The 144,179-nt window shown below is 39.7% G+C and overlaps 1 protein-coding gene across 4 annotated transcripts; it reads right to left on the bottom strand.

The window, feature by feature from the left end:
* Nucleotides 1–23,297: 23,297 nt before the first annotated feature.
* Nucleotides 23,298–123,840, bottom strand: TOX3 (TOX high mobility group box family member 3). 4 transcript variants are annotated; one of them, XM_048816810.2, is made up of 7 exons: nt 123,581–123,840; nt 49,710–49,775; nt 45,497–45,748; nt 30,176–30,445; nt 28,551–28,778; nt 27,432–27,512; nt 23,298–25,158 (listed from the first exon to the last, which is right to left on the bottom strand). In XM_048816810.2, exons 1-7 carry the CDS (start codon nt 123,581–123,583, stop codon nt 24,421–24,423), a joined length of 1,638 nt encoding a protein of 545 aa, XP_048672767.1. In that variant the 5' UTR covers nt 123,584–123,840; the 3' UTR covers nt 23,298–24,420. The 4 variants fall into 4 exon arrangements, with proteins under 4 accessions (XP_048672767.1, XP_048672766.1, XP_048672763.1 ...); XM_048816809.2 differs by having other exon boundaries at nt 45,497–45,751; nt 123,581–123,839; XM_048816806.2 differs by lacking the exon at nt 123,581–123,840 and adding an exon at nt 107,681–108,663 and having other exon boundaries at nt 45,497–45,751.
* Nucleotides 123,841–144,179: the final 20,339 nt, after the last annotated feature.

The following is a 144,179-nucleotide window of genomic DNA, read 5'->3' as shown; positions in this document are numbered from 1 at the left end:
CTCCTTCCCCCTGACTGCCTGAAGCAGGGAGTTTTATTAGGTTCCTGACAGGGCCTTAATTGACTGCAGGTGCTCCAATTAACCTGTAGCCACCCTCCCTAGCCTACAAGGAACAACACCTTAATTAGCCTTGGGTTTATATATTTCCCCTCTAGCACTCTACTACTGCTCCCTGGCCCTCCTGTATCACAATATTTTTAAACAAATCTAGTAACAATTTTAAAAATAATGGCATGATTGCTATTCAGTATACAATATAATAATATGATTCAGGACAAACTCATTTGGTATTCATGTAGCTGCCTTAAGTACTTCTGTAGGTTTTCTTAGTGTAATTGAGCATTAATTAACATTATTTTAAATGTGCTACTAGAAAGCCACTTAAACAGCAAAAAAGATAAGCCTAGAATTCTGCTTTTCTTTTTAATGGCTATGAATCCCTTCTGTGCGTGCCAGGGGCCAGACTCTGGGACATTAAAACTGGGGTGATTATTTTCAACTCCAGTGAAAGATGCATGATATAAAGGCTAACAAATAAGCCCAACCACATTCCTCATCCCTCTACAAGGAAGTGTCCCTTGCATAAGCAAATGTTGGGCATTCAAAGATGCAAATGAAGTTAAGTATAAGGAAAGGGTCTCTAGAACGTAGAAAAAAGTTCATTCTCTTTAGATTTTCTCCTCAAATCTTTCCATGTTATGGCTGTTCAATCTTGAACAGTAAAGATGGTCACTATTACACACTAGCAAGGAGAAGATGACTTGGGGAACCCTTATGTGAGCACATAAGCCGTGGCATTATCTGCACTGAGAGGTCCACCACTGCTGTAAGCTTCATCACAGTGTAGCAGGTTTTACACCAATGCAGTACGTTTAAACCAGTGTGGCTGACTGGCAAATCAAGTCGCACTGGTGTAAATTAGATCTGTGTTAGGGCTTTGCAGGAGTGCAGCTACACCAGCAGTTGAAATCCCATTATAGGTAGATTTATTTTGAACCACACCACAATTATTCTGTGGCTATGAAAGCTTACTGTGGGTGCAACTAAAAAGTTTTTTATCTTTTTACCAGTAAGCAAAATATCCCGTTTTGAGCAGGGAATCCCTTAGTCTGATACAGGTAGAGAAACCTTTTTGGATTGTGCCCATTGGTCTTAATTCACCCCACTCCAAAGATTAATGTGTGTTGAAACACCCTAGAACATGAGAAGGCTTCTGTAGTGAAACTCCATATAGATACCATCATTATAAAGTGCTACCACCCCATATGAAATATTGGCTTGCTGCTGACATTTTTCACTATTTTGCTGTTGACTTTCATATTGGATTAACATGGCTAATGCTACAACACTGATATCAGATGAAAATTTGCTAATGAGATTTGAAACTGCTTAATGAAAGTTACCCAGTTCTCACAGATATCCAAACCACTAATTACCTGCCAAAAATCCAGATTGTATAGTCACTACTGGTATTGATAGTGAATAGTTGATGCGGGGTGGGGGTTGAATTTCTGACACACTGCATCATGTAATGTCATTCCACATCAAGTTACCTTGAGTTACACTGTGTCAGGTCAGCTTAGGACCTAATGCAGTGTAACACAAAGTGACATGTTGTAATCCAAAGCAGTGAGTTCTAAGGTCCTTATTTTCTCTTTAAAGTGCTTGCATTATCAGAGGTGAATAGTACTATGATGAAGATACCCGTGCTCTCTGCTGCAAACCAAACCTAAATCCTGCAGCAAGGTCTCTACATTTTGCTGGACTCTGATGGGGCAGGCTGGACTTTGAGATATTTTACCTTAAATGAAAAAAAAATAAATGAATTTAATATAAAGTAAAACAGTTACAGCTGTCCTATGATTTTTGGGGGGGCGGGGGGGAGGGGGCAGGGGAGGACAGCTTCTGCCACACTTATTTATGCTGTCTAGCCTTGTACTCTGCAAATAGTTTTAGGTTTTGCTATCCCCACATATTCATTATTTGCATTGGTAAGACTTAACTGTATTGAAGACATAACTATGTTGCTAGAAGGAGAACGAAGCTTTTGGTTGCTGAGTAGTGGACAGTTGAGGCTTTTGCCACTTGGACAGATTTAACTCGTTGAGAGTATTGCAGGGAATTTATACCTGAGAATGATCGTTCCAGTCTGTCTGTATACAGAGGAAGACAGCACATCACTTTCCACTCACTTCTAGTTGTCACAGTTTTCTTCACAACCATGAGGACAAGGGGTTGGGGTCTCATTCTGTAAGAAGGGTTGGATTCTCCAACAAATTCTGCGGCTGTGGAATTACAGTATGGAATAAGTGGAGCTCTACCTATAATGCCCTCTTTTCTCATGCCAGAAGCAAAGGTTTGCTATATTGCATAAAAGAGCAGTGAAGCAGGAGACAGTCCCTGAAGGGGATATTTGGGCAGAGTTTAACTGAGTGAAGGAGTCTGTGCAGGATGCAGTTTTATAGGGCACAGTAAATGACAGACTTATCCAGTAATTAACCATAGCCTCTGAATTTCTCTTTACTGTCTCTATCACAAAGAAGGGCACACAGGAAAGCATTATTGTATAATTTATAGACATTTAGGAGAGCAGCTGTGAACAAATCCAAATATCCACTATTGCCTTCAACCTCCAAGGGACTGAAAAACCCAGAAACTCATTGGGAGCATTCCAACCCATTTGTTAGGCAAAAACTTTGATTAGCGAAGGAATAGCTAACTCGGCTTTTGCTATAAGGATTTTTTTTAATAGTTGGAACCCTGTTTTTTTGTTTTTTTTTTAAAGTGAAACTTCAAATAAAAATTGCTCAAAGATCACATTGTGTTTCTCCAACACATCTTCTAGCGTGGTGGCAATGTGAGGAAGCCTGCTTTCCAAGGATACCACCATTTTATTTGTTTACTATAAGATCAATTTTAATGCACAGGAAGAATAAGGCAATTAATTGTGTGTGTAGATTGCTCTTTGGGACAGGGTCCATCTTGTAATAATTTGAAACACAATGAGGCTAGGATCTCAAAAAAAAAAAGTCAGCACAACTAGGGCCAAATCCTCAGCTGATCTTAGTGGGCATAGCTCCGTTGAAGTCACTGATCTACACCAGCCAAGAATCTGGCCCCTAACTTCCATCGCAATGCCTGCACCGTGGTGCTAACAATACAATTTGAAAGTGAAGCCCATAAAGTTGAGGCTAGCATTATTTGGGCTCTACTAATTACAGTAGCCCTGGTCTGGCAGACAAGGCTTTGCAAGACAGGAAACCATAGAAGATCTAAACAACATCTTTCCAAAGTGTAACCCATTGACCACCAGTGAAGTACAGGCCATCTGTGTGACATTATCACCTAGAAGTTGTCCTAATCGTTTTAAAAGATTTACTTTTTTGCTTCTTCCTTTTACTCTGCGCCTATAAAGGCTCCCATGGATCAGAAATTTTCAGCGTAACATTTCATATCTTGAAAGTATGTGCACATTGCTTAGTGTGCTAGACCAAATGCAAGTGGGTGTATTCATTGTGAATAACTAATTAACTATTCACATTTGTCCACTACAACTGTCCCAGGCTCTAAGGACATTTGCAAAGCCATAAATCAATTGTAATAAAGCCACACTTTCAATATGGTAATACATGACTTCAAAGCACCTAATTCTCATTTACATGAAGACTACTTTGCCCTACTCTAGTAGAGTAAATAACTTACTCCAATCTTACAGTCCCTTTATGTTGTTAGAAGGATGGCCTTACAATATGAGAATTAAGCCTATAGCCTTTAAGGCTAGAAGGGACCATTGTGATCATCTGGTCGGATCATAAAATTTTACTTAGTAATTCTTTCCATCAAGGCCACAACGACACACTGAATTAGAGTATTTAAATACACCACGTATGCAGGTCTTTCCTAGTATACAAAGCTATGAGAGTAATCAGAAAGCAATGTGTCAATAGCTGTTTTATTGCACTGAAGTGTCCATGTGGAATTTGGACATCCTGTTAAGGTGCCCTATTGGTAGAAACTGGGTCCCTAATATTTAAAACCAATTTTAGTCCACAGATGTAAGTCTATAGCACCACTTTAAAATTTGATCCAATGTCCAAATTGACTGCATACTGTAGCAACAGATGTGGCAGTGAATTAAGTCATTGAGGAAAACTTACTGTTAAGAATTCTTTCACTGTTTCTGGCAATTGACTTTACATGCTACGGGGCTATGGGTTGAAATAGGAGAGCATGCTTATATTAATCAGATTGTTTAGCTGATGACAGTCAGATTTTGTGGTGGGAAAAAAACCTGAAGCACTGTGCTCAACTGGTTATTAAACAGCTGGGAGACAGGAAAGGTTCAGATTCAAATGAGATCTTAACAGCTCAATTCATTTTGGGACACTAGGCAAATCAGTTCTCTTTGGGCCTGATCTCACATCCTTAAAGTTATACACGTCTTTAAGTGCTGGGCTGGATCAAGGCTCTTGTGCCTTAGATGACCCAGTTGTAAAACTGGGTTCAAAAGTAGGCCCTCACTGAAACCCAGCTGCTGCATGTGAGCTGAGCAATCTTGAGTAATTAAATTACAATAAAAAATTGCTTAATTCATTAACTAGGGTAATTGACCAAAAAGTGATAGGACACTGGGTATTCTCAGTATAATTGGAACTGTGCAGTCTCTGTGCATAACAGGTCACTTAGGTCTAGTGTGGTTTCAGACTGTTGTATTAAATAGATCATAAAATTCCAATCATCACTGCTTTCAGTGGAGTTAGACCAGAGATGAATTTAGCCCAAGGTTTTTAGCAACTGATATTCCATCAAATTTCAAAGATTCTCTTTTAGTGTTTATCTAGTTTGCTGCACAAACCCCTTGGTCCTTTTCTTTCACTTTCTAGCATCAGATATGTAGATTCCTCAAAGTACAGAAGATGTTTCCCTACTATTGTTTTTATGTATGATTATGGGATACATTAATTTTATTTAGTAAGTACCAAGACACAGAAGCCCCTGTACTGCTCAGTCTGAAGGACGTAAGCACCAGAAAACTCAGGGAATGGATTAACTTGCAATAAACAGGTTTTTTCTATATCTCAGGATTCTATATTGGGCCAACTCCTGAAGTCCTAGTTCAGTCCTTACTCAGACAATTGGAGTAAACTGGAGTTTTGTTCAAGTAAAAACTAGTACGGGGAAATCTATGGCACAGGACTCAATAGGACACATTTCTCATACTTAATTGCTTAATTAAGGGGCTTCTGTTAAGTAACAAGCAAACTTCATAAGGAGCCTGCAATGGTACAAAATAGCAATTTTTGCTTTAATTGTGTCAGTTCCACACTGTAGTTAAAATTCTCGGAACATGTGTCTGAAACGAAGATCCTGCTCCAGATTAAGCATAGAGAAATTGTATTTTGTAAGGACTGTATTTTCAGTTTCAGCTGAACAATAACTTGTACAGCACACTGAATGATTTAACTGAGCAGATCTGAAAGACTAGAGTTCAGTAGACAGAGTTCTTTGTTAGATCTTAGTCACAGTCCAAATTCAATAGCCTCTGTGCTGCAGGCATATGCTGAAATGCCAGAAAGGCACATGACATGGTTGAATATGTTGGGATTTATTGTTTAGAAAAATTAAGCTAGTTCCCATATTTAATCGTTAATGAAATGACCACACTCGAACTGAAGGGATGAGGGGGAGCGAACACTGTTGTTTTGTACATTGCAACAGATATTCAGTTCTGCATGTATTGAACCAATCAGTATATGACCTGTTTCCTGAAAACAGGAAATTTGCTCCCAAAAGCAAGCTGGATAAATTTATTACAAGCAATGCATTGCCAGCCCTATCACTGCTATACATTAACTATACATGACCATTTATAAACAGGTACACTATGTGCATAAATATAGATATGTTTATTTCCTTATGGAATAATGTTTGAGAAGTGCCAAAATAGAATATAAAAATGGAAATAGACATTACAAATGTGTAAAGTATCTATATAGATGTATCTGTTTAATATTCAGTTGAGTTAATAAATTGGGTCAGCCATGGATTTATAACTCAAGCTGACCACTTTTTTTTTAGTGGCTAATACACGTAATAAGGAGTCATATTTTGTGTTTCTATAGCACCACATCCATCCACCAGATCTCATAGTGCAGGGGTGGGAGACAGTTGGGATAGAGAGAAATAGCTGCTTAACCATGCAGAAATGCTGGCCATTTACACCAAAACACATTCCTACTCTCCTGTCATGGATCTTTAGGGACACAATTTCAAGGGAACAGGTCGTGTGCATGCGCATGGATTGTACACACAAATTGGACAAACTGTATGAGCTAACTAGCCATTTGTATGCAGAATTGTTGCAAATTTGAGATACTATCTGCTCTGCCAGTAAAGGACATTTCCCACTTGGCAAACTATAAGGATCTTATAAGAAAGAAGGGCTGAGCTGAGTCTACCAGGATTTGTGCCCGTGGCTCCAGGCTCTATTCAACACCAAGGTTTGACCACTAATCCTCCCACCAGAATTTAGACTGGAGACCTGCGAGACATGTCCTCAATCTGGGGAGCCAGAAGATGGCGTTTGACTTTCCTGTTAGGGTAGTTAGCATTTGCAGCCAATGGACATACAAGTGTATGGGTATGTCAGGGGGTGCTCCACTCATCCCTTGTCTGGCACCTCCTCCTGATCATTTTGGGAATTAGCTTAAAGTCAACACCCTTTTCCTGGTGTCACAGTCTCTCTCACAGGTCAGCAGCTTCTCTCTCCTCCCAGGAACCACAGTGTCCTCCTCATGACTCAGACCTCTGGCTAGGTCACTCAGTGTTTTCCCCCCTTCCGGGATAAAGTTCTTCAAATTCCCTGTCACTCCCACAGTGACTCAGAGTCTTCCAGTTCACTGTCCCACATCTGGTCTATGCTATGCCTTCACTCACTGGCAGGGGATCCCAGGCCAACCCATTACTCTAGGTTCCAGTCCAGCAGACCCTCAAGCCAGCCAGCAGCTTTTACTCACCCAGCCCTCACTGCTCCTTCCCTGGGCTTCTCCCTACAACTCCCGGTTTCCCCACCTGCCCCCACCACCACTTTCTCTGGGAGTACAGCTCCAAACCCTCCTCCCTCTTCCAAAGGAGAGGCTGCTACCTACGCTTCCCTACAGCCTCCAAACACTCCCTCCCTCTTCCCAAGGAATGACTGTCCTTTCTCTGCAGCAGCCCTGGCTAGGGCCAGCTTCCTGGCTTTATAGGCCCCACCTATTCCTGCACAGCTGAACCTGCTTGCAGTCAATTCCCTGCTCCCTGGCTCTCCCTACAGGTGCAGTCTGTGGAGTTAATAGGTGAACTTAACCCCTTCCAGTCCTGCGTGGGTGGCTACCCCATCACAGGGCAATACTCATGTTTCTGTGAGGAAAAAAAGCACATATGAGCTGCATTAAGCAGGTTGGCACTTCCTGCTAAATAGTTTCCTGTGGAGGAAGTAATGGCTTGCCACTTAGTGTCAGCTAATGGGATATGACACGTAGACCTATATGGCCTGTTTACCGAGACAGTAGACTATGTCACCTGTCTATATTAAAAGACAATGCTTTGGGCTGCTCTCAGGCATAGTTTCTGCTGATTACTAAAATAGGGTTGCCAACTGTCTAGTTGCACAAACCTGAACACCCTTGCCCCACCCCCTTCCCCGAGGCCACATCCCTGCCCTGAGGCCCTTACCCCACTCACTCCATCTCTCCTTTCTCCATCGCTCACTCTCCCCCACCCTCACTCACTTTCACCAGGCTGGGGCACAGGGTTGGGATGTGGGAGGGGGTGCAAGCTTTCGGCTGGGGCCGTTCGGAGTGTATGGGGAGGCTCTGGGCTCAGCCTGGGGTGCAGGCAGGGGTGCAGGAGGGGGCTCAAGGCTGGGGTGTGGGCTCTGGGAGGGGGCTCAGGGCTAGGCCAGGGAGTTGGTGTCCAGGCTCTGGGCTGGAGTTGGGGTGCAGGAAGGGACTCAGGGCTGGGGTGAGGGAATGCGGGTGGGCTTTGGGCAGAGCTGACCTCAGGCAGCTCCCAGAAGCAGCAGCATGTCCCTGCGACTCCTAGGCTCAGGGGCGGCCAGACAGTTCTGCACACTGCCCTGCCTGCAGGCACTGCACCTGAAGCTCCCATTGGCTGTGGTTCCCAGCCAATAGGAGCTATGGAGTGGTGCTCAAGTGGGGGCAGCACCCAGAGACGCCCTGGCTGCTCTGCGCCTAGGAGCCAGACATGCTGGCCACTTCCAGGAGCCACACGGAGCAAGGGCAAGTAGGGATCCTGCCTTAGCCCCACTACACTGCCGACCAGACTTTTGGCCTATTAAAATCTCTTGGATTGCTTTCAATAGCTACCAGGAGATGGAAGCCGATTCCGGGAGACTCCCAGCCAGTCCGGGACGGTTGGCAACCCTACATTAAAATAACTAACAACAAAAGATAAATCTCAATTACTCTGGTAATTGTTTACAAAAAATGGGACAAATCAACATTCTCTCTTTCAATTAATGTAATACGAATGGGAAGTAGTACAATTGTAAGCCATTCTCATTTCCATCATTAAATTATCATCTTGTTTTCCTCCTTGCAGGCCTTATTCACAGTAACTTGCAGCAAAATCAATCAGTAACACTTCAAATTAAGCTTCTTAAATATTTTTAACTATGCATTTAACATGGATGTTGAAAGTCAGTTATTGTATATTATACCATTTCATCATTCCAAACTTTTTGTTTAAGTAAATGTGAAGTTTTAGAGTATATCCATGATCCAATATACAGTGAAGTTCAACAGAATTACTGCTTATAAGCTTAGCGCCAAAGCTTAAGGTATGCAATGCTGGTCTATTCATGATTACACAGTAAAGGTGGGATTTTCAAAAACACTTAGCATTTGCCTAACTGTTCCCACTGAAATTATCTGGTGGTTTACCCTTGAAATTCAATTGGAGCAGATTTAAGTGCTAAGTGTTTTTGAAAAATGCAACCCTGGTCATGATATTATATATTATATTTTTAAAAAAGAGCTGAACATTAGGCTGCTAAATAAGTGGCTTGATTTTCAAGGGAGCCCCATGGGAACTGCTGGGTGCTCAATACGGGGGCGAGGGGAGAGAAATCAGGCCACATATTTAGGAGTCTACCAACAGACTCAGGATCCTAACTATAAGCCTCCTACTTCTGCAAATCTTGATCATGGGAGTCAGCCACCAAGTTCAGATCTTGAACCAGTTTTGAAGTTCCCCAAAGGTAGAGTGGACTTTTCAATGGGCTTTGGTTTGGATCCTTAATATCATTCCTATTTCTATAATACAATAGTGGATACGGTGCTTTATAGATAACTGCGTTGTCAGCACAGAGATTTAACCATTCTTAAACCCGTGTCTAAGTGGGTCTTTACCTGAAATTGCAATAGCTATTTAGCCCCTTTAAGATTTTAAGTTTTGCCTCAACAACTAATTTTTGACCCAGTTGAATGGGCCTGAAGAATGCCTTTCTTGCTGTAGCTTGCAGATTATTACAGCAAATAATCATTAACAACCCTGCTGCTGTGCAGAGATACTAACCACCTTTGTTAAACAGCTGGATATAAAAAGATGCCGTGATTCCATGCAAATAGCTAGGAAGCCCTCTCCAAACTAAAAGAGGTTTAAAAATGCACAGTGTGTAATCGTTAGGAGTACCTTGCAGATACTGAGGCAGGCTCTCTCTATAATTGCAAGATGCATAAAAATTATAAGTAGAAGTTATGCTGTTCAAAATATTTACATCAAACCCTTATCTTATCATTGCGTAAAACAAACTCTATATGGACCAAAAGTGAGAAACCCTATTCTAATCTATATCTCAGTGTGGGCGTCATGTGAACAAGTGTCAGTAACTTGCAGTTACTTGCCCTTCCAAAGATGGTTGGGGATCCCAGCTAGATTTCAGGTCTACGTGAGGACAGTTTCTGAGGTGGGTGTGGGGTGGAAAAGATTGAGATTTCCTGGCCTTGAATATTTTCTGTGGTAAAACCAATTCAGCTTTGTGAGCAGATAGTATCATTTTTATAACTAATACCACCTTATCTTGCAGATGTCCAGATACTGCCCTGGCAAGTGTCTCAATCAAAGCCTGCTTCACAATGAAACAATATGAGCACAGGATTAATTCTTTCATACCAGCTGTATCCCAAAATGCTTCAGAGGTCAGTTAATCATTTATACAGTGCCATAAAATTACGTGGCATTTTGCCAGCGTAGAGCTGGAGTTTTTAGTCCTGAGCTGCAGCTAGTGCAAGTGAGAGACAGGGTCAAAGGTGGTTCTAAGCCTAGCCTGGCTAGGGACCAACATGGCCCTCACAGTGTAAGCACTGCTCCGAGTTGTGCCGGTTCTTTTATTTCATAAAATGTTGAGAGCAGAACCGTTTTGCTTCACCGCTCTCTCAGGGTCAGACTGAGCTCCAGTGAAGTCAATGAGAGTCTTTCCACTGACTTCGGTAAGTCATGGATCAGATCCCCATAAGCAAGTAAAATCACAAAGTAAATCACAGGAGGAAAATATGACATGACACACTCTAGTAGGTTAATGAATTTTTTTTTTAATCAACTATTTGCTAGTTCACACAGGAATCACCAACCCTTCTGTTACCAGCTGGCTGAACAACTGTGTCTCAAGGCCTAAGTTTCTTTCAGTGACCAACAAATGTTCGTCACAACAATACTTTACTCCTGAGCTGCATACGATTAGTAACTCATCCTTTGATTTTCCACATCTGCGACCCAGGAGAATGTTGCAAGGGGAAACACACAGTTACCAGCACTTTAACATTCCAGACTTTAATTAATCAGCAGTACTAATAACCCCTCAGTTCAGCTTTTCAAGAAATCACATATTTAATCTGCCTTTCACTTTAACAAAAACCCATCTTAATAAACTTATTTTCATTTCAGTTTCAGATAGAACAATCTTCAACAGTTACAAAAAGAGGCATAACATGAGATTTGCCACATGGTCTATTATCCCTATTTTTGGCTTTTGAAGAAAGACAACAGTTGCGGTCCTCCTCAACCCCTCCTGTTAAATCTTAAATATCATCCATACTCAGGGACCCACTTCAGCCTGGACTTAATTTTAAGCATGTGCTTAAGTTTCATTGAAGCCAGAAGGAAGAGGATGGGATTGTGACTCTAGCACCCAGAGATGGGGCCTGAAGGTGTAGCAAATGCATGACCTTCGCACTCGTCCTTGGGTTCATTACACATTATAGGCCATTGGTGTGTGTTTTAGATCTAAGCGGACCGGGCTGGGGTAGGGGGTATTTATTTATCACTGTTAAAGTTTTTTTTTTTTAAATAAGAAAATGAGAATGTACTTAAGCTAAGCACATGATAAATTACTGTCCTGAATAGGGATGGACTCCAACACATAGTTTAGTGCTCTCCTGAATCAGGTCCCCTATATAAGGCATGCCACCATATATGCTTCAGTGTCACTATCATCCATCACAAAACTACCAAGCTGAATATTTACCAGAATGTGTCACTTTTTGGATACTATCCAAAACATATCTGCAGTGAGAATTATCACTTGGAATGGTTTTGTTTTTCTAGGTGTTCTCAACCAAACATGTCAGAGCAGCCCCATTTTTCCTTCATCGTAGTAATTCCTACTTTAATTATCTATTATCACTATTTAGTAGCACCTAGGGTCCAGTCATGATCAGAGTCCCATTGTCCAAAGAACAGAAGATAATCCCTGCCCCAAGGAGTTTATAATCAATAGTCAGGGAAAAGATATACACCAACACCGAATAAACCAACTGTTCAGAAGTACAGAACTTGTCAGGCCACAATTCCCTCCCCTCCACCCACCCGCACCCCTCCTGGGTGGTTGCCTGCCATAGCAGGGAACCGGACTCCATTACCCACTAGGCTCCTTCCAAGCCCACGTCCTATTACTATGTTCTAACCTTAATCTTACAGGTGCCCCATTACATTTTGTATGCTCTGCAATAAGTTGGTCCTTCATCAATTCTTCATTGTAGACCTATGACCTTTGGGGTCAATTTTCAAAGGCACTGGTATAAGTTAGGTGCTCAAGTACCAGTTACTTGCAGATCTTGCCCTTCAGCTTTTATAGCCACTACATAGTTCTTATGAAACCCTTTCTGGGTTTGTTAATTGCAAAAAGATTTTCAGTCTGGGATACTCAGTAGAGTGAAAAGCATAGCAGCACCCACAAGGCAGCAAAAGCCCATGTACAGCGCCATGGCAACAAATGTGTCCTTTCAATTTGTGCTCTTTTCTCTCTCAATTAAAGCTCTTCACAGGTACCTCCTATAGCAATGCCTTATTCTGCAACTAGTGCAAAAGAAATCAGTGGGACTAAGAAACTGTTTACATGCTTACCAGTGAGGAACTGCCCAAGCAAGGGAAGGTCACAGCCCCCTTTCCAATTCTAGCATAATTTAGAGCCAGCCAAGGATCCACTATGTAGACCAAGCCTCAGGCAAAGGGTCACAGATCGCATGCCGCTCCTTGTCCTCAATATGACCCCTATGTGCGGGGGCCTAGGGTGGCGAGAACTAATCAAGTTCTACACCACCCCAGGAGTCGCTGTCAGGAGGACTGCTCAGCTATTTTGCTCTGTGAAAGCAAGGAAGAGCAAACACACCTGGGCCCAAGGTGTCTCAGGAACATTGAGTCTGCCATGTCCCCCCCCCCCCCAGTTGATTGTTGTAAGTTTTACAAGGAACAACAAATTTTTGGAAGAAAAAAGTTTATGTTCTGCAGCAAGCAGAAGAACGTGTCAGCCCTTTCATTTCTCTGCTTCAGGGCTTGACAAAGCCCTAGCTGGGATGATTTAGTTGGGGATTGGTCCTGCTTTGAGCCGGGGGTTGGACTAGATGACCTCCTGAGGTCCCTTCCAACCCTGATATTCTATGATTCATCAATGCAATTACAAAAAACTGAAAGCAATTTGTAGAATGAGGCTCTCTCCAGCCATATCTGATCTGGACAGTTTTTTACTTAAACACCTACTCAAATAAAAGTTAATTCAAACAGTAGGAGAAGGAATGTTTGGGGTTTGTCAGACTGAAGATGGAGGGCGGGCAGGAGATAGGCAGAGTTCACGTATCTTTGCACCTCCTTGGGATCACACCCCTTTGGTTACAGAGCACATGGAGGGCTGTACAACTAAAACTGGGCTTCCCTGTACAAAGGCTGCGCACATTTGCGGCCACTATGCTCAGAGGACCGCAGTGACCGCTCCCTCCTAGTGCACTTGGGAGTGCAAACTGCCCCCAAGGGACTAGAGATAAGGATGGGACCTAGACCCATTTCTTCTCTTCCCACTGTCACAGGGTTCACTCACTGTTAGTGGCACCACCTCCTGGATATCCTGGGGACTAGTTCTGGCCAGGCCTTGCACCCTCCCCCAGCGGTGTCTCTCTAGTCATCCTCTAGCCTTGCAGAGGCTTCTCACCCCAGGAACTACAGCCTCCTCTTCACAACTTAGCGCCCGCCTGCCCCTTGCAGAATACTAAAGTCCCACAACAAATGGGCTCAAGCAGTCTGACTGGTCACTGCCCTGATGGTGCCACTTCATCAGGAGCCAGTAGGGGAGTCTAGACCTGCCCTCAAGTCCAGCTCCTAGCACAGGAGCTCCCTGGTCAGCAGCCATGGTCCACACTACCTATGGCTTACTGCTTTTTCCCTGAGCCTTCTCCTGCTATCTGGCTCTCCCCATTCCTCTGGGCTTGTCAGTCCTAAATTCCTTCCTCTTAGGAAAGAGCTATAGGCTAACTACTGACCTATAGCACCAAAAACACCACCCTTCTCCCAGAAAGTATCTACAGACTAGCTCCTCTTTCCTCCCTGCTCCTGGGCTTTATACAGACCACTCCCGTTCCTGCCCAGCTGAGCCTCATTTAATCAACCCCTGTGCCCTGGCTCCTCCTCCAGGTGCAGCCTGGGAAGCTAATTGAGCCTAATTTACCCTCTCAGGGCCTGTGTCGAGAGTACACCCTGTCATACCCACTGTATAATAGGTACTCACTTCCATAACAAATGCATATACACTGGCCATGAACAGATTCAGGCTGGAAATTAGGTTTCTAGCCAGCCAATGGAGGTGTGTGCTCCAGAATAGTCTCCCACTAGGAGTTGTGGGGCCAAACAACTTAGAGAGATTTAAGAGCAAGCTGGACAAATGTATGAGTGCATTTGTATGAGGGGGTTGCTTGTGATGGTGGGGAGTAGAGCTCAGCAGCCCTGGGGCTCACTTCTGGTTTATGTCTCTCAGGTGCCTGGCTGGCGGATTTTCCCCAGGTCAGATTGGCAGGGACAGGATGTGGGTATTGGTCACCTGACAAGATTATCTGGGTACATCTCACAATCTTTTCCCTGCCCTTGTTGGAGCTTCAGGCGCTGGCGTGCCTTGGTCTCTCCTATTCAATCCTGTAGCACATAACAGTCTAGTCTCCTGTGGGCTATAATTCTTTGGTCTAATCTCAATTGTTGGGTTTAACATGCAGGTGCTTGGTGGCCTGTGATATACAGGTCAGACTAGATGAGCTGTTGGTCCCTCTGGCCTTAAACTCCATGAGGATATTCACCTGAGAGCTGCACAGGGGATGTGGTTGGCACCAGCCCTTTCTCTCCCACGCCAACCCTGGGAGAACTTCAAGTTATTGTCTGAGTTGAGAAAGCTTAGGCCAGCACTTTTGTCTATTGGCATATAAAGGATTGAGTATTCCACGTTCCCAGGTTAGCCAAATCCCTTGTTCAATTAGTAAACATCATAAACCACGCTGTGTATTTTAAGCAGGCACCTCTTATTGTTAATAACTATTGTTGAAGTATAATTGCAGTGTAGTCCCATAAAAATGTAATATAACAGTAGCATAATCCAATTAAACAATAGTAATGGCGAATGATTATACAAAATCTCAGTCTTTTTTATGTGTATTTCTAACAGTGAGCTTGTGTACACTATATAAACACCATCTGTAGATAACATAAGACATTCAACTACTATCTGAATACAGATATATAAAAATGTACCTTTTTTTTAGCGAGCATCAAGTTAAACAGTTATTTTCTGTAACTTCCTGTAATCTACATTAAATCAACAATTTACTCCTTTAGATTCACTTTCCTACTTCATTGAATCCAGGCTTAGTTACTTGCACCATTTTCTGTTTACTGCAAAAATCTATATGCACAAGCCCTGAATCTCTAACTCCACCTCCGCCAAGCCTTTCCCCAGTATTAAACATTCTTAATTTGCACTTCTGCATTCTGGCCCACGCCCTCTCTGTGTGCAATTATGATTAAGCACTAGAGGTTGACACAGAGCAGTGGTTCCCAAATTTCTTGCAGTGAATAGCTTTTGAGGTGTTTTAGTAGCAGGCTGCTAGTTGTGAATACCAAAGCAGGGTCTTTTCCCTCTGCAGAGGCCCCTTCCTAAGTATAAAGTACAAACAATGAAAATGAAAAGCAATAAAAAAAAAAGACTCTGGTCTCTGAATGCTTTTTAGGGTCAAGCACTAAAACCTCCTTTGACAGCTACACAACCCACACTTGTTCTCCTCAAGAGAATTTGACCTCAAGTGAGGAATTGAACAAAGAGCTTGTTTTGTCTAGAGTAGACAAATACGTTGTTCTAACGCAACAAACAAACTTCAGATAAAACACACAGATAAATGACAGGAGGGGGAAAAAACTCCCAGAGATGAAGCCTCAGTCTGAGCAACCCAATTTGTGCAAATTTAAAAAGAGAAAGTATTTCTGATTTCATTTGACTTTGCAGTGCACAGCAGAAGGTTAATCAAACTAAAGTATGACATTTCTCCTTTGTTATTGATTAACCAAAGCCAAGTAACATTATCATTTTACTTAATGTACTTAAATCATGAATATTTTCCCAGATGCTCTGCACAGTCACTCTATAGATTTCACTTGAAAGTTGTTTATATGTGAAAGCATAGAGGGTTGATACAAACACTTTGCTGTGATAACAACACAGGCTCATTTCATTTTCTCAGTTCAGCAGGAAATTACTTTTTTCCCCTTGGAATTCTCTCTCTCTTTATAAAAGAATTATTCCTGCATAATTTGAAATTTAAGTGTACTTAAAATGCTGCACTTTTGTACCAGCTTTCACAACAGGCCTGATCCAAAGTTCACTGGAATCAATGGGAGTCTTTCACTGAGTTCTCTGAGCTTTGAAACAGGCCCCAAGTACATTAGAAAACTTTTTTTGATGAGCCAGATTCTCTGCTATCATAAACCCATGGATTTCAGTGTTTCAATGGCATTACATCAGCAGAAAATTTGGCCCAGTGAGTTGTTGAGTGAAATCTTGGCTCCACAGAAACAATGGGAGTTTTGCCATTGATTTCAGTAGTGACCCTTGATTTCACCCACTGACTAATGAAGTTAAAACTGATTATAGCATGGGCTGATCCAGCATCCATTGAAGTTAATGGCTAAATCTTCCACTGATTTTAGTGGGAACATGATCAGGCCTGAGGTCAAAGTACCCCATCTAGGCAGCCAGTGTCACTAGTGTCTTCTGATGCGTTCCTTAACTGTGCTATGGATTCTAGTTCTGAAGTGGATTCCCCCATGACTATCTTGCAAGGAACACAGATGGAGCAGCAGAGCTACACATACATTTATTAATTAATTCACATTGGTCAACTGCTTTGAAAATGAAAAGAACTAACTGGGACAAATTCAGCCTTGGTACCACCCCTCTGATTTGCTCACAACTGATTGTAAGTATTATTGATTTTGTATTGCTATTCTTGTTCAAAGCTGTTTAATTTTTACATGCCAGCTAGTAATCTCTGGCCAGATTTTCCTAGGTGAGGGGAAATTATTTCATGTATTATGAGAGAGAGAGAACAAACCTATCTGTTACAATAAGATATAGGGAGAAAGTCCGTACATCATCATCACCACCATTATTATCTGTATTCTGGTTGTGTCCATAATGGGCTAAATACTGCCCACACACTAAAGAGACAGTCCCTGCCCTGAAGAGGCTATAATCTAAAATGACAACATATAAAAGGTCAGGAGGGACACAATGAAATATATGCACATTTTTTATATATGTTATATACATTATTCTCTTAAATAAATACACATCAGCTATAGCTAGCTGCCTCTCCATTTTTGCCCATTTTCTTGCAGGCATCAAGACAGAAATGGGTCTTGCAGAGGGATTTGGAGGGGGAGAAGCTTCATGGATCTGTTTCAGGTGGGCCTTCCAGATAGTTTGGAAACAGGTGCCAGGACAGTTGTGGGAAAAGCGGGTGGAGAAGGTTGTCATCACTGGCAAAACAGAGAGGATGGTGGGGAGAGCTGGGATAAGAAACAGAACAAAAGTAGGGAGCAGCAGCACTGGAGGGGACCTTGAAGGTTAACATGTAAAGCTTAAACTTGCTGTAGTTTGTAGCACCACTACTAGGCTCGGTAGTATGGTATGACTTTTTTTTCACTCTGCCACTTGGATGTGTCACAATGCTGCTCTTTATAGAACTCTAATCCCGCATCCACTGAAGTCAATGGCAAAACTCTCATTAACCGCGGTGATGCAGGTTTGAACCCTATGGAGGTTCTTTTCCATGACAGTATCTCAGTACCAGCCAGCAGCAACAGCTGCAGAGGCACTGCTGTGCCATGCACCTCTGAACCAGGCTACTTAACTAAAATGAAACACACTGCAAGTTTACAAGGGTGGGGCCCAGACAGTAACTTTTATATATTTACTTTGGCACTTCTGAGCCCCACTCTACACTGGGGGGGGGGGGTCGATCTAAGTTATGCAACGTCAGCTACTTGATAACGTAGCTGAAGTCGACGTGCTTAGATCGACTTACTGTGGTGTCTCGACCGCAGTGAGTCGACTGCTGTCACTCCCCTGACAACTCTGGCTGCACCTCTCGCAGCGCTGGAGTACAGGAGTTGATGGGAGAGCGCTCAGGGGTTGATTTATCGCGTCTAGACTAGACGCGATAAATCGATCCCCGCCCGCCGATCTGGCAGGTAGTGAAGACATACCCTGAGAGTGATACGGAGAGCACATACCCACATAAACATAGGTGACAGTGGTGATACCTGATTGTAAATTAATTTTGGATGTGTCAAGCAGCTTGCTGTTTTTAATAAAATGATATCAGTGTTCAAATGGCCTAGATATCACAGATATAATTTATTGATGTAAGCCAAAATTTTCAAAAGTTGCCAAATTTTCAGATTTGCTGGACACCCACAGCTCCAATTCAACTGGAGTTAGCAGGTGCAAGGTGCCTTAAGTTGAGTAACCAAAATCACAGGCTATTTTTTAAAAACTGGCTGTATCATACCAAGAAAGTACATTTTGGGAGGTTCACTGAAAGCCAGAAGAAACTTCAAACTGAGACACTTCAAATAGGCAATTATGAAAGGTAGCTACACTTCAGTATACAGAATTTATTTTTTCACTGCTTTATGTTAATGGAAAGTACTTGTTTGAGCTCTGTGCACCTGGGGATGTGTTATTAAAAAGAGAGCTCGGACTTTGAAGCAACAGTACACTTTGAACTTTTCAAATATCACCAGAGACTATAATGCTGCCGTGTTTGGAATATATATTCTCCTCATCTTCATTTTTGTAAAGTCTCTTTATACAGAATTTAAATATTTAGTCAAGACAAGGTCTCTGAGAACTGCGACTAATACCAGTACAAGGACAGACTTTTCAGACCCTTGCAGACAGAAATGCAAAACGAACATTGAGTATGACTAAGCATGCAAATAACAAGTTAGATGGTTATTTTACTGCATGGTTATGATGCGTAGTCACTGTCTGAGCATAAAACGGAGGTGTGTATATTTGCCTGCGCATTTGCAAATGAGGCCCTGGAGTGGTTTGGAATAGAAACTAATAAAAGGAAAAAACATCAGCATGGAAAAGTCTTGTTCTTTCTTTCCTTGCTCTATGTTATCTTCAGGATGTTATTATTATTGAAGACTATTTCTGTAAAAAGATACATTTTTCAATTAGGTTTTAATTCAGCAAAGCATTTATGCAAATGTGTAACTAAGTATATGAGCAGTCACTTCAATGAAATTACTACTCACATGCTTAAAGTTACACATGTGCTTTACTGGATCAGGGCCTTGGGCTTGTCAACACAAAAAAGTTGCACAACTTTATCTATACCAGTATAGTAATAGAAGTCCAACTACACTAGTGTGGATACAGTTATACTGATAAAAGGTGTTTTTATGAGTATGGCTTATTCCTAGGCCTTCTACCAATGTAATTTTTTCTGTTAAAAAAAATCACATCTCTGGTCTATGCAGTTAAATCAGTACAAAAACTGTGTGTAGACCGAGCTGGTGGTATAGAAGTTGGAAAAGTTAATGCCCTGTGTGCTTGGACGGAAAACATTATTGAAAATATTCCCTCTCTACTTTGCAGTAGAGATAAATAGAGTGTATATCACAGGTGTATAGTAATTAAATGTCAGAAAAGCTCATCCAAAGCAGTACATCCTTGTTAGATTTCAGTATTTAAAGAAAAAAGAAAAAAAAAAAACACCTGTCCCTTTTTTCCGTTCCTCAGATGCACCTCGGTATCATGAAACCCAGCCCTCCTCCACCTTCAAAAACAAAAATTCATTTGGCAGCTGAAAATACTTAAGCATTTTTCAGTTGAAGGGATTTTCATTTTTCAAGCTTTTTCATAAGCAAGCAGCTGACTTTTATGAAGTGTTTGTTTTTCTATCCAGTGGCACAGACAAAGCCAAAGATTGATTTTCAAGGGTTTCAACTGCATCGCTAACTTGTGCCCTGCACATCAAATGGCCAGTAACACATCGAACTGGGGCTTTGAAAGTGCAAGCACAGTAATAGAATAGGCAATTTAGGCATGCAGTTGCATATACATTTTGTTCACCTAGGGCCAGATCCAGCCTTAGTGTGGCTGCTATGAGTTTTCCCATTTTTTTTTCTATTTATTAAAAGCTGCATCAAGTCGTTAATTTCTTTGAAAATCCGACCCCATCACTGCTGCCAGCACTGATTGAATCCAGGAGTCCTTTGCTCAAGCTATGCTCCTCCAAAACCAGTTTGCGTGGCTAATTTGAATTACCATGTGTTAATGGCTGGTAAGTGATGTACAGTTAGTAAAATATCCTCCCTGTAACTAGACAGGAAGACACCTGTGCATATACATGTACCAAAAGATTTTCTGAACTGTTCTGGCTCTGCTCTAGTGATCCGATTACCAGGTAGAACAAATTCTTTATTTAAATTTCACAGGCAAACCAAAACCCAAACAAAAAATAAAAAAACAGGGCATTTTATTTGTGCCAAAATGCTGGATGTGTTCTTTACCAATTAGCTTTGTGAATTTAATGTATTCCTCTGATGGTTTAAATTGTGTATTTTGAGAACTACAGAATATTTTGTTAAACAAACAGTACAATTATCCTATTTTACTTTCATCTACTTGGTCTATTAATGCAGGTGACTACTGAGTGTGCATGTTCCTCTAGCAGCAAAACTTAATGTGTACCAAGAGACTACAGTGATAAATTACATGTACATACTGTGTCATATCCAACTAACTCAAATTGACTGTGCTCTGCATTATGCTGTTAGTGCATGGAAGATCAATAAATATGGAGACAATCCAACAAGGCTTGCTCCATTCCCATCCAATTCTAGTAGGTCTGAGACAGATCATGCTACTATGATGTGTGTGCTGCTGCTGAAGGGGGCAGGTGTTGCATAGACACCATTCAAACTTGGCCTATTCAATCCAAACTCCTCTAACTCTCCATTCATGCATAGCAAAACACCATCTGGTCCTATTTTGCCTCCAGCAATCACAGCTGACCAAAAACGATAATAACAGCTGTTACAAAACAAAAGCCAAACAAAGAGGAGAGGGAAAGGTTAGAATGAAGTCCAGTGCTGAAAAATACTCCATGAAGTGAGAAATGGAAAAGGAGCCATTCAAATATCCAAACCCCATTGAAAAGAGTCAGCACCAGACTGCTGGTTAAACTTGAGATATTTAATCCATCTGTCTAGAAAAATCTTCAAACCACAATGGTCAGGTGATAATATATAGTTGAAATTATGCAGCATAAAGGTATTTAAAGCCTTTGTTCTCCGAGCTGGAAACTAATGACCCCATGTCAGCTAAAAATTAAACCTCCTTATGTTCTTTCATCATATGGCAGCCTAGGTTAATGTGAAAGTAGAATGTAGTTAACTGGGGTGATAAAGTATCTAAAACCTTGGGAAATGAAGGGGGTAGTTAAGTACTTGTTAATGATAGGAGTAAAAACTTTATTTAATAGGTGTATGACACCAAAATCATTAGGCATATTTCCTGTATGAATTGTATATTAACAGTTGTATTTCTGACCTGTAACAGCAAAATTATGTACTCAAACCTGGAGCATATGAATGCTAACTTGTACAATTTGAAACACAAGATGTTCTGCAATATGCTGTTGTGGATCATGTGAAATATAATTTTGTAACAAGCAGGGGGAAAGTAGTTTTCCATGATTCAAATCTTGACATTTAATATATACAGTTCTGCTTAATGATTAATGTTTTTAACTGCAGTAATTAAAACTATTTTTCCTGGAACTGACTATCAATAGTTCAGCAGCACTGAAACAAATGGGATACCACCCAGGATTTATGAAATCATTTAATGAGCGTAATAACACCTGAGTCTAACTGCAAATAGTTGAAAACAGACTTCAGTTGTAATTAACTCTTATTACTAGTGACATTTTCTCAACAGTACTCCATAGGTCTTCAAAATGACAATTATAAAACTAATACACAATTACTGTCACATGCAGTTTAGCAATTATTTTTGAAGGCGTTTGTCTAAAGGTTTTAAAATAGACTATAAAATGGTTCCCATTGTTATGTAACGTTGGTTAAAAGTGACACAGAAAAATCTCTCACTGCCAACCTCTGCTGTGACATTTCTAACGCATGCAGACTTCCTCATGTGTGGAATAAACAGTCTTCCTCAGAGATGTAATTAGACATCATAGTAAGACTATTTCGAACAGTGGTACCGGTCAACTAACACCTATTACGAAATACTTCAATTTATACACAAATTTTTCTGCTCCAAGAAATCTATAAATTTATAATTAGAATCTCTTGCTGTTCAGTAGTTGTACATAATAAACAAAGTACCAGATTATGAAATATTGAAAGCTGAATTCATTATTAATAACTCACAACATATAGTAAATCTTCTCACAACTATAACTGCAACTTTTTAGGAATCTATATTCCATTTTGTTGGGTTCTGTCCTGAGCTCAGTAGCCATGGACACCACCTCTAACATGCTCATTCTTTTCAGATGAGGATTCTGCTCAGGCTTGACACTTGCGGTTTTTAATTTTCATTTTATCATAAGCAGTTCTAAATTGTTGCCAGTGGTAATTTGCAATTTTTATCAAGACCTCTTCATTATAGTTTCTGACAGAACAGATGCTGTAATTAATCACGCAAAACAACTGGGGAGTGTGGTCACAGTGCACTCATAGGGCAGCTATTATGGGGAAAGAAATCAGAGAAAGAAAAAGAGTTCTCTTCCTTCTCAAGAGTAAGAATGTATACAAAGCACCAGCATCTTGACACTATAGCAGAGGAAGATTCCAAACCTGCCACATGACATGCTTATGTTCTTTACCCCTAGGTATCACTCAGTGCTCATATGCTAAAATATGCAAATAAGACAAATTGAGATGAGCCTGAATCACAAAGTTCAGGGCTTTTATATCCAGGGTTTTGAATCAGCCTGTTACAGAACTATGGGTCTGTGGCAACAAAATTCTGGGTTTTTTTAAATCCAGAATTTTGACTGAGGACCATTTTGAAATACTACTAGTCTGCCCGATTCTGCTACCTCGTCTCCTCAAGTAGTGCCTTTGATCTTATGTAATATCTGTGTATTGTGACTGTTTTGTAATCCCACCCTCTATACCCTGCCTGTGCAGTTAGTCACAGAGACTCGAAACAAGTCATACGCTGTTCTTCACATGTTTTAACGAGGGCACTTGTACATACACCAGAACTGATCATATGCAGCACCAGCAAACTTTGCACAGTACCTAGTTACACAGTGTGCTTGAGAAAATAAAAATCTGAAGGGAGAAGTAAGTTAGTTTTTAAAGACAGTAGTATTAAAAGTGAACACTTTTTTCTGGTTGTCGCATCAAACACTTCCAGTCCACTGGTTTTACGGAAATGTGTTTATTCTATAGCAAGATAAAAGCATTTATTTTAGATAAGCAAAATACAAACAACTTAATTGCTGCTATCATAACTCATAAAAAAGTATAAAACAGCTTAAAAACACAATAAGCAATGTAGCAATTAATAGTTCATGTTACCAGTGTTTACATTAAAGCCTCATTTATGAAAACTTTACAACACATGATATGAAAAACTTACAACTTTTAAAGAAAATATTTACATTGATTATTCAGATGTGGAGCTTTTTAAATATTCTACTGGTATTACAGCATATTAAAACATCTTGCATTTTTAATCTCAGTTTTTGTAATAACAGTTTTATTTAAGTGCATTTCCCTTTTAAAAATACAGTGTATTAAATCTGAAACTCGTCACTTAAACACAGAATATAATATTCACATTTGTTTTGCAACTGGAATTAACATAATAGGGTAACAGTGTCGATATATATTTTGTTACAAAGTATGGTAGGTTTATTTGGAGAAATCAAAGTGAAAGGATGGGTCAACCATTAAAGTTTAGTCGCTTGCATTTGTTTTTCTGAAGACGTGTAGGAAAGAAAAAATTAAGAGCTTTGGCAAAAATCTGTGATTTACATTATTTTCATGACAAAAAATGCCATCAACTACTCACGTCATACAAGTATGATTGTATGAAATCCAATCATCATTTTACAGGTAGTTACAACTGTGCTTTTAAGGGTTTCATGAGTTTAAACTGCCTCGAAGTGCATTACTCACTTTTAGAGAAAGAAAGGTTACCTTATATAACTCTGAAAGGCCATTTTGCAGTCATAACATCCACGTATTTATCAGGCCATTTTATTCACATATTGTAGGTAAAGCTAAAATAAATTAAAAAGGCCATCACATGAAAAGGAGCACAGCTTATTTTTTATTATTTTTTTTTTAACAAAATGATGTATAGTCAGCTAAAAGATGATACACAGCTACATTGTAGTTCTTTATTGCCTATCTAATAGACACTTTAGAGGATCGTTTGATCTGTTATGCATCTCTGCATAACTACCATCAACAATTTACAGTTTTCAGCCAAATATGGTTTACCCCTACCCCCTAGATAAATGCAAAACAAGGTTGCAAGAACATTTATCTTCAGAAAATACTAACCTGTGACAGTACTTGAGTCTGTGTTTGGGACGGTATTTGTGACTGGTGCTGCTGAGATGCTGGCTGAGGGCTCCCAATGGCAGGGATGGGGGAGGTCATCTGGGAGGTCACAGGGGAATGCTGCTGAGGAGAAGGCTGGGACTGGTGTTGCATGTGTTGCATTTGCTGCTGCTGCATTTGCTGGAGCTGGAGCTGTTGCAGCTGCTGTTGCATTTGCTGCTGATTAATTTGCTGGTGAAGATGCTGCTGCTGCTGCAAATGTTGCTGCATGTGGTGCTGAAAATGCTGCTGTTGCATTTGTTGCTGGATCTGCTGATGCATTTGATGCTGATGGAGTTGCTGCTGCTGCATTTGCTGCAGCTGCTGCTGCTGCAGTTGTTGCAGCTGGTGCTGCTGGGTTTGCATGGAAGGGCTTACTTGCGATGAAGATGGTGTTGCAACGATATTTGTTCCCATGGAGCTTATCAATGGGGCTGCAATGTTTGCTGGCATGTTTGGTGCAATGGTAACAGAAGCTACAATCTGATTCATTGGCAGTCTCATGGTTAAAGGTTTTGGAGCGATTGCCCTGGGAAGGGATTGTTGGAGAGTCTGAGGAGATGCAGACACCGCTGCATGTTGAGAAAGAGGAGTATTCAGCAGAAGGGAGGATGACAAATTAGTGGACGCCAACGTTTGCTGAACAGACCGTATTGTCTGGGCTTCAGCGGATTCTGCAGCCGCCTGTGTTTAAAAGAGAAATTCAAGAGCTGATATTGGTACAGAGAAGGGCATTATTATCAGGCTCACAAATTATTTGACGTCCCTTTCTGCCCTCATCTACTGTTAACATAAACAGCTTAACATGAAGTAGGAAAGATAATTCATCCTAAGCAGTCTTACAGTTGGGACAGTGGTTCATGTAGCAGATATGAGTCACACCACTTCTTAGAGTTTGCTCAATACAACTGATTTCCTTTATTGGACAGCAGCTTCAATAGATTTATTCTCTCATTTCTTATTTCTTCCTTTTTACATTAAATCTGTACAAGATAGAGAGGCCGGCAGGGATCCTGGCTCAGAGTTACCCAGGTCAATTTAAGGGACCACACATTTTTACAGGGACAAAAAGGGGTGCTGTTGATGAGGAGAGAAAATCCAGAAGCTGCCAAGGAGAGTGGGGTTTTTTTCTGGAAAATATCAATTAGCAGGGAGAAGAGACCATTAGGGCTCATATTCATTCCATCATGCATTAATACACCGCTCTAGCTGGTACCACAAGCAACTAAAGTTCTGGTTCTGACAGGAAGCTAAATTCTGCTCTCCCTGAACCCTTGCAATCCCGCTCAAGTCAAAGGGATTGCATGGTGGAAGACCTGAATTTGGCCCAGCAGTTTTAAGATAAATACCCACAGGGACATCATGGCAAAATACATTGCATACTTGCATGTTTGTTTTCCACAAAACTTTCCTGGGACAGATCTGAATGGAATTACATGATGAGACAGCACTGAAGGGCAAAACCTCTTTAACTGACTTGTAGAATATGGATCTCAACTATTTATTGTCATTAGTGTACCAAGTCTGAGTTCTTTACAGATGATTAAAGTCTAAAGGGATTTCAATGGGAGTTTGGTTCCGAAGCATTTTTGAAAATCCCAGTAAGTACCTACCTGCATCTTTAGGCACCTAAATATATTTAACAATCTGGGCCTGTTATGCTGACCAATATTGTCTCATTGTTTCTATGTAGTCCCCTGTCTGTCTATATCCATCTGTTCTCTTGTCTTATACGTCGATTATAAGCCCCTTAGGATAGGGACCATCTTTTTGTTCTGTATTTGTAAAGCACCTAGTACAATGGGATTCTGGTCCATGACTCGGGCTCCTGGCCACTACAGTAATACAAATAAATAAAAATAAGCAGCCCCACTGTCTTTGAAAGACAATGATACTTTGGCTCCTAAGCAACTTTGGTGCTTTTGAAAAGAGGATTAGGGTAAAATTTTCAAAAGCGTCCAAGTGACTTAGTAGCCTCATATTACAAACCCTTGAGATAATAACGAGCCATATCCTGTGGACAATATAACTTCAGATATAGCGCAAAGTTTTCAACTACTGGTGTTGTTTTTATATCTGTAATCTGAATTATTTGAAATGCTTAACACTTTCTCTTGTGCTATTCATATAAGTGATCCTGAAAGCTGGTTTTCATCATTTTCTTGTACTGTTTCCTTATGTTTTATTGTTGGAGTTAGGGATTCTTTTGTAATTAATCCATGAAACATGTAATTATGTCTAGTAATTCTTCCATAGATATTTTAGTTGGACGCATGGATATATCTCTTGCTTATGTTCAAATGTGAAAGAAGTAGAACCAATCTAAGAATGCCAATTAAAAGGTTACTTCTTACATAACAACGCTATAGGCTGACTTTCCTCATATTGCAAGTTGGGTTTTATAATTGTATTTCTTCTGAAATACTCAGTGTGGATCCCTGACAGGTTGTCCATTTGCAGGTACTTTCTAACTTCAAAGCCACAATGTATATCTGTCCTTCAACAGCAAGAAATACACAGGATTCATCACATCTCATCTTCCACCTTGCCCCATATCCAGTATATTCTGTGTCTTCTTAAAAAGTGGGTACTTGGGAAATTCTGCAAATAGCTTTTAAATCTGAGTATTTAAAAGTCAATACATTTCTAATAACCAGATTCTACTTTTACAAACTGTCACTCACCGTAGCACGTATTACTTTACTTGTAAAAATAACCCAGAGACAAGGTGTGTTTGTATAGTTGTTGTCCGATATTTATTACTGTGATTTTAGGACTATGAAAAATTTTTGTGCAAAAACTAAGCACAGAATGTTGTTTGAGCTGTTATGTTTCAGGGCTACATTAAAGGAACTCTGGGATTCTAGATTTATTTTTAATCACATGACAAAATTCACATTTAAATAACCATTGCCAAACTCTACCTTATGTTTGATTGAAGTTACCATCAGGCTTACCTTGGAAACAAGACTAGCTCTATAGGCAGCAAGTGCCTTTAGGTATTCTTTTTTGGCAGCTTCTGTTTTCCTTTTATATATCTGTTAAAGAGACCACAATTAACACCAACTTCAGCTTACACATTTTTCACCATAAAACAGCACTTGCCAGAATAGGGTCATACTTGTATACATGCAAGGAATTAAAGATATGGTCCTGCTTTTCAGTCTATAACCCCCCGCCCCCAACAGACACACGTGATTTTTCTTCTCTTAAAATGTTGACAACTAGCCTTACACTGAAAATCATATTACCTTTCACTGTACACTATCTACTCCTGTAGATGAACTTCAGTTTTCACCTTACTACCTTCCTGTTTGGATTTTAACCGCAGTATCCTAATGTTTTCCTTATCACTAATCATATTATTGTTCTATGGCTGCTACAAATTGCTATAGTGAATGATCTTAGCTGGTGGTCAGTAAGTATGACATTTTTTTCGGCAAGATGTTGCCTATTATTTTCTCAATTCATGCATAGGAGTTATGTGGCTATGAAGAGGAACACAACCCCTAAGGAAGAACAGCTAATCTCTGAAAACTCATTCTACTGTACTAAGTTTTAAAATGAGCTATGAATAAAATTTCAAACACTAGGCTGATATAGTGAGGCACACAGGGTTGGCTTCAAAGGTTTGAAACCAACAATCTTTGTAACAAAGGTTCATAAAGAAGATCAAAGGAAATGGAAAATGTGTTGCACCTTCCCTTCTTCTAGTCTAACTTTTGAGTATAGTAAAAAAGAAAAAAGCTTGACAATATATTATTTAATTATATATAACGGTGCACTGGGATGCCTCACCCAAGCTTTCTCCAAACTGACCTGTAAAGACTGGACTTGATGGCAACAGAGTTATCTAAATGAATTGATAGGCCACCAAAGTTCGATACCACCATAAGACTCCTATAACGACACGCTGTTCTGCGGTCAGCTCCTCAGCAAGTGTAAATCAGCATAGTTCAGTAGAGCAACATTGATACACACTCGCTGACAATCTAGCTCCTGTTATTTACTTAACAGGATTGTCATTTTACTTCTTGTAATATACTATTGCATAACTGCAGTCTGTTCTTTATTACCTGTTTTTGTTCTTCTCCTAAACTGTCCCACATAGATGCTACTATTTTTGAAACCTCTCCAAATGTAGCATTAGGATTCTGCCCTTTAATTGCAGCCTGTGTGTCCCTGAAGAATAGAGCATATGCTGACACTGGCTTTTGTGGTTCATTGGGATCTTTCTTTTTCTTCTTCTTTGGAGTCTTGGGCTTCTTGCCAGAATCTGGAGCAGCTCTTTTTTCTCCAGTAGCCTAAGAAACAGCAACAAAAATCATTGCCTACACAGTATATTCAGATATATGTGTGTATGAAAAATCCTCAGTAGTTCTATTAAACAGCAAATGAATAAGATTAATGGACAGGTAACGTTTTAGAATCCTGTTGTGCAACCGTTACTCCTAAGTAGAATTAACTCGGGCATTTAATCCCATTGGCCTTAATGGAACTAAATGGGTATGTAATAACTATTCAACATGACTAAGGGTTGCAGACTCAGCCCCTTAAGTTTTAGATGGGAAGAGCATGTCCTGGATATAATTTCTATAAAAATTAATACAGGATACATTACATATTTTGTGCATTCTCTATGAAAGAATAGATTTCAGCAACAGAAACTCAAAAATAAGAAGCTTAGGGGCACCTCCTGGTCCCTTGGCTAAGCCTGTTAACCCCTTGAGCCAGGGGTTACAAATACTTTCCTCTGGCTACAGAGCTAGAGTGAACACACACTGCTATACCTCTCTAACTCCACCACTTCCTGTGGGTTGATGGGTGGAGAAGCAGTGAACAGATGGATCCATGTAGTCATCAGTTCCCTGCCAGGGATCCTCCCCAAACCTCACTGAGGCTGGTACACACGAGACTCTCCTGAGGACCCCTCCAAGAGTCACAGAGGGGGCTTCTTACAACATGTCTATGCTCCTTGCATTCTACCCTATTCTGCTGTTCTAGGATACTCTGTGGCAGCAGAGGGATATGGTGAAGAAAGGACTTTCTCCATAATATTACTTTGGTATATGATGACCCTATCCTGCAGGGCTTTCACATGCACAGTTCCCATTGGTTTCATCAGGAGATCTGCATGGGTAATACATGCAACCCTAACCCTAAAATAAATTTTAATTGCTAAAATATTTGTATTAATTTCAGTTGATCCAGCCAGAATAATTCCTTTGCTAACAGGTCTATTTAAATCTCAATGGAAATGAACTACAGGCATACTAAAACTTTCATAAAAAGGGAAAGGTCAACCTTTATTTCTAGAAAAAAGCATGTATAGTTAAATATAAGATATTAAAGAATGTTAAAATGTCAAAACAGTTATAAGGTAGCGCAAACTGACTGATCATATCTATAAAATCTGAAATTTGCCACAGAAATAGGCCTATACATACATACGTGCCTAAGATATCCTCCTAAAATCACTAAAAAGCTATATTATGTACACTTCATAAGCAAATATAGTTTTACTAAGTAAAGAGGTCACCCAGAGCATATGAATATTGCCACAATCCTATACTCCACTACTGAAATACTTGTATATTTTACCTGGCCGGCCACACTGCAGTGAAGTCAGCAGTTCTATTGCTACGTATTCAAAACTATATTATATATGGTCATATATATTATAACACATACTATAACTTACTCTGTTTGATTCATCTGCATCCTCTTCATTTATAGAGCTGGATGGGGAAGGAGTTGCTGATTTACTTGCAGGAGGTGAAGGAGAAGTATGTGGCAAGCTAGTGCCTCCTAAATTTAGTCCCAACTGTGCACTTAGCTGAGACTGGTTAATGGTGGTTAACTGACTAGGAGGCATAATTCCTGAACGAGCAGCATCAGTCATATGAACAATCGATCTCATAATCAAAGAATGATCCTGGCGATACTGTGAAATTTGTGAGTGGCTATGATCCTAAAAAGCATGGAAAGAGCAAATATTTAGCAGCGACCATAAAATAATGTTATGGATAGTTTTAACAGTCTTATTTAGTTGACACTGTCAACTTGAAATCTAGTCAGTTTAAAAAATGAGTTAAAAGCAGCTTCAGGTATAACACCTTCCCCAGTGTCCCCCTGCCCATTTTTGTGGCATTACAATCACATTTCCCTATTCTTTAAAATGTTTTCCACCTGTCATTGCTGTGCAGTATACCGACCGGAACAACAAGGGGAAAAGACTGACTGACTGTGCAGGGGAAACTTTGAAACTGACTAGACACAAATTGCTGTCTACGCACCAAGTAAACAAAATGAAAAAAACAAACAAATGTACGTTTTCCTCTACTGAATAGCAACTCAGTTATTACATAGCTCTTATCTGTAACCAAAATAGGTTAAAAAATAATTCATACTGAAGTGGAATCTTTAAGTTCTTTTAAGCAAAGAACCTGTCGTGTCTGGAACTTAGACATTGCAGCATGCTAGTGCACAGTTCAAATAATTCAAATCACTGCTAAAAAACCCATTCTGCAGGTAGCCTACAAAAAAGTAAATATACAAAGATAAAAATAAAAACCAAATAACTAAGTACACATGGAATTAACAAGCTACATCCTAATCATCAGCCTTATTTTTCTTGCATATTGTGTCTCTGACACCCACCGTTTGTGGGGTTTTTGTCTTTACAGATCATAAACTCTTGAGGGCCAGGACTGCTTTCTTATAAATCTGTACAGTACCTAGCCTGTTTATAAATAACAACAGAGACCCTTAATGTAAAACAGACTGGAATCGGTCTATGCATAAATAGGTTTTATTATTTGTAAGTATATAAAGAAGATCAATATTCCATAAAAGAACATTTAAAATTGAAAGAAAAAATGGTAATTTACAGACCACACTTAGTAAATGGAGAGAATAAAAATCTCACAAATTGATTTAAAAATCTGCCTAATCTATATTGTCCAAACAGAGGGAAATGCAAGAAGTAAATTAGATTCTGAAAATTATTTCAGTGGTAATGATCTACAGCATAATTATTTGCTTATAAAGGAATACTTAAAGAAATACTGTAGAACCTCAGCAAACTGCAGATTTGTGAAGTGCTCAATTTACAGTCCATCCCCAACTTCCCTGCTGGTTGCTGAGCTTACTTAAAACACTGGCCAGAAGCATCTCAGTAGGACCTGATAAGTGCTGAACTTATCTGACAATCTGGAGCTTATTTAAGTGCCTCAATAAGGCTCAACTCTTTCAGAATTGCCCCCAAAGAATCTGACTAGAGCTGGTCAGGAATTTTCAACAAAGCATTTTTTAAAAAAATTTTTAGAAGTCAATTCACCAAAACCAGAAGTGTTTATGAAACAGGTTCACATTCAACAAACCTCCTGACTCCAAAAAACGTGTAAAAAAGTTTCAGAAATGGTCAAAACATTTCATGTCAGTTTTTTTTTTTTTTTTTTTTTTTTTTTTTTAAGATTTTGATATTTTGTTCCATTTCACATCAGGAAAAAATTTCAATATCTCAAAAATATACACATTATGGGAAAACCATTTCCTGAAAGCTCCAAGGTATGAAAATCTGGCCCTAAGTGCTGCAGGGGTTGGTAGTGGACGGTGATGTTCATTCAACGTTCTATCCTCCTCATCTGTTGGAAACAAGATTGCCCAGCTCCTCTCACTTCCCCAGAGCACCCAGTCAGTGCCCCTTCTACATTAACACTGAATCTAGGGTTCTCTTGTTTTTGTGCTGATACCCACTGAGGAAGCCTCCTTCAATTTGCAGAGTGGTCTAGCACACAGCTATGGGATCATGGATGTTTCCAGTGCCAGAACGCACCAGGCTGTGGGACAGCCAGGCTATCTGTCACACAAAACACCCAACCATACCAAGAAGTAGTACTTCACTGGGGTCCAACACAGATGCACTAACCCTACAAATTCAAGGTACAGATCTCTACATGCTGGGATCTCAGAACCTGCCAACAGCTTCCCCAAATTTCCCATGGTCTACGAGCTGCTGCCAGCTGGGCTGCTCACCCCTGCTGGACTTCGTTTTTCTTCTTATTTCTCAAATGCTTTTATTATCTCCCACCTCCAAGAAAAGGAACCTAGTTCCTTAGAGATGAATGTGTGTGCCAAAAATGAAGCACTTGATATAGAAATGTTTAAACCATCAGACTGATTAACTGAAATGCCTATTTGCTTCAGGGCACCTTTCTGGGAAATTTACTACCGCTAACTATAGGGTCACTCTGATTTAGAATTATATTGACAGTGGCATCTGGAAGTCGTTCCAAGGTTGTTTTTTTTTTTAAGGGATATCACTTTCTGTACATTAATTAAGTCCTTTTGCTTTACAGACACTCTTTTACTGCATAAAGAAAAAAAACTGCTGTTAAAACAAAGGTGGAGATAATCAGAATTCGCTTTCTTTGTGGGTCATGCACAAAGCGGTTTCTAGGAAGTATTCTACCTCTAAAAGACTAGTTTTCCTTCGCTTCCTTGCTGTTACACAAAACCATCTTTCACAGTCTTTATACCAAAGCAGCAGAATACGAAGCCATGGGTTACAAATAATTGACTAAGTCTTGACATTTTGGTTGAGTCTATGACTTTATTGAAACTAAATGCTCTTGACTTTGCACCGACTCAGAATTTAATTTTATACACAAGCCCATGAATTGTTAACTGTTCCTTCTTTTGACATGTTTGTGTGGGAAAGGGGGAGTTCTCTTTTTTTTTCACCTCTTTGTATTTCTTTATTATTCCCTTCCGTTTTGCCTCAAAAAAATTTAAGTAAAAACACAAATTGGAAAGTTAGTAACATTTCATCACTGAAAATGGCTAACTGGCATCAAATAGAAAGTCTGATATGAAAAAAAATATTTTAAAGGTTAATTTCTGGTTCTTATATTTTGATTTGGTAAAAAAATAGTTTCTATTGTCATGTGACAACCACCAGCAATACATTTGCTGCATTTATACTCAGTTATATTCCTAATATATGTATTTCAATAACATGATGAATGGAGCGTGAATACAATTATTATTTTGTGGAGAGACATTGTGAATTTCAGTAGAATACTGTACGTAACTGTGCATGCAGAGGAGATTTCAGAAAAAGAAGTGGAAGACCTGTTTATATTTTTATAATGGTCTGGTGTGATAGTATGAAGGAATGGTATATACACAGTCCTAACTTTTTTGGTTCACAGCCTTGGTGAATCCCTTCTGAGCTTGTAAATCAACTTGAGGGCACTATTATCATGTAAAAGTCCACCAAGATACCTTAACTGTTTATTTTTTTCCTCAAACATTTTAAGCATGGTGGATTCCTTATCAGTAACACTTCCTATAGAGTCAACAGGATCAGTAACATTTCCTTCATTATCTAGAGAATTATGAGGAACTTTCACATATCAGAAGTATTCAGGGAAAGAATATAATCAGTGTTTGGATCACAGTGTCTATGTGATATTTTAATTCCATTAGTACTTGAAACACTGACAAGTGAAACAGTAACGCTCACATATTCAGAATACATCTTTTTGGAATAGTCAAAACAACAGATAATACTATGTACCCATTTCTAGAGCCTTGCACAGATACAAAATTTGCATCTGCATCCTAACGGCAATCTGCAAAAATGATCCGCGGATGAGGATATCCGCAGATTTGCAGGGCTCTACCAATTCGTATTATGAATTTACATGGGATTCGGTGTGGTTTTTTATTTGAAATGTGCACAACTTTCACAATATAACTCAAAACTTAGATCAGGTTTGCCAAAATATTCATCCATCTTTTAAGATGAACTGAATCAAGTTTTGAGTGAACCTTGTCTGATTTATGGTTTTGGGTTGAAATTGGACAATACTCCATGGTTCTGACCTGAAATGAGACAAAATGCAAGAGTCCAGTAGCACCAGGGCTAAATCAGGTTTGAATATCATAAGAATTAGGGGGTGCAAACTTATATGAATTTGAAATCAAAATGGGAAAGGATTTGTATGAACTCGGTGCTGACTGAAAACCCCAGGAGCCCAAGTCAGCAGACATGGGCCAGCTGCGTGTGTTTTATTGTAGTGTAGACACACCCGAAGTTTCACATAGCTCTGCTTAATATCCCTCAAGAGCACTAAAGATAAAGTTATGGTGGAGTCCTGTGCAAAAGCACTGTTGTGAGGGAGTCAGCAAACCCTGCCCCTTCCAGAACACCCATGCTCGGGGCAAGTCAATATTTAGCCTAAAATGTTTTACCACCAAAACTCTCCCCTCTCAAATTGTCCGCAAGCAAATGTTAGTGTCCATTATATATGTGTGCATAATTTAACTGTTCGTAGTCCTAGAGTTCTGCACTATTATCTCAGTGTAATGTGATACACAGAAGGCAAAATCAAAGGAACCAAGAGGATCTCCAGACATCAGACTGCTCACTGCTTTGCCAACCTAGTCTAACACTCTTTTCTGTAAGCATCCCTGTTTTTTTTTTAAAAAGGATTGTCCTTTTGAACTGTCCATCTCCCTCTTCCCTCCCCAAGTAATGGAGGCAATTACTGCAGTGCACCAGCACAATGTTGCAGACTTCACTATATGATATGCAATGCAGATACAACTGGAACTATATAGCCTTTCCTTCCAACCAAGGACAGTGCTAGATATTGCTCTTGTAACATCAAACTCACAAAACATCCAGCAGAAATCAAAGCGAACTATTTAGTATTCCTCTTGATAGAGCAGAGTGAAATTCACCTGGAGCAAGGGGCTAGCATGAACCTGTACACTGCTTACATCCCATTTAAACCCTATTTTGATGGTAACTTCGGTGTAATGGCATTGCACTAGTCTTCTGCAGACAGGAGAATTTCACCCTACATGAACATTTAATATGATATTTTAAAAATACAATCTGAATTTTAGGCTCAAATCACTAGAAAAATCACTCTTAAATATCATGGAGCAATCCTGAAGTCTTGATAACTTCAAAAATACTGTTAAAATCAAGGGGGCCAATCCAGAATAATTTATTTAGGCAACACTTCCACTTAAATTTCAGTGGGAGTCTTGCAGAAAAACAATGTCAGGACAGTCCAATAAACGTTTTGCCTGTATAAAGATACAGGACCAGGATCAAACTCTGAACTTTGTGGGTCAGTTTTTTACAGAAGGATATGGTAAATGTCCCCACAAAAGTATGTATTACAAATCCTACACTTACGTGTGCAAATTACTCTGCGGGTATACCAACTACCCCCTGGAAAGTTGACTTAAAACATTACACATTCTATTATCCTTCAGATTTGTCACTGTCAAGATAACATAAGCCAATGTGATATACCAACTGATAAATTTACTTCAATATAAAAAGCAAAACCATCGCTTGTTCCTATCTGTAAATTACTCAGATTTTGTAAGTCAGCATCTCTCTGAAGGAAATCATCAATGTTCTCTCTCCACAACTGCAGTATAGATAAAAGAATCCATTAATCAAATTTGTAGAAGATTTGAATTTGTCCGTCCATCAAAAAAACATACTAACAGGATGCTTTTATCTGTCATAGATTAAATCCTTGTTTTATGAAATACAACACAAAGCTTTGCTCAGTATTGCCACCATTCAAGAAGTATTCATGTTTTCAAATATACAGATTAAATACCAGCCCAACTGTGGTTGCCAGCATCTCCTGTTCCACAGCCATGACCCTGTCTCACGTCTCTGGAGAGAGGAAAGTTTGCCTAGCCTTGTCCCACAACAACAGGAAAGGATAAATGACCATCTCCATTCACAGGGAATTAAGGCTGCAAGATACATCTAGAAGTTCCTCTGGATAGAGGAGACATGCACAGGTTCTGCTACCTGAAAACACTTAGGCTGTTTTAAATCTTCTGGTCTAAGTGTACTACAAGTCTCTCAGGTCAAAAAGCCATTCTCCCTTCCACTCATACAGGCACAGTTCATCCCTTGGAGACCCCAGAGATCTCAGCAAGACCACATATCTCCTCATTATTACACGCCTGAAAGGGAGAAAGTTTTGGATATATCTCAGTTCCTTTCTCACACAAAGAGCAAACAAAGGAGCAACTAGTGAATCACCCCTAGATCTAGGTGAGTGTCCTTTTCTGCTGGCTTGATCTCACATATCTCCATGTCACATCTCATTAAGGCACAGAATTTTCTTATATGCCTCCCTTCACAAACAAAACATGGGTTAGGAGGTGTGGCCAGCTCTCCCTACAGTCTGGGAGAGAATGTGTTTTAACTCCCTACTTCTAATCCTACGGTCCGTTCAGTTTTCTCTGATGTTTTTTCAGTCTGGCTTATGAACGGTCTTTCAGGCTCGGGCTGCCCATGGCTGTGGTGGTCCCTCTGGTAGCTCAGCTTCTCCATGTAGTCTTCTGGGTGCTGCACAACGTCTGCCAGCATAGACAGTTGATGTGGGTCCACCCAAGTCCGCAACTCTTGAGCAGACAGCCTAAAACCAATCCATAATTTCTTCCACTGACTAATACTCAGGCTTGAGACACCAAGTCACCTCATAGGTTAGTTGCTAGGTGAAGGAGTGCAGCCACAACCCTGAGGAAAAGACCTTCCCCCCAGAAATGCTGCTGGTACTTCTCCTCAAAGATCCTAACCCAGTCTAGGATGGCAGCCAGGGACAATGAAGGTAGTCAGTGGCAACGTTCTTACCAAAGGCCAGAAAAGAACTTGGAAAGGAGCAAAATGGACAGCCCAAGACTACTCCCAGGCAACAGCAGTGTCCATCTGCTCAAAGGTGACCAGGCACTGTCATCATTCAGTCCCATCTTGAACAGAGAAAGGATGATGGGTATTAGAACATAAGAAGGGCCATACTTGGTCAGACCAAAGGTCCATCCAGCCCAGTATCCTGTCTGCCGACAGTGGCCAATGCCAGGTGCCCCAGAGGGAGTGAACCTAACAGGTAATGATCAAGTGATCTCTCTCCTGTCATCCATCTCCACCCTCTGACAAACAGAGGCTAGGGACACCATTCCTTACCCATCCTGGCTAACTGCCATGAATATCGATAGCCTAAATGGTGTCTTCTGGAACATTTGCTCCTGGAATTGCTGCTGTTGGAGTTGGACTGCAGACTGGGCTTGCTACTACTATTCTTAGAACTATCTTGGTTGTTCTTGTCAGTCTGCAGCCTGGGTCTGCTGTGGCATATCATCTAAGTCAGGACTTCCTCCAGGTTTCTTCTTTTATACCACTTTTGCAAAGAGATTAAAAAAAAAACAACAACCGTAAACCATGTGTGATAGTTGCCTTTTCCAACTACATTTCAAAAGCAATCCATACATGGTGTGGATCTCACTTCTGTCTTGGAGCTTGGTTCTGTTAACACAGAAATTAACAAGATAACAAATTCCGCTCACTCCTTCACTCCACAGAACTCATCCGACACTTGGCTGCTCCTAGACTGAAAACTCTTCTATATATTCCTGTAGTGCCTATCACAATACTGTCTCAGCCTGGTTGGCTGAAAGACAGTCCTGCTATATTAATTAATTTTTCTTCCTCAGTGCTCAACCACAGCCTAGATCCTTCCTCTCTCTTTCTAGAAAGCCCCTCACATATCTGGAAGGGGTAATACGTCGTCACCTGCACCAGTGACTTAGCAAAACCCCTTCATATTTACTAGAAGCAACATCACCAGCTCACTGGATGGGTGTCTCAGGCAAATGCTGCCAATCTGTATCATATTGCTGCTACTGAACTTAATCTACGGTTTCTATGATATGGTACGAGTCCATTTTGACTAATGGACCAATAATGGGGATTCTCATTTCAGTATACTCAGTTTCCATTTTGCTCTGAGTTACATCATTTTTTGAAAGAGCATTTGGGGTTTTTGTTTGTTTGTACTGTAACAAGTTCACTAGCACCTGGATTTGTTAAATTTGTATCAAGAAGAGAGAAGGAGGAAACACGTCTTATAGCAAAGTGACTTTTGTCTGCACTGAAACATACAAAATTAAAATGGCATTGAGGGCATAATAAACTAGAGTCTGCAAAAACCAGTTAGATGTTTTAGTCCATCATCAAGATAGGGAAGGACTGTATTTGCTTTAGTGTTGTGTCAAACTGCAGTGGCTGTAGCCGGGATTGTTACTGTAAATTGAGTGGGCTATATATACTGTTTATTTCCACCTCTAGAAATCCCAAAAGTTGTTCAACTAAGCATTGAACTCAAATTTGCAGGTATAAAACCAACTGTCACGATTCCAATGCACACTGGTATTGCAAAGCCTTAACTGAGAATTAAGGGACTACTCCTCCAAGGTGCTAAGCATCTTTTGAAGGGCGCTAAATACACACAACTCTCTCTGACTTCAATGAAAGCCAAATGCATGCAGCTTCTTGCAGGATTGGTCCCTAAGAGTACCCTTTCGTTTTAGTTACACTTAGTCAACAGCAATTATTTATTTTGAGATCATGTCTGTGGGTATCTTATTTCTTGAAAGGGGTGACTATAAAAACTACTATTCCTAAAGTACAACTCAAATATAAAACAGACTAATACTTCTGATCTTAATCTGAACTTTAGTGGCCCATAGTTTCTTGAGAAAAAAATCAAATCATGGAAAGTAAAAGATCTCTTCTGGTGAGAATGGCCACTGTTCTTATAAATGAATAATTATCACCTTCCAGAATTAGTTGTATTTTTTCCTATTAAGGATGGCAATAAACATGTTCATAACAATAACAAGGGCTTGTTTTAATAGAACGTTCCAGGCATTAAACACATTAATGACCCATGAAATAACTGTTTTATCTGTAACACATTAAACATAGCTATAACTCTGTATTAATTGAAAACCTACTCCTTTCTCTCAAAATTTAAAATTATAAACCAAATATTTTAAAAAAGATTACATGGAAGTTTCTTTGTAAATGAAAATTAAAGATATAAATTAGAGGTATGCAGTCATGTGTGATGAAGTAATTGCCTGAAATGAAGACTTTTTTACCATTTAAACTAGTTTTTTTTTAGCTTTAATTTTTGCCATTTTGAGTTAATCTAGTCACTGAAAAGTTAAATTAGCAATTTGGGATTGAATACAGTAAGATTCAGATCTTTAAGTAAAAAGCACCACTATTTTGAGATGTTTATAACATTTCCTTCTTTGGTTTGCGTATTTACTACCCTCTAACAGGATAAAAATTGCAACTAAATTCTTTAAGGCCATGACATCGGTTCACTGTTTATTTAAAAGTCTCTTCTTATTATCTCAGTTATACCCACCATCATTTTTTGATTTTTGACCTCAAGCTGACATTTAAATGGTAACATAATTAAAGATGAGTTTATTCCAAAATGAATTAAGTGTATCTGGGCAGGATCCTAAATGTAATCAGGGTATTGTCACAATCATAAAACTCAAATAGGATCAAATCCTCACCAAACAGAAAACACAATTTCTCCAACAGTCAGTAAAATATATGGAGCAATATATGTAAAATTATCAGTTTGTTTTTGTAAAATCTATACTTTTTTGGATAAAAGGGAAAAAAAACAACTGAAAAGAGAAAATTACTTTACTGTCTGTTTCTTAGATATCAGAAAGAGAATTTCAAAATTCATCAAAGCTAACCTTCTGTTATGTACAACAGGCTAAGCTGAAAAGAATGTTAACAAGTTCAATTTTCATTCAATCAGCACTACTGCTCTCTGAAATGTTTCAATGCAGGAAAGAAATAAAAATAATCTATATGGTAATTATGAGGATGAATCCCCAGTAACTTTCAGCTACATGAAAGGTCAGTTCTATTCAAGATATTTTATCAGTCCCCTGCACATACTCCTGTCCTGTCATTTTAAATCTGAACAGCATTTTATTTTCCCATTTACAGCTACCTGCAGAATTAAGTACTTAAGCCAAATAAGAAAAAAAAAGAAAGAAAGAGAAAGAAAGAAAGAAAGAAATGTTGAACGCTGGCAAAGGCTATAATAGCATGGAGATAAATCGTTCAGCTGCTCTCTCTCAAGCCTCTGGGGCTGCAGATTTTTCTTCTCCTGGTGCACTGTGGGTATTCAAAACTTGTTCAACATGATTTCATTTCATTTCAGGCACTGCCTGAGAAAACTAAATTACAGAATCAATCATACAGAAGGTCAGAGTGAGACTTCATTACAAGTATTGCATGCTTGCATGAATATCTTTCATTTATGACTGACCCAATATGTCACAATAGCTGTCTAGTAAAAATAATCCACTTTCTGAAATTGATGTACTACTGATGTCAATGCTACTCAGCAGGCTGGGCAGATTATAGAGAGGTGTTAAAAAAAGGGAACCCTCAGGAGCACAAGTTGTAGTTTTATAGAATTGCCATCTTTTGTAGATTAAAATAATTTTTCAGAAGATCATCTAAACAGACAACAGAGCCTCAGTGTAAAATGTTTTTGCCAGAATATTGCTACTGATTTCTACTTATTTTGAGTTAGATATTTATAAGTATAGTATCTGCATCATGTAAATCAAGGGTTTCTTTGAAGTCAAAAAAGCATCAACATTCCATTTTTCATTAATACATTTTTGAATACTAGGATTTTATTTGCATATTATTAAAATGTAAATGTTAATCATACTGCACTCCTTTTATCTCCCCTTTTTCGTTGCTGTTGCCTGTTTTTAAATGTAATAGCATGCATTTAAGTAAGATAAATGTATTGTGCTTGTTGCCAATAATAATGAAGCTAATCAGCAGTGTGACAAATTGTCACTCTTTTCTAAAGCAAAACCAATGTGGCAGGGTAGGAAATCAGTCCCAATACATCATAAACTATCTTCTTCTTAATAGCATGACCAATTGTTAATCCATCAATACAATCTTTTAATAACTATTCTGGTAATAAACATCTTGCTTGCACTTTGCATGAACTGAAGAATATAAGTCATAATAAATCAAGAATATAATGTAAAGTATTATTTATTATTTTTCTGGTCCTCCTATGGGGAGTATCTGAGGAGCTTGAAGAAGTATTATGATGTAGCTAGCCAACTCTGTACCCTCAGGGAGACATAGGAGAACCTTGACATAACCTATTTTTAACTATGCCTCCAGCGATTCTGCATTCAAGTTTATAGGTGAACATGTCAGGTAGTACATAGAACAAAGCCAAAGACTCACTGTATTAATCATAATTCTGTCCAAACATTTTATTTTTTTCAAAATTTCTGATTTAAAATCTCATGACATTTCTTCAAGGTGAAATTCTACTGTACTTTGCAACAAGGTAAGGCTATATCAAGCTAAAATAACTATCACTTACAGTAAGCTCATTAATAATTCAGAAAATGACCAATGAACTTGATGTGGTTTATCTCAAATTATTTTAACCGTTCATATTCAGCAAAGGAAACTACTGCTTGTTTTTCAGTATCTATAAACTATCTCCTTTTGTAATTAGCCATAAACAATTAAGCATTAAAATAAGACTACCCAAAATCACTGCATAAGAGCATTGTTCTGTAAGTGTATATGAATATCATAATTATTTTATGGCCCCATCTTTAGTTCTTTCAGATATAGTAAATTCAATTGACCACGAAATGAAATTTCATAGTCAAAATGCCTCCTTTACATTTTTTTATTGCTGTAATAAAGTTTTTATAGCTCCCAGGCAAGGTAATTCATGAAATGTCTAATTTAAAGATGAATTCTAATATTATTAATAAATATTTACCAGTTGAATAAAGTGCCCATTTTCAATATAAAATATGATATACTGTTTTCATTATCTATTTTCAGAATGAAGATGATCCACTGGGAATGTATCTGAATAGTAGATAGAGATAAAGGAGTTTTGGGAAACCTGCACGATGACCCTTTTTTATTTTTTAAAGACCCTTAAGCTATCCAGTGTTTGTGGGCAGGGGAAGAGTTTGATTTAAGAAGAAAGGGGAGGAAAAAATGTCATCACTTAAAAACGTAGGCTGCCTCTCCCACAGTAAAACCCAGAGGGAACAGTCCTGGGGAGGAAATCAAGACACGAATCCCCCTGCAAAGTTCCTCCCTGGTCTTGGGCCACGGGACCTACCCGCACCGCTTCATCAGCTACCTAGTAAGGCAGCTCCATTAGAGCTGTGCTAACAGGGATTCCCACAGCTACAGCTTCCCCAGCACCACCTGAATTGCGGGGGGTGGGGTTTGGGTTAACGGTCTCCTCAGAAAATCTCAGAGGGGCTGGTGGGAGGATGAGGTGTGTGCTTGCCGAGGCCGCCTCCTGGCCCACCAGGAACTAGTCCTGCACCAATGAATCAATGGGAGCTATGGTGTCAAATTCAATGGGCACACAATCTAGCCCCCAGTGTCTACTCCTTCCCCCAGAGTGGGCCCTGGAAAAGGAAGGACGTGATTCTGCAGAAGCGTAGCTAACCTAGTGGAGGTGGGAGGGTCAGTGGAGAAGAAGTGATCCAAATCAGAGTCTCTTCCATAAGCAGTCTCTTCCATAAGCAGATCTGAAGGGGACCATCCAACACCATTATTTGTGGGGAATCACAAAATATGAAAAATGCAAAATTAAAAGCCATATCCTGGTCACTTTGTTCACACAATCCAACTGGTAACACCAAGGAGAAGTATGCAGGATGTGGTCAAAAACATTCTATTATTTGTGCCTGAACTGGTTGTGGTGTGTGAACTGTATACCCATACAAATCACAACAGTTCAGGATTCCCTACTTCTTTGGCACATAATTCCCTACTTCTACTCCAAAGCCTGAGACTTTAATAAACTTTTTTCCTCTGGTTTAATCACTCCGTGTGCTCAAAACATACACAAATCCCAGGCAGGATGAGATCAGAGTAGAGGGATCGTATTCTGAAAGTTATGACTCCTGGCCATGGAATTATTTTGACTTTCTGCCTGCTCAGCAGTGAGATTCTTTTATTTATTTATTTTTAGTGTTAGCTATTTATCATGACCTTAATGGGAACATTCAAGTTTGCAATGAAGCCAGCAAGCTGTAATGGGCTTTCAGCTAGAATGGAGAAATCCAAAGAAACATTTGCTGCACATGTATTTGTAATTTTTTAAATTACTGCATCTTGGTAGAAATCTAATCTTTCCATGCTTTTACCTTATCTGGAGTGTTTCATTTAAAAAAATAAGACCATGTGTATAAAACTGTAAACTGACAATGTGACTTGCTTTCTTCTAGACCACTAGTAAACTTGCATTTTAATTTCACCACGCTAAGAAGAAGCTCCTAGAAAACTGCCAATCTGAATAACTATTAGTTGTATAACGTATCTGTCTACCTGTACATATAGCCATTCTTTATTATGAAATACAGAGACTAATTCAAACTGTAGCCAAGGAGTTTAAAATGCTAAGTACAGTAAATTTACCACTGAGATTGGAAATAACTGTGGATCTGATAGCCTCACCCCAAAAACACTCAAAAAATGGGACCTGTAGGAGAAAAAACTAGGTTCCCTTTTGTAGAGTTCCCAGCAGATCAAGAAGTGAGATTTGAATCTCTGCACACTGGAATGAGCAAACACTGTGGGCAATAAAATACATGGACCCTGCAAGATACATGCAGATCTACTTGACATCATGGCAGTCTGTCTGAGGAACTGTGTCTTCCGAAAGTTCCCCCCACAACTTTCCCAGCCATATAGTCAGAGTCATCCTGGCCAGAGACTCCTCAACCCACTGCTATCCCAACAGACTTCCCACTAAAGTGGGAGTTGCACAGCATGAAAAGGCTCTGTAGAAAAGTTAATATATCTTAAGGTTTTACTAAATTTTTAGTAGATTCTGATTGGTGTGGTTAAAGGTGTACCTATCATGCTGGCCGAACCCTTCCCCACAGTCAGATCTCTACCTTGCACCCCATGCCAGGCTTTCCAGAGGACAAGGGCATAGATGATGCCTTGCCTCAGCCTACCACCACTCCCAGGGGCATGGACAAGCAGAGAGCCCCTGTTTGCGAGGATCCTCAAAGGACAATCTTATCCTGTATTTCCAAGCATAATCAAAATACTGAAAACAAACAAGTTATTAATTTAAAAAGATGAAATTTAGGGTTCTTAGAACAACTCCATGGAATTATACATACATAGTATAGTAAAATATTTCCTTTACTGTCGATAGATTGGTTCAAAAAGGGAAGGAAAGGAAATGAAGAAACATTCTCTGTATTATGCTAGCAAACCATCCCTGGTACTGTCGAGGCAGTCCCTTACCTTCCACTCAAAATACAGCCAAATAATTCCTTGGTAACTAACTTACCTAAGACAGGAGGAAGTTTTACAGGGGAAGAGCAGTTCCTTCAATTCTATAGAACAAATTCTGCCCTCAAAAGTGTGGATATAGCTCTCATGAACTTCCTCAGCATTCCTGAGTGCATGCAGTGGTAGAATCTGGCCTATGGACATGGGTTTCTAAATCCAGTCCCAGAATGCAAATTCTTACGTTAACAGTATTACCAGGCTGGTTCCTTTATTGTAAAATAGAGAAATCCATTCATATGCAGCTCAACAATACATGGTTTATTAACAACAAAGCCCACATTCCTGAATCTACCAACAGTTACCCTTAAACATTTTCCAGTTGCCATAGAGAAGCAAATACACCGAACCCTTGCTAAAATGCGGGGTTCGGGATCCAGGTGCGGTACCGCGTTAACAGGGGGACCACGTTACCATGGATCCCAATTTAAATATTGAAATTTGGGAGCCATCGCCACAACCGCACTATATGCGCATCCGCGCTCTAGCGATGCGCGCTCTAGCGAGGGTCCGCTGTAATGCTATTCCATTAGTTGTAGTACTCCCTATCATATGTAAAGTGCTGCAGATACGCAAGTAATATTATCTATTTAATACTGGCAAATGTTTAAGGGTGACTACCGTTCCACTAGATCAGACGGATATTTTGAGAGGTCAATAAAAATAGGTATTTTTATATATTAAAAAAATCTGCATTTCTATGTTTTGACAGGTGCTATTAGTTAACTGAAAGATACAAAGGACCATGCCTACCATATGCAATCCATTGCTATGGATTACACCATCTTGCTCCACAAGATTTCGTGATATTGTAATAGAAGGGAGATCCAAGCTCTGTGGAGGAAACTGGGGTGTAAATTCATTTCCTTGTCCAGGCAGCTGGTCGCTTAGACCCTGAAAGGGCAACAGTATATCTGCCATTCCCAGCGTGGGGTCTGACTCAGGAGGGGGCGTAATTGGTGGGATCTCAAACTCTTCATCTCCGAGGCTTGGAGTATGGAATGTCTGCTAAAGAAAAGAAAAGCAAACACATTAGAGTGCACCATTCTAAATATTCATTTTTGGATTTGCAAACCAAACGAATTCTGTATTATTTAGCTCTCAAATGAAAACTCTGTAAATAACAAATTTTATAAGTTTCATATACATAGGGCTTTGTGGATAAGTCTGATTAAAGATTTAAGTCTCATTATCATATGGATTTAATGGAGTATCAGCATTAACAGTTTTTAATGCGTACTTAATTAGCAACATCTGTCTTTGCTGTTAGATTGAACATCAGCCACACTGGATTTGGGCTGTATAACAAATTGCCACTTTATTTATATGTTTTTGAAATAGCATCAACAGCTTACATTATTCTTATGCTTCATAAAATACTGACAATTTTGCAGCACATACACTCCATTAATCCAGTACTGAACATGGCACATCTTTTGTTTCCTTTTTACAACTAACAAACATGAAATATTATAATTCAGTTTTTGATTTCTTTTCTACTCCACCTATGAAGTACAATGGACCCCTTTGCATAAGGGTTATTATTTGGACCACAGAAATGTATACAATAACAATAGTGAGTATAGTAGCTTCCAGTGTTTTCTGAAGCAAGCCAGCATGTTTGAACAGTGGGTTTTTTTATTAAGTAAACACCTGTTAAGATGCCTGGAGCAGAATATATACTGCCAGTTATCGTCAGGGTTTGTATGTGTGTGTGTGTGTGTGTGTCTAAGATAATCTTTATTCAACTACAGTCTGGATCTGGCCTCTGCATTGATGACTTTTATTTGAAGAAAAAAAAAATGAACTAAGCTTATTCAGATTTCTTTCTTGTGAGCTAAATGAATTTCTGTATATTACTTCAGGTCCACTGCTTCTTAATAATAGAAATCTAATACTTGAAATTAGGCCATTTCACATATACCCAAATCAGGACTATCTCAATCAAACTCAGCAGTTGGCAAGCCTAAAATAGGCACTCTGTCTTGTTTTGGACGTGCAGCACTGCCCTGGGATTTATTTGTTTGTATTAGTTCAAAATTCTAGTTGAGAGGGACAAAAATTGTTTCATGTATTATTTATATTGTTTGAAAGAGTGTCTTAATTCCCGTTAATTTTAAAATGATATGTTCAGTGAAAGATCTCATTAAGTGCTGTAAATTGTCATCCTTCAGACTGTTAATGATGATATAAATTAATAACCGCTTGAGAGAAGATGGAAACTGAAACACAAGTAAAACCTTTGCTTGCATACAGAACCTGTCAGCTGTCATTATTGGTCTCTCACCAGAAATGATGAGGTCCCAGACTGCTACAGTCTGCAGGAGCATAGTGAGAGAGTCTGCTGAGACTCTAGCAGTCTCGCTTGATGCAGAATATCGCAACTTAATTCCAGATTTGAAAGCTGGTCCTGAATTAGGGAGACATTTGACTTTCATTGCCATGTTACAAAAGGCATACATTTTCTTAGTGTGGAGCGCTGAGTTCACAAACACAAAGGATGGATTGGCCATGAGAAGTGGTTGGCTAATGAACATAACCCTATGGCTGCATTTGCAGTTATTTTGGCACTAATGTGGTCTAGTAACAGATGCAACTGTAATTTGTGACTCATTTGCTACCCCATTACTGCTTAATGAAATCTAACATATCACATTAACAATACGGATAAACACTCATTCTTGATATGTGGCATTTGGCTGTTTTCATTACCACTGTAATTAACACTTGAAATATTATTTCAATAAATATTTAAGGTGCTTTAAAAATGGGTCATGGTAATCATCATGACACAGAGACAGAAAACAAAGCAGAAGTGAGGATTCTAAATGTGAAGGTGTTTTAGTGCTTACACTGTTCTCTCTGCGGGGCATTATTTACGGGAATAAAATGGTTTTCTAGCACGGCGGTGTCCATATGCAAAATCCTAATGAATAAGCTGCGCTCATTTAAATGTAAAAACTGAATAACCAAACACACACTGAATGCAGTAATTGCCAAGTTAGGCTCACACTATAATGCAAATATTAACACTTAATCATATTCTTATTCTTTCTCTAAGCAGTGAAATCAGTATCATTAGACTAGCTCTGAAACTCTGTTTTAAGTGTCATATTTATGAGGTAGTAGTAATTATGAGAATGGGATTTTGTTTCCTCATCTAAAGGGATAAATCCATTACAACTGTATAAATATATAATGCAACCATATAATAACGCAACATTTGTATAATTTACAAGTACAGAGAGAATCATGAGTAAACTGATGAGTACTTACATAAAACTAATTCTCACAATATAATAGCTTGAAATAAGTATACATTAAAAATATCTCTAAATGATCCAAGAATGAGGATAAAATAGATGTAATCTAAAAGAAAAAAAAAGTATTGTAGTGATGTAGTCTTAATCCAAATCACTGGGCTATTCAGATTGTAAAAAGAGGTATGTGATTTGATATTGCAGAAAGGTGCTGTTATAACCAAGATAATATAACATTTCTGGGGGTTATCTTACCAAATCGTATTTTTTAAGTTATTAACTTTTCAAATATTTATTTCTTATATTTTTTTTTTAAGAAGTGTGTGCATGGTTAAATGCCATCTGTACTGAAATGTTCAAAACATTTGTTCCTTTTGATAAAAATGCAAATCTGGAGAACTGTTGTATCAACATATAACAGCCAATGTCTGACACGGTGAATTATCACAGCTGGAATTAAATTGTCTCTGAACAGCTGCTGGCAGCAGAGCTTTCATCAATGTTTGATTCAAATGTAGGAAAAAAATTCTACAGAATGAAACATCATGTTGTCATTACAGATGGGGTTTGTGTTCATTATCACAAACAACCCTGGAGCCAGTGCCAAACAATATTCCCTTACCTAAGCAGTGTTGTTGGATAAAAAGAGATGGTGGCCATTGTAAAAATGATTCATTAAATACTACTCTTAATTTGAACCTTCAACTTTATTGTAACGCCTTCTTTGCCACTGAGTTCCATACCACTTTCTGTTTGGCTCTATCGAGCACAGTCATGACAGAATTGTCACCTTCAATGAATAAGGTCAAGGCTGCTCAATTTTTCTAACCTTTCCTTACCCTTGGGAGATTTATGATGTACACCTTATGTACATATTAAATATTACTTACTACCAGTTTCTGCCTCTGTCTCCATATTCCTACATTACACATGCATGCCCATAGGTTTTTAGGCAATACATCTTGCCCTTTTTATCTTTCCACCCTCATTGGAACAATAGCTGTTATTTTCCAGCTATGCCCAAAAGGCAGCTCCATCTAGAGCTGATGTCAATACTACTGCAATGATAGTCTAAACAACTGGTTGACAGAAGATTGTGGTCTAAAAACAACTGCAAAAACACGGTGGTTGGTGCACACAGCCCTTCACTAGCCCCACTCCTACAAGCTAGCAGCCAAACGTATCACCTCAATGATCTGTCAGCCTCCATCAATTCAGACCCAAGGCTTGTTCCCAAGCCCATGTCTAAAACTTGGCTGAAAGTCTGTTCCTCGTTCCCACAACACAAACACTGCAGCCAACTAAGTTGTTTTGTTTTCTAACTTATGTGAGTGTTAAGAACCCAAATTAAAATGTTTGTATCTATGAGTGAAATTAGCATATTAGCTACTAATGACTTCTACTAGGCTTGCTTTCAAAATCTACACCTACTGTGCCTTTTATTTGTTTCCTTCTGTTTATAATTTTTTTCATACACAAAGCAGATTTGTTTCTATTGACATGCTATGTAAGTAACAGCCTTATGGACAGCTAAATTGAGTAGTAATGGAGAGCTGTCAGGTTATTTTCTTTCTCATTAAAGTCTTTATTTTGTGCTCCATAAAACACATACAAATTCAGCACTTCACTCTTCATCTGTTGAAAGTCTGTTAAATTATCAAAGCAAACAGCGGAATATGAACACAGATAAAAAGAAAAACATCTACCTCATTTGCAGTAAGAAATGCATTATTTGCCTCCGTCATGTTCATGTAGTTGTTATTGTTTCCAAACTGAAAGAAAAATAGATATTTGGCTTTTAATATATGCCATGATAAACCTTTATGACTATACAGTCAAAATATATTCTTTATCCCATCAACTACCGAGAAAAGAACTCCTTCTGAAAAAAAGATAAGATGTAAATCTGCACAAGCTCTTTTGGAGCTGCTATAGTCACAACCAAGCTGGAGATTTTGATTATTATATTGCTGCTTGAATTAGTATGGATCATTTGTGTCCCCCAGTTCTGCACAGAAAGGGTCCACTCTGTGCCTGGAATCTGCCCCTTCTCATGAGGAAGGTGGGGTCAGCTGACTCTGCAGCACAATCACCTCTATCAACCAAGCATGTCACGGGTCCATTCTCAGAAACAGATAATTCATCCCCAGGCTCTATTATGTTTCTGCAAAGGCCCACCCATCACCCAGGACGTCCTGAGGGGAACCAATGCCAGGGGAGTCCCCAGTAGCAGGGTTTCAATTAGAGCTTATTTAAAAAAGGAAAGAGGGGAGGGAGAATGAAGGAAGTCTGCAAGATTTTTTTTTTTACGTCTCCATCATCTCCTCCCACCCATTCAAAAATTTGAAATCTTTTGCACAGTTCTCATTCTAGTGGAGTCACACTGCCAGGGAGCCAATGGGGGCAGGGATAGGGAAATTGTGCTGGGGATCTGCCAGGTTTGTGGTGAACTCAGTGGCCCATTCCATTGAGGGCCTCTTCCTCCCACACATGTGAACAATCAAAGGGTATCCTCATGGAGCTTCTCTCCCCCAAGTTTCCTTCCTTCAAACTCTGAATCATGAACATCAGTTGACTATCAGAGAAATATTTATTCTTTTTAGGGACCAGTATGGAAAAGAGGATGTGGCTAACTGGTGATTTACATGCACGGCTCTCTTAAATGGCAGCAGTCAGATGTTTGTAGGAAAATAGGTAGACTGGTAACTATCTTTATACACACACAGGCATTTCATAAGCTTTGCTTTTCAAGAACAAATACCATTGGTGTGTTTGTGTTGTCAGCTGAAACAACAAGCTATGGCGTTTCAAACCTCCTTTGTGTTTCTAAGGTTCTATTTACTACGAGGCATAGTGAAAAAAAATATAATAAAGGGTAGCAAAAAAGGAAAAAGTCCCTACGCCACATTTGTGTATGTTATCTACGTTCATTAGTGTTGTTTTAAACTAATATTTAATACCTAACATAGCATTTTGGGCAAGAGTGAAAAAAGGGATTGCTGAAATCTCTGAACACATTAATTTTTTATACACTGTCATTAAAATGACCTTCTCACACCATGAGAGTTAAGGTTGCATCAGCATTTCTATCCTGACCTCCTATTTTCTGAGTTTTATAACTCAAATATAAATCTTTCCTTGGGTCTTTCCCTTGTCTTGCGAAGTCTTGAGTGCATTTTACTTGAAGTGATTTTTTAAAAAATAGACATTTTTGATACTACAGAGCTCTACAATGAGTTTGTGAGGATGGGGAAATATTCATTTTCACAGCCACCCCCACAATTGTCTGCTCCAAATGAGATAATCCAAAAATGCTGCCAGAGCGGGATGAATCCATAATGAAAAGGGATATCCTCCACCCTCACTCAGTACTTTGTCCAACTTACTGCCTGGAGGTCTTGGTGATGAAGAGGTTTCAGACCTTGCCCCTCATACCTGCAGCATCAGAGAATGGGATTGGGGGAAGAAAACTGGGTCTTTTCTTGAAAGGGTTAATTTCCCTGAAAGACACAAGAACCTTTCCCCAAACTCCCAGCAGCACTGGGAGGAGGGAAGAAAAGGAAGATGGGTAAAGGGAACTGGGGTCTGATCAAAGTCCACTGTAGTAAAATGAATATCTTTCCACTGACTTCACTGGCCTTTGGATCCCGCCCTTGGAGATAGACTTTAGAAACAGGGTAGAAGACAGAACTGGAGGAACTGTAGAAGGGAAGAACTGGAGAAGGAAAGCAAGAGATCAACTGCAACTTACAAAATTAGAGAGTAAAATCTCCACCCCAAAATATGAAGCGATACACAAATCGTATCTAGGATGTAGTCTAAGTAAAACTGGTGTTTATGGCATACATATACTGTGTCATAACTACAACTAACTACATAGCTAAAGATGATGTCAATATAAAATTCACCCAGGGGCTTAGTTTTTAGAGTCAGCCATTGCATATTAACCGGAATTTTTTCCGGACAAGATCTTGTGTGGATTTTTAGCATACAGACTTAGTACTCATGCACAGCAGTGAGACTGACATGATAGATTTCTCATGTCAGTGAGTCGAGAACTAAGAAGGATTTACATGAAAAACTATAATGGCTCCAAAGGAGCTGTTCTTTTCTACAGTACCAAAACAAATCACTTATTAAAATAATATCTAAATACAGTCATGTACATGAGAGTGATTTTATCACTATCTACTGGGCAGAGCCAAATTCAACCCTACTATATAAATGAGCATATCTTTCCTGAGGTTGGACCTGCTCACAACAGGCCTGGTTTTGGCTATATACACCTTTAAAAAAAAAATAGAATGATGTGTTTTCTTGGTCTTCATATACTTAAGTACAACATAGGCTGAGGCAGATCTGAATGCCAACTGTTTTTTTCTCAATTTTATGCGATTCACAGATTGAAAATTATGTCTGTCTGTCGTTAAGACGATGGAACAAAATGAGAAAACAAGGGAAGTCAAAGTGAAGGCTGCAACTACATTTTTAACTTGCTACTGTTATTGCGAATGGCAGCTCCCATTTTCTATAAGAACTCCAGAAACTAGCCTCAGACAATGCAGTATCTGTGCTGCCAACGTGTATCACAACTTCAACATTATTTAATTGTAGGTCTTTGTCTGTGAATTAGAAATCCATTAAGACAAACTATGTTTTATCAGTGAGCATTTTAAAGATTAAACTTACTTATTATCTAATAGTAACCACAAATGACACAGGAAAATAAAATGGTTATTATCTTAAGGACCTAAACAATTCAAAAAACAAATTAAGCTTAGAGTGAAATAAGAACTGGGTTAGAAATCCTCTTCTGAACAGTTAGTATGCGAATGTAATTACTGAAGAAACTACAGCTAATCAGCTGTGAATTGTATCCATTAATTAGTATTTGCCCTGGAGAAATGAGAAAAATCAGTAACAATGTTAACACCGCAATGCACTGATGAGTACTGAAACACAGGGCCCTCAGCAGTTAGTCAAGCAGGTGGCTCCAATGGTCCAAGTAATTTTAAAAGCTCTCACCTGAAGTGCAGAGCTGGAATTACAAAGCACTTCTTGCATATCTTTTGTATCTATATAAGGCTATAATTAATGGCTTTTAATTTAGAAACACTTTATGATCATCTGGGAACAGTTATAAATCATTCTAAATAGAACAAGGAGTTCTATTCTATTTTAGTAAAATATTTCATTTAGAATAGGCAGACAAATCAAACCTGTTGTGTGAAATGAGTCAACACCTATCTCCATTTATTTTCTGGGAACTCACTGACTGACATATACCAGTAACTGACTGATATATACCAGTAATCCACATACTTGAGAACAGGGGTGCAAAAGGAGGGCTAGATCCTGCAATTTAATTCACATGAGCGCAACCCTTGTGACGCCTCACTGATTTCACTGACTGGGGCATTAAGGTGGATCCAGCCGCTGGATCTAGCCCTGATACCTTACTGTTTGAGTTGGCCTATGTGTTGTTCTAAAAATTACTTAGTAATAATAGGTTTCAGAGCAGCAGCCGTGTTAGTCTAAATCCGCAAAAAGAAAAGGAGTACTTGTGGCACCTTAGAGACTACCAGGTGCCACAAGTACTCCTTTTCTTTTTTTAGTAATAATAGTCAGTAATACTTTGTACTATATGGCGTCTTTCACCTGAAAATCTCAACGCACTATACAACTAATAATGAATAAAAGTTTCGGGAGGAACATGCAGCGTTATCCCCAGTTATTCAGAAACAGAGGAACCATAAGTGACTTTCCCAGGTCACAAAGCAAGTCTGCGGCCCAACTGAAAACAGAACAAGTTTTACTGGCTGCCTGTCCTGTGTTCAGCCATTGGCTCCTGCTTGTTTGATTTCAAGAACTGCACAAAGTCCAGTTCCAATACTGACTAAGATTTGCACCCGGTCTCGCTTTTATATATGCACACCATATGCACACTGTATTTTGATGGAGCAAAAGAAACTGTATATGCACCCTCATGTTCTGCAATGCATTGAAATAAGAAAAGCAGGTAAGATATTTTGAACAAACTGTAGATCATCTCATTCATTCATTCTGCATGTGCAATGCCTAGGACCCTCTCAAATTCACAGGCCATTTAGGTCAATTTCACGGTCATACGATGTAAAAAATCATAAATGTCATTATTTCAGCTATCTACATTTGAAATTTCACGTTGTTGTAATTGTAAGGGTCCTGACCCAAAAAGGAGTTGGGGGGAGGTGGCAAGGTTATTGTGTGTGTCTGTGTGTGTGTGGGGGGGTGCAATACTGCTACCCTTACTTCTGTGCTATTGCTGGCGGTGACTGCCTTCAGAGCCGGGCAGCTGGAGAGCGGCGGCTGCTGGCTGGGAGCCCAACTCTGAAGGCAGAGCTACCACCAACAGCAGTGCAGAAGTAAGGATGGCCTGGTATGGTATTGCCATCTTTACTTCTGCGCTCCTGCCTACAGAGCTGGGTCCTCAGTCAGCAGCCGCCACGCTCCAGCCACTCAGCTCTGAAGGCAGCTCAGAAGTAAGGCTGGCAATTCTGCGACGCCCCTAAAATAACCTTCCAACCTCCCACCTGCAACTCCCTTTTGGGTCAAGATTCCCAGTTTGAGAAACGCTGGTCTCTCCTGTGAAATCTGTACAGTATAGGGTAAAAAACACACAAAGGACCAGATTTCATGGTCCGAGAGGCATTTTTCATGGCCGTGAATTTGCTAGGGCCCAAGCAATGCCCATTCAAGTGAGTGGGAGCTTTGCATTAAAACTAATGACATTATTTGGTCCTATGTCTTTAAAATTACAACAGTCCTTGGGGTGAAATAGCCTTGGACTTCAGTGGGGCCAGGATTTCATCCTTTTCTCTCTCTCATAAGGTTAGATGGGGGGGGGGGGGTGTGTGTATGTTTGTTTTCACTTTGGGGAATGGTAAGAAATCTCTTGTAGCTCATTCTTAGTGCCAATCCAAAGCAGCCAAGTAATTGCCATTCTGTAGTCCAGTAAACCACCATTGCTGGTCTTCTCAATTACATACTTTCAATTACAATGCTTGAACTGAAATGTCTAATCTCACTACAGATTGCAGTTTTTAAAAACATTTTTCCTATATTAGGTTAAAGCGGTGATACTCAGACTGAGGCTCAGTAGCGGCAAGTGGCTCTGTAATGCGTCTCCTGCAGCTCTTCACAGCACATGATATCAAAACACTGTGTGATTTAATTATTAAGCAATCTAAGTTATTAACCAGTCAGGATGCTTTTACTATGTTACTGTAGTTGAAAAAATAATACTGGGTCAGAATAAGAAAGAAAGCAAGCTATAATAAGTGAAGCAATTAAGTCACACCACTGTGGCTCTTTTGGGTGATGTGGATCGCTAATTTGGCTCCTGAACCACTGAGGTCTGAGTATCACTAGGTTAAAGTTTCTTTCCCACCCTGCATGCTTGTCCTAATGGACAAAGTCAAATCAACCCAAGGAGCAGGCTTAGGTTTTAAATATTGTGCAACCCTTCCCCTTCTTTTTAACCCTTATACCTTTAACTTGCAGTATTGCCAACCTTAGATACCCACAAATCATGAATCAGCTCCCAAAACACCATGATGTTAGCTTAAAAATCACAAGATTTTATAACAATAATTTAGATTCTGATTATTTGCATTCTGGTTTTTGAACCTTTATGGTAGACTTGCCTTTAGGGTTTTCAATCTGTTCCCTGCAACCAGGAGTGCTAGAAACTTTTTTTTTTTTTTTGGTAAATGAAAGTTGAAATTCTCATGAATTCATATGAAACCAGGAGCTGAGGCAATACTGTCAGGAACACATCACAGGTGAAAGGTTCATAGAGTCTGGCTTCCTCTCCAACATAAAAAGAAAAGGAGTACTTGTGGCACCTTAGAGACTAACCAATTTATTTGAGCATGAGCTTTCGTGAGCTACAGCTCACTTCATCAGATGCATACCGTGGAAACTGCAGCAGACTTTATATATACACAGAGAATATGAAACAATACCTCCTCCCACCCCACTCTCCTGCTGGTAATAGCTTATCTAAAGTGATCATCAGGTGGGCCATTTCCAGCACAAATCCAGGTTTTCTCACCCTCCACCCCCCCCACACAAATTAGCCTCCTCAAAAAATTAAATTTTGGGCTATAGAGTGTGTTATTCTTCTGTAGCAGTGATGAGGCAAAACACATTTCCAGAAAGTAAAATATAAGCGACAGTACATAATCAACTTTATATTACACCCTGTTCTAAAAACGTGACCATATTTTCACAGCTGTACCCATAAGCCTCAAATCTGAAAGTATTAAAAATATGGTGGAGAATAATTTGGTCTAAAATATCCCATGATTTTCAGAACATTAACTATGAGTGAGATGGGAGAGTTTAGGTACGTAGGATGAAATCTTGGTCCCACTAAGGTCAATGATTTTACCCATAATACGTAGCAATTCTTAAATAACCGAACTGTACACATCACCATCCTTTTAACTACCAAAACCCTAGTATAAATCTGTTTGAAAATTAGTGAATAAAAATGAACATTTAGTCTTGAGATAACTCATCCCTAATATTCACACTAGAAAGAAGCAGATAGAGAAATACAGTAAGTAACTTGAAGATAGACCAATGGATAGACCAATTTTCAAAATGCCACCCACCTGCCTCAGTGGAACTTGGGGAGAAAGGGAACAGTCCCAGCAGCAAGGGAGGGAGACACTTGCTCCTCCACCCTGAAAGTCTCTGGCACCCATCGGCCAGCTGGGAGGGAGGGTGTTGATTGGCCAGCATATCACAGCTCCCAGGATTTAACATGAAGCAGGGGCCACATGGAGCCTCTTTCAGTTCTGTTCCAGTGGCCTCACACTAATCACCCCAAACCAGGAATTGAAATCCAGTTGACAGATGCTGCAGGTCTAGACATTCAACCCTTTGGGGGATCAGGAAGGAATTTGTTCTCCCATGGGCCAATTGGCAGAGGACAAGGAGTTTTTTGCCTTCCTCACAGCATCTTCAAACCACAGCAGGTTAGGTAGGAACACGTTTAGTGCCTAACACAGGTACTTGGGTTGAGTTGTTTATTCATTGCAACTTGCAGCCAGTTTCCAGGGCAGTTAAGAGGATAAAATGAACAGTTCTGATGATAAAACTGATAAAAGATCTGGGATTTTGGTGATAGGCCTTGGGCTCATGGGATAGGGTGAGACCTTGTGGCCTTCGCAGGCTGAGATTAGACTTGTGACCCTCGCGGGCTGAGATCCCCATCCTTCTGCACCCCCTGTTCCCCTGGCCAGGGGGGAGGGTACTAGGGCTCAGAGACAGATGAGTCCTGGAGCATAGGCTGAGGAGAGCCTATCCCAAGTTATGGATTTTCTGGTCATGATCCCTGTAACCCTGGCATGGGAACCAACTAAATGCTTGGTAGAGGAGAGTGTGAGTGACGGGCAGGTAGTGCCCCTCCCGTGTTAAAGTTTAATAAAAGTTGCAACCTGCCACTTAATTCCACGCATGTGTCTGTCCTCATTTTGCCGCTATGTCCGCATCAGAGTGCTTTCAGGTGACTTAAGAGTCTAAGTCCAATGGACTTTCAATAGATTTCAGCCACTATACTACTTAGGCGCCTTTGAAAATGTTGCCCAAACGTCTTCTATCGAACACAAACAACAATTTTTATAGTCATAGTACTTTTACCCTCAACTGTGAAACCTGACTCACCAAGCAAATCTATTATATATTCCCAATCAAACTCCTCTTGTTAGTATAGACTAACCAGGCAAACACAAGGAACAAAAGGAGAAGCTTTTATTCCAACCAAGGACAAAACAAAATCTGGCAATAAGAATAGGCGGCAAAGATGTACTGAAATCATACCACAGTAAAAAACAAAAAAACCAAAAACCACATCACAGTATGTCAAGACAATGAATGGGCCCACTGGTACCATACTAACAGAACATATCGTGAATTGGGAAAAAAACGTATTTATGCCACTTGAAGAAAAGTTTATAATTCTGTACTCAAAGTACTGTAAGTTTGAGGAGGATGTGCCATACTTCTCTTACCAAAGAGATATGCTGAATCCCTTATTTAGGTGAAAATAGAACTCATATTTAACTAATGCAACCACCTGTGCCTTCATAATTATTAGTAAATAAATATCAAAAATAAATATTTAGGGCCAAATATTTAATGGATTCTCAGTGTGGTCTTTAAACACCATATTCTGCAAACTCTTGCACCTAATTCCTGCAAACTCTCATTCATAGCCCCATTGATTTCAGTGGGTAGGTTTGTAAATAAGCATTATATGGGTGGCTGCAGCACTGGGCCCTAACAAAGCACTCTCAACAAACTACAGGTGTGAACAGTAGAATTCAGACAACTACCTAATTTGTGTGTGCAAATATTCTTTGTATCTGCATTTTAGGTAGACAGACATCCACATTCTATCATTTGTGCTCTCATTTCATTGCTCCTATAAAATGGCACTCTCTAAAATAAAGTTAGAAGCCATATTTTTAAAATGTGGCCATTAATTAAATTATATATATTTCTCTACTTGCACAAGAATATGTATATTTGTGCAAGTAGATATATTATAATTATTGTATCTACTAAATATGACCATTATATATATTCATTTCATGTAGAAAAATATCTACTTGCACAAATATATGTATGTTTGTGGAAGTAGATACTATATATAATGATTATTATGGCAGAGATCTCAGCTCTATCTTCATTTTGGCAAATTAATTCCTGAGAGTCTATACCATCTTTATGAATAATAATAATAAAAAAAAGATAATGATCCCAAAAGATGTAATTACAGACCAGAACTAAATTACTTTGCAGGTCTAAGTACAGGTCTAAGTACTGTATCTTCATAATTCCACTAGAGAACATCTTCACTGCATTTGGGCAGATTTGATTTTGCTGCCTGACCAATAATTACAGCTCTGGCAAATACAATGTCTGATAAGGACATCAATTAAGAATGAGCATTGTGTTATTTTAAAAAAAATAAAAATCATCATGTTCACAGCCTGTCTGATTGAATGAAATGCCAAATTAAATTAATGGAGATTGCTAAATCTAGCTAGCTGGTGGGGAGCCATGCAGAAAGTGGGACAGCATAGACAATAAACGGTCTGTAATTAAAAGATGAGAAGCTGGACTAATGCTACTTCAGCCTGATTACTTCAAACACCACAATATACATTAAAATCATTCTGACAACAAAGTGTGAAGAATGGGAGGAGGTTTTGATCAACTAACATCTACAAACACCAATGTCGTAATTAACTGCTACAGAAAATTATAAAGCAAATATTATTTGTTCCCATCATGAAAAACTACTTACTTCTTCAGTTCACACAACTGCAATGCAAAATAATTCACCAACAGTTACAACATATCCATCTCATTTTTTTCTGGTAGTGCCTTCGCTTTAAGTATAGTGGACATATAGCTCCTGGACCCATGAATCAAGGAACACAGGGAGGGCTCTTTAGATGATCTGAAAGAGTAAGTCTCCACAACCATTTAAATGCTTCAGAAACTTTAGGTTATATTGCAAATTATTTCATTTTACTTTTGCAATTAAAAATGAAGAGACATATTCGGCTCTCAGGTTCACTGATGTAAATCTAGAGTAAATCCATTGTCTTCAGTGGAGTTACTTGGGATTTACACTGTTGTAACTGAGTTCAAAATCTGGCCCAAATCCTTTAAAAAAAATAATAAATCAAAGGGAATGTCAATTCCATCTCAGAGTGAATCCAAAATGATGCTCTGGGTATTGTGGCTGCTTGGGGACCCTGCAAATCTCAGTACTTTGTCTTGCAAGATAGAAAAACTTCTGAAATAAGTAAATTGTAAATTACAATAAAGGCTATGGGTAATGGGTATAACAGTAGACAAGCCACAGCAACTCAAAATGGAGAAACTTGGATGTTCAGAATGTAAGAGGGTTAGATGAGAAATAACCCTCTGGTGTTCTGTTGGAGTCTGAAGAAGTCAGGCAGGGCATACAATGTGGTGAGGAAGGGATGTTGGAATTATTGTGCAATGGTTAACAGCCCTCTGGGTTTAGTAAAAATCACATGTAATCAAAAGTAAGCATTTGTGTGTATCTGCATGAAGTACTAGGTCATTGGTCAAGATGCAAGTTATGGTATACTTACTAGTTCATCCTTCTTGCATTTCTACATATATTTCAAAAGTTCATACAATGCAATTTACCTCAGAGATCCACAAAGGCACAGTATGGTGAAAATAGTTTAATTCTAACTTTGTGAGACATATTATCATTAAAAATACATGTTAAAAAACAGAATAATACATTTTCTTCTGCAAGCACATTCATTTCCTATTTGCATATGCCCACAAATTTCCCACAGGAAGGCTTTAGAGAACCTTTTAAAAAGATGACAGTTTATACCAGAATCTACTCTAAAGGTATTTTGGCCCAAAGAAGAAGTTAATATCCAAGTCTGATACTACCAGCCAGCTACATACAGAGTTCCCTCAGGTGATATATTTGCAACTTGATTACTCCTCCACTACTTAAAAATCAGGAGTGAAATGCTGAAGTCAATGGGAAACTCCATTTTGCCCAGATCTTACTTTGACTGAAACTATGCCAGTGATCTGCCAGTGATAAGCCACCAGGCAAGCAGAATCTTAAAATAAATTACAGCATTACCTAACCCCCCCAACTCCCAATTCTGCAATCACATTTGCACATGCTCAACTTTAAGCAGGCGAGTAGTCCCATCAATTGTTCATTAATGTTAAGCATATGTATGAGTGTTTGAAGGATCAAGATCTTATGCAGAACTATAGTTTTAAAAATTACTTCACTTGACTTCAGTGGGACTACTCCAATTTTAAAGCAGAGCATGTGCATATGTGTTTGTAGTACCGCAACCTATATTTTGTACATTGGTTTGTTTTTTAAAAAATAACAAAGGAAGAAAATCTCATTGAGACAAAATCATTTTTTGCAATGTCCTGAAGATGACAGTGGTAAACTAAATTGTATTCATACATTCCCAGTCTCTATCAAACATACTGTTTGCAGATCTGAAGATTTAAAAGTTTTCAACAAGCAATTAAAGTGAATATATTTAAAATTAATTTTAAATGCCTTTAGCCAGCAAGTAAAATCTTCAACAATAATAAAAAAAAACCTTGACAATCTCTCCAATTCCAGCCAAACCATTTCATATGAAATCCTTCTTCAGCAAATTCCATGGCCAGCAGCAGTAACTTAATGATATTTTGCCAAGTATGGGACTGTTCTACTCTTGGAACAGTAAAATGAGGAATATTTAATGGTCTCAAATTATAGCCATGTTTAGTTCCTTTAAGAAGTATACAGTCTATAAAAATTACTCCCTCTAGAAATAAGTTACTTTGTATAAAGACATACAGTATGATAGTTTTGTTTGGCTTGCACTGGAAGTAATACAGAATGTTCTATTATGGGCCTCTTATGCTGATTTGTGCAGCACTGTACATCACACACAGCTGTGTGAATAAAATTATTAAATCTAATAAGTGAAGAAATAGAATTTGATTATATAAACTAACTGTCATTAAATTAATTTACTTCATTCCAAAGTTGACCTAAAGATTATCACGTAGATAAAACCTTTGTTTTCCATTTGTTGTCAAATGTTCAGAGCGCTCCAATTTACCATCTAATATGTTTGTATTCTGCACCTGACTCTATTTTATAGCACCAGTTTTCTCCACTGACTTCTGAAGAGCTATACAGATGTAAAGCTGGTGTAACAGAGTAAAGAATCAGGCACTATGTTTTTGTGAGAGTGTATCTGCACCTCCCTATACACCCCCCCCACACACACACACACTTAATAGCACATTATGTATATTTTTCTTTCAGAGGTTAATACAAATATTAAACTTAACTAGACTAGGTACTCTATGTTTCATGTAAAAATTATCTCAACAAGATCTACAGTCACTGTCATCACACCCTATTGCCACCTGAGGCTTAAAACACTTTCAAGATCAAATGCTGAGATAACCACACACAGACACACAACCCACAGTAAATGAGACAATACATTTAAAAAAAAGATTAAAACTTGAGAATTGTGTTTTTAATGTTTTCACTGCTTTGTTAATTTTAGCTTAATTTTACTTTTCAGAGATTTTTCACTGATGAGTTGTGAAACTTCTTTTAATGATGAATCCCACGAGTGCATGTTTGCCTGTTGGAATCAGTCTGACTGTATGTCAACGAAGGGAACATACAGCAAAACAACAGAAGGCCTTTGCTCACATGGCAAAACATCTTGATTACATACATTTTTCTATGACTTTAGGTTTGCCAGGATTCCCACAGGGAAAGCTTTTTACCAAACAGATAATCTTATAGGTTTCATTTGTTCTCTCTATTTAACAGTAATATTGATTTATTTATCTAAAATCTGTTACCAAGATATAGCTCAAATGAGACATAAAATTTCATTCCTGATGAGGTCCAGGGGCAGGAAGAAGTTAAATTACATTTTTCCCTGTTTCAGAGTAACAGCCGTGTTAGTCTGTATTCGCAAAAAGAAAAGGAGTACTTGTGGCACCTTAGAGACTAACCAATTTATTTGAGCATGAGCTTTCGTGAGCTACAGCTCACTTCATCGGATGCATACCGTGGAAACTGCAGCAGACTTTATATACACACAGAGAATATGAAATATGAATATTGTTTCATATTCTCTGTGTGTATATAAAGTCTGCTGCAGTTTCCACGGTATGCATCCGATGAAGTGAGCTGTAGCTCACGAAAGCTCATGCTCAAATAAATTGGTTAGTCTCTAAGGTGCCACAAGTACTCCTTTTCATTTTTCCCTGTAACTTCTCTAAAGCACACAAGCAAGGATAGAGCCGTATTGTTCCCTCCCCACAGAGCCACCTACAGGAGAGCAGAAATTATTTACTCCAACCTCTGCAAGGTTTCTCAATGAAGAAGGACTTGCAGCCTCACAGAATGGATGTGGCTTTCAACTTCTATGGAACACAACAACCTGCAGCAAAGGCCAAGCACAACTCTGTGGATCTAACTCTGGGATTGCCTACCCCTTTCCTTTGTGAGGCCATCAGGCCCAATGCAAATCACCATAAAGTCGATGGCAGTCTTTTACGAGATTTTAATGGGAGTTGGATTTGGCCTACTGGCTGTAAGGCTACTCCAACTGAGGTTGTGCCTTCTCCGAAAAGGACAGAAATCATGCAGTGATGAGATCACCAGATCTCTGCTTCAAAGTCTGCTTGGTCTTGCTCCCCTTTCCATGGTCCTCCTCTTATTGGCCAGCACGAGCAGATCAATTTACCCTTTATTCTTCACTTCCTTTAAATACACTTTGTTTCAACTGTTTATTTTTAATTGGTCTGGCTGTAACTTAGAGACAGTTCCTAAAAAAAAGCGATACCGTCAAATATAGAATCAATCATCATCATCATCATATGAACTTTTGGTGTTTGGCCTTCATCTTCAAGGCACTAAGTTAATACAATCGAGGAATTAATCAGGTGTCTCATTTATTTTAGCATTTTATATAAGCTGTCTAAGTACTGAATCTAAGTATTTCTTAACATAATGACAGCATTTTATTCTTAGAATCCCAAGAAATGGTTTTATCCCACTACATTCAGGATTACCGTAACATTTTCTCACATGAATTTAAAGTGATGTGATTATTCTGCAATTGGTCTATAAGTAGATTTTCTTAGAATCTTAAATCGAATTTCACTCACTTCAGCAAAACCTGTAAATTCCATTCTGGACTGTGATTTAACTGTACTACACAGTAACACATGAGATCAAGTTTTAAATGTAAAATTGACAAAGAAAGAGTGAAGCACATATAGTACTTTATAATGATCATAATGGAAGATGAGTCGAGCCACTTTTTGGCTAAATACAGTAGATGAAGGCAATATTAAATCGCTCATTTCTTAGTTACGTTGACATGACAGTTCCTTTAATTTTTTTCTGTGATGGCATAGTCTTCATTTTAGTAAACACTGTTCAGTATCAAATGAAAAATCAGCACATTTTATTTTACTTTTTAAATCTTATATTAATTCTACTTCGTTGTATACAAGCCTGCATCTAGTAACATAGTGATGGTAGCTCTCAGCACTATGATTTTGGCCCTACAACAAACACACTGCAGACAGACGGGCAGACCACCACCAGAGTTAGAACCCTCCACCCAAAATCATTCCAGGAAAATGGGGGACCTTTTCACCTGGGTCTTCCACCCCCTCATAATATCTCTCCATGGGTTTGGGGAAACTTTCCCTCTCAATATTATTATACATTTGTTTACAATAGCACCCACTATGTGCTAGGTGCTTTGCAAATATTCAAGAATGATGCTCCAAGGAGTTCATAAGCTTAAGAAAAGACACACAAGCAGACAGAGGGTATTGGAAGGGGAGCATCAGCAACCCATATATGTAAGTCTATCTGATTTGCTATAGGCAACAAGGCAGAAGTGGGCCTTTAAGAGGGTCTTAAATGTGGACTGTGTCGTAGCTTTGCAGATGAGATCAGGGAGGTCATATCATGCACAGAGGGCCACATGGAAGAAGTCAGAGAAGTGGCTGTACAAGAAGCTGACAGACGTAAAGTCCAGGCTGCGAACCTTGCCTCAGTGAAGAGGTTTTCAAATATTAAAGTTTTAAAAGATAATCCACATTCACAATGTTAAACAAGCACCAGCAATGAGGAAAGAGATTTTTTTAAATGCATCTATAGCATGCAATTTTCTAATATAGGAAAAGCAATATAAGACCTAGTAAACCCTGGCCAAAGTATATATCTTTGACTATTTAATCCTAAGGGAAAGGGCACTTCCTTCTAGAGGTGCATAAAGATTAAGTGTTTTTATTGGGATTTTTGGCCCAAGATTTGGATAAGAAAATTGTGAGTATTCCCCAAGGGTAGAGCCTCTCCACTCACCCAAATCTCTACTTGAGGCTTCGGGCTGGTCTGAAGTTAAAAAAAAAAAAAAGGCTGAAACATTCTTCCATAGAAGTGACCTCATATTATTTTCTCCTGGTTCTTTATCTTGCATCATCAGCTTAAAACCTGCATCATTCCTTCAGACTTGCAGAGATTTCAGACAACACTCTTAAAACAGCAAAACTGGCCATCCATGAAAATGCTTTTATATAAGAGCTTTTCCTCCCTCTTCTCCATTAAGTACAGAGTGACTGTAACAGCTAGTATTAAGAGAAAGAGGAGGAAGAAACAAGTTCTCAATTTCATAAGGGCTGCTAGGACAAATAAATCATCAAGGGAATCTGATAATGGTAATATATTACAGGGTTGGTTTCAAAGCGACTCAGAAGAAAAAAGGAACTCATAGAAAATCAAACTGCAAGCAACCTTTTGTGCAAGGCCGGGCAGGAAAATAAGGAGTAATAAAGAAAAACCTGAATAAAACACCTGCAAGTAGTGCTAGTGGTGAAGAAAGAGGCCATTTGCCCACATGGATTAAGTAATAATCTTTGATTCACACATCGAATATCATATTTGTAGCAGTATTGTATTACGGGAATATCATTTGCAGCTATGCTATTTGATACCAAAAATAGTAAAAGAGCTACCACTTTTCATGCTTAGGGTACAAACAGATCATCTTCTGACCACAGGAAGAAATTCCTACTCCATTATATGATTTAACTAAAAGGTGGTGTCACGCCTCACACGCGTGAATGACATTTACACTCCTTTCAAATAGCAGTAGCCAATACAGGATTCTTCAGAAACAGATTAGCTGAACTACAGATTTTTTCTGGAGTCGCGAAGTCTTATGTTCCTATGGAAGGCTTGAGTGTGAGCTATCATGTTTCCCCCCTGCAGACTTGCCTTCTACAAAGGTTAGCTTCAGGTAAGATGGGCGCTTTGTTGGCCTTCTCCATTACCTCTGAAGTCTCAGTCACATCATTGGCTCTAGGTGTTGCTGCTCTGTACCAATCTGTTTTCTTCAGTGCTACAGTGTGGGCATTTTCTGAGCTCAGCTTGTTAGGCCCACAGTAGTTCAGCCTCTTTAAAAGACTTCTATTATTAGGATCTCAATGATGAAATTTCACAAGAGATCAGAAACACATGTATTCCTCCAAAACTACAAGGGCAGTCAAGCCCAATACATTTGTACAGTGCTGCTCTAAAGCATAAAGGACTTACAATACTGTTTCTTCACATAGCTTATTTGGTCATCGAAATATTGTTGCCAACATTCACAATGTTAAACAAGCACCAGCAATGAGGAAAGAGATTTTTTTAAATGCATCTATAGCATGCAAGGAAAGGTCGTACACAGTAGTACATTTGTGCCACATGGTAGCGGATACCTGAGTTGAAATCCTGGCCTCACTGACAGTCAATAGCAAAACATCCATTGACTTCAATGGGTCAGATGTCCCTTCAGAACCGTATTTTCAAAAAAACCCTCAACTTCCAGTTAGGGACCAACATAACCAGCCAGATTTTTAAGAAGTCAGATGCTGAACTCTTCTGAAAATCTGACCCTCATTTCTTTAAATGTTAGATGAGCACTTTTGATATCTTGCCATTAGTCTGTATAGCAGTCTTCCCTGACTAAGGAATAAACTGCATGTACCATACATGGAACATCAGCAGCAGCCCTGGTTAAAATGTATACAACTGCCAGATAGTTTATGCTTCACTATACTACTCTTCCAATGAGCCTATGGGAGGGAATTAAGATTAGTACAAGCAGAATTATACATGTAGGAGTTTAAATTTAAAGAAAAAGATCTGGCTTATATCAAGTTGAAACTTTCAGATAAGATACTGCATTATAACAGGTTATACTTGCAATAATAATTTTGACTGGCATGTAATTTTTACTAACTACTGCTTGGAATCCATCCAGAATGTGCAGCGTACCATAAACTGTTATGAAAGATACCTCTGTATTGTTCAATATTTACAGTGTGCTTTTAATTTTTAAATGGTAGAGCTGGCAGCAAATGTACCCCCTTTCTACAAAAAAAAGTATTTTACTAAAAGCAGCTGACTGTTTTGTTCAGAAATGTTCACACTAAGACTTAATAAACTTTCAATGGTAAAAATGTGATTGCTTTGTTCAGGCGCTCAAACAGATTTCTCTCTCTGCTATGTTTGCATATTTCTGAATATTCTCTCTCAGACCCACACATTTTTGTTAGCAAAATCAATTTTGTCTTGGACAAAAAGTGAGATTTGGTCTAAAGATTTTAAGCTTTTAAATAAACATGAACTGATTTGATGTAAAGAGCTCCCCTTTAAAAAAAAGAATCTTGCTGTTTGGAAAGAAAAGAATTCTTTGCATCCATGGAGATCAATTGTCAGTAATACATTTTAACATGCAAAGGGGTGGGGGGGGACAAAAAGGGAAAACCGAAAAGAACTGCAATCTAATTACGTAGCTGTAAATACAGATTGATGATAAATTTAATTTTTGAGAAACATTAGGTTCCAAAGTCAATATTTATAGACACAAATCATAAGAAACACCAAATTATGATATAAAACTTTTCTTGCTGATTTTCTAAAGTAACATACAATACTCATGTTTATGAAATAGCTTCCTCTTCACCTGAAGAGGGATTGTTCTGAAATTCAACAGTTCTGCAGAATCCTTAATAATAAACACTCTCCACATGCAGTTTTTCCAGGCCTGCTTTGCCCTGCTAATAGTTATTGTTTGCACAACTGTAACTAAGTACATTACCAACCAGTTGTTCAATCTATATAAATTTAAGAAACACACATTGCCAAGGAGCAACTCATATATCAGTCTATTATATGCTACAGAGCAGACTGTATTAAACAAATCACTCTCCCTACAGCTGAAGAATAGAAGCTATATACAGAGCAGAGGTTATTGTCTAATTTAAATCTTGGCTCACTTCCCAGTGCGGTACAAGATTCCAATTTGTGGAAATGTTGCTCTCTGCTACTGCCAGAAAGACTGCAGAAAATGGTATTGGGTGCCTTCCAGAAATATGTCTGCAAAATGCCAATCAACAAGTCACTAAAGATTAACAGTATGACTGTACCAAATTAATTTAAATTATAGAAACATATGGCTAGGATGTTTGCATTGCACTTAACAAAACACCTGCTTCACAAACAGCTAGGCTCCTTGTACAATATAAATAATGTGTCAAACACCGTAGGCCTGGTGCTCGGACTATTATAAAATGTATAAAATGTTAATAAATTGGTAAGTAGATGTTTACGCAGTGCCACCATTTTGGAAAATGTAAATTCCTTCTTTACTTAAAATATTAGGAGACAATCTGGGTTATCGTTAGTTGGTCTTCTATTAAAGAAGATAATTTGAACGTTATCAGGAAACAAAGGAGAAAAAAACGAAACATCTCTCTGTTCCATTTGACAAATTCAAACTGGTGTGAGCATTTTACCAAAATTAGCTTCTGCTCTTGTAATAGTCCCTAGTACAGTGGTTTTGCCTTGTTTTGTGAGGACAGCATACAACAAAGAAGTTATTATCTTTTCAGCACAGACATGCATGAGATGTACTACAGAATCCTGGAAAATATTATGTGATGAAAAATTATACTACAACAGATGTATAATTTATATTTCCTTGATGTTGCTTTCCCCATTATTTTTACAAGAATCTTTAATATATATGATCATGTCATCAAACATAAAAAAATCAATGTCACTCCTAGCAATACTTACATATTAGTGTATGCTGTATTTCAACTGAAGAGGAAGGAAGCTGTTTTATGTTTCTCTCCACTGCTTTTCTATTATTGCCTAGCTAATGGAAATACATCAAACAAATGTTCTACCAGAGCAATAAATATTAAAGTTGACCTATCCATCTGGGAGAAATGAGAACAATACTGCTCACTTTTAGCCCAAATATGACACTGATAAATGAAGCTGTGAGATTCCATCACACTTTTTCAACAACCTGGGCTGAGCACCCACCACATGATTCTTGTACCAGCAATTTTCTCCATTCATCTTCATTAGGCAGTCACTTGACCTGCCTCCTAACATCCCTGTCAAATTTGAACCTTCAGGGGCTTGTTGTACTTTCTAACAATGTACTCTAAAGGCCCTATTCCCTTTTTTTTTAAAAAAAAGCAAAAAAAAGCTCATATGAACATAAAAGAATATATAAAGTATTTCTTCTGGAGACAGAACCATCAAATGCTACTCATGATTTTAAAAAGGAAATTACAGCACTATACATAAAACAACATATACAGTATCACGCTCACAAGTCTAAAACCAACATGATGGCTGACACAGAAAGCACGTATGTGCATGAGCAATCACCCTTTTGGACACAAAATGACAATTACACATTCAAATAAGGATGTACATGGCACCTTATCACAAATGAAATGCCTTCCATTTCCTTACTCAATCACTGTTTCAAGTGAGCTGGAACAGCATTCTTAGCCTAACACAATAAGAGAGTTTCACCACATTACCAGCTTTACATTACACCCACATTATTTTCTTTTTGAACAGTACAATAATAATGGCACTGATTTGATTATTCTGCATTAGTGAAAATGGATACCAATTCAATACGAATTTGTCACTATAATAAAAAGCTACTAATAGGATTCTGGAAAGAATTTTTATAGCCTTATGATCACAGGGGGAAATCAAAAAGGCAAAAGGTACCTTTGAGTGAAACCTTTGACATTAAAACTACCTTGGATATTCATGCAATTGCAGCAATTAAGTCAGGCTGCATATACAGTATTTTTCAGATACGTAAACAGATTCTTCTTCTGTTTCCCATAAAAACCACTTGATCATTTCTCTTGAAAGGATCCTCTAAATGTATCTACATTGCATACTTAGTGTAAAACAGCCAAAGTACTGTATCAGTTAAAATGTATCCAGATATATTTCCTACTAGGGATCCAATTCACTCATGTTGAGTGACACTTACATGAGTAGTTTCAAAGAACTACTACCTCCCTGGAACGACATACATGTGAAAGTGCAGTGCTTAATTTAGGCTTAAATAGAGACTGGGAGTGGCTAAGTCATTATGCAAGGTAGCCTATTTCCCCTTGTTTTTTTCTCCCCCCCCCCCCCCCCCCGACGTTCTGGTTAAACTTGGATTTATGCTGGAAATGGCACACCTTGATTATCATGCACATTGTAAGGAGAGTGGTCAGTCTGGATGAGCTATTGCCAGCAGGAGAGTGAGTTTGTGTGTGTGTGTGGAGGGGGGGGGGGGGGGTTAAGAAAACCTGGATTTGTGCTGGAAATGGCCCACCTTGATTATCATGCACATTGTAGGGAGAGTGGTCGCTTTGGATAAGCTATTACCAGCAGGAGAGTGAGTTTTTGTGTATGTGTTTTTTTGAAAAAAGGGGGTGGGAGGGGTGAGAAATCCTGGATTTGTGCTGGAAATGGCCCACCTTGATTATCATACACATTTTAAAGAGAGTTGTCACTTTGGATGGGCTATTACCAGCAGGAGAGTGAGTTTGGGGGGGGAGGGGGGCGGAGGGTGAGAAAACCTGGATTTGTGCTGGAAATGGCCCAACTTGATGATCACTTTAGATAAGCTATTACCAGCAGGAGAGTGGGGTGGGAGGAGGTATTGTTTCATGGTCTCTATGTATATATAATGTCTTCTGCAGTTTCCACAGTATGCATCCGATGAAGTGAGCTGTAGCTCACGAAAGCTCATGCTCAAATAAATTGGTTAGTCTCTAAGGTGCCACAAGTACTCCTTTTCATCATGAGTTAAGATTGCATAAATAAAGTACACACTAGTAAAATGTATTTCATTACATTCAGTGGAAATGGACAAAGATGTAATTTTTTAGGTATATGAAATAGATTACTTGCATGGCAGACATTTCAACATGCTAACTAAACGTACCTCACAAAAAGAAGTTCCTTTTTTAAAAAAAAAATCTAGTTCAGTACCAGATGATGAGGGAAAAATTAACCAAACAGAAGCCCCTTCGGGTCTATTATACTCACACAAATAGCCCCTTTGCAGCCAGCGCAGCTACTCAAGTAAAAAGGAATATTGACAGAGTAGGGAATACAAGGTCAGCCCCGCTTTCTCTATGTTCTTAGCTTGGGAGCATCTCAGGACAGGGAACCTTTCTTTGTGTCCGTCTGGAAGGCACCTCGCACATACTGAGCACTACCATAAAAAAAATACATAATTATAGCACATACTGTAGTATGCATGAGTCGGGACTCCATTTTAGCCTCTATCCAAATACTGCCATCCTTCCTTCTGTGCTGCTGCTGGCAGCAGCTATGTCTGCAGAGCTGGGCTCCCGGCCAGCCACTGGTGCTCTCCGGCTGCCCAGCTCTGAAGGCACCGCTGCCGCCATCAGCGGTACTGCAACCACCCCTACGACAACCTTGCCCCCGCCCCGCCCGACACCTCCTTTTTGAGTCAGGACCCTACAATTACACTACCATGAAATTTCAGACTTAAATAGCTGAAATCATGAAATTTACCACTTTTAAAATCTTAGGACTGTGAAACTGACCAAAAAGGACCGTGAATTTGGTTAGGCCCTAGTTATGATGATTATTACAAGGGTAGAGTTTGGTCTAATGCAGATCCACACAGGCGACCCTCAACACCAAGAAACTCAGGAGAAACTGGCTTGTGGATTCTGAGAAACACTGAATCCTCCATATGTGTTTGTTGACTTTCATTTCTGTTCCTCTGAGATGAGTACTTTCAACAGAACTGGGTTTACTTGCACCCCCCAGATTAATTATGCAGCAGAAGGGAAGGTGGGTAGGTAGTGGAATACAGACAGGGACCACACATCTCAAAGGACAAAGTAACTAACCTTTCTTTCTTCTTCAAGTGATGGCCTCTCTGTGTATTCCATTTTAGGTATACACCTATAGCAGTATATGCTGAGGAGGTGGGTTTGAGGACACCTGTTGTAACAATGACGGCAGGACTACTCTGCTAAAAGATGCATCACCTGTAGAAATTTGCACCAGGACATAACACTTCACAAAGCTGTGAATGGAGCCCCAGGTTGCCCTCTACAGGGCTCTAGCAGAGATATCAGAAAGTGATGGTACCAGTGCAGCCGAGGCTCTAGTTGAATGGGCCCTCATATTTTGTGGGGCATGAACTGCTGTTAAGTTACAGCAAAGCAGAATGCAGCCTGGAATCCATGTGGAAAGTTTCTGAAAAGAGATTGCTTCTCCTCCCTTGACAACGCCACTATGATCAGATGGAACTCCCATATTGGGGTAGGTTTTATTATTGGAAGAAAATGTCTGACCAGGCCTTTTAGAAAGCATACTATAATAGGACAGGCAAAGATTGAATGGTTGTCCGTCGGAAAGTAAAAGCCACTGACAATTGTGAAGTGAAACTGCAGAGATCTAAGGGATAGAGACCTGGAGTTTTTAAGGAGAGAAGGTAGTCCAAAATGGCAAGATGTTGGCCTCCTCTGTGGTTTTCCAATGATGACGTCACCAGATGGAAAATCTTTTCCACTTTGAGGTATAGTATTTCCTCATAGCATTCTTCCTACTATTGCTAAGAATGGATTGTACCACCGCCAAACATGACTTTTGTAGGTTCATTTTCCATTCAAATACCATGCCATTAGGTGAAAGAATACTTGATTGAAATGTTTGATGTTGCCTCTGCCTTGAGTCAACAGGTCTGGGGGAAAGCTATATATGGAGGTAAGGCAGATGGACATCTGGAGAAAACTCAGTATTGTCTGGGCCACCTGGGAGCTCAGCCAGAGCTGAGTAACGATATTACTCATAACCAGGAATCTGCTCAGAGGCAAATATACCTTGACACAGACTGTGTCTAGGTTTACCCCAAAAATATTTGTTCTTTGTGTGGGAACTAAAGTGGACTTTTCTATGTTTACTTCAGGCCCAAAGGAGTGTAGGAGACTGAACAGTGACAGGGTTGTCATCCATAGCTCCTGATGAGATTTCCCTGTGACTAACCAGCCATCAAAGTAGGGGAACACAGTGGACCCCTGCTAGTGGAGGTGGGCAGCCATTTCAATAACACCTTTGTGAATATCCTTGGCACTCCTACAAGGCCAAGGGATCACTCTGTATTGGTAGTAGTCCTGGGCCATGGTGAATCTCAGGAGTCTCCTGTGTGCAGGATGGATGTCTATGTGAAAATAAACAGCCTTTCAATCAAGAGCTGTTACCCAATCACCCTTGTTCAGTGAGAGAATTATAGAGGACAGGGTGATCATCCTGAGCCTCAAGCAATGGATTAAGATGTTCAGCAATCTGAGATCTATTATAGGCCTCGATCCTCCCTTCCTCTTGGGGAGAAGGAAATACCTTGAATAAAATCCTTTCCTTCTGTGCTGAGTAGGAATCTTATGGCTCCCTGAGCATCTTCCTGTGAAAAAGGTCCCTGAAAATAAATGGAGATGGATATAACCAATGGTGATTATCTCCAGAACCCACCTGTCTGTTATCAGGTGCAAAGCCTGAGAAAAAGGACTAGGCAGCCACCATACTGGGTAACAGAGCCCTGAACATGTAGATGTTCTAGGGTGGGGTTATCCGCTCTTTTCAGCAATGACTTGCACCACTAGCGTGTTCAGAGCATAGTGCGTATTCTGCTCCCTTAAATGGCACAAAGCTCTTCTCCAGTCTTTTCAAACTGGGAGCACACGTGGCAGGACTGTGTCACACCATTGCAGTTAGTTCTAAGATGGCTTCATTAATTGGGAATGCCACGCTATTGGACCAGCACTCTGGAGGATTACAGTAGTTAATGAGGGATCTGGAATGTGTGTAGGATTCTCCTTAGTAGACCTTGAAGTTGTCTGTTGTCATACAGTGGAGATGGTGAGGCCAGGCAACCTGATTCTTCCTGATTCAGGTCCTTCTCTTCCTCAATTAGTTCTTGAGAAGGCTGAGGTTCTTCCCTGCACGGAGAGGATTGTCTTGATCCTGGTGGTATTTTACGGATTCAAGCTTCTTTCTATCTGTGACGCCAGTGTTGCTGTGGTCTTCGATATAGATGACTCCCTTTCATGCCATGTTGGCAGAGCCAGTGTGGGAGGCATACGCTGTCATTTTTTCCTCACTGGTACCAGGGATGGTCCCTCTCCTTCATTTAGTGCCAGTTTTGGGGTGCTCTTGTACTTTGGTGCTGTGAATACAGTGACACGCTCCATATGAGCTCCTGGCACTCCCATACTGGGATGGAGAATCTCACTTGACTTGCAGAGTGTTGGGGAAGAAGTCTTTTTTTTTGGAGGAGGATGACCTACAGGTGGATTTCTCTCGTGTCTTGTGAGAGTGTTTCTTAGCTTCCTCATACCCATTTGGAGGAGTCCTCTGTTCTATTCCTATCAGTTCTGGAGCCAGAGATCACCATGCTCGGAAGGTTATTTTTCAGTGCCTATGCCCTGTGGGGTCTGATGGGCCATGATTAGACTGGGGCCTCAGAACATGATCCATTTGGAATCTTCGAAGTCTGTACTCACAGGCTGGACAGGTTCCACTTGGAAAGGCTTGGCAGATGCTGCACATAGAGAGGATGTGGGCTTTCCTGAGACAGTAGACATATGTGTCACAGTAGTCACTGACCGGAAAAACTGTGGGCAAGCCACACAATTCTTGAAACTCAGGACCTTGGGCATAATAGATGCCCCTAAAAAAAGAGGGCAGGGTCCTGAACTAACTAACTAACTATAATCTATCTAAAGATTGTAAATAGTTTGTAAACAACTAGAGTTTAAGCATAAGTAAGCTAGCTAAAGATGCAGACCCTGAAGAGGTTCGGTCTCAGTCCATGGGCGGCAGAAAGAAATTTGAGAGGCAGTCAGTCCGCACCATGCTTTATGCTCCAGTTCAGTGCACAAGAAAGAGAGGAGAAGGAGCAGATCAACAGATACTGCAAGCAAAAATCTTCTGGTCTCCTGTGCATAGAGCACATCCGCACATACAGTGGCATACAATAAGGACCATCATTTGAAGAAGCAGCAATGTTGTGTTGTCATAACACTACGACCATTACATCCCCATTGTCGGTCAGGAAAAATAATTTTATGGCCAGACTGAGCACTGTTGAAGCAACTTGAAAAAAGATTTGCCAAACACCTTAAGAAAAAAAGCACATTGAAATTGTACCATATTGGACATATGATGCTTATGTGCCCATCAATGCAAGATTCTGCATATATGGAAGGAGTGTTTCACTATACAGAACTTGAGTATTCAGCTGTATCTAAACAGCAGACAATTGTGGTTAAACTCCTATGAACTTCTTCTTTATAACTTTGTTAACTTTATTCAGAATGCCGTTCCAAATGCAGTTCAGTCATGAAACTATACAATTTATAATCCAGTATTGTTTATGTCAGATCTTCAAAGTGAGGTTATCGCTGCAGGTTAATGGATTTATGTTCAAAGAAACTATGATTAAAATAGGTTTACCTACAGTGACCTGTATTCTGCGTTATACAGTAAAAAACATATCTAGCAGCGTGATTGTTATCAACCACCAAAACAAAGTCCTATATACCCAACACACTAAATTCAAGTGTGTTCATTAGACTGTGTCCATGTTGTACATGTGGAAACAGTGGTTAAACTTGTTATAAAAAAAATCAAACTGAAAATTAATAAAATAACATTTTCCATATCAGTGCTAATGACTTAATCTGGAAAATAATAACGATGTACAATATTTCAAAAGAACTATGAATATCCATTTGTGAAAATATTTAAAATATTCATGGCATTTTAGGCATTCTTTTCAGCAGATGTTATAAACAATGGAGAAAATCATCTGATAATTTACAGGAACGTGTGATGTTATTGTCTTTTCATAAAATTTTGAACATGTACTTTTTTACTGTTGAAGCAGACATTAGAATTAACATTTAGAAATTCTAATGTGTAAAAATAATATAAAGAAGAAGATTTTGTTAAGATGTTCTTTATCCTCTGCTGTAACATTTTAACAGCACTTTTAACTACTTATTAAAAAAAAAAGTAAATAATTTTGCCTTCCTCAGTTTTTCTTATTCTATTTTTAATTATGAAACAGTGTAGTGTCAAGAAAAAAAAGTCTATAAATTTTCAAGTGAGATTTACGCATCGTTGTTACAGAAGCAGAAACATGGAGAAACTAGGTGGAAAAAATAAGTTAATAAGTTAATTAGAACACTAATGAGAATAGGTGAAACATTCAGAGTAAAAGGCCAACTAATCTTTTACAGCTTGACAGATCTGTAACTCCGTATTTGCATGGCCAAATATTCAATTTGCATGTGCAACCAGGGTAAACTGCATCTGCAAATTGGCTTGTACTTGCATGCTAATTTTTTGCATGCATATTTATACTCCCATATTGTTCAAAATTGGGCCTTTAAAGTTTAACATTACATTGCAGTGACTCTAATGTGATACTGAATCCATTTAGAAACCAGTAAATTTAGTTCAAAAAAAGTATGAAAGGTATAATTAATAGATTCCATAACTTATTCCAAACTAATCTAGAATCTGGGACAAATACTGCATGCACACCAGCAACCCCACCAAAGCCACTGTCTTCTGTGAAAACTGGAGCTGATCTTATATATTGCCATTGCAAAGGAAAGAACAAAATTTCCTTTTCTTCTCTAAAGGATTGATAAACATGGGAAGAATGAAAGATTTTTCAATGAAATCTGGTAAGAGAATTTTGAAGTGTAGGCAAATTGCTACTCTATACACAGAAACCTCCAAGAAATCAGAACTGGAGTATGAACCATATTGTTATTTTTAAAAGCGAAGTCATATATTTTTTTTTTTACACAATTTTTAATGGAATGGAAACCTAACGTTTCTGCTTTTGAGCTACAATCCTTAACTACATGTCCACAGTAGCAAACCAAATAGGTGGATAGCGAATAGCATCTCTGAGAATGAGCTCATTAACCTTTAGTGGCCAAGAAATTCCTTCTTCTTTACAGTTCAGACTCCGAGCTGGGACTGAGGAACACTCAGCTCAGCTCAGGAAGGTGGGGCACAAAGGCATCTTTAAGCCACCTTTGTGGGCCAATCTGTCTCAATCTGGCCTGCCAACCCAGAGTAACATAATGGTAACTGTTCATTTAAAATGCTACAGCAGCCATGTCTTCCATTGACTTAGCACGGTCTACAGTGGGGGGTTAGGTCAGCATAGCTGCATCTCTTGGGATGTGGGTCTTCCCCATAGCTATGCCGATGTAAGTTCCCAGCGTACACCTGCCCTAAGTTGTGCCCGTTGCCAAAACAACCCCCAGGGTCCATTTCAGTAAGTGGGGATTGTCAGGGTAGCCCCCACCGCCAACTGCATTCCCTAAGGCCAGCAAGGACTAAAAATTTAAAGGGAGAAAAGCTCAACTTCTAAAGAACCATGTAACCATAAAAGGAGGGTATTCTGAGATACAGAAAAGGTCAATCGTGACTTTGCAAACTCACTTTTGTCTAGGAAGTCCACCAGTAGTCAACCAGTGAATTCTGTCACTGGCCCTTTACAATAAATTGAAACAAACAAACAAACAAAAACCCTAATATTCTTAGACAAATGTATCGTCTGGAGCCCCCTTGTGCATTTCATGTGTGACATGTGCTGTCTGCAATAAGGGGCCCCATTCTACCTCCCTTACTCATTTTGAATACTCCTTGAGCAGCCCAAAACGAACAAATAGCGACACAGCTAATCCACATTCTTGTTTAATGTACATTCCAAATATACAGCTTTTATAGACAATAGGTATTTTGCTGTCCAGAACAGAATCTGGAAGGACTCTTGTTTGGCAAGAATTGCCACTGACCTTTTCTGCTTCATTCAAATGCCCTGCCACTGATAAATCATTCTTATTAACATCTGTGGCAAAGACAGCTCTTTGGAGCTGGAAGATCAAAAGACACGGCAAGTAACTAGAAAACGTCTGTCATTTTCCTCTCTTCCTTTAACCACTCTCCTTGTATGGTACCCAACTGACCTCTTGAGAGTGCACTCCCCAACTTGGAACTGAAAGTAAGTTATAACTTGCCAAGACAATTCTTGTAATGGAACTCCTATTTGCAGATTTTCTGGTTTAGTCAACAGCAATAGAAAAGCCTCGAGGTATTAAGTCATCATTACCATCTTAGGCAGGCATACACGACAGACATATATTGATATCACTGTGAAAAAATCTACACCCCTGAGAGACGTAGTAATACTGATCGAATCTGCATGTAGACAGCGCTATTGTCAACGGGAGAGTATCTCCCATTGACATAGCTAACGCCTCTCTGGGAGGTGAATTAACTAGTCTGACAAGAGAAGCTCCCCCATCAGCATAGTAGCATCTTCACTAAAGCACTGTAGCACTGTACCAGAAGAAAAGCCCTTAGATAACCTATCTTAGCTGCTGTTGTATCCCTGGCTGGAAGTAATCATGTCCACTGGGCAATGTTCAAACACAAGAACTAAAATATCTGTTGCTTTAGGGCCGCAGAATGATTGAATCTGCTTCACTCAAACTAGTATTTTTGTATCCTCTCTGTTTTGGGGAACACTGTGCTCATTTCCAGAATGAGCAGAACTTGCATAAAAACAAAGGCACTCCTCTTGGTACTTACCAGAAACTTGAGACTTTGTAAATTATCCAGAACTCTGGCAACTGCTCAAAATGACCAAGCTTTCGTTAACCAATCATTTGGACAAAGTATAAGATGAATCCTTCATTACCTTAAAATTACTGCTACTCAAACAAGGATTTTTTGTGGGAAAAAACTGAGGTACTACCACAGTCTCATTTGAAAAGGTTATATTTGGAATACTAGATAAAGTGACTAATTTAATGTGATATGGAATCCATTTCTGTATTCTCAGAGAAAAATGTACACATTTTGCTAAAAATTACTAGTTGTTTGTAGTGTTGAGTGTACCCTTTAAACAAACAAAAGGAAAAAATTATAAATGCAGGCCTGGATTTTCAAGCCTATACTGACAAAGTATACATGAACATGCATCAGTTTATATACCAAAGTGAAGTCTTTGTTTATTACTGAATTTATGAAAGTATAAAGCCATTTATGTGCATTACTAAATGTGTCTTTTCAGAGTCAGTACATGCTTTGTATTTCAGGCATCTTTTTATTTTTTGAAGCTGAAGGAATAGATTTTCATGCTCTTGACTGATTGCAAATTCTTTTCTTGAGGTAAAAAGAATAAATAAATATTTTTTTTTAAAAAATCTCAGAGCTGTGGCAAGTCTAAAGGGTAAAGAAAACTGAAAGTAAAAGAATGTTATGGAAAAACAGAGATACCTCTTGTTCCTTGCAAGTTTACTGATGCTAAAAAAGTCCTGTTTTTTTGGGTGAAATCAGTGTCTAGAGAATTTGCATCTATAACTTTTTGAATAGTGTGTAGTTGTTGAGTTATTTTAGGTCTAGGTCAGGTCCTTCGGTGTCTATTCTACTTCTCAGAAGACCAAAATAAAAGGAATGTCTGCCTGTGAATTTTTATTTGTCTGTCTCAAGTTGCCATTACTCACATCTGTTTGGGACGATTTGTTGTAGAGTGATCTATGGAACTGCTTTATGATAGTAATCACTATTCCTAGCAATAAGTGTTTTCAGAACTGGGCCCTTATTTTTACTAGTTATTCAGACAAAATTCCTAGAAAGATCAATGAGATTTTTCTCCACTGTAAAGATTCCTCAATTTGATCATTTAATTGTTTACGTGCAAGGAAATCATCTGAGGAAGGGAAGTGGAGGGTGGGTTTCCAGAATTATATGTAATATTCCATGGATATTGTTAAAGTTATATTTAGTTAATTTGGTGGGAAATTTGTTAGCCTATCTTCCAGAGATGGTTTATTAGGAGAGGAAGGATGATATTGTGAGATTAAACTACTAGAGTGGACTCAGGAGGTCTGGTCATCTGGGTTCTGCTCCTAGTTCTGTAACAGAATACCTGTGTGAAACTGAGCAGGTTACTCTCTCTGCCTCAGTTACCTGTCTAGGAATTGGGGATAATACTACTTAACTATCCCACAGAAGGTAAATCTGTGAGATTGAATTTGTAATGTTTGTGAGGAAAAGTCTAAGAATTGCTCAAAGAAGGATTTTTGAAGAGTTAAGTCTTTTAACCAAGACCACCCCCGGAAAAAGTAAAAACAGTAAGACCAAGCCAACCATGGAAATTAAACCACCAGGCCATGGTCTAATACACAGAGGGCCACCAAATTATATGCCAAATTCGGGAATGGAAAGGGGACAATATCCACAGAAGCATGAATATACAGGAAATTGACAGCGAAAATCACTAATTGATTTTTTAATCTTTTCTACACTTCTTTGTGCTAGGCTCCTTAACTAGTTTGTTAAAGCAATCAGAAAATTAACAGATACATAATACATTCCCACTCAAAGATTTAGCTAGTATGTCATAACCTTTTCTAAGGGCTAGAGCCATTTTTCAGTGAATCAATTCATTCAATATTACAGAATCCCAATGAGCAGAACAGAATAGCCACTCATGGATACAAGAAGTCACTGATAGGTTTTTTTGTTTTTGGTGCTGAACTTCATTGGCCTGAGTAACATAATATGTACAAAGAAAAGGAGTACTTGTGGCACCTTAGAGACTAACCAATTTATTTGAGCATGAGCTTTCGTGAGCTACAGCTCACTTCATCGGATGCATACCGTGGAAACTGCAGAAGACATTATATACACACAGAGACCATGAAACAATACCTCCTCCCACCCCACTCTCCTGCTGGTAATAGCTTATCTAAAGTGATCATCAAGTTGGGCCATTTCCAGCACAAATCCAGGTTTTCTCACCCTCCGCCCCCCCCCCCCCAAACTCACTCTCCTGCTGGTAATAGCCCATCCAAAGTGACAACTCTCTTCACAATGTGTATGATAATCAAGGTGGGCCATTTCCTGCACAAATCCAGGTTCTCTCACTCCCTCACCCCTCTCCAAAAAAATGGACACAAATCAGATGTCAAGAATTATAACATTCATAAACCAGTCCGAGAACACTTCAATCTCTCTGGTCACGCAATCACAGACAGGAAGGTCGCTATCTTAAAACAAAAAAACTTCAAATCCAGACTCCAGCGAGAAACTGCTGAATTGGAATTCATTTGCAAATTGGATACTATTAATTTAGGCTTAAATAGAGACTGGAAGTGGCTAAGTCATTATGCAAGGTAACCTATTTCCCCTTGTTTTTTCCTACACCCCCCCCCCCCCAGACGTTCTGGTTAAACTTGGATTTAAACTTGGAGAGTGGTCAGTTTGGATGAGCTATTGCCAGCAGGAGAGTGAGTTTGTGTGTGTGTGTGTGTGTCCGTCCCCGGGAAGGGGGGGGGTGAGAAAACCTGGATTTGTGCTGGAAATGGCCCACCTTGATTACCGTGCACATTGTAGGGAGAGTGGTCACTTTGGATGAGCTATTACCAGCAGGAGAGTGAGTTTGTGTGTGTATGGGGGTGGGGGGGTGAGAAAACCTGGATTTGTGCTGGAAATGGCCCACCTTGATTTTCATACACATTGTGAGGAGAGTGGTCACTTTGGATAAGCTATTATCAGCAGGAGAGTGAGTTTGTGTGTGTGGTTTTTGGAGGGGGGTGAGGGAGTGAGAGAACCTGGATTTGTGCAGGAAATGGCCCACCTTGATTATCATACACAGTGTGAAGAGAGTTGTCACTTTGGACAGGCTATTACCAGCAGGAGAGTGAGTTTGTGTGTGGGGGGGCGGAGGGTGAGAAAACCTGGATTTGTGCTGGAAATGGCCCAACTTGATGATCACTTTAGATAAGCTATTACCAGCAGGAGAGTGGGGTGGGAGGAGGTATTGTTTCATGGTCTCTGTGTGTATATAATGTCTTCTGCAGTTTCCACGGTATGCATCCGATGAAGTGAGCTGTAGCTCACGAAAGCTCATGCTCAAATAAATTGGTTAGTCTCTAAGGTGCCACAAGTACTCCTTTTCTTTTTGCAAATACAGACTAACCCGGCTGTTACTCTGAAACCTGATAATATGTAAAGCTTTTGTTCCTCCCTCATCATAAGACATTTACAGCCAGGTGAGCCGCAACCTCTCTTTACATATTTTTGAATTTCACAAATACATAATTTCTTTTCATGATTCCCCTTACAGAATTATAATTTTAGTGGTGTTACATCTTCATGAGCTAGAGAGTTCTGGGTCCTGATTCTTGCCTAATGACTGAATGGGACTCTATCAAAGTTAGTGGAGTTACACTGATGTAATACTGGTCTGAGATCAAAATCAGTCCTGAGGGACTTAAGCCCTGAACTCTTACCTAGATACATAGGTGATTTACTACTGTTTAATCCAGTTTTATGCCAGTGGAGGTTGTTGGTCTCACCTTCCTCTAATGAGAACTCCTACAAAGTAAACTGAAGTTTTATTTCTATCCCAGAACTTTGCCTCCGTGGGGAATGGCTCTAGGAAAATGTCCAAGAGGAGATAATTCAACGAACCTTTTTGTCTTTAACATGACATATGCATTTATATCTTCTATTTACTTTCATTGTGGTTAGCTTGATCTGCAAACAGGCATCATTGAAAACTGAAGCCAATAATGGGTGCAGTTTTCCTTTAGAGGAAGTCTGTGGCTTTATAGTGTCAGAAGCTCTTTTTCCCTCCTCTGAGATGACACTAAGATCCTGAAGGGTTTTTGAGGCTAGAGGAAAAAACTGAGAAAATTGGTGTGGCTGAGGATTGTCTTGTAATGGAATAAATCATAGCACGGTCACAGGAGTTGCATTTTCTTCCTTTCCTTTCTTGTTAAAATTACCGACCTGAAGTTGGCCCAGAACACAGATGGGGTGTACCACTTGACCTGTTAAGGCACCAGCATTCTAAAATCATGATTGGTTTCCCGGATTACAGTGTACATGCTTCCACTGTCCAGACTGATATGTCTAATAGGTAGAAACACAAATGCTTCTTTTAGACATTCTTAAGGATGTTGTGATTTCTTGCAGTAAGTACATGGGTAAATTTAAGAGGCCTATATTTTGCTTATTCTTTTAAACTATAAATAAAAATCAAGTTTGTTTTGACACAAACCTTGCAGTTGCATTTGGAACTAAATTCTGAATGTGAATCTATTTATATTGCCTAAATCAATGGTTTGTAATGTTTGTTCTTTCTTATCTGTGCAGCTTCACTACAAAGGAACAACATGCAAAAAGATTTCTTCCCAGGAAAAGGAAAAATTAGACAGCATAGAAGACAGGTCTTTCGTTCCCCTGCAAAATACAGCATTCTGAAACTAGACTATAATTAGGTTTCCATTCCAAGTATTTCAATGCACACTGTTAACCTTAGACAACTGTGCATGAACCTTTTAATTAACATGTTATCTTTGGTGCAATTAATATCTTGTACTTCAATATGTTACCTTCAAATTAAAACTTTTACTATCTAAACCATATTAATGTTCTAAGAGTGCAGAGACATAATTCAAGAGAAAGAACCAGTATATTTATGTCATCATAGCTATCAAATTTTTAGACCTAACATTTAGATAACTGTTAAAAAAATATTACACAGGTATTAGCCTTCAGCCCCCTCTTCCGCCACATAGCTATATCCTCGCTATTGTATATGTTATTATATCAAATGGATTAGTATATATTTGTACCCAAAATCACAGATTAGAATATTCAAAATGCTCTGCATTGCACACCTGTTGCAATGTAGGAATAATTTTAGCAACAAGACTGATTCTACTTTATTTCCTTAAATAAATTCCAGAATCAAGAATATTCCTTGCTATTAGATTTATACTAAGCAAGAATTAGTTCCAAACCACATAAGAGCTCCAACTGTGCAAAGATTTAATGATTTGATCTTGAAGATATGAAAGATCATGATTGATATTGGTAAACCATTTTGCCAAACTGATGAATGAATAAATTCATAGTTTAACAGCTTGTAGCAAAACCTTTAACAACAGTAATTTGAGAAGTTAAAATATGGAATGATTTGTAAGAGATACTTTTCCCCCTAAGAAACTAAAAACACAGGAAGAAATCTGAGTTTTTATTACATGTGATATCTAATGAGAGGTAAACATAAAACACAAAGCCATATGGCTAGGATCTATCAAAGGATAACGTCCAATTTTTTACAGACATATTCCTATTACTGTGCGTAAACCAGATGCTGTTCTATGTTTGGCCACAGGGAGAGCAAGGACTCCCTAATCCATGTTATACCAAAAGCATCCATATAGTCCCAGGAAAACACAGCAAAAGTCAGCTGCAAAACAGTGTTCTTTTAAAAAACTGCATTTGGAAAGAAAAAGAGTGATTTAGAAATATTTAACAGAAGAGCACTAAGAGATTTTTGTAGAACTGCAGAACATCAGATTCTCAGTTTTTATTCCATCATTGAATAATTCTATATAGTTTAAACTTGAAAAATCTAGAACAACTCTGCAGTTACCTACATTCAATAAAGATGGCTACAGGCTATCATTCTACTATGAACTAGACTTTATTTTTAATTAATTTCATATTATTAAAATCCCATGTATATATTGTGATAATGTGCCTATCAAAATAGCTGGCATATAAGACTAGACATCATCTGCCAAAAATTGTGGTCTTCAAGGAGGAGATACAGTAAATCAGCGTTATTTCAACCTGATACATGTTTAAACTGTTCTATTGAAATACTAGATGGGAACAAAAATTGCAACAGTATTGAAAAATTCATTTGTTAAAACAAATTGAGGTTATATTAGGTACCCAAGTACATTTATACATATAGTAATAATTACTGTGCATTTGTACAGTGTCTTCTAAGTGGGACTCAAAGCACTTTACTTACATTAACGAATTGAGCCTCACAACACTAGCGTAAGGACCAGAAATATTAACATCTCTCTTTTCACAGATACGGACACTTAGGCACAGGAAAGGTAAATGACTTGCCCAAGATCACACAGCAATTTAAGGACAGAAATGAGAATAGAACCCAAATATCCTGACTCCGAGACCTTTACTTCAACCAGTACACCGTATGTTCCTTCTAAGCACCAAGTACTTCTAATCATTCTATTATAGTAAAAGGAAAGAAATAAAAACTTTTACTTAAGTGGGAAGTGATCAGGCTTTATGGAGTTTATCAAGGTAAATACTGAGATAATGTATGTCTTGAATTTGTAACCTGAGACTTATCAATACAAAAAACAATTTCTAGGTGATATCATTTAGAGAATCACTGGTTGATCAATCAAAAAAGGATAAGCTTACACAGGCAGAAATATATGTTTTATCCACATTATGACATATTTTTCATTTGTTGCAAGAAAAGCCAAATTGCTTACACTAGATATGTGTAACAAAAAACAACAATTTGGTATGCTAAGGGTCTAATTTTAAATCTAATACAGCCTTCCTCTCTACTTACTTTCCTCAAAGAAAATATCTTAAAATACTAAACTGTATGTATAATTTATTTTCTGTGTTGAACTTCCATTGTCATGAAAGTTTCCAAAATCCCAAGACATTAGCTACCTAAGAAAGTAACCTTGGTTACCACAATATCTAGAAGTATTATACTTATACCCATGTTAATACTTAATATTTATTATTTGCACTGCCACTACCATAGACATACTTTTATGTCAATGGAGTTACTGCAGACACTAATCTAAATAATAAAAATACTTTGAACTAATTTTAGGTAGAACTTTGCTGAACTATGAATGAAATGTTTACATTATATGATCTATTTTAAAAAAAGATATTTTCTCTTTCATTAATCAGCAATCATTTATTTTGGATTTTCATTTCCAAAAGGAATAAGATTCTGTTCAAGAAAAGGAATTAGCAAAAAACTTTCCAGAGCATGTGGTTTTAAATTTACATTTAATAAAAGTATGAGATAAGTGAGGAAACAGGTGCTTATGCAGATGGATATTGCTAAATGTTAATGTATGTAATGCCACTGAACAAGTGTTAACTTTACTCTTTTTTGAAGATTTTTTTTAATATTAGATCTGTTAGTAAGGAATAACATATCCAAATACTACTGAAGGTTCAGGGCTTTTAAAAGATGAAGTTCATTACTTCATACAGTAACATCTTCAGATAGTATTTCTGTCTAGTTTTAGAAAACTACAATTGATCTCTACTCCATATATACTTAACCTCCTACAGATTTATTTGATTCTCAATAATTACTATTATCTGGTAAAAGGCATATGTTATTACTGTACACTGCACTCCCACAAGCTGTCCACTCAGTGTATTTTAATAAATCTCTGCCAGAGCTGTATAAATTTGATCCTGTTTAAATTTAATAAGGATCAGAATATATCAAAGCCCAAATACCCATGGGAGAAACAGATATTTTGCATAGTTATTGAGTGCCCTATTCATAGATACAATGTGTAAGACCTAGACCATCAACCTTGAATTAAAAAGAAAAAAAGATTAATGTGTTCAAAGCTAGACACTTCTTAAATAACAAGTGAAATTAGCATTTAATAAAACATTTTCTTCCCTGTATTACTGTTAAGGATATCAGCACTGTTGCTGTTTTTTTAATAAAAGTATTCTAATATACAACTGCTGAATAATTATAATAATGTCTTATAGATGCCACATTTCTCAAGTACTCAATTACCATTTTTAAAGTGTTTTCATTTCAGAAGGACATATGGTACATTGATAAACACACCCCAAAAATTTTTATTTAAGGTCACTTTCAGCTCCCTTTGAATTTAATGGGAAATTTGCCACTGTCTTCAATGGCAAGAGGATCAGGCACCAGCTAGCATTACTAAAACGAATCCATTTGCAGCACCAAACACTGCATGACTTTCTGAGAAAAATGGACAGCATGAATATGTGACAGTCATTATATCCTTGCTTTTCCTTCCCTTTCTCTGTAACAATTTCTAGTGTGAGAATTTATTCTTCAATGTTCTGATAATATTCTGGATAAAATTTAGTGATCGTCAATACTGCTTTACAAAAGGACCACTTCCACTGACTTAAGGGAAGCAATTTCAGTCCTCAGCCACTGCCATGTCAAAACACCATTAGCAGTAACGTAAAGACACTATAGCACAGTCCCACTAGTGGAAACTATGATGGCCACTAACTCTAACCCAGATACTGTCACATGCATACCTATATATCAGGGTCTGCATATTCCAAGGCTGCACTTAAAAACAAATGGTTAAAATTGTGTTTTATGTATCAGAAAAAATAACCAGTCCAACACATATAGACCACTCATGGCAGCTGTTAGAAATGGAAATAAAATTAATTAATGTTCCCTAACAAGTCTGCATCCTTTATTATTGGGTAGTATTACTAAATGTATACCTAACACTATTTTTTTAAACAATCCCATTAGCTCAGTACCCATCACTACCTTCTGGTTCTGAGATAGTCAGTCAGGGGACAAAATGAGACCATGGTTATTCCCAAAATTAGAAACTCTTATTTTTACAGTGTAAGGGCACAATTCTTATTTAGTGTAAATCAGCTCTACTAAATTCATAGTACAGAAATCATTTTACACCAACTGAAGATCTGACCCAAGAAAATAAATATGCCAGAATTCTTTGCCATTGTTTTACAAATTAACTTCTAAGGGTGAAATCCTGGGTCCACTGAAGCCATCAGGAGTTTTGCCAATGGCTTCAATGGGGCTAAGATTGTACCCTGTGTGTTTTACAGCACTGGAAAACTGAAGTCAGTGGAATTATGGCTTTACATGGTGTTACAACGAAATTTAGTCCTAAACGTTCAGATTATCGGACCAATCATGTTCCCAATGAAGTCAATGGCAAGATTCCCATTTTTCCCCCCTCTTTGTCAAGCTCTTTGGAGCTGACATCATAGTCACATCTGCCAGTGATATTTCTTCATCCAGGTTTTTTTTCCTTATTTGCTTCATGACAAAACTCTCAAGATCATGGTGATGAAAGTCTACATACAAAGATGAAGATAAATGAAAAAGGCCACATTAATAGAAACCATAATATAGTCAACATGGAAACAGACTATTGTCACAAAAGTTGAACATTAAAAAACAACAATTTTGAACTAACACCAAACTGTGACACACATAGAATATGTGGAGAAATATTTATTTTAATGGCATGGATTAAATATGTGGATAATTTTTTTGTGCACCACTTGTACTACAGGGTTACAATCCATTGGTATTTGTTCTAGACTCACAAAAGACAGAAGAATAAAGAGGGATCCATTCATATAACACTGCAATGCTTATCTACTAAGGAGCTGAGTTAAGAGTGCAGTGAAAGCTTAACTCAATTTCCTTGCTTTTATGGGTTTATGTCTTTCAACCTTAATGTTATTTCAACACTGTATTTTGTGTTTATCATGAAGGTATTTTGCTGTACTGTACTTTCCTTTTCTCAGTTCATGAAATTTTCAATATAACAAAAAAAACCCTTGAATTCCTATTTTGAAAATCATATTGCCATTTTTATTCAGCCTGTATTTTAATATAGCATCAATATTTAACTACTTCATTAAATGAAGTGTGACTTTTATAGTGAAAATGTCAGTCTTTGCAGTTCATTAAATTCATTTAAAGTATAGCTGCTTGATTTTTTTTCCTGGAGGAATAAAGGGCTATTAACTGAAGGCATAAACTTAGCATTGGCATGTATTTTCTCCTTCAAAATTAACATTCAAGATTTGTAACAATCTTTACAAATTTAAGGGATTGTTTGTATTATCCTTATTTTTATAATAGATGTCATTTTTATAGCATACACAACTGTTTAGCCCAGTTGGATATGACCAATAGGATGTCACAAAGGATATTAAGATGTCCTGTGTTATTACGAATCTGTTGAATTCTGTATGTAGGATTAAAAATACATTATTCTGAAGTGTGCATCTGGAAAAATAAACCATATAGGATGTGAAATTTAATAACTTGTGGAATCCAACGGGGCTTGTGAGTGGTGTATTTCTGTTTCATAAAACATTCTATGATTAGCATCTTTTTCAAGAAGGAGGAGTTATCTGAGAAGAAAGAACATAGTTAAAGCTCTATTTCTGGAAATGAAGCCCCATGTATTTGTCAGATGTAAGAGTCCTGGTTCTTACTCTCTAGGACTTCTGTGATTTACATGTGTAAAGCTGGAAAAGCTAATTATTTCTGATTAATAAATGTCTGTGATTACAAATTTCAGAGTAACAGCCGTGTTAGTCTGTATTCGCAAAAAGAAAAGGAGTACTTGTGGCACCTTAGAGACTAACCAATTTATTTGAGCATAAGCTTTCGTGAGCTGCAGCTCACTTCATCGGCATCCGCACACAAGTGCCACAAGTACTCCTTTTCTTTTTGTGATTACAAAGTCCTTTAATAAGAATTAAGAAGCTGCTATGAAATTTACTAGGACAGACATAAAAGTGGTGAATATTTTCTGCTAATCTTACCATTCCCACACATGACTAGAATAAATACAAGCAACAGTAAAACATCAGTTTTGTAAGCAACAAGTTCTTTCCAATTATTTTTTTAAAGCAGGAATCATGTGATTATGATCTTCTATTGGTAAGACAGATCTGTACCATTATCATGATGGTTCTCATGCTTGCAATTGATCTGAGATTCCTATGAATTGAGTAGTCATACATCCAGTTCATTAAAATACTGCAGGGCCTACATTTTCTGAAGTGTTCAGTGATTTTGAGTTTCTCAATTTTCGGGAGCCAACTTGAGACGCTTTTAGGGGCTGATTTTAAGACCATACAGTGGACCTCCTCTGAAAATCAGGTCACTTTTAAAGTGCTTCAAATCTGGCACCCCAAAGGACATTAGTCACTTTAGAAAATATAGGCCCTCGCTTTCTGCAGTTTAGGCCCTGCAATTAAATTTAATGAAGACCTTATCGGGAACTAGTGTATGAAAATATATCACCCAACCTTTGTGTCCCCTTTCAAAATTAACTGGATTCTATGCTTTCTTTGTACATGGGTCCCCACAATCTGTTACAGCACCCCATCAGTATGCAATCCAAAATGGGGACAGAACTACACAGGAGGAGGAGGAGGACAGGATGACTGCATTAATTTGTACCTACTATAAAAGTAACATTTTTCTACCAAGAGTCCTATTTTCCATTACCTTTATCTTTGGAAAGTAGCACTCTTTTTTATAAAGACATTTTCTGCCTCTCCCAGTCTGTACTGACAGACTAATTTCTTTCTCTGTGAGTTAAAAGTAGCAGGATCTATGAGAACTAGCCTACGAGTTTGGTACCTGAGTTCTCAACTATCTTTTCCCCAGACGAAATTACTACAGCACTCAGAGGTAATAAAAACAGACTAAAGAGGATCAAAACTATAATGTTACTGCTTTGTAATCAGTAAAGGGAAACAAAGAATTATAAAAACCATTTATGAAAACAGCAGCCCTAACACTCAGATGTATAAAATAGTGCACAGATATCAGTGTGGGGTGTTCCAGATGGGTGTATCAGAGATAAACAGCCTTTACACTCTTATTTTCTACACCGTTAGAGCCACCAACCTAGGCTGATAGGCTCTAAACAGCAGTTTCTTACAAGATTAAGTGGCGCTAAATAGAAATCATTGGTCTCAGGATGTCATGGCTGAACACACAACTGCAGAGTCAAAAGTGTCCAGCTTGCTGTAACAAATCCATATGTTGCAGACAACAGTCACAATTACTAGGTAAATCACACAAACACACACACCTGCAGAGCTGGGATTGGAATCCCAGTGCTTCAGTTTGAAAACACAGCCATATACCACTTGAGGTAAAGGAAAATCTCCCTGGCATGTAAGTCATAGTAAGTTCCTTTTCCTTTTTGTGGACCAGCCACCAGATGACAAAATGCTCTCTTCTCTCATTCGGGGGGTGGGGGGAGGAGAAGAGAGAGAGAGAAAGAAAACTTATATTATGCTGGTAAAACAAAATGAAGAGGACTAAATGGGTGTTTATAGATTTCCTTCACCTTATCTCTCCATCCAGGAAGAGACCACTTTCTTTGTGGAATGTACTTTGATCATCAAGCCAGAGATACCTTCTACAAGCATGCCTCAAAATCCCTCCATTCCCGTCTGGGAATCATAAAGTTGGACATCATGGCTCCTATTTTAGGATCTCTTCACAAGATAAACAGATGATTTGATATTCTTAATTCTTATTCTCCCCTTCCACCCCCATCCCCAAATACAACTCACCCCTCTTACACATAAGGAGTAGCAAATACAATCCTATTATAAGCAGTGTACAATTAAAAAGTAAGGAGAGATATCTTCTAGGTTTCACGTGAACCAAGAGAAACCCCATATATCCCATTTATTACCATCTGGATGCTATCCAACAACAAACTGAGCCACATTCTTAAGGAATCATAGAATATCAGGGTTCGAAGGGACGTCAGGAGGTCATCTGTCCAACCCCCTGCTCAAAGCAGGACCGATCCACAATTAAATCATCCCAGCCAGGGCTTTGTCAAGCCTGAAGAGACCACAAGAAGATGGAATTCCATCTAATGACCAGATAATTTCCCCCTGAACTGCACTGAAGAGGAGGTGTGGATTCTGAAAGTACTAGCCTTTGTCCAAGCCTTCCTGAATAAATACTAACGCCAATTAGTGCTTAAATTAGAACTTTTCGATTTTACCTGTTGGAGAATTCCCTCTGAATTCATAATACAATGATGAACAATGGATAATGGGTGATGATGATGATAGAGTACCCAAATATATGATAGAAACCTCAAAAAGCAAATGCATTTCCTTGGCCCCAAAGAAATCTAAATCAGTCATGCACAACATGTCAGACTCAAACAGTCAAGAGGTATTGGCCCTGCTTTGAGCAGGGGATTGGACTAGATGACCTCCTGAGGTCTTTTCCAACCCTAATATTCTATGATGGGGGGGAAATAACAGAGGGGAAAAGTGAGCCGACAATCATATCATGCAGTTACTTAGTAAGGCATATACACATCATGATGGTTTTTCTTTTCATTAATATTTTCTTTAGTTCCCCTCTCTTCCTGTAGGCTCATGGCGGAAGTGAATTTTTAAGTATTGGAAAGTGGTGGAGAGGGTTTGCTTGGTGTGCCTTTTAAAATGAAGAAAATAAATTGGAGGAAGCTTAAACTAGCAACATGAGGACTAAATTAGGAAATTATAAAATAATCCAATCTCTGATAAAAATAAATAAATACACTGTTACACATTTTTCTACAGAATCAGAGGGCAATACTGACAACATGACACTAGGTTAGGAAGGGAAATAGACCCACATATCTCAGAGGATATAATTCTAATCACTATGAAAAGTACCAACTTCCCCCACTTTGTGGTAGGTGGGAAATTATTTATGGATACTTCTGTACACTAGTCTTAAAAAAGCAAAATAGATGCAAAATTTACAAGAAACTTCTAGCACGTGCGCCATGGTATGAGTGATCATTTTATCTCTCTTCCAAGAATGTACCAAACTGAAAGAATGCCGATGTGCTGTTAGACAATGGATACAAGAGCCATTTCAAGGATCTCCAAATTCCGTTAATTATGGTGTTAAGGCAATGTCTTGATTTACTGAAGTTAAACAAAGACAGAAAAATCCTTGTAACTGAACCCAAAAAATTGCACTTAATTACTATGGCTGCAAAAACAAATACCTACTATACATATGAGGATGACAAGAATAAAAGTATTAAAAGAAATGGAACAATTTATGCCTGACTATTTGAGGATAGATGGACATAGTGGAATTAAGTAGTTCTAAATGTATCCTTGATATAACTTTTATAACAGTACATGTAGTCACTCTAACCTTTAACTTACATTGCCTTGACTCTTTTGTAATCCTTTACTTTTATATCTGATACACTATACAATCACTTGTATATGAATATTATATATATATATAATGTGTGTATGTTACCATCAATAGTTCTGTTTGTCTTTAATAAAAATATCAGGGACTAGATTGAACTGAAAATGCTTGGCAAACAGAGTTTTTCCTGTCTCTGCCTCACACATGTCAACGGTCAGGATGGATTTAAGTTTCCAGCTTTCAATCCAAACATGGGGAAAGAACCACTCTTCCTTTACTGAAAATTGCACAGGATCAAACTCAGACAGCAATAGCTAGGGTGGAATTCCTAGAATGCTTATGGCCAGACCCTTCTGCATCTTGCAAACCACTTTTTACATTAGTGGGATCAGAGTTAAGGTGTGTCTATCCCTGTGGACTAAGAAAAGGGAAAGACACCCATTGTGCTAATTTCGTCTCTAATTACTTTCTGCAGAACTAAGACAGTCTGACATTGACCTTGTACACAAACAGGTCCAAGGACAGCTGAACTCACAATCACTTGGCATACCTCTGTGAAGAAATGTCTATTCTTTTCCACTGCCCAAATTAATGAGGACTTCATTTCTTAAGGGCATATCCTTAAAAAGTCATGAACACTTCCAAAGCCTTGAAACTCAGGCTACTAACTCAGGCTATAAACACCTCTAAAGGAACCATCTCTCCTGAGCCAACGAACACTTCAAGTCCCATGGGCCATATCCTAAGATGATGTAAACCATCTCAATTCCATTTTGAGCTATAACAATTTGCATCAGCTAAAGATCTGCCACATACCCGTAAGTGGCGGCATCAGTAATCTAATGTAAAAAGGAAAATTCCTTTAATCTCTTGAGATAGATAGTTTCCTTCTAGGCTCCTGGAGATTCCCCCCAGCAGGACACTATACAGTACTCTGTAGCTGAGATAAATTCAGTGTGGAGAGAATAGTATTGTAGATAATCATCCCTCGAGCAAAATTCAAGAGGTTTCTAATGAAACAAGAATGCGATCCCTCCAAGTCCAGGGATGCCTGATAATCACCCACAATAAAGCCCTTGCAGTTTCCATTAATCATTGAATCACTACAAAATGAGTCACCCATCTGACCTAGGATTGGCCATCTATCTCCTGTTATCTTTTAGAGATGGCAAAATAAATTAAATAAATGATTGAGCATGCCTCCAGAGGAGAAAATGGTTTTTCTTCCGGGATACCAAGCAGGTTATCTACCAGGCTTGACGTCATCTGTCTCTGTCTGTAGTTCATAACACAGGAGAGGGAATGAACCAAGCAGCTGATGGAATCACTATAAATTATACAAACCTCTGTTAACTACTGACTTCACACATCGGTTCATGCTTTCACTAGCCAGTTTAGCCTCCCTCCAGTCTGACAATGTGGACTCTCAAAATCATATGGGTTGACCTGATTGCCTCTAAAAAATTAATTTCCTTGAAATTCTGCACTGAAGGTTGACTGATACTTCTAAAATCCTTCTGTTGCAGGTTCTGGATTATTGTCCCATCTAGGGTTTGCTTTGTCAAAGCAGATAACCTCTCTTGCTCCCACCAGATTAGCCAATCCTTCCACTGGAACTCAGAACAACCTAGAGTGCAGGGACATGGCACATGAGGCAATTCTGTATGTTTTACTGCTGTAGAAGAACATAACAATGGTTGTCGTTTCATAAAGTAAGAACGCAGGTCTTATGACTTAGTTTATGGCTGTATACCCCATTTTCGTCACCAGGGAGATACGTTGCTGCTGCTGGTGAGGCTGAGACATCGCATGTAGTGGCGGTTGTATGCAAGTTGGTACTTTAACAGCCAGGTGGATGGTTACTAACATTGTGTGGTGGACTTGTAGCACAAATTATTGTCACTGATTCCATTTATTTTCCAAACGGAATCAGGGAGTGGCCTTAACTTCTCAGATTATGGATACCTAAGAACTGGGGGACTAGAACCCAGGCCTGTGGAGTCTGGGACGGCTGATATTCCTATAGTACCCCCCAGTTTACTTTTTCAGCAAGTAGTTTGTGAAACTTCGATCAAATGTGAAAGTATAAGAACTATTTCTATCTTCAACCTGCCACAGATTTGCCATCAGAGACCTTACAACTATGTACGGGAGCATGATCTTATCCAGTTTCTCCTGCCCTTGGATGACTTTGGAAACCAGAGCTGGAGAAGAGAGAGTCACATGTGTTTTTGACAAATTTTAGCACCAAGTCCAGCACTTTCTCTAGGTTAAACGTCTGGAAGAGTTATGATCCTTCTTCTCAGAATAGGAACTTCTAAGAGAAGAGATTTTCTCCAAGAGAAAAACTTCCGCGGTTGGAACAGAGTAACTGCCTCTTCCCCTTCACTGGCCACCACTCACACAGAGATGCATTGTCTGAAATCTTCTTCATGTTTCTAAATTCAAGGATGTTAATGCTGCATCCATTCCAACAACTTTGATAACCTGAACTACTAATGTAAGTGAGGAGTGCTACAAATGTGAGCTCCCTTGCTAGGTACTAGAAGCTATCAGAATGAAAGAAGAAAAAGATGAATCCATTTTTTCCTTTTCTGTCTGGTTAGTATCAATGTTCTGTTTTTTGAATGAGTCATCTCTTTCTCTGGAAAGACAGCATGCATCCTCAGTCCCAGAAACTGCAGGTTTCAGAGCCCAGGGGCACTAAAGACAAATCAACCCCAAAATTAACTGTAGCAACACTTCCCCACCCTTCACACCCTTATTTTCACCCTTCTTGCAGGTTCGCCACAGCTATCTTCCTTTCTTAAAAAATACGTGGCCTTTACAGAATTTTATGTGGCAGCAGGAGTACACTGGTATGACTCTTCAGAAAGAAATGTGAAAGTAGGGAATGAAGGTGAGGAATGCAGCAGAAAGAAGTAGGGGGAATGCATTAAAATAATGGTGAGAGGTAATGACATGGAGATGCCTGCTGCCAAAATTCTGGGCTAGATCTCAGCAACGGAACTACTGGTCTCTCATCGAGAGTAGCTGCAACCCATCAACCTGGACAAGTGAATATGAAGGTCCAGAACTGATTTTACTCTACAGAAACTGTACACTCCTTTTTATTCTCATATTTATTTTAAACGAAAAAGTTTACATTTTGTGAGGAACAAATGTAGTTGCAGGAGGCAGCAAGGAATACGTCTGATGTCAGTTCTCATCCATGCAGAAGATAAATGAAACTCAAGTCCTTTATATAGTTTGATGCCAGTTAGATTTTTAAAATTTCTCGACCCTGTCTAACTCTTCTGATGTCCTTATTTTTTTTTAATTTAGCTTATTATGAGTTGTTTGAGTCATAGAAACTCTGCAGGAGAATAAAGTCTAAAATAGCATAAAGCTCACACACATCATCATATGAATCAAGCTCTTTATCATCACACACCATACTGCTCATTTCTCATGATGAGAGAACTTTTAAAAGCATTTATTTAGAAATAATTGTGCATATGCATAGTGCCAAGCAGTATGAAATGTGACGCAGAGATGGTAAGCATGGAATGGGCCAGAAAGTCAGATACAGTAGGTCTATGGGAGACTAGGCCCATAAACATGCCATCAAAAATTCAATGACTCTAGAGAAGCCAAAGATAGAGTCCTAACCTTTCACAATAAAAAGTAGCCTCTTACCACTTTTGTGGTGCTATGAAAGCTCATTTCAACCGAGTCAGACCCTTAAATTCGGTTAACATTTTAAAAAGAGACTATATAAAAGTATCATTTTCTGACTCAACCATTCTCATCCCTGTGTGTATTACAAGTCAGGACTGCAAACTTTTCTGAAGAATAAGTTTATTACATTTTATTCCTGTTCGTCCTACAGAATCAACACATCTATAAGTGAGGGAGCTGGATTCTTTTCTGGTTCACACATCATCATCAGAGTTGTTCAAGAACCAAATTCTGTGACCTTTACTCAAGCAAAACTCCTACTGACTAAAGATATGGATAAAGTAATGTAGGCAAAAGGCTTTCTAGACTCTTTTGTGTCATCAGTAATCCAGTTCTGCAACCGGAATGTAGAGTGAAATATTGCAGTCCTCACTCAAGCAGAACTCCCATATGCTTCATAATATGAAAGACAGAAAGAGCCCTGTTTTATTTGCATTTAGTAAAAATATCTTGTTACTTAAAATGAGCAAATTAGATCTGCAAATCACTGTGACAATAACCATGGAACCGCATAATGCCATTTTTACAGTGACTTTTCAGAGCAGAGCTAAATTTCAAGTAGAAAGTTCAAGACTCATCTCAAGCTGGCAAATCTGACACTATCCCACAAATGGCTTTGCGTATGTACAGTGCCAAAGTGCTTTGTAAATCTAGGTTACCTAGTCATTTGTCTACCTCATCATATCCTTCCATTTAGCATAACAAATGTGATTTCCTTTTGTACAACTTCTTGCTAAAAACTGTGGGCTATATTTAGCCCTGGATTATGCTGGTTTTTACAGGAAGACCTCAGGCCTGGGTGGTGAAAGTCTGCCTGGGTTTGGGGTAGTTAAAAGTAATTAAAGTGGCTGGTATGAGCTAGAACCAGCCAACCCAAGTCAAAAGTGGGAAGCACTATCAGAGGTGGGGCATGACAACAGAACCCAAAGAGTGGGTTGATTCAGAACATTCCCCAGGCAGCATTTGCTACTGGGAGCCAAAGACACAACATAAAGCTGCCCTCTGCTAGCAAATCACCACCTGCCCTCACCAGACATAAATCCTCATTCTCTTGAAGCAGCACCTAATGATCCAGGGTGCTGCTAGACTCCCCCAGAGCCAGCCACAGTGAATCAAGCCATCTGCTCATATACCGTATTAGAACCTTCCAAATCCCACAAAGAATGCATAATTGTGTAGGGGAGTATCAGCTGAGTCCTTGGAGTAACAATTCTAGATGTATATTCAACAAGCTACAGTTTTTTTTTTGGTAAACATCTTCCATGAGTAATGCAACGCAGCTATTCTGAAATGTGCTTTTCAAATGCTGAAATCTAAAGACAAAGATACCAGAATAAAACAGAGGACATAAGTTATCTGTTGTATATATTATACCACAAACAACAGGTAGATCTCTATCAAAAAAGCAACCATGCAAGCCTCTGTTTAGGTTAGGATGTCAGACTGCACCATCTGAAGTAATGTGCAATTCATCTATAGACATACACATGCTTCTTGGGCCTAACTCTCAATCACACTGAAGCCCCATTACATCATTGTGGCAGAGGAAAGGTGCCTTAAAGTGTGTGTTTAAAAGAAAGAAAGGAAAACAGGAGCACACATTGCATGACTTTATTTTAAAAAAGCTTACACCACAAAGCATACACTGTTCTTCTGCAGAAAGTCAGTTATGCCAATTCATCATATTGTATATAGTTTTGCAAATTCTTAGAGAGTCACAGACTTCACCGTTACACATGTACAAGTATTCATTTCCACTGAGATCCATGACTATATGCAACATAAATGTTTCATGTTGTAGGCCAAAGTTGTGCTCTCAAATATTTTTGCCATTTATACTGAAGTAACTAGGGCTTAAGTGCAGATATCTAGGGCGGAAGTTGACTTGTAACTGTTTAGGTGTAAGGTTAAAGTGTTTCTAACCATTTTAAACAATGCAACAGAAAGAAACTCCATCTTGGGTTGTGGTGAGAAACCACAACCACAGAGTGTGTTACTACTGCCTATCAGTGAAATTCTATCTTTGTAGTTAGTACATAGTTGCTTGTCTATTAGTAGTAGTATTGTATCTTTATGCTTACAGGTTAAAACCCAACAAGGTTATTCTTTTACACATTCTATTTTCTAAAGCACACTGAATATCAATTTTCCAATACCTAAGTGACACTTCACTTAATTAAATTCAATACTGTTTATTCTACCAACTGAAACTGCTAAAAAAAAAGACAAACCTCTGCCAATCGGAAACTAGCTTATGAATAAAAGTATAATTTAATTTAACAAATGCGCTTTTATGAATAAGAGCGTTTGGCAATTTCCTAAACCACCTGAAATGCAGCTATTTATAAAAGCAGCATAACTATAAATAGAGTAACTGTAAAAGAGCTCAGTCATGAGATAAATATCTTCTGCTTTGAAAACAAACAGCTCTTCTATGCCTCTCAGTCAATTTTTGTAGTTATCATAAAATATTTCACATTAAAATTAGGCATCTAAATCAATGTTTCGGTATTTAAATACACCCCACTCCTACAAACACTTACATATATGACTGACTTTACACATGCAAGTTATCCCATTGAGTTTAATCGGATTACTCATGCATACAAAATTATTCACATGTGTAAATGTTTGCAGGGATTAAATATGGATTCAGGTGCCTAATTGCAGGTACCCAGTTTTGAAATATTTGCTAATTTTCTTGTATCTCTCTCTCTTAAAAAAAAACTACTTGATTTCAATGCAAAGGGTGTGCCCCTTCTTCACTGTTAAATAGAACCCCCAAGTTTCAGCATCACCAGTAGATAGCTTGCTTCACAGTAAAAGCAGTTTTTGAACAAACAAACAAACAAACAAAAAAAGGATTTGCAAATACTGTTTGAAAGGGAAAGTAGCTCTCAAACTGAAAATTACATATAAACTTTACTACTGTTTTACTTTAGTGAATAAGAGACATCCATGAAAGCTCTACCCATAAGAAGGCACTCACTCCAAAAACTGGGTGCATTTTTCAGTAAAATAGGAAAGGACAATTGACTTTGTAATACAGGTAGCTTTGAGCTTCTGAACCTCATTTACACACGCCTCTTTACTTATGTGGTAGTTCCATTAAGCTCAGTGGATAGAGTTAACTGAAAAAAAGAAAATGCAGACAAAGGTATTGAGGCCCAAATCATTCATTGTATACATTAAAATGGGGAGAAATGGGAAGAAGAGACGTACCACTGCCTCTCCACAGCAACTCTCAGCTGATGAGATCCAAACCAAAACAGTTGCAGTATCCAGGATACCTAAAAGAACTCAAACAGATCCCCCTGCCTCTAGCAATTGCCCGGTCGCACACTAACATATCCTCTACTTTTACCTTCTGTGTATGCCACATCCACCTCTCCTCCACCAGAGTTAGCTCTTGGATATCCGTGCTGCAGACTTGTGGCCAGGAGGAATAATGCAAGGTCAAGGTGAACCACACATCGAGAATGTTTTTGCTACTGTAAAGTAGAATCAAACTATTGAGTTGCAAATTATTTTTCCCATGAAACACCAAGAATAGGCCTGATATACATCACTGAAACAATTCCCACATTGGATCAGACCTCAATGAGTATAAACAAAGTTAAAAACCAAAAGTGCTAGTGAAAAGAAACACGCTGCATTTCTATCCAAGAAATCTTATATGAGCTTAAAGGGACACAGTCAACTTGAATTTTTTTTAAATTGACCAATTTCAAAAATTCCTGTTTGACAGGGAACCTCCTAATAATAGGACTTAATTTTTTTGGGGGGGGGGGGAGGGGAGAGGAGGAGAGGAAAATATTAAACTTTATAAGGGTTTTTCTGCTCCCATGATGATGTTTATAAGAGGTCGTTCACAAAAGAGAAACGGACCAGCTAACTGACTATGCAGGGGAAACAGTGAAAATGACTTTATATATACACCAAGTGTTGTCAAATAAACCATCTATTTTGATATGAAAACTGCAAATCTGAGAAGTAATTCTAGAATAAAGGATTTCTCCCCTCTCTTTATACAAGTTCAGTACTTGAATTAAATCTGTCTTTTTCAATATGTTGTTTTCATTGCAAGTAGAGAGAACACACAAAAAATAGCATTTGGATTTGGGCTGACAGGCCCAGAACACGAGGAAACAGATATGAAATGGTAACCTTATTGTAAAAATAAACATTTAATAATGGGCAAACATGATCTCATCAAAGGCTTCATCTTAATGTAACAAAATGATAGAGACCAGAAGGTTCCTGTGTGATTTTGTTATCTAAATTCCTGATTAGTTTTTCTCCCTGGCGTTCTCAATTTTGGTAGAAATCATCTCCAAGATACCAGGGTGACTGGCACTCTATAAATACATAAGATAGAGAGGTAACGGTATGGACCACTGCTATCAGATAAGAGTTTTAAACATCTGAGTACTCAGCCTTGCCGTTAGGTATTTGGCTGCATATTGTCAGGGCAGTACCCAATTTTACGTCATGCTGTAAGCAGCAATGGGAGTCTACAGACCAAAATGGCAGATTGTTCACTTAAGGCCTTGATTCTGCAAACAGGCATTTGAGTAATCCCACTGAATTATCTATTTTATGTCTACATAACTTGGGTGTTTTTATAGTGTTACTGAACTCAATAAAACTACTCAAATCCAATATCAGTAACAACAACAACTCAACTCAAAAACTTGTCCCTTCCACCAAGAGAAATTGGTCCATTTAAAGATATTACCTCACCCTATCTTGTCTGTCTCATATCCTGGACCAACAAGGCTACAACTACACTACAAATCAATAATAATTATAACATGTACATTGCAATAAGTAGCACCTAAAGGCTACAACCAGTTTGGCCTATCGTGCTAGGCACTGTGCAAAAATATAATACAGTAGAAACTCAGTTACGAACACCTCAGGAATGGAGGTTGTTCCTAACTCTGAAATGTTGGTAACTCTGAACAAAACATTATTCAACAGTTTACAACTGAACATTGACTTAATACAGCTTTGAAATTTTCCTATGCAGAAGAAAAATGCTACTTACCCCCCCCCCTTTTTTTAGTAGTTTACATTTAACACAGTACTCTACTGTATTTGGTTTTTTTGGTCTCTGCTACTGCCTGATTCCATACTTCCGGTTCCAAATGAGGTGTGTGGTTGACTGGTTAGTTTGTAACTCTTGGGTTCTACTGTAAATGGAAGTCCCAGCCAAAGAGCTTACAATCTACAAAATTGCACAAGTGTTTGCAGTAGAGTGTAAGCGATTACCTGTAACACTGCTACCAAAATTTCACCTCACTTCCTCAGTAGAACTCAACATGATCATTTTATATCAAAGAATAATATTTTAAAGTAAACAATCTTATGAGAACAGGCCTCAAAAGGATATTTAAAAAATAATTTTCCTCATTGTTGGAAATATTTTTTTGAGAATTAATTTGTCACAAACTATCACTTCATATTTTTTAAAAGATACATGTTTGGGCTTTTCATATACCATACCAAACATACTTCAGAAAATCTTTAATTATAAACTATTGCACTTTACTTTTCTTATACTATTGTACTTCATTAAAATCCTTGCTGACAAAACAGCTTCTGCTATGTTAACTGTTTTTAAAACCAATGTCTCCCTGTGTCATACATACAAATGGTTTATTCAATACAGACGTTGCATTATTTGAACAAAAAAATTATACACGGCACAATCCAATTAGTGTCACCACTATGCACAAGCTCCTTCAAAAAAAATAGTCCTTTGTAAAGTTGCTGCCCTTGACATATAGGAGGCTTGTTTTCTAAGCTAGCTGTTCAAGAAGACTCAAGTAAAGAAAAGCTGTAGATCATTCTTCAGAAAGACAACGTACTGCAAGAGCTAGTGATGGCACAAACCATAATTTTTATTCTAATTTTGGATTTTCACTGTTCCTCATGAAGCCTGTATTAGTAAAGCGCAATGGCTTGAAAAAGGTATCAGTGATATCAGAATTCATGCCTCTTTGGAGGAAAGGGAATCTCAGATGGAACATTCTTGGTCCCCGGAGGACAGGGGGGACATTTTGCACTATTCTCTGGTTCCCCACAGAAGTTGCCTGTAAAGTGTTGAAATGTTGACGGGTCTGTTTACCATTTTGGGCAAGTAACAGTTCAGTAAATTTGTCAGCTATCCAGGAGGATCACTGAACTATAATGGTGATAAAATGGCAATCCAGAAAGAGGTGATAAGGGGAGAGATCACAGATCCTTATTTGGATTGTCTCCCATCTCATGGCCTTTAGACTGAGTTGTCTGGGACACGTGGGGAACCCTATGCTTATATGCATAACCATGACCAAGCAGCAATAGTGGGTTACAGCCAACTTAAAACTCATTTCTCTTTGAAAATGCACACTGCTGCATATGTCTTAAGGCATTCAGCTTATTACCAGGGATCCTCAGCCACCAAAAGGAAACAGAGTTTTCCTTTCATTCACTACTGTACAGCCAGACTAAAGGCTCCCCATGACCCAGACTACTGCTGTCTCTTCTCTAACTCTATTAAAATATAGGATAAACTCATTGTTAAACCCATAAGATACAAGATATTTCAGCCAAAAATGTCAAACTCTGGCATCCAAATATGGATTTTTGGTGCCTAAATTTAGGCACCCAAATTTGAAATTTTTGACCAACAAGAGCATCTGTATGGAATAAATACACTGTATTTCAATAAAAATGTAAATGTTAAATAATGCAGCAAATTTTGTTCAGTTCTAATACGATAACTCACTTAAGCACCAGCCTGTGGTTGGGTTTTTTGTTTGTTTGTTTGTTTGTTTGTTTTAAAAGCACCATGAGAATTATGGCTGCTATACAGACTTCCTTATTCTCTCTGACAAAAAGTTCCATAAATATTTTCAGTTCAAGGCACATAATCTACTCAATAACTGGAAAAAGTTTATTTAGGAAAAAAAAAACATATAGCCTACATCCAAAATTACTGTCTATCAGCAGAACCATAAAAGGGAGCAAGACAGAAGCAGAATGTGTAACAGCTGGTCTCTTTCAACTTTTTATAATTTTTTTACAACTCTTTTATGGTGAATTTTTTAGTGCCCAGAAATATAACAGGCCTGGACTAGAAAGAGGCATACTGCAGTTTCTCATACAATTCTACCAATTAGAGATGGGTCTCCTCCTTGAGAACTACCATCAGTCCCAACACACAGAGGGGCAGGTTATGTACTTTGATTACCCAACTACCTTCACAACTGTATAGAAAATTTATGAAGTACTGGCCCAATCCTGAAAAGCATTTAAGCACATACTTCACTTTAAATTTGTAACTAATCGTATTGAAGTCAATGAGATCCAGCATGGACCAGATAAGGCACTGATCTAAGTTCTTAGTTCTATGCCTGGTTATGCTGGTGACCTTGGACAAATCACTTCACATTTCTGTGCCTCTGTTTCGCCGATTGCTCTTCAGCTATTTATTTTGTAAGCTCTTTGGAGCATACTATGTGCTTGTACAGTGCCTAGCAAAATAGAATCCTAATCTAGAAATATCTAGAAGCTACTATAATACAAACAATACTTGGACTATTCTTGAACTTGAAGTTAAACTTGTGCTTAAATACATTGCAGGAGGGGCCTATCTGATTTCCAAACGAATAGTCTTCAAAATCAAGGTGCTACCCCTTGGAAATAATTACCATAACACTGAGTAACCAACAGTGTGACATTAAGCTTGAGAGTAGCAACTTTTAGAGGCTGTTCTGGTGGAAGAAATCAAGTTAGCCTTCTTGTGTACTGCATACCTGCAGGTACACAGGTTTAGGTTGTGACATTTATACCAGAGTTCTGTTTAGGGGTAGGCAGAGTCACCTGGCCTCCAGAAGAGTGACAGAGAGATTGTCTGTTAGGCGGAGGGCGGGAGAGGTATGTTAGAGTGAGAATTCTGCTCCAATGATCATCTCTAGCGTATTTACCCAACATCAGTGCTTGTGTTGAAATTTTTAGACACCATAACTCAACAATTAATTTGCAGTGGCTGACTCATGAATCGTCAACTACACTTTTTAATCACACTGGCAATATTTTCATAGAAACTGTGTTTATGCAGTGATATGTTCCAACAGGAAAACATTTTATTTGTAACATCACACAATTTTTTTCCACAGCAACTCAATGGTCACAGGTAATGTCATTGGCACATTACAAGAGGAATATGAATACAGATTGTAACAATGAGGCAGAGTGGTCAAGTGGACAGGGAACTCAGCTGGGAGTCTGAAGACCTGGGGTGAAATCCTGGCCACACTGAAGTCAATGGGAGATTTACCATTGACTTCAATGGTGCGAGGATTTCACCCTTGAGTTCTATGCTTTCAATTCATCCCAGTGACTAAAACAGTTTATTTTGCCTAAGCATATCTGCAAAAATAATAATAAATAATAATCCTTCAAAACTAAACTTAATAAGAGAACTTGAAATGATGCATAGATTTTAAGGCCAGAAGAACCCACTTTGATTGTGTAGTCTAACCTTCCTTTGTGAACTCTGTTTTTAAGGGGGTGGGGAGTATATTTTCCATGCAAGAGAATAACTACAGAAGATAGGTGAGCTATTGAGTATAGGTAGAAGTCAAACCTAACTTACTATAGAACAGGAGCTTCTCTTCTAGGAACTCAATCACAGGCTGCACTTCTGTTCTTGAAACACCTGCACAGTATGCTATTGCTTTCCAGACTGATCCTAACGGGAAATGATACCCATCAATCCCAATAACATCACTAGGAACTGTGAGTGCATGGGTCTGCTCAAGATCAGGCCCTTCACATGCAAAGATTTATCTGTAACAACTCACACAACGTAGATCTTTACAAGTTCTCCTCTAGTTATAAAAATGTCTTCTGCTATAGGTTGAAGCTTGGCCTACTAGTCTTTACCAAAACTGTGTTAACAAGCACAGAGAAATAGAACTTCCATTAGGTTTTCCAAAAATCTTACAGGTCAAGAAGTTAGTTACTTCTAATGTTCGTGGGATATGTGCACTAATCTCCTTTCCTGCCTGCAATAAAAATTTATTCAGTATCTGATTTTAGATGTGAACTTTATGTGCATGTGCACCAACTGAGTTTACACAACAAACTTCAGGTTTTGGAGCTATTCATGATTTTGGATGTAACAAGCACTGTATCAATAAGAAATTACACAGTAGATTGTAGTGGCTCCAACATAAGTACACAATGTGTATAATACAATAAAAATGTTAATGAATAAATACATTTATGTCAAGTAAATGACAAACGTTTTCAAAATTAGTTGGTGTACCAAACAACAAGGCATTTTAGCATTTCTGAAGCCTTTAACAGCATTCAAAGCTTGACACTCATGTTATCTTCATTCATGTTTTCTTTTAATATTAACTATTAACAAAGCAGCATGCTAATAGCCTCCGTGTTGTATTCAGTGAGAGCATGCGCAATGTGTGAGTCATGTACATTTCCCGGGAAGTCTGTTCTACATCTCCCAGTGAAAGCATATCTGTGTTTTGAATAGCAAGGCAGCTCACAAAACAGCACTCTCAAGCTTCAACATTGCAGCAATTGAAATTAGAATTATTATTTGAAGAGGAATAGAAAAGTATACTTGTGATATCCACTTGTCTGTCATTTTTTCATGTGAGTTTCTCCATACTCAGATATTGTTCCATCCATTTATTCTGATCCCAAATTATGTCTCCCCTGAAGTGATCTCTGTGTTTCCTCAAACTTTAACTAGGCATTCGCAAAGGATTCTAGAACTAGAGTTAACATAAGTTAACACATTGTGCAGCACCCTTTCTTTCCCCAACATTTCATATAGTACCTCACAAAAGGCCCCAGAGGTTGGGCAAACACAGCACTAGGAAAAACACAGTCTGAAAGGGATCTTTATGTACATGTGAGAGGGCCCAGTGCTAATAGCTCAATGTGCTATTGACACATCCCAGTGCAAACAGCTAAGTCTTTTTCAAAATAGCATGAGTCACAGTGTCATTCTTAACTTCACATTTTCCATCTTTTGGTAATTTGTGAAAGAAACTGTCTTGATATTATTTAAAGACATACTTTGTAAATAAACTGACCCACTGGGGAACAACTACTTCTTCTGACTAGCAACATCTGTTGTGAAATCCACAAAACCACAAGAAAGGTGTGAAAAACAAATACAGTAAGCACGACTGCAACTTCTTTGACAATATCCAAATCAAAATGGTTATTCCCTTTTAAAGTTAGCACCTGAGGTACATAAACCTCTAGCTAACCCTCCACTTTGTAATAATCCTTTATTTAGCGACTCGATAAAACTGATCTGAAATAATCTGAAAGAATAGAATGAACGAATTATTAGAATAATCTCTTTCTTTCCCCCACAACAGAGATGCACTGTCTGGAAGCATCATTTCCATCAGAACTCTGCTATAACATAACACTGGGAGCAGAAGTCGGTCCAGCCCCTGAAAAACTTCACAAGTGCTGGCCCTGGATAGAAATCTCACTCTGCTACTATGGACTCAAAGAAGCTGTCCATTGTTCCCGACATGTGGGGGAAAAGCAGCGCATCTTAAAGTTATATTTAATAAAAAAACTGCACAAGATCCTTTGCCCAGATGAAAATACTTGGTTCCTTAGTAATTCTCTTGTGACCAATGAAATGCTACAAGCGGTAACATGATGTAGCTGTTCAAAGTGTAACACATTTGTGTTTACAGATGTAAATGCAATACTACAAAGCTGTGCCTTTCAGACTGGGGGCGGGGGGGAACAGAAATATTCTCACAGAGCAAAAATCACAGTGGCTCTCTCCATCAATGCATGCCGGGGGAAAAGGGAGCATTTAAACTTTTAAAGGACATTGTGTCCCATTTTGCAGTTTCGAAATGTAAGTTTTAACCTGCTGGATCAGTACTTAAAATTCCCACCTCCTGAAATGCTCCCCAGCATGCACCAAAATCTAATACATACAGAACAAGCAATATAACAGCAACCTGAAGAAGAACAGAAATGATCACCTTGTTGTAGCTGTAGTAGCCCAAACACTGGGCAAAGTCCAGATTGGAAGGGTCTCCGGGAAGAGAGCTGCCAGCTGCAGCTGGGTAAAATCTTACATCCATGCTGGGGGTGGTTTTGGTCCAAGAAGTGCACTTCGAGAAAAGCGCTGGGAGGTTATAATAGATCCACCTTCAGTGCCCTTCCCTGGATCTGTGCTTCAGGGAAAGGAGCAAGTTGCTGGAGCTAGCGAGGGAGCCGACTTTTCCTTTGAGGCGAGGGGGACGAACAAGGGAAGGGACCGAGGGAGGGCAGAGCCAGAGAGAGAAGAAAGAGGCGGTGGGGAAAGTGCAGGTAAACAAGGGAAAGGGAGGAGAGGGGAGCAGCCCAGGTAGGGGTCTCTCTCTGCCGGGGTGGGGGAGGCTGGACGGGCTGGGTTTTTTGTTTGTTTGTTTGTTTGTTTCGAAAAGCTCAGGGCCAAGCCACAGGGTTTGCCTCTGCCTTCAGGAGCAGCTGTACACAAAGAAGCCACGCGCCCGGCACGGAGACGGCAGCGGCTCTCCCCGCTGCGCCCTGCCTGCCCCAGGAGGGTGCTGCTGAGCTCTGCCCGGGGCTCGCTGGCCGGAGGGGGAACAAAGGGCTGCCCCGCTGCCGGGGCGCGGGGGGGGGGGAGGAAACAGGGTCCCGCTCACCCCTCTGCCCGCCGCCAATCCAGCCGCCCCGCGCTTGGCTGCAAGGCAAGCGGGAGAGAAAGAGCTGTCCGGGAGGGGGGTGAAACCAGACTGGGGGGAGTGGGAGTGGGAGTGGGGGGGGGGGCTCCCCGGCTACACCGAGCGGAGTTCAAAGTGCTGGAGAAGCAGGGGAGCCGCCGCCGCTGCTACTGGCACCGCTCCCCAGGAGGAATGAATCCGTGAAGCGGGTGGAAACAAGGGACCGGGGGGCCCCTCCCCGCGCCCGCGCTCCCACCCCTCCCACGGCGAGCAGCTGGCGCTCCCTGCGCACCGGCTGCCTGCCAGCGCTCCTACACGCCGAGCCCGGCGCGCGCTCGCCGGGCATGCCCCCCTGCGCACGCCCAGCCGGACTCCAGCACACCGCGCGCGCACACCCGGGGGGGAGCGGGGGAGGGCAGTGCGCGCGCCCTGGGGGCACACAGCCACCTGCGCCCCCACCGTTCCGTCCAGAGCAGGGACCCAGCCACAGAGTGCACAGCAGACGTGCCCAGAGGACACTGCCCATCGGTACATGCAGTGCATAGGCAGTGCCACGCAATCTTTGCACAGATCTACGCCCCCCCCCCCCCCCCGGTGCACAGAGAATAGAGTGCATGCACATACCCCCCATCCCATCCCACGTGTGGAGCGAATAGAGGAAGCCCAGCGCTCGCACAGTCACATATACACTGTACAGCACACGCCCCATCTGCCCTCACAGTCACAACTACAATGCACAGTGCTTAAAGCTACAGTTGAAGTGTTATATAAATGCCTAAAATATTAACAATGCGCCCCCAAACCCACAGTGCCCAGGGTGCATGCTGTGAACGCATGCATGCACACATGAAGCAAAGTGCATAGAGACTGCGCACACACGGCTGCACATGCGAGTGTACATAACCTACTCAACGTAAACATAATGCAAAGTTCATGCAAAGTGTACAATGAATGCATACACACATAGTGAACAGTTTGTACATATATACACACACCTACCCCCTCCCCATTTCTCTGATCCATCCTCCACTTTCTCCATATCTATTCCTCAGTTTCTCTTAATCCACACTTGCATATCTCCCTGCCCCTTTGAGTCCTTCCTGCTCCTCCATTTCCCCCCCTTGTTTTTCCACTTTCATAGTTGCCTCTTATTCATTCATGGCTCTAGGACTCCCTGACTTCAGTTTCCCTAGCAAGATCTACTCCTTCTTTCCTTCCTCCTCAACACTTTCCATATCTTGTATCTAGAGAAACAAGACCATTATTCACTTGAAAAAATTCTAATAATTTTCTGTAGTATTTCCTTTAGTTTGTTTTCATTCGACAAACTTTCTTTCCTTTTTATTTATTTTTGGTCTTGTTTTGTATTCAAAAGGTATTCCAATAACGATGTAACCGGACCTTTCAATTCCTGTCCTATTTTCTTGAAAGATTCTAGGTGAGTAACTTCCACCGCTGCATTTTTTTTAAATTGCAGCTTGTTTTGTAATGTACTTTATTGATTCATAGTGATATCTTGCTAGCTGAACCTGGAAGTAGAAGAAAGAAAAAGATTCTTATAGCATAATATCAGACTAAGGCTTTAAAACATAATAGCCTGCCCACAAAAGCTAGCGCTCTCTCTCTCTCAAATTCTTTGGAAGCCAATGTGAAAGGGAGAACAGTAATCCAAATATGCTTACTCAACCACAGTCACCACATTATTGGATCTGCTGTCACAATAGAGATGTATGGAGGCTTTTGTATCCCAAAAATGTTAGCTGCAGAACTTTTAAACAAGACCCTGTATGGTAGCACTCATATTTCTGTACAGTTGTTGTAGGAGGGGACATGTCTTGTACATCTGCTCATTTTATCCTTCATAAAACCAGATAACAGAAAAATAAAGGGTTCTTGTGACCCCAGACTGTGAAGGAGCCAGGGACCAAGGAAAGATGGATCTCTGGATCCAAAAGAAGGCTGCAGCTCCTCCTCTCCACTTCAGCAGTTAGGAAGCTGAGGCAGCCTCTCTTTTAGCCTAGGTCCACCCTAACACCAAACTGCAAAACCCACCACCCATAGAAACTGGCAAGATGTGTGGCCAAAGGTCCTCATCCTCTTGAGAAGAGAGGATATTCCTATACATTTTGCAGTTCTTGACATGGTATTGTTTTCATAAGGTTTTTAATTTCACTAAAAAATAAGCAGAGGATTTCAGCACAAAATATATGTTATACAGAGGAGTGCCTAGGTCATTTTTAAAACATGTTCATTTTGAAAGGCTCCACAGAAAGAGGTGGCTATAGACTTTAGGGTCCAACAGGCTAGTGTCTAATCTTCTAACTTACAAGAAAATTTAGATAAGTTCAATTTTATTGCACTTTCATGGCCCTGAGGAAATGAGGGAGAGATATCTGTGTGGCTGAGTCCTGAACTACAGCTATAGGAGATACCCATACAACTGGAACCCTGGCCCACCAATTAAAGTCCATTGCACAGTCCAAACTGACAAGCCTCCCCATTATATCATTTCATAACCAAATGTAGGCAGGTCTTATATATGTATGCGTATGTACATGTGTGTGTGAGCAAGAAGATGATCCATTTTTCATTGTATAGGCAGATTGGGCTGTAAACAGTAAATGAAATGACCAGCACCAATCATAATGTGTCCTAAATTAATTTTTGCAGACACCTGAAAGACACACAGGATTTTAAAAAGGGGACATTGTCCCAATTGTGCTCTTATCAGTTTAATATTGGTTACATCCTGTGGCTCGATTCACTCCTGCTAGCACAGGGAAATCCAAATGACAGCACCCATGATTCCTTCTCATAGAGTCCACGTAAGAGGAAAACCTTTAAGCTCCATCTGGGATGCCGCGGGAATCAGCATGTCACCTCAACAACCTTTCCATAGACTCCCCTCAGCCAGAGCCATCAACATGTTGACTGCAGACATCCCAGTAGAGGGGAGGTAATGGTTGCCTTGAGCTACTGCAACCTCCCAGTTGAAAGACTTCAGTGCTGAGATCCCTGCACCTTATTCTACACTGATCCCAGAGAGGCATGGCATGAGGCAAAAAAAAGTTGTCTAGCCCAAAAACAAGCTTCTGAATCCAAAAATCGAACATGGCATGGAGGTGCATCTTTACTTACCTATTACATGTATAAGTAAGGCCATACACCTTTTATATGAGCACACAAGTGCCTTAACAGAGCAACAAGATATGCTCATCCCAATACTGTAATCAGCTTCTGGTTCAGTCAGTGTATGCCAACTTCAAACCTCCAACGAATCAAAACTAACAGCGTACTTTGATGCTAGAAGCAAACAATGGTTGAAATGCGCATGGTGTGTATACAGTGCAGTCATATGCAACATGTACCATGTAGCAAAAATATTTACACTCATGAGACAAATAAGTCATTTGCCAAATGAAAAAAATAGCAGAAGTGCAGAGCCTATTCCAGAATTCATACAGCCCTTCAGAATGTAAAATGTTCTTGGAGATCTCATCTACAAACAACATTGACAGAAAAATGATAGGTAGACAGGGATGGCAACTCAATTTCTAGAGGAGAGAAGAATTTTGAATGAGGCTTAACAAGCACCAAAATCTGTCTATTCACTTGGAGGCTATACTCCTGGAAGACATTTATGCAAGGTAGGAAAAGTCGCTTCTTAGCTGTGACTCCACACATTATTTATGACAAGCAGCTTTTCTGAGAGACTATCACAAATCTGAGGGCAACTCCCTAAGTGCCTTATTCTGCTTTTATACGATTTTTATGAAGCCAGTGTATAGGCATATTTCCACTGAATACAGTGGGACTTGCATAACTAAGGTGAGCATGATTTGTCCCCAGGAGTCTAATTGTTTGTGGCGAGAGTTGACTGAAAAATGTCCAATGGAACAGGTCTATTTCAACTAAATTTTTTTTATAAATTATAATACAATATTTTTAAAAAGTGAAAATTACAACAAAATGTTTTGATTTTATTGAAATAAAACATTTCCATTGATTTGAAAGAAAAAAAATGTTCAAAAATTTTGTTTCACAGGAAATTTAGAAAATATGGCTTTTTGCACAGAATAAAAATTCCAGTTTTCGATCATTTCTAGTTAGTCACAGGATGTAAGTATGAATTTCTAGTGACAGTGATAATTGATCAAGTGAGAGCAAAGGACCATTTTAAGGTGAAAGGAATGGAAACTAGGATGCATGCTTATTACCTTTCTTTTAGAACAAAGCATTATGTTTGTATGAGATATTGTTCCATGGAGAATTTAACAATTTTGAAAATAAAACAGGTATGTAAGGGGTTTATTTTCTCAACATCTCTTCAAGTTCATGAGATAAATTGAATAATTCCTGCGACACTTTTAATGGCTACATACACAGCCAAACCATATTGATCTCATTGGTTTATCTAAGGACAGAATGTGGTCCCCAGCATTTCTATCATTTTATATATTTAATCTTAAAGGGGCCCAGTAAATTTCACTCTGGTTATTCACTTTCATATCCTCTAACAGAACCATTACTTTGAAATTCTACTTTCTTTTTTCTTTCAGAGCAGTTGTATTTATAAATTATTGGTCATTTTAAGTGCATGTTCCATTCTTTTCATGGTGTAATAAAGTAAGCATCTTTATGCAGAAAATGGAATACTCTTGCCAAGGATTTCCTTTGAAACCCACCAGCCTTGAATTTGAAGAAACTTTTTGAAATGTACCCTTTTGGTAGTAGTATAATCTAAATCTAGTAATGCCAACAATTATTAAGTCTGAGGTATCACATAAGATATGACTCTGTTCCATCCTCAGCTAAACTTTCTTCTGAATCGTCATCATCATCACAAATCAATTAGCCATAAAGAACACTCAGACTCCTGGTCTATGGAAAGCACAGAAAATGTATTTAAATGAATCAGTAATAGATATATTACAAAAATATGCACATATAAATTCACTCCCGCCTAAAAAAACGGTATCTTTGACTTAAATCTGTAAACCCTCATGTTCCAAGTCCAGTTGGTTTTGTTACATCCCTGGCAAGTATGTTTTCCATGCAGTAGTAGACGTGGGGAAGCAGTATGTCTAGAATCAGAGAAAAGCACAGAAAATCAGGACTGTTCATCGGCTATATCCGGTGACCTTTTTATTATTCTCTGTGAGACTTTCTACAAGTCATTTAACCTCTGCTCCTCAGTTTCTCCTTTTGTAAAATGGATACAATACTGTGAGATGCAAGCATTATCCTTCTTTTTCAATCACAGAAATTGTGATACAGAGGTTAAGGTGACTTAACCAAGGACACAATGAGTTAATAGTGGAGCCAGGATTATAGTAGACCTCAAGAGTTCCTAGTTCTATCCTATGCACAATCCAAAAGAGTAGTCCATGCCATCTGTCTAGCATTTACACACTTACAACCTTAGCCCTGGTCTACACCAGGACTTTAGGTCGAATTTAGCAGCATTAAATCGATGTAAACCTGCACCTGTCCACACGATGAAGCCCCTTATTTCGACTTAAAGGGCTCTTAAAATCGATTTCCTTACTCCACCCCTGACAAGTGGATTAGCGCTTAAATTGGCCTTGCCGGCTCGAATTTGGGGTACTGTGGACACAATTCGACGGTATTGGCCTCCGGGAGCTATCCCAGAGTGCTCCATTTTGACCGCTCTGGACAGCACTCTCAACTCAGATGCACTGGCCAGGTAGACAGGAAAAGAACTGCGAACTTTTGAATCTCATTTCCTGTTTGGCCAGCGTGGCAAGCTGCAGGTGACCATGCAGAGCTCATCAGCAGAGGTGACCATGATGGAGTCCCAGAATCGCAAAAGAGCTCCAGCATGGACCGAACGGGAGGTATGGGATCTGATCGCTGTTTGGGGAGAGGAATCCGTGCTATCAGAACTCCGTTCCAGTTTTCGAAATGCCAAAACCTTTGTCAAAATCTCCCAGGGCATGAAGGACAGAGGCCATAACAGGGACCCGAAGCAGTGCCGCATGAAACTGAAGGAGCTGAGGCAAGCCTACCAGAAAACCAGAGAGGCGAACGGCCGCTCCGGGTCAGAGCCCCAAACATGCCGCTTCTATGATGAGCTGCATGCCATTTTAGGGGGTTCAGCCACCACTACCCCAGCCGTGTTGTTTGACTCCTTCAATGGAGATGGAGGCAATACGGAAGCAAGCTCTGATGTTGTCCTTCAAGGGAGGGTATCACAGTCCCATCAACCATCAAACAATTCACAGAGCAGCAAGAGAGGAACAGGGAGTACAAGATGTAAAAAACGGCAAGAGAAGGACAGCACCAAGGTGAGCTACTAACTAACCTGCTTCGGGCCTAAGCCCATTGAAGTCAGTGGAAAGACTCCTTCCTGTTGATTGCAATGGACTTTGGATCAGACATATAATCTACTTATCAAGAACATAAGGTTGCCACCTCCAAAATGCAGACAACACGGCTATTGGCCTCCCCTCCACCACCAGCCTGACCCTCCTCTTCCCCTCTTAGGTGTCCTACCACCATCAGCCTGACCCTTTTCTGCCCTCCTCATGCAGATGGCTGTGCAGGTGGGGGAGGCTGGGGGTGGTTCAAGGCCTTGCTGCACTCTGAGTCCGAGCCCGTGTCCAACTGGGGATGAAGGTGGCTCTGGTCCCCTGTCAAATACACAAGCAGCCAGCAGGGAAGGTGGCCCCACAACCACCTCCCCACCCCCATTTCTCTTACTGAGTTGGAGGCTACAGAGTCTGGCTGATCCCGGAGCATGCTGGGAAGGAGGGGAAGGCAGCCCAATCCTCCAAGGGAGGCTCAGCTCTGAAAAGGATAAGCCCATGGGAAGTCTCTGCTGAGCATTTCTTCCCTTTCACTCTCAGGGTGGGGGAGCAGGAAAAGGGCAAAAAAAACCCTGGCAGTTCTTCCCCAGCCAGGCCGGTTAAAATCCAGCCAGATGGCAATCTTACCAGAACAACAGCTGAGAATCAATAATATTTTGATTCATCCCATGAAATAACAGTTATCATGCTGACTTTTGAGTTGATATGATTAACAGCATTTTAATTCATCACAGTTTATCTTAATCATGGCCATGCCACTTTCTCATCAGATCTTAGGGTCAGCTGGCACTTCTAAATGAAACTGATGACAGGAAGTAGGTTCCCTCCTTCCGAAACAATGAGTCTGATAAGAGACCATTTTTACCATTAACATGAATTTGAATCAGATATTCATTGATATCGATGCTTCTGCTCAACACAATTGTCCCAGGTACAGTGGGCACCATTAAACACTCAACATTCACCGCCCAGGGTGTTGCAGTAAACATGGTATTTTATTATGGAGGCAGAGTGGCCCAGGAGCCAGGACAGGTGGGTTCTAATCATGGGTTTGTTGCTAGTCTACAGTTTGATCTTGAACAAGTCAGTTAACCTCTATTTGCTTCAGTATCCACATCTGTAAATTGGGACTAATGATACTTACAATCCAGTTGACATCTATGAATGAAAAAGGTCATACAAGAGCCAAGTGTTGTTATTATTATAACACTTTACTTAAAATACACAATATTGTGATTCTGTAATCGCTTCAGAGGCAAAAGTGATGTATGTGGTTAGTGGAAATCCCATTTCTTATGGTCTTTGCCAAGATCAGGAAGTGCAGAAGTTTGTGAAACTGGAAAAAAAAATCAAAGTTATTGATTGTTTTCAAACTTCTAAAAATGTTTATTTTAATTTTTGTGTGGAAGGATCATGTTTGTTTTTATTTGTCTGAATTATTTCATCATCTCAGCTCACATCTGACATTTCTAACCATGTCAAGGCAGAAAAATATTATTTCAAGTTATTTACCGTCTTTGGAGCACAGACCGATACTGCTACTGGTATCTTATAGTAAAAAGGTTTCCTACTTCTTTAAAACTCTGTTCCATACACCTTCAAAATTAACCTGTCTGTAATATAATAAAGTATAAAATTACTTTTTGGCAGAGTGAATATTCTGTTGCTATTGTCTACATACTGTCTTATGTACGGTACTCTGCCATACCAGCATATATTTTTTGTGGGATAAGGACCACAGGACTGACCTCAGAGCTGAAAACAAAACAACAACAACAAAAATTAGAAACTAATGTAAAAATTAACTTATTCAAGAAAGCAAATGACTGGAATGGCTAATTTGATTATGGTTACTTGGATTAATATTAAAGGTCTCAATAATGTTGTAAAGGCTTTAACTGAAATTAAGGAAGTGTAGCCCAATAGGTAGCCCCTTCTTGAAAGAGGCACATTTTAAAGTGGACAAGATGCTTCTTTTAGAGTCAGTTGGTTTTGTCATGCATATTTTTTCTTCTGCATCAGTTAAAAATTAGGGGTGTGGGTGTGCTATTCATTTATGTATGCCCAGGTATGGAATATAATCTATATAAATTGTTGAAAGAAAAGAGAGACAGGTCTCTTTAAAAAAATCTACTTTTTAAAGGAAATTAAATGAGAAATATGTTTATCAAGAGGAACATATATGTTCCTAATAAAGGGCAGACCAAATTCTTCTTGAACTTCTTTAATATTCTACACAAGTTTAAAAAAGGAGTACTTATCATTGGCAGGTACTTTAATTGTACTCTAGAACCAAAAGTTGATTATTGAAAGAATTATTTTACTTAAATTCACTTGTAAAGTCTTAGAGACAGCTGGCGAACTTTACATCTGAATTACAAAGTTTACACTTTTTTCTCCTGCCTGCATTAAATATACTCACGTACACTTTCCATTATACATTTTCATGCAATTAGTTGAAAGACACATCACATGGTTTGATCATGTCCCACTCTTACTCATCCTAAGAAACTAGTTTGGTAAACCTACCTTTAATTCAGTTGTATCATGGAGACGTTCTAATGAATTTCCAAGAAATTAAAGACCATTTTGGATCTGCAACACTACCCTTCTACCATCATTTACAGCTCCGATACTATATTTGTCATAAAACTAGTAAACAGCATTTTAAGAGAAAGGTCACTAGCTATACAGGAACTGGTTTAGAATTGTACCATCTCACAAACAGACAAACGTTTGAGCAAAATATATAAAGGGGATAGAGGAAGAGATAGAGGAAAAAATCTTAGAGAAATACTCATTAAGGAATGATCGTCTGCCATGTGTACCTGTAATGGAGTCTTAGGTGATTCCTCCCTCAGAAGGTGGGAGGATCTGACCATGCCCAATTATCTATACTGGGTGATTTCAAAACAGGCCCCACTTTCAAGGGGTGGGGCTCTGCCCTTTGTGAGCCTTTTTAAGTCTCTCTGGATGGGGAATCAAAATGAAAGTCACAAATTCTAATGTATTCGGGGATACTTCCACCCTGTGGCCCCAGCAAATAGGGGAGTGGCAAGTGTACAATGTTGCTAACTATCTAGCACCACCTTAGGAGGGCTTGGAAAAAATCCTCTGGAAGGGCCTCTGAGTCAGGCTCAGCCTTTCTGTCTTACCCTGGGAATTTGCTGCACTCTCGTCAGGGTTGGGGTGAAGGTCTCCTGGCTAGGAGTTCCCTCCACAGCTTCAGGAGTCACCATTGCTGTCTGCTGTTCAGGGCAATCCTGCTCCACACTCTCCCCTGCTTATTGTAGTTTCCTCCCTTTCATTCAAGATTGACAGGCCTGGAGAGATGTGGCCCTACCACCAGGGCCTCTCTGTCACCTTCCTGGTCCATGTGGGGTCTATGCACGCCTTCACAGTACCATTCTAAAGGAATAATGTTTTATTAAGAGGTTGTATTAATGGTATCTTGCTCCAACACAGTTTAAAAAAAATTATAAAAACCACCAGTGACCAGAGCTCGAGAAGATGTGAAAATATAAGATTTATTCATATCTGGTGAGACTGCCCACAAGCACAATTTTATTGGGGCAGGACTGGAATAAAATCTAGTCAATAATTGGAAGTGGTCTTCTTAAGGACTCATTAGGTATCCTTTTAGGTCTCCTAATTAATGACGTAGCCTTCTGAGATTATAAATCTTTAATAACTCCTTTATTAGTAGTAGCATGGTTCTTATTAGCTGGGAATTAGACAAAGAAAACACTTTACTCTGTAAGTACTTGCTACAATTGAGTTTGGGACATAGCATAATGGAGTTATTAGTGCATCAAATTAAAAAGTGAACAAAGTATGCAAAAGCAAATAGCAAGATACCCAGTTTCTTTTTATTGAATTTTCCGATAAGATATATTCATCTGCAAATCTGAAACACTTCTTTTTTTTTTTTTTGAAAATTAAATGAGATGTTGCTTGTGAAAATTTCCAGTGAAAAGGACTCTCTAAGATAGCAAGAAATACAGAAGACAAACATGATTCATCCCTCCTTGGAAAAATAAATAAAAAGAAAATAGGACTTAAAACTGTGTTCATAGAATATAACAAAGAAGTGTGCTTCAGCAAAGATTAACTTTATAACTTTTTATAATGGAAAATATCACATTGACTCATGTATTACAGAAATACTGTAAGAACGTGTTGTTTTACTTTATATACCATCTTTTTGTTTTGTGTTTGTATAGTGCCTAGCACAATTGGGTTCTGGTCCATGGCTGGAGCTCCTAGATCAGGGATGGGTAAACTTTTTGGCCCGAGGGCCACATCAGGGTTGCAAAACGGTATGGAGGGCCGGGTAGGGAAGGCTGTGCCTCATCGAGCAGCCTGGCCCCCATCCCCTATCCGCCCCCTCCCTCTTCCCGCCCCCTAACTGCCCCCCTCAGAACCTCTGACCCATCCAACCCGCCCTGCTCCTTGTCCCCTGACCACCCCCTCCTGGGACCCACCTCCCCTAACCGCCCCCCCGGGAACCCCCCCCCATCCAACCCCCCCTGCTCCCTGTCCCCTGACTGCCCCGACCCCTATCCACACCCCCATCCCCTGACAGGCCCCCTGGGACTCCCAACCCATCCAACCCCCCCCACTCCTTGTCCCCTTACCGCCCCCTCCCAGGACCCCCGTCCCTAACTGCCCCCCCCAGGACCCCACTCCCTACCCAATCCCCCCTGCTCTCTGTCTCCTGACTGCCCCCGCAAACCTCCACCCCATCCAACCACCCCCTGTCCCCTGACTGCCCCCCAGGGCCTCCAGCCCCTCAACCATACCCCCTCCCCCCACCCCCTTACCATGCTGCTCAGAGCGGCAGGACAGGCTTATTGGAAAGCCTGGGAGGTAGGCGGGCACAAGCCATGCTGCCCACGTGGCAGCATAACTATGGGGGAGGGGAGACAGTGGGGGAGGGGCCGGGGCTAGCCTGCCTGGCCAGTAGCTCAGGGCCAGGCAGGACATTCCCGTGGGCCAGATGTGGCCTGCGGGCCATAGTTTGCCCACCTCTGTCCTAGGTGCTACCACAATATAAGTAAGAGATAATAAGACCTAATTTGAAAAATGTTTAAAATTAAGCATGAGCTTAGGGGTCTTTTAATAGAGAGTGACTTAAGCATGTGCTTAAGTGCTTTTCTGACTTGGGGCCCCATTTCCTAAAAGGGCAATCTAGGGACCCACACAGCACTCCAATATAATCTTTTAAACACATTGTTGTACCTTCAAGAACAAGGCCTAGTTTTTTAAAGAGTAACTTTATTAACTCTAATTCTGACTGATGCTGGAAACCAGATCCCAGCTCATGCAAGGTCCCCGAGCTCACTGAACACTTACTACTCCTGGGGGAATTCTGCACCACTACACAGTGCAGAATTTGTGCAGAATTAATGATCCCTGCAGAATTCTATTTTTTCCCTGCAGAATTCGTGATTTCAACCAAAATGCTTCCTTTTGGTGGAAATCACAAATTTCAGCCCTGTGCATGGCGGGCTCTGGGTGTCTGGTGGGGTTGACAGCGGGAGCCCCAGCTTAGTGACATTTCTTGAATCTTTTTCGTTGTCTGTATTGTTACAGACATACTTACTGACAGGTATATATTACCAAAATAATTGTAACTAGCAGGATTATATTGTGTTATTTTGACAAATAAAAAATGCAGAATTTTAAAATATTGTGCACAGAATTTTTTACATAAGTAACTTACAAATGTATAGCTGGAAACCGGTCTGGCTCACCTGTGTTAATGTGTGTTAGCATTATCAAAATAGATATTAGAGTCGTAACAATATATTTAGACTTTATGGAATGCTTGTAGGATGCTGCATGTATTATTTCTACTGTATCCCACATTACAAGGTAAGGCTTCAATGTTTGCTCTGTAACTATAAAAATGTTTATTAAAACTGTAAATTCCCTGTAGTCAGGAGAGAAACATTACCAAGTGTGAAATATTAGTTTACGCCAGGAGGTGTTATCTTTTGCCAGTCAAGTAGGACTGTTGAATCCAAATGTGCCATTATGGAACAAAGAATTGTTGATTTCTCCCTCCCACCTGTCGCAGGTAGGTACACCCCGTCACGGATGCTGGGTCACATATGAGGAGGAGAAAGGGGAAAAAACCTGTATAACAGCTGGTTAGGTCCCTCGTTCGTGACCCTAATTATCAAATGTGGCAGCGGGGCCCTGTGGCCAGAGTCAATAGAGTAACCCACCTCTGTAGGATTGTGTGGCCTATTGGCCCATTGGGGAAGTGGGGCGCCACTTGGGGGGGTGACACCCAGGGTAGGGGGACTCAGCCCCTCCCCGCTCCTCAAAGTCCCAGCCCAGGGCCCTGGCAGTGGTAGGGGTGCCCACCACCAAGTCAGTGGGGATCCTCCCAAAACGTGCTGACCAGTTCCCCAGTTCACTCCCTGGAGAAGAGTCTTAGTCCCCTGGGCTGCTTCCGACCCTTTCTCCCTCGGCGATGCTCCACGGTTCCCCCGGGTCTCTGGGGTCCTCAGGTGGCATAGCTCCTGCCAGCGCAGTCTCTTCTCCAGGCTTGTCAGGCAGTCTGGAGTCCATCTGGAACACTGCGTGCCGTGGCTCTGTACTCGGAGCTTGTAGCAGCTCTCTGGAGAGTGCCTGCAGTCTGCATCCTCCCCTTCCAGCAGCCTTCCCAGACTGGATTGAGCTGCTTCACTTTATATTCTGCCTCCAGGCTAAGCATGCCCAGCAGAGTTGGAGGGGTGGGGCTTCCTCAGTCTGCAAAGCTAACCCTTTCGGGGCTGGTGCGGGGCAGGTACACCACGTCATACCACCCACAAAAAGGTTGCCTACAGGCACGCTCATCCCATCAGCTTTTACTTGAGGTAGGGGATAAAATCCCTGACCAGAAGGAATTGAGGTCTCTTTATGCCAGTGGTGGGCAACCTGCAGCCCATCAGGGTATTCTGCTGGCGGGCCGCAAGACAGTTTGTTTGCATTGACCGTCCGCAAGCACAGCCACCCGCAGCTCCCAGTGGCTGCGGTTCACTGTTCCCAGCCAATGGGAGCTGCGGGAAGCTGCGCAGGCCACAGGGATGTGCTGGCCGCCGCCTCCCACAGCTCCCATGGGCCAGGAATGGCAAACCGCAGCCACTGGGAGCTGCCTGCCAGCAAATTACCCTGACGGGCCACAGGTTGCCCACCTCTTCTTTATGCTGTCTGAACTCTGAGGGGCAAAGATTCATAGACATAAGCAAGAAATCCCCAAGCTGCTTGGCTTGAGTTAGCCCGAAGGACATAAAAGTTTGCTTATTACAGAAGCTTCTGTTACCTTTTGAACTTAACCTTATACCTTATTTGTGTGTATGCTTACCTGCTTTAATCTTGTAAATAGCTCTTATTTCTTTTCTTAATTAAAAAAGCTTTAGTTAGATTATTACAGGATTGGCTACAGGATTGAGATCTGAGTACAATTGATCTGGGGTAAGTGACTGGTCCTTTGGAATACTGTTGTGATTTTTAGTCTTTAGTGTCCATCTATCACAGTGGTTCTTAAACTTTTGTACTGGTGACCTCTTTCACATAGAAAGCCTCTGAGTGCGACCCCTCCTTATAAATTCAAAAACACTTTTAATATATTTAACACCATTATAAATGCTGGAGGCAAAGCGGGTTTTGGGGGTGGAGGCTGACAGCTCACGACCCCCCATGAAAGAACCTGTTGACCCCCTGAGGAGTCCCGACCCCCAGTTTGAGAACCCCGATCTATCACATAGTCCAACTTGCTGGGTGGCAAGATAGTCTGGAATATTTAAGGGGACTGTCTGTGACTCCATGGTAAGACTGTTATAGTGCTTTAGGTGTTCACACTTACTAATTATAGAACATAGCACCAGTTTGGGGTTTCTGCCCTTTGACGGTTGGGAGCCACTCCAGACAGAGTGACACTGATTTTTTCTGCTGCTTCAGAAGGCTGGGTCTTCCACCCTCTGGAGCTGAAGGCAGATTTCACCCCGTGCTCTCAGACTCTGCAAATTCACAGTTAGTCAAGCGCCACACTCTGTTCTTAAAGGGCTGCCCCCACTACCACGCACATGTAACGCTGAACAATACAGCCAAGAGCAAAACCAAACCAATTAAATATGTTTTGAAAAAACCTCCAGGTTCACTGCTAAATACAATGCTCGACAATAAAAAACTATTTCAGTGACATTGACTCTTACAGCAGCCTAAGTAATCAACGAAGAATTTTCCATGTGGTTTACACCTTGCCTTTTAAAATGAAGTGACTAAAACGAAAAAAGTGTTTGTTTATCCTGTCTAGGTTGATTTGTAAAACATATTCTTTTCCTTTCTCTTTCCCCAGCCCCTCTTCCTACCTCAGCCTGCCCTCTTCCCACACACAGTTTCCTAAGCTTGCAGAGGGCTTCACCACAGAGCCCAGGGACAGGGAGATGATGCTCCCATTCCTAGTGGAAATTGGATATCCTTGGAAAAAGAGCCCTTTTTTCATCCACTGAGAGTACAATCTGGGACCCAGTTCTGAATGCCATCAACTGCCTCTAAAATCAATGGGAGTTGACAGCCCACAGTATGTCTCAAGAAATGCTCCGTACCTTATGTATAGGTAAGGATCTTATATCTGCAAAAAGCAGCTTCTAATTTAAACATTTACTGCATTTTCATATGCACATGAGCCCATTTAGAGACTGAGCATAGGATAGCTGAACATTTGGCTCAAAACAGATAAACCAGACATTTTAATTTTCAACAAGTTCCCTTTAATTCATTGGCAGTTAATTTCAGAGTAAAAATATATCAATAAGACTTGTTTGTGCCTTTCAGTCACAAGTCTAAGCTTTTTGTTATTATATTATTTTTAGTGCATGCAGTTACTTACCATCAAAAAGATTCTCTGATAAAGTTCTCCTCTCGAGAAATATTCTTTTTGTAGACCCAGCCAGTGGAAAAATAGTATTCATTTGTAATACCCATCGAAGCAGGGGTGGGGAATCAGAATCAGCTGAAAAGAACTTGTTTCATTAATACACACTGTGATTATATTTGAAATGTTAAATTTGATCAAATATCAACACAGCATTCAGAGTGAAATAATCTCTCTTAATTTACATGAACCTGCCTGTGCCAAACAGAAGTGTGTTTGCTTTCAAGCAGGTGCACATCCTGCTATGACTAAATCTCTAACTCATCAAACCACTTTACCAGTGTGGGACGTGCCCTCTTTTCTGGAACAGCTTCAAGCTTTCCCCCCAGCATTTCAGCCACCTGTTTACTGAGTTCATACTCCAAAGGAGATGCATGCAATTAGAAACAAGGAAGTGAAAATAAATGACCTTGTTTGTTATTTATAACAAAGGGACTCAGCAAAATTAATGCAGTGAAGCCTGACCTTCTGACCTGAAAGAAAGAATCACCTCATTCCTTTGTACTAGACTCACAATGCTCCAGCACCAGGCATTGTTTTGCAGCTTTGCCTCTTTTGATGACCTTAAAGGAATATATTCTAAATATTAAATGTTTCACAAGGTAGATTGGGACATTTTCATTAAAAAGCATGTTCAAACAAAGGCAAGTGAGCTGTGATGAAAATTGTGATATTTCCTTGTTTAAAGTGTACAGGTAAATTATGTGTATGTGTTCTCTACTAGTACTATTACAGGTTTTCCCATTGAAAAAATAAATATGCAATGCCAGGTACTAAGAGCTGTGGAATATATCCTTCAGTACTCAGAACTGCTCAAGAAGGAAGTTGTTAAATACACAACTTGGTAAAGAAAACATATTTTTGTGTAAGTTGTTTGCTTCACATGTATCAAATCATCATATGACATGCAATATACCCCTACTACTAATAGTGACAATGGCTTCTTTCTTTTTCATTAGTACTTTTTGTGTTATCTTGTACATTGATTTGAACTAGAAATTCCTTCTTTTTACTAGGCCTATTCTCTGGCATTTAAATGTTTTATTGGGTTATTTTTATGAATTTAAGTGACTTCCAATGTGCACATTGATCCGGAATGGGGTGTCCAGTGGTAATGGAGGGCAAGGTGTTAGAATCTCTTTATGTAATGAGATTGCAGTCTTTTTTTATGGGAGTTCTCACAAAAAGAACATTATGTAATTACAAGGCCAGTTCTAGTTCTTAACTTGTGACTCTCCAAAACAAGGCTGTTACTAGTAAAGTAAGTCAGAATAATTATAGAAAATGAAAGGCTAAAATATTTTGATGTCTCTTACTGCAAGTACCTCCTGCAAAAGGTATTGCTTGGCAAAGCGTTCTCTAAAACTTTCTTTTTTTTTTCACCCAGCTGATGTGGGTTACTGCAGGGCCCTCCACATGTATTAAGGCCTTAGTTCTCCAAGTTTTTTTGCTTGAGTGGACCCCTGTGTCCACTGTACCCCTTTGACTTTAGTGGGGAAAAGGTGTCCATGCTATGTGGAGTAAGTTGCAGGATCAGGGTTACATCTCTCTAGGGTGACCATATGTTCCATTTTGGCTGGGACAGTCCCTTTTTTAAGTCCTGTCCCAGCCATCTCGACTTTTCTGGCAAAAGTGGGTATCTGTCCCGTTTGTTCTTGTCAGTTGGCAAGAGAAAACAGGACAAATGCCCACTTTTGTCAAAAACCTGGGGTGCAGTGCAGAGAAATGTGTGTGGGGGGGGAGACATGCAGTGACGCCACCCCTACGCAGGGGAGAGGCAGGACTGGGGGCGGGGGAGACGCAGGCAGAGATCGGGTGAGCAGTGACCTAAGCCATGCGTGGGGAGGCAGGCAGGGCTTGGGCAAGCTGCTCATGCCAGCCCTGGGCGGGGGGGGGGGGGTAGGTGGTCGGGCCAGCAGCTTGGGCCAGTCCCACACTGTGTCCTGTTTTTCCCTTTGGGAAATATGGGAACCCTACGTCTTGCCATACCACTTAAGGATAGTGGAGTTGCGGGTGGAATGTGGATGAAGCTAAGAAGGAGTGCCAGTGAGAGAGCCCCTGCCTAAACCTCAAATAGGTCAGCACACAAGAGATAGCAAAGGTGGGACCCTTATTAACATGGATCTAGTGCTCTTACTGAACCACACAAGTGACATGCAGCATCTGCAGCTGTTGGAGTAGTGGGGGTGGGGGGTCTCTGCCCATCCACCCCTCCCACCCATTCTTCATTCTCACAAAGAGAGGGGGGAAATGGCTTTATATGAGTGAAGTGACTTACGCCCCTTGAGAATACAGAGCTGAGTAATGACTTGTTCCTAGGCTAAAAACATTAAGATACTTTAACAAAGAAAAACCTGAAGATGCATTTTACAGTAAAAGATTGAGCTGAACTTGAGCTGTTTTGCTGAAACAAATATTTTATTTTGAATAATTTTTGGATCGAGTCACAAGTTGTACATTGTTAAATTCAAAATTGGTGTTGTGCAGGATTCTTTGATTTCTGTTCCTTTACTGGGTGAGTATAGCTAACTGGGTGCTATTACAAATTGTCAAGTTTACAAGTTCAGAATTTATTCTATGTGAATTTGAAGTAGGGATTTACAATGAGCCTAAGAGAATTAGATACACGAGTCCAATTCAAATTCAATAGGAGTCAAAGGCCTAACTCCCCTAGGCTCCTGTGAAAATCCAACCTTGCTGCATAGAAAAATGTTAGTGGTCTGGCTGGATTTAATTTAAATATTCAAAAAAGTCTGGTTCCTCGTGCTAGAACAGGAAGAAGCATGTTGTTACATAGCCAGATATTCCACAGGCATACAGTGACCCTCTGGCTGCATAACCCTCTCAGTTCTGAGCTAGAAAGTTCCACACCCATATCAACTATTGACTTTGAAGTGCACCATTAAAAGGGAACAGTGCTGTCCAAATTGCTGTCCTTGGTGAGAAATGAAACCAAAGTTCCCTTCATTCCAACTCCAATTCCCATCCAATGGGAACAGAAAGAATCCCCTGAGACATTTTGAAAAGAATAGAGGATAATGCTGGTGTCCTGGCTAACATTCCCTATCTCAGTAAGACATCTTCTAATGGCCAAGGCTGCGCGTGAGCTATTGCTGAACACATAATGACTTTGCAATGAACCACTAAGCCAGTCATTGCTCTGTACTGAACAGCCACAACTGTAACTCACTGCTTCATAAAGTGTTTTGCCATTCCTTGAGTGTGAAAGGTGTGTGACAGGGTCAGGCCAGATGGCTACAGGAGAGTGATAGAAGGCAGATATATTAGCCCCAGGTTAAGTAGGTCCCTTTTCCCTGGGTAAGGTAACAGGGAAGGTTCCAGAACAATCAGGAACTTTCTGGAAACAATTAAGGCAGACAGGCTGATTAGAACACATGCAGCCAATCAAGAAGCTGCCAGAATCAATTAAGACAGGCAGGCTAATCAGGGCACCTGGGTTTAAAAAGGAGCTCACTTCAGTTTGTGGTGTGCGTGCAAAGAGGTGGGAGCAAGAGGTACAAAAAGTTGAGAGTGAGAAGGCATACTACTGGAAGACTGAGAAGTACAAGCATTATCAGTCATCAGGAGGCAGGTCTTGTGGTGAGAATAAAGAAGGTGATGGGAGGAGGCCATGGGGAAGTAGCCCGGGGAGTTGTAGCAGTCACACAGCTGTTACAGGAGCCACTGTAGCCAGCTGCAATCCACAGGGCCCTGGGCTGGAACCCAGAGTAGAGGGTGGGCCCGGGTTTCCCCCATCCCTCCATCCCCCCCAACTCCCTACTTGATACCGGAGGAGTTGATCTGGACTGTGGGTTCACAAAAACGGCCAAACTAAGGGCTGCCGTGAATCTCCGAGGTGAGCAAATCCGCCAATAAGCACAAGACCCACCAAGGTAGAGGAGGAACTTTGTCATAGGTGCTTTACAAAAATCAAGCTCTATTCTACTCTATAGATTTAAAAAAACCCTTTATATTATACTCTGACTTGTAATGCTCTCTTGTTCTCTGCAACCTTTGAGATAAGGCTTCTATGACAATTATTTATTCTTTCTGAGTATTAGCAATTGTTATAGCAAAATCAATTGTTATAGCAAATTCACTACATACATTGGAGCTGTGGTGGTCCCTTTGACAGAGAAACCAGTGTGGATCTGTTGAGCAAAGAGGGTCCACACCAGGGATGGGTATCACTATATAGTGCAGACAACTACATGGGGACAGATGGGACCATGGCAAAAGATCCATTTCTTTCCTTCTGTGGTGTGATAGCACACTAGAACTAACTCAGCCATTAGCCTAAAATGGATTTTGCAGAGTGTCCGTAGCAATGATCCACAAATTGGAGGGAGAAATCCTCACACCGTCTCCTTCAGAGATATCCAGTGTACAGCTTGCTACTCAGGTGGGCTCTGGGTCCCTGGATTTGAACCAATATGGGATCGTCATTGTTTTGGAAGTATCAGGAGGGAAGGAGACCATTTATTTGAGTGAATATATTGAAGCAGATCCTCATCAAGGAACGTTCCTGATATGGTTTTAGGTCTATGGGTTGTTGTTTTTTAGGGCAACAAATTCATTTCATTTTATAAAGCATAGATACTGGAAGCACTCATCCATAGCTTTGGGTGTCCCTTCCAATATTTCAAACACACAACCATCAATAATTGCTCTGAGCTGCGTAATCTACTGCTGATCATCTGTACATTTATAATTCACTCTCACTCTATAACTTGGTTTTGCTGCATTAACAAACAACTCCTCTCCCCACTCCCCACCAGCCCTCATCTTGTCCCCTGCTCAAAAGCCTGAGAAATAAGTGATCTGAGTTCTGGCAGACCACGAAGGCCTCTGCTGACAGCTCTCTCTTTTCTATATTGAGGGCACTCCAGCTTGAGTACCTCCACTGATTCTAGTTGAGGAGTATGGTACATGGAGAGAGGTAGTCTTGCAGGTAACCTGGATCCAACTAATTTAGGGCTTTACAGGTCACACATAGTGTCATGAATTCTACCGGGAAGTGCACAGTGGGACTTGGTCTGAAGTAGTGGTGGTATGGGTTCTCACTGGAAAGGCTGATATTAGCAAGCAGGATGCCACATTCCTAATTAATCTCAGCTTCTGAATGATCCCACATTATAGCTTCAAGTAGAGTACGTTACAGTAGTCTTTAATTATGGTACCTAAGGGAACCCTTCTAATTCTGTGGTTAGGACAAGGAGTTTGTTGCCTTCTGTCCTGGAATGAAATGTGTCGCTCTCTTTTTTGTTCCAACTATTTTAGTACTTCTTTTTCACTAAGAACTATTCTACAGGAGAGAATGATGGGTAAGTATTCAGAAAAATTCCTGTTGAAGGTCTCAGGCAGGCATACTTTGATGAAACCCATCCATTAAAACACTTTCAGCCTTTTCTGTAGAGTTAAAATAAGTATATTCCTTTGAAAATACTACATTTTATTTTGCATAAGTGTTTATCATCTGTATGACTGTGCAGTCAGTTTTTTAAACCAAAACCTTTATGACCCAGACATCACAGAATCCCGTCATGTATCAGCTGCATACACAATACATAAGATGAGCGCTCATTCAGACAGATTAAAAAACACAAACATTTTTCTGAAGATTTTCCTTACACTCTCTCTTTATGTATACTGTACTATTATTTTGGACTGCACCGTCCAGGGAGTCTCTCAGGAAAAATCTTATATAAGTAGTTATGGTAAAATATAAGAAATTTTATGATGGATGAGTTACAAGAAAACTGTCTAGATCTATGTCCATTCTCTGAGTTAGCATTTCTGTTCCAGAATATATTTTCCCCTTCAGATATAGTAGTTATTACCTAAGGCCAAAAAAAGCCCAAAAAACCAACCAAACAAAAAAGACTGTATGAACAATGATGTGCCTAATTTGTGCATGGGTTTAATTTACTTTTTTGCATGTGCAAATATTCCACTTTAATCACATTTTCAAAAAATCTTAAATCCAGAATTGTAAATACTGTTTAGATTTGTTGTTCCTATTGATGCCTTTGGTGGTATATTTCATACACTGGCCTGTTTCCTCAGTCTGTAAAGAAATTCTGACTAAATATTTTTGTTGGACAATTCTCCAACGTTCATGATTCTTTGTTCTTGTATCTGGGAGTAGCTCAACCAGCCTTGTAGCTTTTATCCTATCTAGTCCCTTCAGAATTATCTCTAACCCAGTGAGATGGCCTCTTAATTTCCTCTTTTCTAAAGAATACAGACCTAGTTTCTCTAACCTTCATATATAAATAAGGTCCTCTGTCCCCCTTTCAGTCTGGCTGCATTGTGTTGCACTCTCTGTTTGTATGATATCTTTTTTATAATTAGTTTGCAATTTTGGTTACCCTGTCTTTCAAGCACTGCCAAAATAATGTAATCGCTCACTGATACCATACTATTTGATGCCTTTGTATGCACGGCTCAGAATTGTTTGTATTTATTTCATTAAGTGCACATTTGTATCCTCTGCTATCCTCCAATCTTTCTTTTGCCCATTGTGGCTTTTAAATGGATATCTAACATTCCTTCTGGCTGGTTCCCAAGCAGGACTTTCCTGAGGTTTCTCTATTCTCTTTCCGATTAGGGTTCACGTCTTCTATAATGCTGAAGCCAATATCACAACTTCTGAAATTTGCCTTGGGGTGAGTAATGTGCTCTGTTTGCACTCTGCATACCAGCTCTGCTCGGTGGGCTATTCAGGCAGTGGGGCTATGGACTCACCTCCTCCTCAACCACCTCTGCCCCCTTTTGGTAGCTTGGTTTCTGGGATAGAGCAGAAGTGAGCAGATGGAGCAGAAGGACCTTGAAGGCTGCCATGTGCAAAAATTGGCTGTTCTGTCAGCCATGAACCATCACAATCTGGAATATTTTGCACGGATTAATGAGAGGCTGGGGTTAAAAGCTCTTGACTGCACTTCAGTCCATCAAGTATTTATAACCAGTCTCTATTTCCAACACTAATAATCTAATTGTCTCCTTCTCTTAGCATGCCAGGATGGTTCTTCTGAAGTCTTGAACTTTTTTAGTTTCCTGGAGTATGTACTAATTCCCTATTCTGTTTCCATGTTCCATCTATGTCTCTTTTGGTTTTCTATTACCCCAGCCTTCTTTGTGAGAACTGAGTCCAAGTATCTGTTTAATATTTTAGAAACACATGCCTCTTCTGTCAACAGCTTACCTTTGCTATGTCTGAAGCACCACTGCCTCTTCCAGTGACCTCTTGTTCCTTTTTACTTGGAAGACATCTTATTTATCTTGGCCCCTTATGGAACCTTCCCATTTTGTCATCCCTCCTCCGCCCCTTCCTCCCACCACACACACTTTGTTCTGTAATCTTTCTGGTCCTCTTCTCTCCTGTCCCATGACTATCTTACTATTAATTGATATTTTCTGGTTGGCAGGCATAATTGTCAACCCACAATCATTTTTTTCCCCTTCGCATCCTTTTCCATTCAATGATATCCATCCCTTCCAAATAGGTTGAGTTAGTTTATAATTAAAACACAAATAAGATGAAAATTAACCTGCTTTATTGCCCCGACTATTAAGATGTTCTCCCATGCCTACATCTCCATTCCTGTTATCTTTGTGACTCAGAACTAGGCTGAGGATTGTTCCTTTTAAGTTCCATCCTTTTATACTGTGTAAAGAAGCAATATGATAGTGTTCGGTAAGTGATTTGTGCTATACGCCCAGACTGAATTAAAGCTAGATGGAGTAGAAACTCAAGTATGCCTTGTGTTTAAAGGTCTCTGTGTGAAAGGAAAAAAAATCTATAATGCTATCCCCAGGATTTCAGGCAGTGAGATTCCCAATCTGAAAGAGCGGGAATAAAGAGCCTGAAAAGCATATACATCACTAGCCAATCAATTGAAAATATGGTAAATGGAAAACAGAAAACTGCCCGAGTTTGCCTTGTGGGCTGATAGCCCTGGCTTTGTATGAAGAGAGAGCATTTATGATTCACTTTTTACTAGGGACAGACAAATTCATTCTTCCAAAGGTGCAGCACAATATGGCAAAGTTCAAAATCGTGGGAAGTAAAAACCCACAGCTACTCAATGGGCAAGTTGGCTGGGCAATCGTGAATGCCATGGCACTTCACCAACATACAGTACCACTGCATGAAATGCAAAAGCCGCTGAAACCTACCAAGCTGTATTACAAAAGTGAAACTCACTTTGATCAGTTGTGACTTTTGCTAAGATTCAGCAAGTCGTAGGTTGGGCGTAACAGTAGGCAATTTTCACTGGGTCTAGCATGCCTACAGTCTTCCCCCCTTCGAAGGCCCTGGTGTTCTCCTTACTTTGTGCTATTATCTGGGGAAGGGGTTATACACCCCTACCTAGTGGCTCTTGTATGATCTATTTTGAGACATCTGAGCCCCACATCATGATAAACTGGCCCTGGACAGGTGCCAGATGAAATCAGTGCAATCTTGCAGAGGTGGGTGAGGAGCTTATCTTTCCAAACCCAAATACTGTAGATGGAGTTAAAAAAAAAATCTCATTTACAGGGAGGGAGTGGGCCCACTGTCCACCCTTAAAAATCAAGAAGGGGGCAGGGCTTGAGCTCTGCTTCGAAGAGGAATTGAGGTTCTGAAGCCGGCACGAGTCCAGAGATAGGTGAGTTTCATTGCTTTTATTGAAACCCAGGAGGGTCTGCACAATTTTGCAGAAAGCCTTTTGGGGTCATGCAAACCCCAGAGTCAAAGCTAAACCTCAGGTCACACGTGAAATGGCCTAATGAACCAGAAGAAACAAACACTTCCCTGTGTACTGGGTTCTGATTATGATTCTTCTTCTACTGCCTATTAGGCTCCAACTCCCCAATTCCTCTCCCAAACAGCCAGGCAATGTCCTAGGGATCTCCTCAGAGGCTGGGCGAGAAGGCATTTCCCCCTGTAGAGCCAAGAGCTGCAGCAGAGCTATTCAAAGCTGATATGCCAGCATCCCGGCTGAAGTTGCCTCTTCTCCATATGTACTCCAGCCCACCCTTCCATGTGGGGAACGGCTGACGGAATTGCACCACAAGAGACCCACATACCTGCCCCTGCTCTGCCCCGGGAGCCCCCATGTCCAAGCTCCCTACATCCTGCCTAACTTGCAGAAGAGTGCCAGAATTAGGAGTACGTGGGGATTATTAAAAAATGAACCATGTAGTGCCTCCACCTGCTCCTACCCTATCACATTTATTGGCATTCAGTCTGCTTCTGCATTTCTGGTCTGTAACTGGATCCTGAGGGCCCACACCTGTGACAATGAAATGGTCTCACACGGATGGCTCAAGGCATGCAAGGATCAACTATTCAAGGATCACACAAAGAGAACGCAAGGACCACACCCAGTTTAGAATATTTGCATATTCCTGCAAAATCCTTACAATATGAACTAATGGATATGCTTGTAACCTTGCATTTGGAATGTGCACACCTCAACCATCAGAAAACCCAGTGAGCCAGAATTTTTGCTGCCCTGCACCCAGTGCAAAGTGAGTGCAAAAATGCATGTAAGTCATTCCCATTCTGATTTAGTAGCATTTTACACCTACTTTGCACCGGCATGTATAACAAGGCAACATGCTGGACAGTGGAGATTCAAGTTCGTTATATGGTATTTGTGGTAGAAGGTGTGTAGCAAATATTTGTGGACTGAGAACTATGGCAAGCCAAAAAGGATGGCCAAAAAAGGCAATTTAGCCACAGCCTAGGGTTGCCAGGTGTCCGGTTTTCAACTGGAATGCCCAGTCAAAAAGGGACACTGCAGGTTCCAGTCGGCACTGCTGACCGGGCGGTTAAAAGTCCAGTCAGCAGTGCAGCGGGTGCCTGGGGCTAAGGCTGCCCCTACCTCCAGCACCATCTCTGTAGCTCCCACTGGCTGGGAACCACAACCAATGGGAGTTGCGTGGGTGGTGCTTCTGGGTGCGAGGGCAGTGTGCAGAGCCTCCCCGGGAGATGCAGTAAGTGCCGCTGGGACGCTGCACATCGAACCCCATCCCGCACTCCAAATCCCTTGGCCCCAACCCGGAACCCCCTCCTACACCCCAAACTCCTCATCCCCAGTCCCACCCCAGAGCCTGCCCCCCCAACTGGAGTCCTCACCCTTCACACCCCAATCCCTTGCCCTAGCCCAGAGCCCTCTCCCGCACCCCAAATCCCTCCTCCTTGGCCCCACCCCAGAGGCTGCACCCCCAGCCTTAGCCCTCACCCCCTCTCCCACCCCAACCCCTTGCCCCAGCCCAGTGAAAGTGAGCGAGAGTGGGTGTCATAAATATAAAGGGAAGGGTAAACCCCTTTGAAATCCTTCCTGGCCAGGGGAAAGCTCCTCTCACCTGTAAAGGGTTAAGAAGCTAAAGGTAACCTCACTGGCACCTGACCAAAATGACCAATGAGGAGACAAGATACTTTCAAAAGCTGGGAGGAGGGAGAGAAACAAAGAGTCTGTGTGTCTGTCTATATGCTGGGTTTCTGCCGGGGATAGACCAGGAATGGAGTCTTAGCACTTTTAGTAAGTAATCTAGCTAGGTATGTGTTAGATTATGATTTCTTTAAATGGCTGAGAAAAGAATTGTGCTGAATAGAATAACTATTTCTGTCTGTGTATCTTTTTTGTAACTTAAGGTTTTGCCTAGAGGGGTTCTCTATGTTTTTGAATCTAATTACCCTGTAAGATATCTACCATCCTGATTTTACAGGGGGGATTTCTTTATTTCTATTTACTTCTATTTTTATTAAAAGTCTTCTTGTAAGAAAACTGAATGCTTTTTCATTGTTCTCAGATCCAAGGGTTTGGGTCTGTGGTCACCTATCCAAATTGGTGAGGCTTTTTATCCAACATTTCCCAGGAAAGGGGGGGATGCAAGTGTTGGGAGGATTGTTCATTGTTCTTAAGATCCAAGGGTCTGGGTCTGTAGTCACCTAGGCAAATTAGTGAGGCTTTTTACCAAACCTTGTCCAGGAAGTGGGGTGCAAGGTTTTGGGAAGTATTTTGGGGGGAAAGATGCGTCCAAACAGCTCTTCCCCAGTAACCAGTATTAGTTTGGTGGTGGTAGCGGCCAATCCAAGGACGACGGGTGGAATATTTTGTACCTTGGAGAAGTTTTGACCTAAGCTGGTAAAGATAAGCTTAGGAGGTTTTTCATGCAGGTCCCCACATCTGTACCCTAGAGTTCAGAGTGGGGGAGGAACCTTGACAGTGGGGAAGAGCGAGCAACGAAGGGAGGCAGGACGCAGCGAGCGGAGTGCAGGGCCTCAGAGAAGCGGGGCAGTGCAGAGGGTTTCAGGTTTCTGCGAGTGGAAAGTTGGCACCCCTACCACAGGTTGTTGTAATGGGGCAGTGAGGAGCCCAATTGGGGAAAAAATGGGATGTGTTTTGCTTCCAAGAGGAGCAAACAGGAACTACCCAGTGGTGAGCAGGACCAGAGAACGCTGTGTGGCCCCTCTTAAAGGTGTGTAACACACTCCAACTCTCCCCTGCCCTTCCCAACCCTCTTTCAGGCCTCCCTCAGTAGTATCTCAGTAGCAGCCTAAAATACAGTCACTACTAACTGTAGCTTCCCAGTGTATCCGAAGAGTTCCACTTCCTTAAGATTTCAAAGCCAACAGCACATCTCTTTCTCTCTCATTTGAAAAGTCTTAATAGCAAAAGGGAAAAGATGTGAGGGTAAAGTGACAATAAAACACGATGCAAGGTCAGTCAGTCATAGCTAGTAAATCTCTCACCAAAAAAACCCAGCAAAAGACAAAAAAGAAGCTCACATATGCAGTCTGTCTTGTTGCATATGCACTGAATATTAAAGCTAAAGCCACGTAATCTACATATATAAATCTCCTATGATTTTATTACAAAAATGCATTTTTCTTTGGGGCTTCTTGCAATAGACAGCCACTTCGCTTCTCTATATAGTCAAGGCTACCTACAGAAAACTAAATAATTTAGAGGTACACTCCTCTAAACACCAAGGGCCTGATTCTGCAATCTCTTACTTGTGTGATTCGTCCACAGTGGGACTGCTTGCACATACAAGGACTACACACATGAGGATTCCAAGATTAGCCCTTGAAATGATTAGAATCCTGTTCTTTAGAACTTTCTTCTCAAACAGATTGACCTTATGTTGCAAACACACAACCTAACTCAGTTTCTTTCTGTGCAAAAGACACCTCCGGGCATAAACACAGAAAGGCAAATATTAAGTGAGGTGACTAAAACACCTGCACATGCAAACTCACCCAGCCTTTGTCAGTAAATAAACAAAGTTAAATGTTTGCTGAGTTTTAAAACCAATCACATTTCACACTGCTGTTCCACTTCATTCCAAGGGCCCAATCCTGAGAGGCACGAAGGGAAGTGAATTTACTGAGTATTGGGGGAACACACCAGGACTCAGAATTGGGCCCCAATATCGCAGGACCTAACTTCAGTCAGTACATTCTGCGTCCTAGTTCTACGACAAGTACAGGCAGAAACAGGAAGTAGCGGGGGTGAAGGGAGGAGCCATTATTGCTAGTCATGTCAACAGAATACGCACAAATAGTTCTGTGACTGTTTGATGAATCATTCAATTACATTTAGCCATCTAAAGAAATAAGATTGTGGCAACAGTGCTTATAACTCAGTCCCTAATAATTTCCTGCTGTGATGACTGGGATAAGAGTTCCTTTATGGCTAAAGTAGGGGCAAGATATTCTCTAAAGCTCAGAAGATAAGTTGAGAGTTTCAAAGCAGTCTCGGGGATTTGGACACATCTTCCATTAATATTTGTCTAAATACTAATATGTCTATTAATCTTCAAAACTCAACCATTCCCTTCCCCCCTTTTTTTTAAGTTTGTGACGTGTCCTCTGGAGGTGTGCAGTTGAGGCCATGTTACTTGATTTCAGAGATGTTTTGTAAAGCCCAGGCCCAGATAGCTATACACCAAAGCGAGGCACATAAATGTTGTGTGACTAGCGCCCTAATTCATTGCAAAGGGGATTCATATACTTGCACAGTGAAAAGCTCAGATTAGGCACACAACATAATTTCCATTATGTTAATGTTGCTTTAAAATATATTGCACAGAGTGCTGCAACAATCAAATTATCAATTATAATGTCTACTCAGAGTAGAAAAGTGTTGCAAACAGAGGGCTGATTACTGCTTCAGTACTTCCAATCTGCATACTCATTGTTTAGTACAGGGAAAACAAATTATCTTGTGCTGGCCCTAGTTCAAATTTAATTAAATGAGTGCAAAGCAATTATAATAAAGTACAATAGTGTAGTAATGAAAGGAAAATAACTCATTAACCTATTAATCTTTATTTATGTTCCTCTCAAATAAGTATGTAATTTCTTTATCACCACATCCCATAAGAAATAGCAGGCTCTTGTGCTCATGGCCTGTTTTTAGTAGGGTTTATTTTACTAAAAGATCATTGTATGACTTCACTGTTACTATTTATATAGATTTTATTTAGTGCCTCTGATTTTTCCCCTCCCTTTTTGAGCCACTTTCCCACATATCTATGTGATGTAGATTAGAAACCTATTCTCACTTTTTTTTTCTTAACACTTGTCAGTTCTAAAAGGTAAACCTCTCTATGAGCATTGGTATGCTTTTGTCATAGCATAAGGGAAAGAGCCCTCCCAGAACATCTGCTGTGTAAGATAGTGTTATATTAAAACATAGGATGAAAGCATATTATTTTTAAGAGGACTTGACACAGCTATCTCTTTCTAATCTTCATAAACTGAATGGGTATAACAACAAAACGCAGCTCTCTCAAGTGTGCTTTTTAGGATCCTCACTGCAAGTTTTTAACCAGATTGTTTTGTTTGTTTCGTTATTCTTATGAAAAAAGAGTCATTCTCAAATTTAAAAGGGATTTTTTTTTAAATTGATGAAACACTGTAGCATGGTAAACATTTATTTTAATGGCGCCCACAATATGGTATGAGTTATTACCTATCTTCACATTGTTGGTTTTGTTTTCTATTGATATCTTACATTTGGGTGTGTACATTTAATGGCGCACACCAATGCTTAGGTTACTGCAGACAATAAGAGTTGATCCCGTGTTTTCAGCCAAGCCAGACCAAAAGAAGAAAAAGAACATGGTGGCAAAATACAGGTTTTCTTCCAACTTGGCAGGAAGCAACAACATTAAGAACAACAACTTGTCACAAAAAAGGCAAGACATCAACTTTAGGCCTAAACTGGAGAAATTAATATTAGGGTGCAAAAGGAAAAAAATGTCCAGTTTAGAAGATCAATTGAGATACAGCACTTCTTTAAAATCTTTTCAGTTGCCTAAGGTAACAAAATAATATACTATTTAATTTTCATAGGATTTTCTATACTAAATAAAGGGAAGTCCAGGTAATATTGCACCATGAATACTGTGGTACTATTATCTAACTACAAAGGCAAAATTGTTGAACCTCCACTGTACAGAACAACAGAAAGTTAAAACATTTACAATTATCAACATTTGAAAAACAAACCATATTTTCAAAAACTGGTCTCCATTTATGTACCCACAAATATCTGTGTGGACAGATGATCAGACGTACATGTATAAAACCAATCACCTTGCATGTCCAGTGTTAGTGTGCACACAAATGGAGGCTGGCTTAAGGCTCCTTTTGAAAATTTGGAACGAAAAGTCTTTACAAAATAGTTTGTGAAAGGGAAGTCAGACTTTGCACTCTAAGTTTCAGAGGAACAGCCGTGTTAGTCTGTATTCGCAAGTACTCCTTTTCTTTTCACTCTAAGTTTGTTTTCCTTGAATATTGTGTGGGCCCTAATGTTAATTTATAAGATCCTAGAAGAAATAATAGCTTTGATATAGTTATTAACAGAATCTTTAGAAATCCTGGAGGAGTTGAGAATCATAAACGTTCACGATCTCTTTCCCCTTCACACATAAGAGTAAACTTCTGCCTTGTAGCAATATATTTCTGGTTTCCCAATCTGCTGCTGAGAATTCTTTTAGCAAGCAATGGAACGCTTTACTCTTAATGAATCAGTCTAGTCTTTGCACATTTCTTGCATTCAATCCTTTATTTCACACTTACTGCTCCATTATTGCTTTTATACCATCTCAGTACTAATATTGTGCTAACACAACTACGTACCAAGCATTAACTTGTTCTGACAAAATCCTAGCTATTGTATCACACTGTATAAATAACATTGTGCCTTCACACTGACAGATCTCTCAACCTGCCATTGTGTGAAACAAATAATCAGAATGTGCGCCAAACAACCAACACGTAGCACATGTGTGTTTTGTTGTGCTGACAACAGGACTGACACATTATCCTGTTTTTTAACTATAAAGCCTGTTTTAAGGAGGTATTCTCACTGTGTGAATTAAATAAAACCATTTAAAAACCAAAAAACTCCACCACATGCCACCATAAGGACTCCACCTGGATTGTCAGCTTCAGATCTCCTGGACTTTCAAATCTCCAGCCTCGAACTAGTTACTGGGCACCACTTGAGCTCAAGCAGTGACATTTATCCTCTCCATGAACCAACCACTAGAGGAGAAACTGACATACTCCACCCATAAGTTTCACAACTGTTTGCTAGACAGGAGGAGAACGTTGGAGATCAGGAATCCCGAGTTCTACTTCTGGCCCCATGTAGGGAATCTGTAACTATTGTTTATTAGCCCAATCAAAATATCCAAGCTTTATTTGAAATGACCTTGTACTACCCCTCAATTAACATTTATAAAATGGGAGAATTAAACTCTATTGACTTCTAGGACAGAATATGAGGTATGCTCAGACATGAGGACACAGAAATATAAACAGCAGTCACTAGACGTGAAGCTAGAGCTCATGATCTCCTGCCTCCTCTAGGCTATGTGGCATTTGGAATATATATATATATCAATATCTCTCTATATAATACCTAGATATATAGAGAGATATAGATATATATATATACCCTGATATAGTGGAAAAGGCAATTTGATTCAGTTGAAATGCATAACATCCTGCAAAATCCAATATACTGCAAAGCTCTGAATATATGTAATTCAGCCTCTGCTATCCTTGCCTAAAATACTTCTCTTATGGTCCTATTCATTTCAATTTTGCCTTATAGATGTACTCATTTTACTTGCAGTGAACATATCTTACCATATTGCACGCTCAACTTATATTGGGTATGTCTACACTACCATAGAAAACCTGCAGTCGGTTTGGGCTCGCGGGTCTCAGGCTAAGGGGCTGTTTAATTGTGTATAGATATTTGGGCTTAAGCTGGAGCCCGGGGCTCTAGCATGCTGTGAGGTGGGAAGGTCCCAGAGCTCAGGCTGCAGTCCAAGCCTGAACATCTACATTACAATTAAAGAGCCCCTTAGGCCAAGCCCCACGAGCCCAAGTCATCTGACACAGGCCAGCTGCAGGTGTCTAATTTCAATGTAGACACAGCCATTTACAACTTCACTTGCAGTGTATCAGGTCAGTGATTCATAATGTATAGTTTCTTTATGTGCAGATATGGGGCACATATACACAATGGGCAAAAATCTCCACTAGTATAAATTGGCACAGATCCACTGAATTTGACCCAGGCCAAATTTGACCAACACTTACCTTTACTTTGCCATAGTATTAGATATGACTACATTGGTTTTGGAATTCTCAATACTTAGCTTTAGTGAGAGAAAGGCCGCTCAGGCCTCAGGGAGTGCAACTAAGGTTATGTACACACAACAGGATATGTAACTCAGAGCGTCCTTATGATGAAGGATATGTTGCTCAGGGGTATGAATAAGCCTGAGTGACATAAGTTACACCGACCAAAGTGCCAGTGTGGACCGCGCTACATCGGCAGGAGAGCTGCTACCACCGCTCATGGGTGCTGGAGAAGTTAAGTTGACAGGAGAGTACTCTCCCATTGGCTTAGAGTATCAGTGCAGCTGTAAACCCTGTAGTGTAGCCATAGCCTAAAATCTGATTCCTTCCACCATTCTATTCATCCCCGCTCACACTGGTGGAGCAGCAAGGGCCTAGTTAATTTTTCTTATTCATTGTACAGCATCTGCCGAACACCATGTTTTGCTTCACTGTATTCTATGGAATCTCTATAGTGGATGTAACTACAGTACATTTAAGGTCTACTCTTTCTTTAAAAGTGCACCTGTATCAATGTTGTTATTTTAAGGTGCATGTATATATATTATGAGTAGAATGAAGTTACATGCATGCATCATTTTTCTTCACTCTCCTTTTGTGTCTCAGATGTGCAGCTACTTATGTTCTGCGTTAATGGAACGGCACAGATTCTAAATAATAAAGAAGAAAACGTATCTTCTCAGAAGGGAAGAAGTGAACACACTGTATTCGGCTTGTGATGAAAAATGTGTGTTTTAATTAGTTTGCCTTTAAAATCCCTGCTTTTATTCATAGGATAGAAATGTTTTTGACAGTAGTAAAGAGACTGTAAAGTTGACAAACATGAGACAGAGAAATGCAGCAAAATACCTAATTTAATGTAAAAGTATTTAAAGAGGCATTGCTCACATAAGAACATGTGGAATATAAATATTTAAAAATAAAAGGCGCCACATTTCTATTGGGCTTCATAGCATGCTGTGAGCCTAATTCCCTCCTAACTTGTAGTAGGATAAATAAGGAGTAATTCCTCTGAAGACAATGGAGTTATTCTGATGTAAAGCTGATGTGAGTGGAGAAGTTGACCCTGTATCTGAAAGCCTCCTATAACTTCACTAAAGAAATAATTACTGTAAACAGACATTGTTTTTCTCTAGTAATTGATTTAGAATTCTGAGCAGCTGCTAAGATGGCCCTTTGCTTGCCAGACAGGAATTTATTTGCCTTAGTAATGAGCACAATTTTGTATGGATGAGTTTTTTCTCCACAAAATAGGCACTCTGTATACTTCAGCACTCAGCCATTCAGTTGCCAAAGCATAAAACTCACCATTAAGATACATAGACACAGCGGGTTTGCAGCGTAACCTCACTGCGAAGTGTCACTGTGAGTGGTGTAATACACTAGACTAGATTTTTAGTAACATGCTGGATGTACCACATGCTCGGAGGCAAGAGCGCTCCAAGGTGCTTCAAGCATTAGGCTCTTCAGGTGCTCTGTAACTCTTCCCACAAAAATTTCCCACACTTCAAGTAACGCACAGTTGCTTAACAGTTACCTAGGCACAGTTACCTTAACAGTTGCAACTAAAAGATTAACACAACAGTTCCCATCCCAACCCCTAGGGGCAGTGCACTCCCAGAGCTATGATGGTGGGGATCTTGAGGCTAGCCCTCCAGGCTATCCATCACACCCTGGCCTGCAGATCCGCTAAAGTTTAGTTCTTTAGTTTGTCTCCAGTGGTCACATTTGGGCCTCTCCACATATTGCTGCTGTTTGCAGACCACTCCCAAGTATCCGCATGCTGTGGCTACTTCTGGCCCCTTTCCCCCGCCCCTTACCTGCTGGCACTCAGCTTTTCAATCCCAGCTCCATAGCTCCTGTCTCCACTTTGCAGTTTCTGCAGCCCCTGGATCTTTCCCAAGCCTGATTCCTCTGATCTCAGATGATACACATGCTACAAACAGCTGCAGCCTTTAAATAGCCTGGGAATGGAAATGTTACCATTGGTACCTGTAAAACTGTGTTCCTGGGTACAAATACTAACTCTTATTAACTCAGGGCCTTAAACTGTTTTAGAATACGGGAAGGTGAGTGAATTTTTAGCAGGTGTTTGCACCTACAAAGTTGAGACATGTATGTGCACTTGTGCAGCCACATGTGAAGGGCATGTTGAGGATCAACTGAAAGTTTATTTGTGTGTGTCTGTTTAGTGTGTCTATTTGTGTGTGTCTGAAATAGATTGGAGGCAACTTGGGGTAATGACCATGATTCCTTATATGTTACCCAGCATGCTGTCAGCACTAACCAACCATAATATGGCATTCCATTGTCTTTCAGTCAGTGCGCTGACTCCCCTCCCATTGTTGATGTCATTGTATGAAAAGATACAAGAAAATCAGTTACTGAGACATATACATTATATATAACAACTGAACTCTCAAGTATTTGTCCCTTCAAGTTGCAGACATAAAACTGTAGGCTACTATTTCAGACACAGGCTCTTAAAAGACTAGCCTTATCACCAATGAATGAATAGGTGAGGTGAGATAAAGAAAGTATGTTATGGGAGGGGTTTTAATTGCAGAGACCATTTGTTTTCAAAAGCCTATTTTTTAATCAGATGCCCAACAGGGGATCTACTCCCATGATTAGTATTCCTTGATTAGAACAAATCAGTTCTTCATTTTGTGAATGGATCTTTAATTCATTTTAATTTAGGATCAACACTGTATCACAGCAGTAATGTTAATGCTGTTGGTTAATATCCATATATGGTTTATTGCTTGCTGACCAATTTATGGAAACAAGACAAGATGCAAGACGTTTTGCTATAGATTGAAAAGAGGAATATTCAGTGAATAATGACAAAGTGTATGGAGGGTATATGATCATCTATTGAGATCCTAATCTTAACTCTGCCTCCCCCTGTTCTCACCAATGTTCTTCCTTTTCTCCTCTTACTGCACTACTGCTGTCTGCTAATAACTCATGCTGTTGTATTGTTGATATTGCTGTGGCTTTTTGGTGCAGTTAATTTTGTGAATGTTGTCCCTCCCTCTAGTGACACCCAGGAGCTGCTTTTACTGCTGCTGTCCTTTTGATGCAGGAGGAAGAAAAACTTCATCTAACAGACCACTTGGTAATGGTCCACTGTGTTATTTCCATCCTTCATTCTCAAACCACTACCTCTGCTGAGCATTTCATCCATAAGTCTTGCCTTTCTTTGTGACCTTTACTCCTGTAGGATATTTTAGTTTTGCTTTCCTCGTAGTCAGTCTCTCTTACCACTCTGCTGTAATCAACACCTCATGAATGCTGTCCTCAGTGTCATTAATATTTTGTTTTAAAAGTTATGGAGATAATTGATATGAAAAAGATGGGTATCTATTCTTACTAGATTCCTGTGCCTGACTTCTTTAAGATGTTGATGATTGTTTGAATGCTACTCGAATTACACTCTCCTCACCTTTAATTGTTCATTATTTCTTTACTGCCTTATGTAGTGAACAATAAGTTGAACTTGTCCACTAGTGGTCAGGTTTTGTGCACCCTAACAGCAAGGAACCCCTTCTTCCTCTTTTGTACTGAGTTGTTTAACACAGGGTGATGGATGAGAAGTTCAGAAGACTAGGCACCTATGCAGGGATTTTCATAGGAGCCTGAGAGAGTGCCCATTTCTCATCAAAATTTAGCAGGATGAGATAAGATGCAAAATAATGTAGCATTCTCTTATAGTTCCACTGTTTTCTCTACTAGAGCATTAGAATGTGATTTGCATTTACTACACACAGTGTGGCAGATGTCTTTGATTTTCTCAAGGCCAGACTGTGCCTGAACTTCATTAAGGTGCACAGGGCTGGGGAGGAGGGGCGGGAGACACAAGTAACCTTCTCCCCATTCCTTGGGCAC

The sequence above is a fragment of the Caretta caretta genome, chromosome 12, assembly GCF_965140235.1.
Source record: "Caretta caretta isolate rCarCar2 chromosome 12, rCarCar1.hap1, whole genome shotgun sequence".
Taxonomy (NCBI): Eukaryota; Metazoa; Chordata; order Testudines; family Cheloniidae; genus Caretta; species Caretta caretta.
The sequence above is the reverse complement of the archived record's forward strand: the minus strand, read 5'-3'. Positions and strand labels throughout refer to the sequence as shown.

Excerpts from the sequence above, each read along its gene's own strand:
- TOX3 (XM_048816806.2), bottom strand. The coding sequence starts at position 107,782 with ATGGATGTAAGATTTTACCCAGCTGCAGCTGGCAGCTCTCTTCCCGGA. Across the intron at positions 28,779-30,175 it reads ATGCAGATGAATCAAACAGA|GCTACTGGAGAAAAAAGAGC; the intron begins GTAAGTTATAGT and ends GCTGTTTCTTAG. Across the intron at positions 25,159-27,431 it reads GAGCTAGTCTTGTTTCCAAG|GCGGCTGCAGAATCCGCTGA; the intron begins GTAAGCCTGATG and ends TTTTAAACACAG.